This window comes from Benincasa hispida, chromosome 8 (assembly GCF_027475165.1).
Source record: "Benincasa hispida cultivar pf3 chromosome 8, pf3_genome.v1.1, whole genome shotgun sequence".
Classification (NCBI taxonomy): domain Eukaryota; kingdom Viridiplantae; phylum Streptophyta; class Magnoliopsida; order Cucurbitales; family Cucurbitaceae; genus Benincasa; species Benincasa hispida.
The window spans coordinates 58839488-58982234 of record NC_143485.1 but is presented as its reverse complement, the minus strand read 5'-3'; the positions used below and the strand labels follow the sequence as shown (position 1 = coordinate 58982234).

The 142747-nt window shown below is 36.2% G+C and overlaps 1 protein-coding gene, 1 long non-coding RNA gene and 1 pseudogene across 4 annotated transcripts; 1 reads left to right on the top strand and 2 right to left on the bottom strand.

Moving 5' to 3' along the window:
* The first annotated feature begins 32732 nt into the window (after nucleotides 1-32732).
* On the top strand, nucleotides 32733-34321 carry LOC120082834 (uncharacterized). The gene is made up of 2 exons (XR_005483294.2): nucleotides 32733-32923; nucleotides 33710-34321. It is a non-coding gene; the product is annotated as an uncharacterized LOC120082834 (long non-coding RNA).
* Nucleotides 32991-117493, bottom strand: LOC120082833 (Molecular chaperone Hsp40/DnaJ family protein). 3 transcript variants are annotated; one of them, XM_090316285.1, is made up of 12 exons: nucleotides 117100-117492; nucleotides 115751-115905; nucleotides 115039-115107; nucleotides 99418-99513; nucleotides 98723-98847; nucleotides 91027-91222; nucleotides 59634-59809; nucleotides 50968-51097; nucleotides 39412-39572; nucleotides 35146-35222; nucleotides 34529-34643; nucleotides 32991-33330 (listed from the first exon to the last, which is right to left on the bottom strand). In XM_090316285.1, exons 2-12 carry the CDS (start codon nucleotides 115838-115840, stop codon nucleotides 33147-33149), a joined length of 1419 nt encoding a protein of 472 aa, XP_090172411.1. In that variant the 5' UTR covers nucleotides 115841-115905; nucleotides 117100-117492; the 3' UTR covers nucleotides 32991-33146. The 3 variants fall into 3 exon arrangements, 2 of the variants coding, with proteins under 2 accessions (XP_090172411.1, XP_038894093.1); XM_039038165.2 differs by lacking the exon at nucleotides 115751-115905 and having other exon boundaries at nucleotides 117100-117493; XR_016531234.1 differs by lacking the exons at nucleotides 35146-35222; nucleotides 115751-115905 and having other exon boundaries at nucleotides 117100-117491.
* A 12566-nt stretch (nucleotides 117494-130059) lies between these two features.
* LOC120084145 (SEC12-like protein 1) lies at nucleotides 130060-132394 on the bottom strand (annotated as a pseudogene).
* Between the last annotated feature and the right edge of the window lie 10353 nt (nucleotides 132395-142747).

The following is a 142747-nucleotide window of genomic DNA, read 5'->3' as shown; positions in this document are numbered from 1 at the left end:
GAAAGTATAAAAATTTTGTTAAATTATAAAATTTAATATTAAAATGATTTTTAAATGATTAAGGATTTTATAAATCCTAAATCTAAATATCCATCTGACTGTATGCTTGTATTCAATATCACCCTACCTTCGGTTGACCAAGTAAAAACACTAGTTTTTACACAACAAAGAGCGTAGGTTACAATTTTCTTTCCAATCTCTTGATTAGCGTTTTGACAGGAATCTGTTTCCTTCTGCCGGCTTTTGTTCTCTCTTCTGAGTGTATCATTATCGTTCTATTTACCTGTAATAAACATATGGCTATTGTTTTAGTTGATCTAAGTTTAACACCCCCTCCCCTTTTTATCTATTTATTCTCTGGTGAACAAGTATTTCGCACAAAGAAGAAATAATAAAATGTTCAAAAAACGGCTAAGATTGGCCCTCTAAGAAATGACGAAAATGGTCTGGTATCAAAATTTGTACGAAACTATTTTTATTCAAAATTTGAGTTAATATTAATGATTTACAACTCCAACTAGGGAATTGACCAATGTAGAACCTAAGTTTAGTACCACGTGCCAATATAACCCATTGTAGAAAAAAAATGGTCTGATTTGATAAATTTTACAAAACTCGTATTAAAAAATTGATTCATAATCATCAAATATTCACATCCACATTTCCATTTGACCAATGTAGAACATATCTAATGAATGTAGGACATATCTAGATTTTATTTCATCACATGCTTTAAATCACCCGTTTGGGAGTTTTCTAGATTTCAGGTGTTGTTATTTAAGGCTTATGGTTTTACCCTTTCTTTGATTTTATTTATTTGGTTTTTATGTTTTGTTTTTGTTTTTGTTTTTTTTGTTTTTTTTTTTTGTTTTTTTTTTTTTTTAATTTTGGGTTAAAAAGAATCCTCCTAAGAATAATTGAGAAAGGTCAAAGGAAATGTTCAAAAAAGATAAAATATAATATTTTGAAACTTAAAAAATCAAATTGAAACTACTCATAAAAGTGTAATACTAAAATGGGAGAATTTTCAAATATAGAAAATAGACAAAAGTATTTACAAAGTATAGCAAAATTTAATAAATTTGTTAAACCCAGCTACAATCCAAGTGAAATACCAAGAAAGCCCACGCGACCCAAGCCCATGACCCGATTAATTGCAACACTGGAGCCCAACAACCGATTAATCGCCCGAATTGAAATTGCGTGCTTCTTCATCTTCTTCCCCAACGTTCTTCCTCACCAACGTTCTTCAACTTCTTTCAACTTTCTTCTTCTTCTTATGTTGCTGCCGCTTTTTCTTCATCTTCTTCTGTCGCTACTGCTTCTTCTTTTTCTCCACTTCGTCAAGTCTTCACATTTCTTCTATAGACTACTATCAGTTAAAGGATTACAATCTAGTAGTGACTATATTAGTAAACACATCAACTCGACGGTTATAATCCATTCCTTTTCTTTTCATCAACTCTTTCAATCTATTAATGACTACAACAGGGACTATAGTTATTAAACCTAAATTTTGTGAACAGATGGTAAGTAACAAAACAAGAAAAATGGTCAAAGGCGAATCATCAAGCAAAGAAAAGAAAATAAAATCTGAAAAGCAAAAGGTGAAAGTAAAAGCAAAGGTATAATCTTTCATCCTAAACTTATGATAGACAATGATAGTGTTCTATCATTGTCTATCATTGATAGACAGTGATGGACCACTACCATCGTCTATTAGATAGTATTCTATCACTCTCTATCATTATACATATGTTTTGATTATAGATGTTTTGTTTATAGATAGTTGATGATACATACATTATCATTGTCTAACCCTAAACTTCTAGTTTTGTACTTAGTTTAAAAATTGGTTGCTCATAGATAACTTTATAGTTTTATTGGTGAAAGATAATTATCATTGCTCGTAAATAATGTTTTCTTGCTGATATATAAAGATTTATAAAGAATAATCTATCAAAACAATGATAGTAGTTTGATAGACAGTGATACATTGATAGATAGTGATAATGTTCTATCATTGTCTTTAATAGAAAGTGATAGTAACTTCTTGCTGGGATATTATTTCTTTTTGATGTGATAGTATTGTTGGTAGAATGATAATGATAGGCAATAGATGAACAAGTGATAGAACACTATCAATGTATAGACTAATACTAGTGTCTATAAACATATAATAATTTTTAAACTTATGATAGACGATGATAGTGTTCTATCACTATCACTAGTAATAGACCACTACCATTGTCTATTAGTGATAGACCATGATAGTATTCTATCACTCTCTATCATTATACATATGTTTTGATGATAGATATTTTAGTTATAGATAATTATTGATACATACACTAAAATTGTCTATCACTAAACTTCTAGTTTTGTGTTTAATCTAAAGTTTTGTTGCTCATAGATAAGTTTATAGTTTTGTTGGTAATAGATAATTATCATTGCTCGTAAATAATGTTTCTTGTTGATATATAAAGATTTATAAAGAGAAATCTATCAACGCAGTAATCATAGTCTATCTCTATCTATTGGTGATAGATAGTGATAGAAATCTATTACTATCTACCACTGATAGACAGTGATAATGTTCTATCATTTTCTATAATACATAGTGATAGTAACTTTAGTGTGATTGGTAAGGTCGAGTTTACCGTCGCCTGTAAACCCGTGTCTATGCAAATAATATTATAAATCATCGAACAAACTATTTATACTAACTGGTAGTATAAGCGAAAAATCCGGGGTCGAACCTCAAGGAAGCGCGGAAGATTAGTTCATCAAAGCTCGTTTTCAGTTAAAGAGATAAATAGGGGGTTTGGTGTGGATGGATAATTGAAATTGTATAAAATAAAGTACAAGAAAATAAAGATAGAAGCACAATTAATCGAGATATCTTAGCTTAGAGGAATGGGTTCACCCAATTTAATTTAGATCATTGAACCAATTTATGACTTAAACTTATTGTTTATGCTTAGCCCAATTGATTGGAATCCCAACCAATAATCCTAATTATCTAATTAATCAAAATGCACAAAAAACGAATTCGCTCCATACATTAACAAATCGCATTAAGTTTTAGGGATTATGCTAAGATGAGTGTTTAACTTCCAACGTCTAATTAAACAATCAATATGTTTTTTCTCTAGGTTGATAGGAGCAGTCCTTTTTGCCTAACGAACCTATTACTTCCAATGGGATTAACTTATAAATATGTGTCAAATATTACAAGTTAATTACAAAGCATTAGAATCACACAAAAAAATTATTGGGCGTCAATCAACAATTAAAATCATGCAATTCATGAATCTAAATTCGTATTAAAACCCATAGACAAGTTTGTATATATCAATAAATCGAAATCTCAAGAAATTACATCGAGTTCTTCTGAATCCCTAAGCTAAGAAACCAAAATATTACCTTCCCATGGAGAATGAGAAGCTACAATCCGGTATTACTCGACAAATTACTAAAAAAATGCCCAAAATACAAAGTGGAAGAGAAAAGAGAGGGGAAATTCGGTTAGAGGCCGAAGGTGGGCATATTTTTTGCCCTAAAATGAAAAGATGGTATTTATAGAGCAGCATTGTGGCGTTGCAATGTTGCACAGATGGAAAGTTATAGCGTTGCAACGCTACTTTGCTTTGCAGCGCACTTCTGTCTTCAATTTGTAGCGTTACAACACTGCCTTGTTTTTCCCAAAATAGGTAGCTACTGCCTTATAACATTGCATAATGCTCTTTGAGCATTGCAATGCTCCATCTAGGGATATTTTCATCCGTTCACGTCCCTTTGAAGCTTGGTTGCTCAAATTAGTTCCTAATTGCTCCCAATTTACTCTGAATGGCTCGCAATGACTGATACTACCTCCAAGATGTTCAATACCTACAAAATCATCAAATAAAGATATTAAACATAGTAACGACCTAGAATTAAGAAGTGAAAAATATCACATTTTAGATGCTATCAATGATAGTAACTTCTTGCTAGGATATTATTTCTTCGCTTGATGTGATGGTATTGTTGGTAGAATGACAATGATAAATAATGGAAGAACAAATGATAGACCAAGTTGTAGAAATTAAATCCAATGGCTAGTCTTTTTAAAATTTTAGTTTTTTTTTTAAAAAAAATTCATTCATGTAATTGATCTCTCTTAAAACTATAAAAGAGAAGAATTAGATGAATCAATACATATAGAAAACTCGAGTTGTAACTCATCTGAGAAATTTCTTCAAGATCTGATCTTTCCTTAGATGTAGGCTTCCTTTTTGGGTTGAACCACGTTATATGTTGGTGTTCTTCTCTTTCCTCTTCATCTTCTTACTCTGCATGCAAATCAAACATTCCATTAGTAGAAACTCACCCTAGAGAGAATCGACTATGAGATAGGGAAAGTTAGAGAGAGAATCAAAATTCACCTTCTGTCCAAAAACCGAATCAATTGGTATTTTTCTTTGTATGAAGTTTCCAAACCATGTGTGTGTTCATAAAGAGAAGACATGGCCAATTCTCTATCTTTTATTTCACCTACTAGCAAATTGTTGGACCTCTCAACAATCGTGGGCTTCAATTCCTCATTTTTTTCAGCATTATCTTTGGGCATGTAAGGAATTTCGTGAAGTTAGCCTAACAAAAGTGGTATCAGAACCTATCTTGACTTCAGGAAAGAAAATCTTGGAGGTTCAAGAATCATATTCATACTTGAAATGGCAATGGCAAGAGTTGAGATTTATAAGTTTGATGGAAAGGGTGATTTTGCCATTTGGAAGGCAAAAATCAGAGCCTTACATGGTCAACAAAAGGCTCATAGAGTCCCCATTGATCCATCCAAGCTTCTAGATGTAGTCACTGCACAAGAAAGAGAAGATATGGAATTAACAACACATGAAACATTTATTTTGAATCTTAGTATAGTGTCTTGAGGCAGATCATTGAAGAAGAGACAACATACAAGATATGGATCAAGCTAAATGAGTTATATGCAGCAAAAGATCTACCTAATAAAATGTATCTAAGGGAGAAGTTCTTCACCTACAAGACACATTCTTCTAAGTCCACGATAGACAATTTAGATTAGTTCAAAAAGCATGTATCAGAATTCAAGTGTCTTGGAGAGAAACCTGGTGATGAAATGAAGCTTTTGTGTGTCTTAATTCCCTACTCGAAGCCTATAGAGAGGTAAAGAATGCACTAAAGTATGACAGAGAATCTGTCACTACTAACTCAATAATTTTAGCCCTAAAAACTAAAAAAATAGAATTACAATCCTCTAAAAGGGATCGACCTAGTGGAGAAGGCTTGTTTGTGAAAGGCAAGCCTCAATCCAATCAGTGGAAAAGTGCAAAACAATAGTCTAATGAAGAAGAAAAGGCTAAACAGAAATTGAGATGCAAATATTGCAAGAAGAAAGACATTTGATTCAAGATTGCTTCATTTTGAAGAAGAAAAATCAAGAAAAGGAGAAAGATGTTAAGGGCAAACAACCTGAAGAATTTATTGTTGAGAGCTCCTACATTTAGCTTCTACTCAAGACCAAGCTAACCAAGCCAGCCCTTTAGGGAAACATGATTGGGTGTTTGATTTCGGATGCACCTACCATATGACTCCTTTCAAGCCTTTGTGCACCACTTATAGAGAAATCAGTGGAAAGTCATTCTACATGGGAAATAATAAGGCTTGCCGAATCATTGGGATTGGATCAGTTTCATTAAGACTAAAGGATGGAACTGTGAAACTCCCAAGAAATGTGAGGTATGTTCCCGATCTCAAAAGAAATCTTATTATCCTTGGGATGATTGACTCTCTAGGTTGTGAATACAAGAGAAAAGATGGCTGTAGAAGTCCTAAAGGATTCTAAGGTAGTCTTGGTTGGAGAAAAGTTCAATGATCTATTCATTGTTAAGGGAGTTGAAATGCTAAATGAAGCTAATGCAATAACTACTACTGATTTGATTGAGGTTGACTTATGGCACAATAGGTTGTCATACATAAATTTTAAAGGCCTAAAAGCTCTATCTAGGCAAGGCATTCTACCTAAAGGCATTAACAACCAGTTGGCTTTTTGTGAACATTGTGTTTTGGGAAAAGCTAAAAGACATAGCTTTACTAAAGGACACCATACCACAATTAAAAGATTAAGAAGATCAATTCAAGCGCAACCCTCTTACTTCATGCTAAAGACTACATTCTAAAAAATGTTATCAGGGGAGGTTTTCTGTTCTCTTGATTCTTTTATTTCATTAGGCTTAGATTAGAGGTGCATTGAGGGCAATGCATCATTTTAAGTTGGGGGTGGGGTATATTGTAATAGCCTGGGGTCCTTAGCATTGTGCTTGAACAACGTTGTATGCTTGAATTGCTTACTTTCTCTTTTGCTTGGTTTGTTATTGATAGCTCTAAAAAATAGCTATTATTCCTGAAGGAACTCTTAAACAAGAGAACCAATGAGCGGAATCAAATCGTTCCAAACCCCATTATGACAGAACAAGACATTTACAATCAAACAACAATAGTTATGCATCAATGAGTAAATTATAGCATGCTTCGAGGGTTAAAAACAAAGGGATCGAGTAATACATACTTTTGAAGAACTTTTCTTCAAGTATTCCCTTCAACAATCAGCCAAGCATCCAAGCAAAGTTGAACTGGTAGAATCTCAAACACAATCGAGTAAAACTCGATCCTCAACCTCAAACAAGAAACTCGACACTACCACTTAGTTACCTTGGTATTCTCGATGTGAGAATCTAGGAGGTGTGGGCTCTGTATGGATTTGGTAGAGGGAAGGAGGAATTTAACGATCGAGTAAACAAACGAGTAAGTGGGAGAAGGGCTAAGTCTATCGCTTAGACTGGGTACTCGATCGTTTAGTATCAGGGAGCTATCGTCTAACAAACTCGATCCTTGATCATGTACTCTCTCAAAGCTATCATATAGCTTTTTCTCTTTTTCTCGATTGTAGTGCATTGGCTTTGAAAAAATGAAAACCATTTTCATTTTATCCATCAGTTATCAAAACTTAATATAACTTTTCACTCATTTGGTTATTGGAGAAAACCGAATAATTGATTTGATTATAAATAAATATAATAACTAATTTATCATATTATATTTATAACCTATAGTTTTAATATCACATCATATGCAATATATAAACTATAGTTCTATTTCTCTTTTATTGCATTTAATATAAATCATATTTATATTAATTCCTCCAATTAATGTATCTAATACATCAAATCAACTATATCACATATACTTGAATTAATTTAGTTATATCATATATAATCAAATTTCCTCTTGTTAATTTGAACACTTCAAACTAACCCAAAAACTGGTTCTCATCGTGAATCCATTGAGCTACCAAGGGGACCTTATGGACCTGTAGCTTGAAGCTCCAACGGTACATGAATAAGTGATTAAACTCTTTAATCACGATATCTACCATCTGTTAACTGTCAGGCATTCTACTAAAGATCGACAACTGCACTCTTCGCACTACAGATATATTTATGTGTCCATTGAATATAACTAATCAACAATACGATGACCTTTCACAAATCGCTCATAAGTACAGTTGGGCCAATTTATCGTTTTTCCCCTGTAGTTACATCTAACTCCTTAAGTACCACTGATTTCTCTAATGAACAATACATCATAGTCCCACTATGAGTAAACACTTTTTGGGCCAAGAGAATATATGGCGCCACATTGTTCAAGCCTTGGAATTATCCCTTAAGGGAGCAATTTATCTACTTACCCCTGCTTTGAGGAACGGGTGAATTCCTTCTTGTGTAGCTGAGTTCCCAGCTCCCCAATCAGACGAATCTCCAAAATGGTAGGTTTGAGTCAGCGATCTGGCCACTCACACCCATGCAAATCAAAGAACCGCCCTCATAGGCCGAAGTTCACATCTCACTCAAGATTAAGGTCAAGTTACCTATGGTCACCCCGTGAAATGAAAGTCTCTGTCATGAACGACGTTATATAACGAGACTAAACATTTCGTGGTCCGGTCTTATATAAACTCCTTTGTATAGAGCATCCCCGCTCGCATGTCCAATACATGAATGGTCAGAATCAGACAATTTATAGTACTTTATAATATCTGTAACACCTACAAAGTGGGCCACACTCGTAGCGTCACCAGGATAAGGTTTCCCTCTTTTATCCATATACTACAGACCATTTAGGTTATCACTTAAAGCACGATCCACTTGTATGTCTTCATATACATGCTTAAGTTACAAAGATAACTAAGGATCTTAGTTTATTGGTTTATGGTTAATTCAACTAAAATAACTCATATTTCATAAACAGTAGTGAATAAAATATCTCATATTATTACATCACAAAGAGTTTGTTCATACAGGCGTTTACAAACTATAGAGCCCTACAAAATTTAGGGTATCAACCTCAACAATTCCTAGCTTAATTAGGTCTTGTTGTTAGATTTTATGTGTTTATTATCTTATTTTGTAGATACCGAGCAATCAAGAGGTATAATTAATCATTGATGAAGAATGAGGTTAATTTGATGCAATTTGGAGTTGATTTAAGCATTCAACAATTTGGAGTTGATTTAAGCATTCGAGCTTCAAAGGAGAGAAAATGACGAAAATTTCTCTGTCACAAACTTGCAAGGCTCGCCTGACACTTGTCCAACGCTATAAAGTAGAATGTATAGTGTTGCAACACTACCTACATCGTTGCCACACTACGAATTTTGACGAGAGAGTGTCGAATTTGCATGTGAGCCTCAAATTTGCAAGCATTGCAACACTATGATGAATCCTATAAATATCCCTCTTCTCCTTTAGGTCAAAATATTCTAAAGTTGGAGGCAAAATTGATGGAGACTGAGGTTGATCTTCTCTCTTTTTCTTTTCCCTTCAGGTTTTTAGTATCTTTAGGTTAGATTTTCTTTTTATTTTGGGTTGTAATCGATGGATCAGATGTTTATCTCTAGTTTTTCTATGAATTAAGAGGTAGCTTCTATCTAATTTCTTTAAGCAAGAGTCCTATATTTAATTTCTTGTGATTTCTATGATTAAATGTAATGTTCTTAAATTCTATATTTTCTTTGAATCTTTATGTAATTTAGATTTACATTTGTGTGGTGGACTGACGACCCTATAATAATTGCATGTCTCTGCTAGTTAATTTTGAGCTCGCGCATTTCCTGATGTTCGTCTATGCTTGAACTTACCCCGGTAGCAAAAGATTGGATGTGAATGCTTAGATTTATACACTAGTATTGAATCTTGGTAATGCATGTTTAATCTAGATTTGAAGAATATGTTGGTTAATTGAATATGGCTTTTCCTGACATTGAATCGACGTGATTGAATCCTCATTCTTAATGCATATGATTTTTTATTTTATATGATCACTAAGAACCTAGTAGAATTAAGAATATATAGTTTAATTAGGGTATGGTCTTTCCCACCTTAATTAATAATTAGGACGCTTGATTGATTTTGATTTAATTGATTGTTGGCCTTTGTAGAGATTAGTTAAATCAAATTGATTTAGCAGTCATGCATGCATAGAATGGAATGTTTATTTAATTATTTATTTTCATCATAGAAATTGCATGGGATACTCTATCTTGCTCTAGAAATTCGATAGGCCCCTACCCTAGATTACAGTTACCCTTTTATTTCAGTTTCACGAATTTATCTCATTCACACCAAAACCTCCCATTTAGTGCTCTAGTTAGGAAATTAGCTTGACGAACAAATCCCGCTTCCCTCCGGATGGACCCGTACTTACCACTATTGCTAAGTCTTTGTAGTAATAGGAGTAGTTCAATATATACATTTTCTTTTGACCAAGTCTGGAGCTTATTAACGACGTAAGTTTCGAACCTGTCAGTTATGATGACGAGTTGATGACGCACCCTATTTGTGATTAGACTTGTATAAAATGATGTTTGAAGATTATAATCATGATTTTTAGCTCGTTTAAATTTTTTTTCTTATCTCTCATGCATCTTTAGGTCCTTTATCTAACAAAATTAGGTCTTGCTTGCTTAAAATTGTATTGTTTAGCTTAATTTTTGTTGTTACTCTGAAAGGCTTTAGTGATAGGTGTTAAGCAATCGAAAGCTCAACCTAGCATGCATAAGTTTTTGCTAAACCCTTGTTTTGTTTTGTAAAAGTCGTGTAAAGTAAACAAAAGAGAGTTTGTAAAAGGCAAAACATGTTTGTCCAGAGCTAAGTAGGTGTCGTTAGTTCTACCTAACCGGAAACAAATAATATTTTTAAAGCTCCAACATCAACCTAAACTAACTTGTAATTAAAGTGGAAGTAAGAGGTCGATCTACAGGGAAATGTTATTTAATCTTTTCTTTAACCAAGCTTAACTATGAATGCTATAAAATGGGGTTTCACAAAGCACGCGGGTTGAATCGCGTCAAAATCCAGAGCGTTACAACACTGTGGGGAGTGTTGCAATGCTGCCCCATTTTGCAGCAAAAGTGAGCGTTCTGTCTTCAAGCATTGCTTGATGCCTCTCCTAGGGTCTTGACACCGAAACTCGATGGCCTTAACTTGATTACTCGATGAAAGTTATTCGATGCTTTATGACCTTAACTTGATTACTCGATGGCCGATGACCCTTACTCGATGGTCTTTTTGGTCATTACTCGATGACATTTTACTCGATGATATTTGATAATACTCAATGATACTCGATGATCAATTATACTCGATTACTCAACAACCTTACTCGATGGTCAATTGCTTGATGGTATTCACTGGCATTTACTCGATGGTAAAACTCGACGATACTCGATGGCAATTCGATAATTTTCTGATTCTCTTCAATTTAGTTGATTTTCTAGGTTATTTTTTATCCTTTTGTCCCAATTTTCTTATAATAACTCCTAAACACCTCGGGAACCATTTTACCTACAAAATTAGCAATTAAAGCAAATAATCAACACTATTTTGGGGAAATTAACATAGAAAATATACATCTTTTAAAAACCTAACAATGTTGTAGAGTAAAAGAAAGTTTGTATGTTATATTTGAAGGGATTACTCCTCTTTCTTGGGAATACAATTAACCTGGGGCGACTATGACACCTGTAGTTTCTTTCTGAGCTAAAGTATCCCTGAGAAACGAGTAAGCTTTGACACCTTGTTAAGAGACATTGCTCGTAGTTGGATGTCTTTAACGTAACCCATGTGGGCAAGCCAAAATGAAGATGACATGTCTAGATAAGGTTTCCTCTTTTGGTAAAGTAAGAAAAATGAGAAAAAGACAAAAATTAGAATAAATTTTAGTTCTCTTGAGTATGTTATTGCATTATTGAGTCTAGGAAGCTTAACTTTTGAGCCTTCGAGCCAGAGTAGGGGAAAATGAATTGAGAGCCTTATAAAATCATTTTGAGTTGCGCGCACTTAATTAGTAGGGCTTTGGACTCATTCATGTATGAATAGGTTTAGAATCATTTTTAAAATGTGTTTCATTTGATTGTGATCGAATTTCATTTTTTTTATTGCAAATCTTACCTTAGAAGAATATTGAGACTAGAGTAATGACCCATGTGATTGAGCAAGCATATTTTTATGTCAATGTGTTATTTTATCTTGCTTGAAGATGATCAAGAATTAAGTTGGGGGTCTAAGCCTCCATTCTTGTCTATGCAATGGTGAATGATACATACATACACAAGGTGACCGCATACTATCATATCCTATTTCTAGGGTGCATGTGATGCATAATAGCAAACATAACTTATGTCTAAGTTTCTATCTCTTGCTTATGCGTTTCTAATCTGACTTTCTCAAGCCTAGATTCTAACCTGACTCTATCAAGTCTAGGTTCTTCTTTAGACTACTCTCTCAAGTATCTCTAAAGGGTGACTGATGCATACATAAGACAATATGATCGCATAAAGTGAATATCTTAGGTCATGCTAGCTAAGTGCTTCTCAACCCATTCAGAAATTTAGCTACTCATGCAAAATGTGAAGAGATTGAACAGATGTTGAGATGAGAATTCCATTTTATAAATAATATCATAATACAAAACAACAATGGAAAGCAGGGATAACAAGCTCGATAGCAATGTCTTGCTTCTCGAGGCTTTTACACAGATCATATGGTGCATAGAAGGGAGGGAATGTGTCTAATTTCATATAGATACAAAGGCATTATATCTGCAATCAGAAACCCTAGCAACGGTTGGGTTGGAGTACACCACAGATTATGCTTGCGACATGTGACGAGTTATTTTAACGACAAGTTCAAAAATAGTTTATTAAAGAGTTTGGTGTATAGTGCAGGATCAAAATTTCAAGTTGGGAAGTTTAATGACTGTATGGCCAAACTTCAAACAGAAAATCCTAATTGCTTATGATATTTTGCTTTCATAGATCCTAAGCAGTGGACACAGTCACATGATGGTGGTCATCGTTATGGATGGCTAACCACGAATGTGGCTGAAAGTACAAATGTTGTTCTGAAAGGAACCAGAAAGCTACCGATCACTGCACTAGTCCAAGCAACATTCTACTGAACTATTGCTTATTTCACTGCTCATCGTGTAGAAATAGAGACTGCCCTTGAATCGGGAGAGTGTTTCATGAGGTAAATTATTCACATCTTAGTTACCCACATTTTTATACTAACTATCGAGGTATTCTAAGTAATTGTCGTATTTTTCATAGGTATGCGGTAAAGAAAATAAGTCATTGGGAACAATGTGCAATTAAACATTTCGTCAACATATTTGACCATCGAAGAGGGTTGTATGAAGTCACCAACTCAATAACACTAAAGGGTGGAAACACATCGAGTAAAATTAAGTGAAAGAACATGCACATGCAATAAGTGGCAGAGTTTTGGAATCCCTTGTTCTTACGCTATGGCTGCGTGTAAGACTATTGAGGTAGACTACTTTTACTACATTGAAGACTATTACAAAATTCCCACTTATCTGGCATGTTATTCACCCCAGTCCAAGTCCATCCATGATAAAAAATTTTGGCCTGATCCTAACTTCTCAACTATTAATCTAGACGAATCATGAGTTAGGAAGGTTGACAGACCGTGTACTTCTCGCATGCAAAACGAGATGGATTGGAGGGAATGTTACAAGACACGGTGCACAATTTACAGATAAGAAGGGCATAAGAGAATTGTCCCAATCGAGCTCGTTATGCGACTTAGTTAGTTATTTTTAATTCTCATTGTATTTAATTTATTGTAACTTCATTTACTTATTTATTCTTTATTAATTGTCATTGTATTTAATTGATTGTGTTTTATAATGAAGGGTGTATTCTTTATTAGTTGTCATTGTATTCATTGATTGTATTTATACAATGAAGGATGTATTCTTTATTAATTGTCATTGTATTTATTGATTATATTTAGACAATGAAGGGTGTATTCTTTATTAGCTGACATTATATTTGTTGATTATATTCACATTGATTTTTACTAAATTTAATATTATTTTTATGGGATCAGATGGACGGGGATATTACCATAGGGCCATACAACGACTCGGTTTTGTACTTACAGTGCAACCATAGATCCGAGGCTGTTTGAGAAGAAGAGCATATCGATGCAATGCATTGTTTGCAAAAAGAGGCTGTTATTTGCAGGCAGGAGAACCCAGACCCCGTATATTGAACTATCTACGAGCTGTCAGATTCTATGGAGTCTCTTGTATAAAATTTATACAACTAGACTAGCATCTGATAACGACATTAGTGAAACAATGGCGTCAGGAGACACACACTTTCCACATGTTGCATGGAGAGTGTACAATAATTTGGACTCCTGATTAATGAAAGACCATTGATCGGCTCTCTAAATTATGATTAGGAACAAATTTATGCCCTTCTCTTAGGCATAACCATGAATGATGTCGTTCTTAAGGGAGGTCGTCTAAGCCTGCCATGGTTAGCTGATCAATTTAACAACTTCGCCTATCTACAAACCATGCAGATGAAGAGGACCTACAACGATATGCTTGAGTATATATTCTCATGTTGATTGGAGGATTGGTATTTCCCGACAAATCCAATAGCAGAGTGCACCTGATGTATCTTCCTTTCTTGGTAGATTTTGATGTTGTCGGGACTTACAATTGGGACGCTGGATGTCTTGCATGGTTGTATAGGCAACTATGCAAGGGTGTAGTTATAGATGGAAAAGACATTGCAGGCCCACTTTTATTGCTACAAATTTGAGCATGGGATCGATTTCCTCTTCTAGCACCTCGATGACTCCATTGATACGAGAATAACTTAGGCGATAGACCATTTGCAGTAAAGTAAGCATATTTACCTCATTATTGTTGTCTTCATTATGAAAATACTAATAGCTAAAATTTAACTTCTGATTGTTATAGATGGAATGACAACTATTTTGTAATTAGAGCACCTACGCATGTTCTAATACAGTATAGGCACATACTCAATACACATATGCCTAACCAGGTAATATTTTATTAATTCATATATCATATATTCATAATGTTTCAATCTTCTGGTTAATTCATTTTTTGACACATATGCATGCAGATCATTTGGGAGCCATATAATCATCTGATCCAACTATTGTCGTCATACTGTCTCGATGGCAATGAGATATGGACATCCAGATGTCCACTCATATGCTTCTTCGTTGTGGAGTGGCATCACCCAGATCGTGTGATGCGTCAATTTGGGATGTTGCAATAAATTCCTCAATCTTGCAACACGAATGCTCGACTTCATTCACACGATCTAAGGGGAAGGCATGAGTAAGACTGGATTGCATATTTGGCTCCTCAACTTACAATCTAGAAAAATCGACACAATTTGGTTGTTAATGGACCTTCTATTAACAACGGTGTAGGTACCGAGCCTGGATATATTGAATGGTATTCCACTGTGACCAGGTGGTACATAACTAAAGTAGGAGCATCCTATCACTTGTTGGTATGAGTTTATTGTTTACTATGATTGTTTGATTTTATTTCTTCATTGCACACCAAAATAAATTTTAAAGCCATTAACTTGTTATTCAATTCTTTTTCAGGCCGAGCTTCCAAATTTGCCTATATTTGCTCAAAAAGCCTTGCGTAGACTCACCTCGATATATTGAGTGCGATATTTCGATGGTGACGTTCCAATGGAAGAACAAGGTGATCCAACAAGACATGAGGATTTTCCTATTCAACCTAATGTTTGGAATGAATATCAAACAACGCCAGTCGATCAACACACTTCCATGATGTTCTCTCTCTCAACATTTGGTTTTTTTCCAACAACCCTCAGTACACTAAGTATGGAAGAAGGACAAACTTCACATGTCCATCCAAATATTCATGACCAATATGTTACATATCGACAATGTAGTGAGGGTATACACTTTCCAGAGGAAAGTCAACCACCAAGTGTAAGAGGGCGTGGCGATCGTGGTCACTATGTCACTCAACATGATCGATCTAAGCGTAATAGAGGATCTTCTTCCAGTCGTAAATATGATTAAATTTATTAATGAAATTCAATTATGAAAATGCATTTGAAATTCAATTATTTACAATAGACGAAAGTTAATATCTATATTTTTGCATAAGTTTCTAACAACTTTAAACAACAAAAATAATTAAAAATAAAAAATTAATATTGAGTATATCAAATCAATCATAGCAATTTCTTAATCTCAAAACAACAATATTACTATCAAATCAATCATAGATATTACTAAGCGATCAGATAGAGAATACTAATGATCGGATAGATATTACTAAGCGATCGGAGAGAATACTAAGCGATCAGATAGATATTACTAAGTGATCGGAGAGAATATGTTGGAGGAAAAATGGGGGTGCACGCAATCATGTGTGGTACATGCTTAAGCTATGCGTTTATGCCCATACGTCGGAGGTCATGCGTTAATCTAGTATGCAATGACCATGCGTTCCTATCACAAGTTTTCTTGCTTTCTCACCAAGTATAACGAAAACGCAAGTTTCTTGGGTAATTCGAGGTCGAACACAGGGACTTGTCACTCAATAATGCTTGTAAAGCAATGCATTTGAGGCGATGAATAAAAGTAAAAAGAAGAAGTCTAATGGATTACACACTACTCCTACTCCTAACTAAACATATTGAACAATGTAAGACTTGCGATGAGATTTGGTAGATACACAACAACTATTAACACACAGTAATGTTTATCATCTTAAATCGCTCGAGTAATCCCAGCTCGTCATACTAACACATCGCACACTTCTCGATGGTCAGCTGCATGACTCATATCTCTATAGTGCATGGGTGCATTGAGCATAAGACCGTGCCTATCTCTAGGAACAATGCATACTTTGCTTTAGTGTGTTCTATCTTTTACCTTCTCAGGCAGTTAGATGTGGCTAATTAACTTATAGACAAGCATTGCAACAACCTATCAACAAGCGTTGCTACAGCCTTTCACTAAGCAAAGAGGATTAACTCACTATACTCGCACAACGCATACCTCTCGGTGGGTTGCTACATGCGTCCTATCTCTAGGCTACACGATTAAGTATGCGATCGCCTTTGATAAATAAACGATGAAGGTAAACGATGATAAAGATAAAGATGATGAAGAAGACGACATTGAAGGAATCAAGATATGCATTGATTACAAAGTGTCTTAATATCTTAAGCTAAGATGTAATACAATACAGAAGTTAGAGGAGAAATGAAAGACTCTGCGTCAAGGTTGCTGGTGGTGCCATGGATGGATGGTGGAGACGTCTCTCTCGAGTTCTATCTCCGGAGAAAGCTCCGGTCGTCACTCGGTTGGTTTGTGGAGATGATGAATTCTCATTGAAAATCTCACTCATACTCTCATCTGTGATCGCAAACCTCTGCCTTAAGGCAGAAGTTCAGATATCTTGAAATGAAAGTCCAAAGGGCTATTTATAAAGTTTAAACGGCGACAACCATCATGATTGCGTTATGTCTCATTGCTGTCTTTATCGCGGTATGGGCAGTGTCACATCAACTTATCTTGTTGATACTTTCGAAGTATGTGTCCGAGCTTGATTCCATTGAAGTATCAACGCATTCTACCCTTCTTGTGATCACCCTTCTATTTAATATCACTCCATGGCCGCAATCTTCAAGTGATTACCGCATTCGCTTGATCACCGCAACTTCCATGCGATGGACGAATTCGATCACTGCAACTTCCATGCGATGGATGCATGTGATCACATGCGTTCGTCTATGCGATAGCTCGGCTTTCAGAACATGCATTTGTCTTTGCGGTCGCCTGGCTTCAGCGCATGCATTTGATTCCTGCGATAGCTTTGGCACGGAGTAACGCATAATATTGGGGTCAGTGAGGATTTAAGTGCTAATCGACGCAAAACTCAAATTTTCACAAATTCTAAGTATTATCACCGCATTTTCTACTTGTTAGCCCTCATAATTCTAAATAAAAGGCTTATAATAACTGACATTTTTGCCAGTTATCAGAATACTAAGCGATCGAATGGATATTACTAAGCGATCGAAGAGAATACTAAGCGATCCGATAGATATTACTAAGCGATTGAAAAGAATACTAAGCGAAAAGCGATTGGAGAGAACACTAAGCGATTGGATAGATATTACTAAGCGATCAGAGAGTATACTAAGCGATCATTTGGATAATACTAAGCGGTCGTTTAGATAATACTAAGCGATCAGATAGATAATTACTAAGCGATCGGAAAGAATACTAAGCGATCGGATATATATTACTAAGCGATTGTGTATAATACTAAGCGATCGTTTGACTAATACTAAGCAATCGTTTAGATAATACTAAGCGATCAGATAGATATTACTAAGCGGTCGGAGACTAAGCGATCGTTTGGCTAATACTAAGCGATCGTTTAGATATCCATTATGCGATCGTGTACTAATTTATAAAGAAATCGTTTGGCTAATACTAAGTGATCGCTTAGGTTTCGTTATACGATCATTTAGATAATACTAAGTGATCGTTTAGGTTTTGTTAAGCAATCGTTTAGAGAATACTAAGCGATTGTTTAGCTAACTGTTCCGCGATCGTTTCGATATCCATTATGCGATCGTTTGGCTAATACTAAACGATTGTTTAGATAATACTAAGCGATCGTTTAACTAATATGAAGCGATCGTTTAGATATCCATTACGCGATCGTGTACTAATTTATAAAGCGATCGCTTAGGTTTTGTTATTTGATCGTTTAGATAATACTAAGCGATCGTTTAGGTTTTGTTAAGCGATCATTTAGATAATTATTACGCGTTCGTTTAGATATCCATTATGTGATCGTGTACTAATTTATAGAGAAATTGTTTGGCTAATACCAAGTGATCGCTTAGGTTTTGTTAGACGATCGTTTAGATAATACTAAGCGATCGTTTACCTAACTGTTATGCGATCGTTTAGTTTTCGTTTAGATAAATTTGTGCTAAATTTGTAGAATACAATTGGTGTTGTACATTTAACTAAGTAAATAAATAACTATGCGACTTTTTAGATAAATTTGTGCTAAAATTACATATTCTACAGTACAATTGGTGTTGTACAGAATATAATTGGTGCTAAAATTGGTGCTAAAATTACATATTGTACAATACAATTGATGTGTATATCAAACATATCCGGATCGATATTCAGTCGTTGGTGCATCATACTCACTAATTCACTAACTGTAATATCATTTCTAACTTTCAGACCTTTCATATGACCACCTACATAATTTCTTCCGAACTCATCCCAATCCCCACCAAATCCTAGAAAGATGTGAAGTAGCGCCATTGATCTATAATTGGATAAACAAATCATTGATAAATGAACGATTGTGTATAAATTACTAAGCGATCGTGTATAACTTACTAAGCGGTCGTGTATAAATTACTAAGCGATCGTGTATAAAGATTGTATATAAATTACTAAACAATCGTGTATAAATTACTAAGCGATCGTGTATAATTTACTAAACGATCACATAGTAATTTACTAAATGATCGTGTTTAACAGACACATTAATGTAACGTACAGGGGAAAAAATAATAAAATAGTCCCGAATGCGTCTCTTCAAGAAGCGTATTCGGATGGGGACAAAAAAACTACCCTTTTCCCCTAAATAAGTTGGAAACCACCCCTTTTCCCCAATTAACTTGTGGTGTCGCCAGGATAAGGTTTCCCTCTATTATCCATATACTACAGACCATTTAGGTTATCACTTAAAGCACGATCCACTTTTATGTCTCCGCATACATGCTTAAGTTACAAAGATAACTAGGGATCTTACAAGTGTTTACAAACTATAGGACCCTACGAGAATTAGGATATCAACCCCAACAATTTCTAGCTTAATTCAGACTCATTATTAGATTTTATGTATTTATAATCTTATTTTGTAGGTACCGAGCAATCAAGAGGTATAATTAATTATTTGATGAAGAATGAGATTAATTTGAAGAAATTTGGAGTTGATTTAAGCATTCAACAATTTGGAGTTGATTTAAGCATTCAAGCTTCAAAGGAGAGAAAATTACGAAAATTCCATTGTCACAAAGTTGCAAGGCTCGCTTGACGCTTGTCCAATGCTATAAAGCATAACGTATAACGTTGCAACGTTTCCTACAGCGTTGCAACACTATGAATTTTGACGGGAGAGTGTCGAATTTGCATGTGAGCCTCAAATTTGCACCAAGCATTGCAACGCTGTGATGAATCCTATAAATATCCCTCTTCTCCTTTATGTCAAAATATTCTAAAGTTGGAGGCGAAATTGATGGAGACCGAGGTTGATCTTCTCTTTTCTTCTTTTCCCTTCATATTTTTAGTATATTTAGGTTAGTTTTTCTTTTTATTTTGGGTTTTAATCGATGGATCAGATGTTTATCTCTAGTTTTTCTATGAATTAAGAGGTAGCTTCTATCTAATTTCTTTAAGCAAGAGTCCTATGTTTAATTTTTTGTGATTTCTGTGTTTAAATGCGATGTTCTTCAATTCTATATTTTCTTTGAATCTTGATGTAATTTAGATTTACATTTGTGTGTTGGACTGACGACCCTATAATAATTGCATGTCTCCGCTAGTTAATTTCGAGCTCGCACGTTTTCTGGTGTTCGTCTATGCATGAACTTACCCCGGTAGCAAAAGATTAGATGTGAATGCTTAGATTTATAGACTAGTATTGTATCTTGGCAATGCATGTTTAATCTAGATTTGAAGAATATATTGATTAATTGAATATGGCTTTTCCTGACATTGAATCGACGCGATTGAATCCTCATTCTTAATGCATATGATTTTTTATTTTATAGGATCATTAAGAATCTAGTAGAATTAAGATTATATAGTTTAATTAGGGTATGGTCTTTCCCACCTTAATTAATAATTAAGACGCTTGATTGATTTCGATTTAATTGATTGTTGGCCTTTGTAGAGATTAGTTAAATCAAATTGATTTAGCAGTTGTGCATGCATAGAATGGAATGTTTGTTTAATTATTGATTTTCATGATAGAAATTGCATGGGATACTCTCTCTTGCTCTAGAAATTCGATAGGTCCATATCCTAGATTACAGTTACCCTTTTATTTCAGTTTCACGAATTTATCTCATTCACACCAAAACCTCCCATTTAGCGCTCTAGTTAGGAAATTAGCTTAACGAACAAATCCCGCTAATAACTTGTAGAAATATAAGTTATTTATACTATTTTATTTAGATATTGCGGCTAAAAGAAAGAAAAGTTGCGTCGATAGTATAGAAATTGGCTAAGAATTGCGAAAATTATAAAATGTCGTCAATACACCCACTAACACCATTACGATGGTAGAATAGAATGTTTCAGTTTTTGTTTTGCAGGAAATAAGTCACCGCATGCGTTCATGGCTCAAAGACGAAATGAACAACGCATCGATTGTCGCATTGTGCCCATCAATCAAGAATGAAGAGATGATCAACGCAATAACAGTGCATGCGACAATCGATCAAGAGCTCTAGCGATCAACGCAATTTCAACCGCATGCAGTAATAAAAAACAACACCGCATGCGGCGATCGATTGAAGATGTGAGGAGCAACGCATTTGCGGAAGATTCTGACAAGTGTAGAACTTTCAGTTGTGCATTTCTGATGGGTTGATTGCATAACAAAAGAAATTTTCCATTCCTCCATTTTAGGAACTACCATAACTTTACAGTTGGAACCACAAATTCAAAGAGCCAAGGCCTTTCCTATAAATAGCTTCTTCAAATTCCCTGAAAATATATATACATACAGATACAGGTATTTGTACACCTATATATACATAGAGACGTGCATATACTAATTCGGAGAGAGAGGTTGGTCTGAAGCGACTTACAAAGTAGATCCGAGAGAACCACGAGACAAGGCCGAGAGGTGAGTCTCCGAGCAGAGAATCCTTCCAATTCCCGTAGTTAAAGCTCTGTACAAAGGTCAATTCTATCGAGAAAGCAAGCCTGAGAGGGAAGCTTTCCTCTCCACCACTTCCACACGCCGGCAAGCATGATCTCTGTTCGAGATCTGTGTCAAGACGTTGAACTCTTTCCGTATTTTTTTCTAATCTCTATTTCATCATCTGTAGTCATCTTCTCTAATCTTTCATTCACAACATGTATCGAATGCTTAATTTTAGAATTAAATGTCATTTCCATTGTCATCTCTTTGTCTCTTTCCGTACATCCATAACCCATTTTCTCCATAAATGTTCTTAATCCCATGGGTAAATAGCAAGAACTAAACGAGTGAGTTAATTTGTGTTAAGGAAATAATTAAGTTTAGCTAAAGCATGCTCGACGACATCTTCACCTGTGAGAGCAAAAATGAAGATGCTATTCCGCCTATCGAGAGAAGGTTGGAAGAATGCGTTAACCAAAGTGAGAAGTAGTTCCAGAATGGAAACAACCTTGCATTTATCACATTCATCCCTGTTTCACCATAGAGATATGGGAACGCGGTCGATCACCGAGAGGTGTACGCCAAGGGAAAGCGGAACCTTAGTTGCATCTTCAACGCAATTGACAAAATTGTGATGTTTTTACTATTTACTCTTTCTCTTTCTGCTTCATTCATAAAGACTTTCCATCATATACATCGATTCTTTGTACAACTTCACAATCAGTTCTCGACCTTGGTATCATGTATCATGTATCTTATATCGTGTATCATATTAGTTTAGGATTTATTTTATTAACGCATTTTTACTTTTACCGCAATTTACATTTCTGTATAAATCAACATTCTTTATTCATTATTAAAAATCGGTCGCATGTATCACATAAGTAACGCATTAACGAAAACAATCCCTGTGTGACCTCGAATCATTCTGAGAAACTTGCGTTGGAATTATACTTGGTTTCAGCGCAAGGAAACTTGTGACACACACTACTCCAACGCATACTACGAGCATATCATTAACAACGCAAATATTTAGACGTAGTATCGCATAAAAAATGTCTTTATTGCAAAAGAGCTAAAGCGTAATTAGAGAATTCATTCATTCATCAATGCATCAGATAGACAACATTACATGTCGTATCCTTATAGGTTTATGGTAGCATGAGCTTGTATCATTCATATTCATCATTGTCTATATGCATAAAGGCAAAGGTAACTAATTTTATGTCATCACCCGCTTCCCTCCAGATCAACTCGTAGTTACCAATATTGCTATGTCTTTGTAGTAATAGGAGTAGTTTGTTATATACATTTTCTTTTGACCAAGTCTGGAGCTTATTAACGATGTAAGTTTCGGATCTGTCAGTTATAATGACGAGTTGATGATGCACCCTCTTTGTGATTAGACTTGTATGAGATGATGTTGAAGATTATAATCATGACTTTTAGCTTGTTTTAAAATTTTTTTCTTATCTCTCATGCATCTTTAGGTCCTTTATCTAACAAAATTAGGTCTTACTTGCTTAAAATTGTATTGTTTAGCTTAGTTTTTGTTGTTACTCTGAAAGGCTTAGGTGATAGGTGTTAAGCAATTGAAAGCTCAACCTAGCAAACATAAGTTTTTTCCAAACTCTTGTTTTGTTTTGTAAAAGTCAAATGTAGAGTAAACAAAAGAAAGTTTGTAAAAGGCAAAACATGTTTGTCTGGAGCTAAGTAGGTGTCGTTAGTTCTACCTAACCTAAAACAAACAATATTTTTAAAGATCAAACATCAACCTAAACTAACTTGTAATTAAAGTGGAAGTAAGAGGTCGATCCACAGGAAAATTTTATTTAATCTTTTCTTTAACCAAGCTTAACTATGAAAGCTATAAAATGGGGGTTTTCTTTATTAAGACAAGAAACATGTAAAAGATCAAAAGATAAATGATAGTTGTAACCAAGTTTAGAACAATCTTACTTCTAATCCAAGTTAGATGTTTATTGCAATCCTTATCATTGAATTCTATAAATTTAATTCACAATCGCATTAAGCACGCAACTACTCACTTAATCTAAGATTAAACTAGTATCTACAAAGGCGGACAATTAGCATAACCTAGTCAAGAAAGCATCCTAATCAACAATTAAGGCAGGATAGCCCTAACCCTATTCTATCTACATGCTTCTACCTCTATTGGGTTCCTTAACGGCCATATTGAAGAGAAAACATGCTCATTAAGTTATGAGATTCAATTGCGTCGATTAATTGTTAATGTAGCTTACTCAATTAACCAAAATTCTCTAAATCTAGTAATTAGTGTGTCCTAGGATAGTTAGCCATTCAACACACAATTACTATTGCCTCTTGGAGATCAAACACATTAAAAAAAATGTATTCAATCATGAGTGAATGTGACAAAACCAAACATCTAGGCTAAATATGTTAAAGATATAGATCATTCAACATGCTTCAAGAATTTAAATCAGATTTAAGAATGCTTAAATTAAGATTGCTAATCATAAAGAAAAGTAGAAAACTCAAAAGAATTTGCAAGAACTCTTGAAATAGAAATAAGATTGAATTACTTCACAAATCCATAGACAAATTCATGAAGAATTACAAGTTATTGATTAAAATTCAAAAAGAAATCAAAATCTAACCTAGGTAGAAAACAAAATTACCATAGAGACTAATTGATACAGAGAGAAACTCCAACCTCCATCGGAATCGTGCTCCCTCCTCTCCCCTTCAGCAAAAATGAAAGAAAACAATTTATACTTATAGGCATAGCGTCGCGACGCCAAGGCCAACGTTGCAACACTAAATCATAGAAAAGCCGAGAAGCATTGAACTAATGTTGCAACGCTGCGCTGAAGCTTGGTTGCACAAAGCGCAAGGGATGAATCGCGTCAAAATCCAGAACGTTACAACGCTGTGGGGAGTGTTGCAATGCTGCTCCATTTTGCAGCAAAAGTGAGCATTCTATCTTCAAGCGTTGCTCGACACCTCTCCTAGGATCGTGACACTGAAACTTGATGGCCTTAACTTAATTACTCAATGAAATTTACTCGATGCTTTATTTCTTTAACTCGATTAGTCGATGGTCGATGACCCTTACTTGATGGTCTTTTTGGTCATTTCTCGATGACATTTTACTCGATGATACTTGATAATACTCCATGATACTCGATGATTGATTATATCGATTACTCAACAGCCTTACTCGATGGTCAATTGTTTGATGGTATTCACTGGAATTTACTCGATGGTAAAAATCGATGATACTTTATGGCAATTTGGTAATTTTTTTATTTTTTTCCATTTAGTTGATTTTCTTGGTTATTTTTTATCCTTTTGACCCAATTTTCTTGTAATGACTCCTAAACGTCTCGGGAACCATTTTACCTACAAAATTAGCAATTAAAGAAAATAATCAACACTATATTGTAGAGTAAAAACAAATTTGTATGTTATTTTTGAAGGGGATTACTCCTTTTTCTTGGGGATATGATTAACCTGGGGTGACTATGACACCTGTAGTTTCTTTCAGAGCTAAAGTATCCTTGAGAAACGAGTAAGCTTCGACACCTTGTTAGTGAAGGAAATTGAATCCGAGATTTCCATGAACAGCGAAAAATAGATCATTCCAAATTACAATCATGAATGAACATTACAAATTACAGTCGTAAACAAAACATATAGTTATGCAATCAATATAGAAATTACAGCATGAACAATCAAATAAACAATGAGAATGCTACGAATGTTTGTTGACTCGTCTCCACACTCCTTACTCACGAACGCTCAAATACAGCAACCTTGAATGCTTCAACAACACGACTGAAACACTGCACAAACACTTCGCGTTCTCGTCATTTGCGATCGCCTCGGTCACGAACACTCCAGCAACACGAACGACCTCCATAGAACCTTGACGGTGTCGAGTTGAGTAAGAACCATCAAGAAGGTTACCTTGGTATTCTCGGTGTGAGAATCTAGAGGGTGAGCTTGTTTCGAACTTAGATTGAGGCAGAAGAAGGACGAATGAACAATCATGTACATGATTGGGAAAAGTGGGAGAAGACAGAAACCTATCGCATAGGTCGATGCCCATTCATTTAGCTAAAGCTAAGCGATCGTTTAGCTCAGTGTCTGTCGGCTACAAAACACTACACGATCGTTTACTTCGCTCAAGCTATCGCTTAGTAAATCTGTATTTACTTGATAAGCTTCTGTGAGTTTCTTTTTTGCGAGAGAAAAAAACTCAAAACAACTTTTCAACCTTTTGTAAAAAACTTACTAAAATTAGGAAAACATTTTTCTTTTATCTCATGGTTACCATGAACCACCAATAACCTCACACTCAATTGGTTATTAAAGAAAAAAATATAATTATCCAATAATTAATATTATTATAATATAATTGGCAACTTATCATACTATATTTATAATCTATAGTTTTAATATTTCATCTCATGAAACATATAAACCATAGTTCTTTTTCTTTTCAATGGTACTAATGTAAATCTCATTTACATCAATCTTCCACTAGATGTATCTCATACACCAAACCGATTATATCATATATAATCAAAATACCTTTTGTCAATTTGAACATTTCAAATCAACACCAAGAACTGATCCTCAACTGAATCCATTGAGCTACCAAAGGGACCTCATGGACCTATAGCTCGAAGCTCTTAACGGTATGTGAATAACTGACTAAACTCGTTAGTCACGGGATCCACCATCCGTTAACTACCAGGCATTCCACTTAAAGACCGATAGCTGAACTCTCCTTACCACAGATATACTACGTGTCCATCTTAACCAATCAGAAATGCGACAACCCTTCACAAATCGCTTATAAGTACAGCTGGGCCAATAACTGTTATACCCCTGTAGTTACATCTAACTTCTTAAATACCACTGATCCCTCTAATGAATATAAGTCATAGTCCTACTATAACTGAGTCCTCTCTTCCAAAGAGAAGTTGTGGCCATTATGTTCAAGCCCCGGAATCAACCCTTAAGGGAGCAATCTCTCTACTTATCCCTGCTTCGGAAAATGAGTGAATTCCATCTTGTGGATTAAGTTCCCATCTCCCAGATCAAACAAGTCCCCAAAAAGGTAGGCATGTTGAGTTGGCAATCTGGCCATTCTCTCCCATACTAATCAAAGGACTACCCTCAAAGGCAGGAGTTCCCAAAACACTCAGGATTGAGGTCGTGTCACCTATGGTCATTTAGGTGAGATGTAAGTCTCTAGTATCAATAGCGTTATATACAGAGTCTGGTCATCTCGTGGTCTAGGTTTTATACAAACTCTTTGTATAGGACACCTCCGCTCGCACGTCTCCACATGAATGGTCAGGATCTACCATCTGTAGTAGTTTACAACACTTGTAAACCTCTACAAAACGGGCCGTATCCGTAGTATCACCCGGATCAAGTATCCCACCTTAATCCTTATACTACAGACCTATTTAGGTTATCACTTAAGGCATGATCCACTTGTATATCACATATACATGCTTAAGTTCACATAAGATAACCAAAGAGCTTTGTTTATTGGATATGAGTAAATGCCAGAATTAAATAACATTTATTTTATTCATCAAATAATGTGTATCTTTACAAAAAAAACGAGACTTTGAGAGAATTAGGACACCAATCCTAACAATTAGGAGATCTTGCTCATAGTTAGATGTCTTTCACGTAACCCATGTGGGCAAGCCAAAATGAAGATGGCGTGTCTAGATAAGGTTTCCTCTTTTGGTAAAGTAAGAAAAATGAGAAAAAGACAAAAAATAGAATAAGTTATTGCATTATTGAGTCTAGGAAGCTTAGCTCTTGAGCCTTCGAGCAAGAGTAGAGGAAAAATGAAATGAGAACCTTATAAAATCATTCCGAGTTGTGCGGACTTAATTAGTAGGGCTTTTGACTCATTCATGTATGAATAGGTTTAGAATCATTTTTAAAATGTGTTTCACTTGATTGTGATCGGATTTCATTTTTTATTGCAAATCATACATTTAGAAGACTATTGAGACCAGAGTAATGGCCCATATGATTGAGCAAGCATATTTTTATGACAATGTGTGATTCTATCTTGCTTGAGGACGATGAAAAATTAAGTTGGGAGTATTTAATAGCACAAAAAATGTGTTATCCCACTCCATTTAATTTAAGGTCGTTACTGTGTTTAATGTGTTTACTTAGTGTTTTTACAGTTTTCAAGTGCCTAGGAGGTAAAAGCAACCATTACAAATCGTTTGGGGTTAATTTGGATTAGTTGGGAGCCAAAAAGAGCATCTGGGCTTCAAAAGAGGCAAAATCACAAAAATGCCCTTGGAGGTGCAGTGTACAGCACTGCGGCGCCAACGATCGACGCTTTTCCCAAAAGCATCAAATTTGGTGCAACACTGCGACTCTGCCCCGTGGTGCTGCTGCGCTACCTTACCCCCCTCTACACTATGTGGCAAGGGTGTCGCGATGCTATTCCTAGCGCTGTAGAGCTGTCGCGACTCTATAAAATAAATCTTCATTTTTTTTAGGACAAATCACCTCCCATTCGGCCCCGAGCTGAATTTCTTCCACTTTTCTCTCTTCAATTTGTATTTTTCTTCCTTTCTCTCATGTAATTAATGGAGCCATGTTGGAATTTATCCTCTCCACTTCCATGGGAAGGTAAGTTCTAGCTATTTTCTAGTTTAGAGGATTTTGGAACAACGTAAATCTTATTAGTTTTGTTTGAATGTAATATTTCATCTTGGCCATGGGTTTCATTCTGATTTTTATTGTTTATGAATGACATGATTTTGTTACTGATTGACCACCAATACTTTATACGATTTGAATTCTTTTGAATTAACTTGCAATATGTGACATGTAATTGTGGGATAATCCTTGAGAAGAAATAGGTTAGATAGGCTTGCATTTTTGTTGTGTATAATGAAGATTATTGTTCGTATTGACCTATGAGACACCATATTGAATATTTAATTAGATGGTGGAAATAAAATGTTCATCCTAGCATAAGCCTTAAAGTGTATTGCGGTTGGTTAATCATGGTTAGTATAGATTCATCTAGCAAACTTAACTAAGTGGGTAATTAGGACCATTGGTTGGATTTTCAATCAATTGGGTTGGGCATAGTCAAGAAGGTAAAATCATATTTAGACAATTCGATGATCAAAGTTACATTTGGCAATTTCGATCCTCTAAGCTAGGTTATTTCATTTAATTGCATTTCTATTTCTACTTTCGTGTCATTTATTTTCTATGCATTTCCAATCATTTAATCTACAAGTACTAATCTTCCGTGCTTCCCTATGGTTCGACCCGAACTTACCACTTGTGCTACTAGTTAGTATAAGTTGTTAGTTTGTGATATTATAAATATTATTTGATAGGTGAGAGAGGATTTATGACACTCACTCTTTTGTTTCTTCAGTCATAAGAGTTTGTTGTCGGAGGTGGTTACTGGAGCCTAAAATTGGTTGTTGAAGTTGGTCGTGCAAAGGTAGTCGTTGGAGTTGGTCATCGAAATTGTCACTGGAGGTGGTTACTAGAGGCTAAAGTTATTAGTTGGAGTTGGTTGCTGAAGATTTGATCGAAGGTGGTTGTCAAAGCCCGAAGTTGGTTCCCAAAGTGTGGCAGCGATAGTCACCGACAGTGGCCGATGGGTGGAACCATTGAAAACATTTGAAAGAAAAGAGAGTTGGGATGAGTTGATAAAATATATCAACTCAACTCCACCAACATTTAAAGTTGGTGGACCAAACATTGAGTTGGTATATTATACTAACTCAACTCAACTCATGTTGGTGAGCCAAACATCCCATGAAATTCTTCATCAACAATCTTTATTGTTTTCCTATTCAATTGTATCCATACGATACTCTAACATGCATGCTCTTCTAAAGTCCACTAGTTAAAGTAAGATTCAAATCATGAAATCATTCAAATATTGATCAAACATTCAAAAGCATTAAGAAAGGTCTTGCTAGAAAATATTAATGTGAATTAAATTCAAGATTGACAAAAGTGTTTATAAATATTGCACAAAATCCATCTAACCCTAGAACAATGAGAATTTGGCCTAACATGACTTCCATAGACAGAACTAGAATTAGAATGCAAAATGAAGAAGAATCTAAGATATAATAGAGAAGGGAAAGCGTAATCATGCGTTTCGGCCTCGTCTCCGTGGTGGAATTGACACTTCAACGTTCTCCAATCAATTCGACATTCAAAACCTCCATACTCTGCTCAGAACACTCTATCTAGGCCTCAAAAACTCCAAAACTTGATGATTTCGACCAATCAAAACACTCGCTCTAGGCAAAGATTTCCAATAGTACATTTTTTTCCTTTTTTTTTTGTAGCACAACGTCGCGTTTGATAGCGCTATGGTGCTTCACAACCTTTCGCAACACTTTACTCTATTCTTAGCATCGAGCGCTACCCTTTTGGGCAATTTGGCATCTTTTCTTCCTCTTTCTTCTCTACTTTCAAAGTTTGGTCTTGTCTTGATTATGCAATATTGGACCATTTTGACTTGTTTTGGCTCCAAATCTTATTCTTTTACTCAAATCCTGGGGATCACTAATAAACAACATCAAATCTAATTAAATGAAGTGAAATTTTATCTAAATAAAAATCAAATAGAAGGAATTTTTAGATGATTTTCAACTATTATTGTCTATTAATGTCTATTAATGTCTATCGGTGATAAATAATGATAGTAGACTATCAATGTCTACTAGTGATAGATGGTGATCATGGATGGGAGAAGCAAGTCTGCTTGGATTTTCTTGGAGCATAGGCTTTTTGACATTTTACTTGGATTGGGGCAAATTTTTGCTATATTTGTAAATTGTTATAGACTTTGCTATATTTGTAATTAATTTGAACCATTTTACTACATATGTAAACAACCCTAGATTTTTTCATCTATGTATGTATGCATGAATGTATATATGTATGTGTGTGTATGTATGTATCGAGAAATTATAAGAAATGCCTTATTAAAATACCCAATGTTGAGATATGCCTAAATTGTCGATAATATTGTAAAACTGCCTACCAGATTTTTAGGAAAAAATAGCGGTGATTTATTTTTCCAGTTATATCCTTGTATATCAAATTACTAACAGATATATCATGACAATAGAAATACGATTTTTCTATTAGAAGTAAGAGATTTTCAAAAAGATTTGAATAATATATATTATGTATAACCCAAAACCAATTGAATACTACAAATATTTATAAATATATTATTATTTATATTGTTTATATTTATGATTGAGATTTCTCATTTTCTGTTTATGATATGCTCATCCTCTTACTATACCACAAGATTCTTTCATCAATGGCAACAAAAAACATAAACAAATGCAGTGGATCATGGTGAAGGAAAGAGAGAAAAGTATAGTGTCCTTTGGTGAAGTTACATTATCTGCTTGTCTTCAATCCTACTTCAATTGTGCCTTCTACTTGATTGAAGCAAATGGAACTTATGCAAATTTTCAGGCATGGCATTGCACATTTCATCATCTCTTATGTGCAAATTGTTAGAAAAATATCAGTAGAAGTTCTACATTCTAATTGCAATCATGGTATTGGAAGCAAACTAAAGGGTTTGATGAGTTTCTCTATTAGGGTCTGAGATTGGAGGGTAAGGTGGGTTTTGAATTTTAAATGGATGAATGCACTCTATGAAACCATTGAGGTTGGTTAATTTTAATTTTTGCATGCAATTATTATTAAAAAATCTGATATGTATATACCATTGTAACTCCAAATAGATCCTGTAGATCGTTTTGTATATACCATTATAATCCCATTTTTATTGAATATTATTATAACTTTACATATATACTCCATGTTATTTATAATGTAACACGTATTTATGCGTATATACTTCATTGAAATTCATCCATAAGACAAGATTTTTCGGACATTTATTTACCCGTTGGTCGATTCTAAGAAGTCTGTGAGATTGGAGATAATTAGGGAGATCAGCAATTTTCGACTATGTATTTACCACTTGATAGTTAGTACATATATATATATATATTTTTTGTGATATAGATGTATTTTTGTCCATACACATTTTTGCTTAGATGCACGACATAAGTTCCCATAGGGTGTCTATATATACTCAGTAATACTAACATCATTTTTACTAACACATATATACTACATGCATATATATATTTATGAGCTCGAGGATAAGTGGGGAAATTAGTGTGAATTTGAAATTGCAATGGGTGGGGATTGCTTTATTAGAATTCGTTAGTTTAATTAAAATTTTTGCATGTGTAGTGTTGTTATTTTATTTTAATAAGATTTTGTTTGTTCTCCTTTTTTTATAGGGATTAAAATAGTTTCTAAAAAATAGCATAACTTTAAGTTAGATATTCTTGTCACAATAAATCCAACAAATTCTACTAAAATGAAAGATTAGGCATTTTGCAAATAAACTAAATTATAGGTATTTTTGAGATGCAACCACCTAAAATTAGCTATTTTTGTGCTCGACCCATACATATATATATAACTGCAAAAATGGCATCGATATTAATCATGTATTATATTTCTTTTCTACTTTTTTTTTTAATTTTAAAAAAAATAGACCTAAGTACTGAACAAATGAAAAATGCATGAAGAAACTGTTTTGTTTTCATTTATTTTTAAAACAATTATTCAATTGGGAAATACTATGAATCAGTTAAGATTATGATTCAATAAGTAATTTGCGATTTCCCCCCTTCAAAAAGGGTTAGGTTTTGATAGCAACTCATAAATTAGTCTTCTAAGAGAGAGAAAAAAGAAAAGAAACCTTCTTACCTTAAAATTTTGGGGCTAGATTTTGTTTGGTCCTTAAATTCAAAATATTACAATTTTACACTTTGAGATTTGAGTTTTATTTCACTTGGATCCATAAGTTTCAAGGTTTATAGTTTTAATCTCAAATTTCATTAAATACCCACGTTCAATCTTTAATATTAATGTTTATTAACTAATTTAAAAGAATTATAATTAATTAAGTTTAATTATTTTTTTATCACTACTTAAAATAAATCTAAAATTTTACTTCATGATTATTTCAAATTAATTAATAGATTCAAACATTAAAGATTGAAATGAATATTTAATAAAAAAAATTGAAATATATCTTAAAATCTAGAAATCAAACTGAAGCAAAAGTTAAATGTCAAGGATAAAACAATATTTTAAAATTAGTGAGTAAATTAAAATAATACTCAAACATAAAAACTAAAATGTTTCAGAATATTCTGAAACATAGGGTCTAAATGAAAACTAGACAAATACTAGACTTTTCTTTTCTTTTTTTGTTTTTTTTGTTTTGTTTTTGTTTTTTTTTTTTGGTAATAATGGTTCCATCTTCATGTCATCTCAGCACTAGGCAGGCCGATCTATAATACCTCCATCTCTCCCCCTCCCTCCCTCGCAGTATCGACTACAAGCAATTATGAAGATAAATTAAACTCAGGTAACCCTTCAACCACGCGAATAAAGTTTCGCTCCTTTAGTTCTATGATAGGATCTCAGGCAGGTGCGAAGAAGTAAAGGGCCATGCCCCTTTTAATTCTCCTGATTTATCTTATAATATATAAACGATAAAGGTAATGTTCTTCCCAGTTTTTAACTCCTAAATTTTCAAGATTATAATATATTTATTTTGAACCTCTCAATGAAAACTTCTAGCTCCAGAGTCAATGATATTTTCCTCGTACAAGTGTCCAGAAGTAATTTCTCCCGACCAAGAAGAGTGAAGTTACTATTAAAACCGTTATCAGCGAGTCTGTGTATGAAGAATGCAACTTCAAATGCCTCCAACAAGGCGGTTTTGATATCTCCACGCCAATCGAAGCAAAACCTTCTCGGGGCTGTCTTTTACTGGGAAAAGAAGAGCAACTCATTAGGGCTTTAAGATAAATTCAAGCCAAGCGCTTGAGAACCAAACAAGAGGAATTTATATTATAATAACAATAAAGAAAAAACATGGTAATTATTTTAACAAAGGCATTTAACTGGAGGCCTTTTATGAAGATTAAACTGCATCTAATAAAATATAACTCAACTTTTGGCAAACAACTGCCTCAACCAATTTCCACAACTAATTGTCTCACGAGTGATACCAGTCATCACCAATTTTCAAGTGGGTCCCAATGAAGGCACAAAAAAATGACAATCCCAACTTCTAAAATTTGTTATCCTGCTCAGCTTAATTCAGGCTCATTCCTATGTATTATGAGTTTATTTGATGATTTTGTAGGTCGTGGGCATGGAAAAGGTAGCACCTGAAATGTGCTATCTTGCTCAGCTTAATTCGGACTCATTCCCATATTTTACGGGCTTATTAGATGATTTTGTAGGACTTGGATGTAGAGAAGGTAGAATCAAGCATTAGAGCAAAAATTGAGTTTAGGTGGATCAATGGAAGCCGTAATGAAGAAATTAAGTCAAAGGAGGTGAAAAAGACCGTGGATGGCCCTTCACTGCAGTGCCAGGCGCCAAAGACAAGCTTCAAAACAGGACAGTGTCACAGTGGTATCACATATATGGAAAGACGGCAATTAAAGGGGCATAGTGCTGTGACGCTTTCAATACTTTTATAAATACATCTTTTTGCCTCTAGATTAAATCACACAACCTCCATCCAAATTCCCACAACTTTCCCTCTATTTTCTCTGTATGTTCACATCTTTATGCTGTATCTTTGCCCTCTACATTTGTATCCATTGAGGATGAAGACTTGTATAGACTAAGGGGTACTTTCTAGTTTGGGTTGAGGAAGAAACCTATTGAATCATGTTGCGAGGACTTGTAATTTATATTCTCATCGCTTGTGATTCTTGAATGTATTTGAATTTATGTTTTTTTATTATGTTTGAGTTGATCATCCTTGAATATTTTCTTTACTTTGCTAGTAATTGACTTGCCATTTGTGACATTTAGTTGTGTGTTAATCCTTTAGTAGCACAAATCAAAGCACATTGCATGATTGATTAAATTCAATAATAAAATCAGTTAGACCACTGAAAGCAAAGCAGTACTTAGTAATTAATTAGAAAGGCTCTTCACTGAATAATACCCAATGAAGTGCTTGATTGAAGACCAGATTGAAGTGTTGCGCTTAATTGCTTGGCTCGAAGCAAGATTTCCTTGATTTTCATGTGTACATTTATCAAACGTTCCTTGAGGCATCCCTGGAATCGCATGAAAATTCAAATGAAATTCAGTAACTATCACTGGAACATAGTACAACATATTTAGGAATCAACCGACACTTATTTTGTTTTGCTCCTCACGCTTCAAAAAGCTCTCTTTTGGTAATTCAACTTCCATAAAAATCTATTTGATGGTCGCCATTGAACTTTTTTAATATTGCATTCAATGCAAATCATAGGCTATCTATCTTCGAGTTATATACATATACCAAATCCAATTTCTTTGACTAAAACACAAGTTGATACGATAGGTATATAAGATTTCAATTAAATGTATTACAAAATTCTAATGACAAAAGCAATGAACTATTTGGACGGTAAGAACCAAAAGGAGTTTTTATTCAATGTTTAAGAAACCTAAATAGAATATTTGAAAGTATGACTAGAAGATTATCATTATGAAAATTTAAGAAGCTGAATAGGATTTTAAAACCAGTTAATTAATTGACAAAAATGAAAATGATGACTAGTGGTCCAGTACCATGAGTGTAAACTTCATCATTCATATTAGATGCCTTGAGTAATGCCAATTCTTTAATTTTTGTGCGTTCTGAGTCACTGCATTTACCATAATATGAAACCCAAAGAAAAAACTAAATTATATTATTTGTAACTGAAGAAAGAAGAGAGGATTAATTAACAAATATATCTGACAGTAATTCTATAGCTTTTCAGCAGTGCACATCCTAAGTCACTATGTTTACAATGACACTGAAGCACAAAGAGAACCAAATCAATGCGTATCCAACTGAAGATAATCTTTCTGGTTAACGTAGGCATTGATGATCCATGAACAAAAACTTTATACACTAATAAAATTTCTTAATTAATATACTGACCGTTACTTACCCCAAAAATAAATAAATTAATTAAATTAATTTTTTGTAAAAAAAATCTATTATAACAGTATAAATTCAGAGTTGAGAGTCCGTCATAGAACAATATTATCTTTCAACAAACTTGAAAAAGCATACATTAAAAACAACTAATACATAAGATATTAAGTTTACTCCATGAATTTTCAAGTTTGAGCCTATTTGATCCATGATCTTTCAAAAGTGTCTATAGATCCCTAGAATTTTAATTTTGTGTCTAATAAGTCTAAAATTTAGATTTATATCTAATATATCCTCGATATATTCAAATTTTTTACGAAAAAATTAATTTGATAACTGATCTATTAGATATAAAGTTGAACCTTAAAATTAAAATTTTATGTTTAGTATATACATGAATTCAAAAAGATATATATGTGGAATAGACAATGACCCATCATATATAAAATTGAAAAATTGAAAAATTTAGGAATCTATTGGACATAAATTAAAAGTCTAATGATCTATTAGACACTTTTTAGAATTTAGGAACATAATGGACATAAAATTGAAGGTTTAAGAATCTATAAGATACATTTTAAGGTTTAGGGACCTATTTGGCATAAAATTAAAAGTTCAGGAACCTAGGATATTGTTGAAAGAACATAGACCAAATAAACACAAACTTAAACGGAAGAACTAATCTGGTAATTTAACTTATAATAAATTTGTCTACCATACTGCAAGAATAGGCAAAAGAAATTAAAATTAGTAATCCTCTCCTCAATAACCCAAGTGATGGGAAAATTAATCTCTGTAGCTAAAAAGGATGAGGAAGTAATTTTGGGTATCTGATGTAGGATCTTTGCTCTTTCTTATTGTTATTTTCTTTAACCGTTTATGGTACTTGTTTTACTGCATTGGTCGTGTATTCATTTGGTTAGTAAACCATTTACCATGCGGTTAAAGTTGGTTGGTTAAATGGTTACTTTGTTTGGTTGATTAGTTTAGTAGCTTATTTATTCAGTCGTAGGCTGTTGTATTATTTTATCGGTTAACAAAGAATTTTGTGAAGTTTTGTGAACTTGAATGTATCAAAGTTGGTATTAGAATGCCTCGACCTAGAATTTTTTTGGATTGAGATCACACCTATGGAGGCAGAGTTAGATCTCCATCCCCCTGCTTATTTTGGTGATGCAATTACTTTGGCAAATAAAATTGAGGGGTAAGACAACATCAAACTTGTGTACGAACTTACTATAGAAGAAACATTTGGGAGAGGCAGGAATAAGTTCAAAAAAGAAGCACAAACGAAGCCACCAAATCTCTTATGTAAGGAAGTTATTCAACAACAAACCAATTGGGCAAGAAAAAGGAGTTTCAATACAAGAACAGAACGAGTGCCAAAGGTTCGGAAAATGGTAATTCTAAAAAACTTTCTAACCCATATGATAGAACTACTCTTGGCTGAGATAATCTCCATTTGCCCAACACAGAGAACAAACCTTTTAGTGAAAAAAAAATGACATTGTAAAAACCATTTTATTTTCTACGATTTTTCTTACTGTCGATGTTGCTGGCTCAAATTATTCTCCATCTTTGGTATTCATTGACTTTTCACAAATAAAATGCGTGATAATGTTCTGCAGTTTCCATGTGGATCGGTTTTGAACTTGAAGACTTATTCTCTTTGGACTAATGCAGCAAAGTCATTCTCACTGAGTTATGGATGGAATGATATCAAGGTATTTTTCAGGGGAAGCTCGTTCATGTTTTACAACTTTTGATACAACTCGCTTAAAGTCTTCCTCTTGGTGTTCTTTTACCAGATGATTTAAAGGGTTCTCTATTCAAGATATTAATTGTAGCCGGGAGAGCCTCATTCTTCCTTATTGATTATTTATCTTTCTCTTATGTATTTTATTTACTGATTGGTTACTTTTGGTTTTTTTTATCTGCTTTTTTGTTATCCTTGTATTCTAGAATATTAGTCTCTTTTTATTCTCTTAATGAAAAGTGTGATATCCTTTAAAAAGGAAAAAGAAAAAAAGAAAAAACAGAAAAGACACCTTGCCAATGAATGCCCCCCCCCCCCCCCAAAGAAAGACCTTAGCCATCCAAGGAGGTGAGGAAGCCGATGCATTTAATGGTGAAATTTTAAGAGGTTAAGCAACTGTCAGAAGGCTTACGGATGACGGATGGAAAAAGCACAACCTGTCAGATGTATACCTGGACGCAAATTTGAAATTTGATGTCATTGATCTTTGATTATCGTAATCATTGGATTTCAAACTGGTATATTTTGGCATTGAAATACTCCTAATTGTTCGTACAGATCTTAAGTTCTATCAATAGAGGCAAGCTCCTTTAACTTTGTTAAAAATAAGAAAAAAGGACAAAAAGATAGAAAAAGGAAAAGGAAGAGAAAGAGGAGCATTCAGGGGGTGAGGGCAGTCCAAAAGGAGCTTTGAGACTTTTAAATCTTGTTTCTCACATTCTTTCAACTCTTTTTCAACCAGTGTTGTTGAGGCGCAGCCAGGCGCTCACCTTAGGCAAGAGGCGAGGCGATAAGAGGCCATACCGCCTTACAAGTACCTTGGGCGAGCACCTTCAATGGGGCCTCGCCTTTTGCGCCTTTATATGTTCAAGGCGATACAGGCGCTCTTTTTTTTTTTTTTTTCTTCCAGTTTTCTAGTTTTATGCTTTCTTCAAACTTTCTTCTTTAATATCAAGAATCAAGATTTAAGCAAGAAGTCAAGAAAAACCGAAGGAAGAAGAAATGAAGAAAAAGAATAGCACAAGTAGTAGAAAAAAGTTGAAGTCATCTTTTTGTTTACCCATCAGGCCATCCATCGGTTGTTTTTAAAAAATGAAGCAAAGAAAGAAGAAGAGGGGTCGAAAATCAGAAGGGAAGAAGAACTGTTATTTTATTTTTTACATTTCCTTGAAGAGAAATGAAGGGTTGGCTGCCAGCATTAAAGTAATTTTGGCTGCATGCCAACCAAACTGTCAAATGGCAAAATTTCTTCCCCATTACTCAAAGAACTAATTTTTACCTATTTAAAATCATTTCTATTTCTATTTCTTTTTCCAAATATATATTTCTTTCTCATATTGTTTTAGTTAATTTTTATTTTAGTTCTTAATAATTTTGTTAATATTTTAATATTTTAACATTTTAAAATCTATGTATTTTCTTTTATCAATAATTGTAAAAATAATATTTATTTATGTTAGATATTCTATTAAATTTACCTTCATCCACAAGCTTAAGCTTTTGGATCAATTGGTGATTTAAGATGGTATTAGAGCAGGTTGCTTCATGATGTACTACTGGGTTCAAGTCCCTACAATGTTGTTTCCTCCCCATTTAGTATTGATTTCCACTTGTTGGGTCTTCTTCATTTTCAAGCCCACGAGTGAAGGGGAGTGTTAGATATTATATTAAATTTACCTTCATCCACAAGCTTAAGCTTTTGGATCAATTGGTGATTTAAGAATTTATTAATTTTTTCTAAGTGCACCTTGCTTTAGTCGGGCAACGTTTTTTGGTTGCCTCTCCCCTTGAGGCGATTAAAGAGCTTGTTGCCTTAAAGTGCAACTTGCGCTTTAAAAACACTTTTCAACTTTGTTAGTTCTTTCTGGGTGGGCTAGGGATTCTGAAACTTGCAGTTCCTAGCACATAACTCTCATCCGCTAGCCTGGACACAAATATATACATGATAAATGTAGAGATAATAACTAGGGCAATAGTCTCTTTTCATTTTATCAATGAAACGTTTCATATCCATTTTAAAAATAATTATAATAATAATAACTAGGGGTAAACTTTTCATTGATAAAATTAAAAGAGACTATTCCCTAGTTATCTCCGCATACACTTATATGGGGGTGGGGGGGGGGGGAATAAATCATAATGGTAAAAGCTGGACCTGATGCGTTTTGGAATCTGAACATTCACGATAAACAGATGATCACCACGAACAGAAGGTTTATTTATATCTGGAATCCCCAGGCATGGCAATCTAACTCTATCCCCTGGTTGAACACCAGCAGGTATTTGGAGGTCTTTCAAGCCTTCAACAGTTTCAACCTAAAGAAATTTCACGTTGTAGGTGCAAAGAACTCATAACTTTTGGTTCATGTCGATAGAAACTGCATTCCTCTAAAATATACTGCAAAGCATTTTAGTAAGCATGCTTCTTAGGGAAGAAAATCAAATTAAAAAAGACAAAAACAAAGATATTTTTATCCTTGTATTTTTAAACGGTCTATTTTTGTCTTTAAAAAGTAACTATTTTGGTCCTTAGGGAAGAAAATCAAGCTTACTTGTCTTCATTGTAAATTAGGAATTGATAAGATTGTTTCCTTGTATATTTTATTTCCATAAATATTTATATTGATTGCATAATTCATGGTCTTTAATTAAGAACGCTTTTGTGTAAATGTGAGGGTTTTCTCACCTCTCAATAATAAGAAATACCATTCTCTCATACATAGCTCCATGGTATCAAAGACTTGACTTTTTTCTAAAGGGAAAAAACCTAGCTGCCATCGTTGGACTTACCTTCTTCCACAGACAAGCCTCGCCCCGAATCTAGTACGTGCTCCTTGACACTGATCACAGACAAAAAGGATGTCAAATTAGCACACCATCTTTGTTGATCTCCAATCATGCTGTCTCCATCGCTATCCTTAGACAAAGCCGCCATCACTCACGCAAACCTCATCGCCATCGTTACCCACAAGCGAAGTCATCCTCAGATCTTGCCGCCACTTACCACAAAAATGAATCTTGCATCCAGCCGCCACCTCAGAAACCCTAAGTTGCCATCTTTTAGGGTTTTAGTCATTGACATCGTAGTCCTCATTCATCATTGATCACTGCTACTATTTTTGCCACCTTCTGCCACTTCTACCATTAGCACCACTATTGTCGTACACCAGAAAGCAATTTTTCCCCTTTGCTTTTTCACTCTCATTTGTTTTCTAATGTCAGGATCAGAATTACAAACTACCATTGAGAGTAATAATCCACAGATAACATGTCACAAACTCAAAGACCACAACTACCTTTACTGGTCACAATCCGTGATGATGTTCATGTACAGTCATGGACGAGAAGACTATATAATTGCGTAAAGCAACTCACCCAAAGTAGAGGATCCAAAATTTTGCAAATGGAGGGCCCACAAAACAATCAAGTTATGAGTTGGTTAATCAACTCCATGACCACTAAGCTTGGAGAAAATTTTCTTCTATTTTCAACTACCAAATAGATCTGGGATGCTGCTTAAGACATTTTCCCTAATAAAGAAAATACTACTGAACTCTTCCAGATCGAGACCACGCTTCAAGATCTCAAACAACATGATGTTCGCCGTAGAATTCTTGGTACTAAATCATTACCTAGTCTACGAGAAGTTTTTAATGAAGTTCGTAGGGAAGAGAGTTGAAAGCAAGTAATGATAGGACCAATTGAACTTCCTCCTATTTTAAATGGATCTGCTCTCATTTCCCAACTAGACCACCAAAATGATCCAATTGCTCTTGCTGTTAGAGGCAACTCCCAATTATTCAATGATGGCCATGCAAAGAAAGACCGTGGTGTGATCATTGTCATAATTGGGTCACATTAAAGACACTTGTTGGAAAATACAAGGAAACTAGCAAATTTGATGTAGCCTAAGTAGCCTCAAGGAGTAATCCTCCAAGAATCAAGATTGTGAATCTTTTATTAGAATGATAATGTGTTTCATATAAGAAAGGAAGGTTCCTATTTATAAAGTTTGATTACTGCTAAAAAACATTATTTTTTTTCTCTTATTAATCTTAGGAGGAAAGGGTTTCTTAAATAGAAGAAACATCCAATTACAAATAAGGAAAGAATAAAATACAACAAATATAATACAATAAGTACAATATAAAATTTTACAATAAAGGAAATAATCAACACTCCCCCTCAAGCTGGTTTGAAGATATCATTCATAGCCAGCTTGTCAATCAACTTGTTGAATTGCCATTTTGGAAGACCTTTGATTAACACATCTGCGATTTGCTATGTTGTCGAAAGAAAGGGAATACATATTATTCCTACATCAATCTTTTCCTTTATGAAGTGTTTATCAACTTCAATATGTTTGGTCCTATCATGAAGGACTGAATTGTGGGCAATGGAAATTGTTGATTTGTTATCACAATAGATGCGTATGAGCATTGTCTGAGAGAAATTCAATTCTTCCAATAGTCTTCTTATCCATATGCCCTCACAAATACCATGGGCTAATGCCCAAAATTCTGCTTCAGCACTACTTCTTGCAACCACACTTTGTCTTTTTCCTTCACCAAATACTCCAACAAAAGAGCAATACCCCAAAATAGATCTTCTATCAGTCGTGCTTTCTGCCCAATCAGCATCAGTGAAAACCTCAATGTTTATGTGGTCATGCTTTGTGAATAATATACCTTTTTCTGGAGTACCTTTCAAATATCTCAAAATTCTATAAACTGCTTCAAAGTGAACTGACCTAGGTGCATGCATGAATTGACTTGCTACACTAATTGGGAAAGCAATGTCAGGATGTGTGTGAGAGAGGTATATGAGACTCCCTACAAGCCTCTGGTACTTTTTCTTTTCTTTTACTTCTTTTTCAGTTGCAGCAACCAAATTTAAATTTTGCTCAATAAGAGTTTCTGCTATCTTGCAACTAAGTAAACCTGTCTCATTCAGTAGGTCAAGAATATACTTCCTCTGGTTGACAAGAATGCCATTTCTAGATCTGGCAAACTCCATTCCTAGGAAATATTTTAAGGTTCCCAGGTCTTTGATTTGAAAATCATTAGCAAAGTTTTTCTTCAAGATATTCAGTCTTGTCTCATCATTACCTATAAGAATGATATCATCAACATACACTATCAAAACGACCAACTTACTACTTCCAGTATGTTTATAGAACATAGTATGATCAGCTTGACTTTGACTGAATCCATAGCTTGTGTCTGCCTTTCCAAACCGTTCAAACCATGCTCTGGGAGATTGTTTAAGCCCATATAATGATTTCTTTAACTTACACACTTTGTTAATCCTGAGATCCACCTCAAAACCAAGTGGCAAGTCCATAAAAACCTCTTCTTCAAGATCCCCATTGAGAAAAGCATTCTTCACATCAAGTTGATAAAGAGGCCAATCAAAATTAACTGCCACAAACAACAAGATTCTAATAGAATTAATTTTAGCTACTGGAGCAAATGTTTCTTGATAATCAATGTCATAGGTCTGAGTGAACCCCTTGGCAACCAATCTGGTCTTGTACCTTTCAATACTACCATCAACTTTACATTTTACAATGAACACCCATTTGCATCCCACCGTCTTCTTATCTTTTGGTAGTTCGACTATGTCCCATGTGCAATTTTTTTTCAGTGCATTGAACTCTTCCATCACTGCTAATTTCCAATTCAAATCATTTAGGGCTTCCTGTATATTCCTTGGAACAAATAGGTTCTTTCTGATTTTGAAATTCCATCATTAGAGGAAGCCTTCAGTTGTGTTTTTCGTATTTAGAGTTCTCAATCCAGTTCGCCTGTTTCTCAACCTAACAGTGCTTTTATGAGTAAGAATAATAATAAATACCATAGTACTTTAGGGATGACTAACAATTTTCAGAAGCCTACTTATGAAAATCGAAGATCAAATTCTCCAAAGATCGTCTGTCACTATTGTCGTAAGCCAGGACATATGAAACGTGATTGTCGAAAGTTGTTGTACAAGACTCAACGATCTCAACATGCTCAGATAGCTTCCACCAGTGATATGGCTAAGAAGTCTATTACCATCTCTGCGTACAACTTTGCTAAATGTATTCCAAAAATCTTTGCAGGCATCTTCTTCATCAAATCCTATTGCCACCATTGTTGAGACAGGCAATACGAAATGTCTTCTTACATCATCTACCAAATGGGTCATATGACAAATAATTCTAACCTATTTTCTATGCCTCTGTCTCCTGTCTCATCTCCGTCTGTCAATTTGGCAGATGCATCAACCTCCTCTGTTCTTAGATCCAGCACCATTTCTCTCACTCCATCACTTTCGTTGTCCGTTGTCTTACATTTGCCTCAATTGTCTTTTAATTTAATTTCTATTAGCCAGCTTACTCGTGACCTTAATTATTTTGTCTCGTTTTTTTCTTAGTTATTGCTTGTTTTAGGATCGTATGACACATGAGTCGGGGGTCTTTACATTTTTGACCATCAGATACCGAAAGTTGTGCTTGTTCTGGAGTTTCAACCCCGTTTGAAGTTCATTTTCGTTTGGGTCATCCATCATTGTTTGTGTTGAAGAAACTTTATCCAAAATTTCGTCCTTATCGTCTTTGAATTTTGATTCGTATCAGTTTTCTAAATTTCTTCATCTTAATTCTAGTCTTAGGGTTCATAAACGAGCTAGTGCTCCTTTTGAGTTAGTCCATTCTAATACTTGGGGTCCTTGCACAGTCGTGTCCCAAATAGTATATCTATATATCCCAAACAAACACACCACCAAGAAGAGCCAACAACACTGAGGAAACCCACTGAAGACAGACGAAAAACGGCGGTGCACGTGCCTACACGCGCTGGTGCATGGATGGACAGCAGGCTGGAACAGGTGATGCGTGAGCCTCACGCACTGGTCAGATGGCAATCGGACTTTGGGGGGGTTTTGTAGATCGGCAGCTGGGCTTCTCTTTGGAATAGGCAGTGTCGAAAAACAGCTTTTTCTTTTTTTCCCCGCGGCGGCGAACGGTGGCGGCGACTAACGACAGCAAACAAACCGAAGACGGCGACTGTGAGTAAATTCACCTCTCCACAAAACCCTAAACGTATCACAAATGGGTTCTAAATTCTCAAACCCTAAGGTTCACAAAAACCCTAAGTTTATTTAGAGAGCTCTGATCCCATGTAAAACTCTTAGGTTTGAGAAAGAATCAGAATGCTTTATTCATTCACCAAATATATGAATATATACAAGAGTACAAAGCATACAAAAGGAAAATATCACAAAATATTTACAAGAATGAAAAACTCTAATTAAGAATTATAATACTGGGAAAGAGAATATTAATAGAGTGTTTAATGTTTGTAAGACTCTATATCAACCTGATCAAGGAGAAAAATCATTTACAAGCTACTTTATGGAGGTTAAAAATACATGTGCGGAATTCAATGCCTTGATGCCAATCAGCACGGATACAAAAGTTCTAATGGCTCAACGTGAAAAGTTGTTTATCATGAGTTTTTTAGTAGGTCTTGCACCTAAATATAAGATGGCCAAAGATTAAAAGTTGTCAAGCTCAAATATCTCATCGTTGGAAGAAGCTTACACTCGAATACTTCGTACTGAGAAGACACAAGCAGTTACGTCATCTGATTCTAGCAGTGCTTTGATTGGGCACACAAATGATTATAGAGGGAATAAGGGGGTTGAATCAAATAGCTCCAAAGGTCATCCCAAAAACTAAAGATCAAATCTAGGAGGTGTTGTTTGCTATTATTGTCATAAACCTGGCCATATGAAACGTGAATGCAGAAGATTGCTGAATAAGGGTCAGAGGATGCCATCACCCTCTGCACATGTCGCCTCTACTCCTGATAATCTTGACAAGTCACTTACGATTTCTGCAGAGGAGTTTGCTAAATTTCAGCAGTATCAAGAGTCATTGAGGGCATCATCTTCTACTCTCATTACGGCCATCACAGAGACAGGTAACATTTCTAAATACCTTCTTTCCTCCACGTCAAAATGGGTCATAGGGCGCTACAGACCATATGACAGGTAACCCCAGTTTATTCTCTAACCTCTGTACATCTACCTCTTCACCTAATGTCACTATAGCTGATGGAACCTCCACTCCTGTTTTAGGATCAGAAACCGTCCATCTTACTGAATCAACTTCTTTGTCATCAGTTTTAAATTTACAACATTTCTCATTTAATTTGATTTTGATCAGTAAACTCACTCGTGATCTTCATTGTTGTCTCCTTTTTTCCTGGTTATTGCTTATTTCAGGATCTTACGACGAAACAGACTATTGGTAAAGGGCGTGAATTTGGAGGTCTTTACATCTTTGAACCACAAACACCTACAGCCATCACATGCTCAAGCGTGTCGTCTCCCTTTGAAGAGCATTGTCGTTTGGGTCATCCGTCTATCTCTATGTTGAAGAATCTTCGTCCACAACTTCAACATTTGTCTTCTTTAGATTGTGAGTCATGTCAGTTTGCTAAATTTCATCATTTGAGTTTGTATCCTCGAGTCAATAAACGAGCTAGTGCTCCTTTTGAATTAGTCCATTCTGATGTTTAGGGTCCATGTCCTGTTGAGTCCAAAGAAGGGTTTAGGTATTTTGTAACATTTGTCGATGACTATTCTCGTGTTACGTGGTTATATTTAATGAAAAATCGTTTTGAGTTACTTTCTCATTTTCGTAACTTCCATGCTGAAATACAAACTCAGTTTAGTGGTGCTCTTAAAATCCTATGGAGTGATAATACTAAGGAATATTTCTCTCATACACTCAATTATTTAAATGCCCATGGAATTCTTCATTAATCTTCTTGTGTCCATACTCCATCTCAAAACGGGGTTGCAAAACAAAAGAATCATCATCTCCTTGAGACAACCAGAGCTTTGATGTTTCAGATGCATGTTCCAAAATCCTTTTGGGCTGATGCTGTTTCCACAACTTGTTTCTTAATAAATCGCATGCCCTCTTCCATTCTTAAGGGTGAGATACCTTTTCGTACTTTATGCCCCAAGCAACATTTGTTTCCCATTCCATCCAAAATATTTGGTTGTACCTGCTTTGTTCGGGATGTTCGGCCTCAGCATACCAAGCTGGATCCAAAGTCCTTAAAATGTATTTAACTTGGTTATTCCTGTGTCCAAAAGGGGTATCGATGTTATTGTCCTAGTCTAAATAAATATTTCGTCTCTCCTAATATCATGTTATTTGAACATACCCTATTTTTTTCATCACCATCTTTCTCTCCGAATAAGAGTCAGTGGGAGCATAAGGAATTAGAGGATGATTTCCTTGTCTACACAGTTATTGCTCCCTCAGATCTTCTTCCTGATTCATCTCTACCTGTGGCTACCTCTACTCTTCCACCCATCGTTAAGGTCTATACTCGACGACAACTTCCTTCAATTCCATGCCTTGTACCAGAGTGTTCTTCGTGATTGGATCCAGAAACGAGTGATGATCTTCCTATTGCTCTTCGTAAAGGTAAACATACATGTGCTCATCCTATTTCCTCTTTTGTTTCATATAACCATTTTTCGCCTTCCACATGTTCATTCATTGCATCCTTAGAGTCTGTATCAATCCCTAAAATTGTTCACGAGGCTTTGTCTCATCCTGGTTGGTGTGCCACAATGGTGGAGGAGATGACTGCCTTAGATGATAATTGTACTTGGGATTTAGTTTCTCTCCTTGTAGGAAAGAAGGCTATCGGTTACAAATGGGTGTTTGCAGTTAAAGTCAATCCTGATGGTTCTGTTGCTCGGTTAAAAGCGCGCCTTGTAGCGAAAGGCTACACACAAACTTATGGCATTGACTATGCTGATACTTTTTATCCTGTAGCAAAAATAGCATCTGTGCGGTTGTTTATTTCATTAGTTTCAATCAATCATTGGCCTATACATAAACTTGATATTAAAAATGCATTTCTTCATGGTGATCTTCAAGAAGAGGTGTATATAGAGCAACCACTAGGGTTTGTTGCTCAAGGGGAGAATGGAACGATGTGTCGCCTTCGTAAATCCTTGTATGGATTAAAGCAAAGCCCACGAGCTTGGTTTGGAAATCTTGTTAGTCGTATATGTGGATGATATTGTGATTACTGGTGATGATGCTTTAGGTATCCAGTCTCTAAAGACCTTTCTTCATAGTCAATTCCATACAAAAGATTTGGGCATGTTGAAATACTTCTTAGGAATTGAGGTAATAAGAAGCAAGAAAGGAATTCTATTATCATAGAGAAAATATGTACTTAATTTGTTGACTGAAACAGGAAAGCTAGGAACTAAGCCATGTAGTACCCCAATGATGCCTAACTTACAGCTCACGAAAGATGGAGAATTGCTAAAAGATCATGAAAGATATAGGAGGTTAGTGGGAAAACTTAATTACCTTACAGTGACTCTCAACATAGCCTATTCAATAAGTATTGTGAGTCAGTACATGTCATGCCCTACAGTTGATCATTTGGCTCCATTGGAATAGATTCTTTGTTATTTGAAGGCTACTCCCAGGCGTGGTTTATTATGCAAGGATTATGGTCATACTAATATTGAATGTTTCTCAGACGCCGATTGGGCAGGATCTAAAGAAGACAGAAGATCAACCTCAGGGTATTGTGTTTTTGTTGGTGGTAATTTGATTTCTTGGAAAAGTAAGAAGCAAAATGTGGTGTAACGTTTAAGTGCAAAATCAGAATATAGAGGAATGGCACAATCTGTGTGTGAATTGATTTGGATATATGAACTTCTTGTTGAGTTGGGATTTGAAATCACCACACCGACAAAGTTTGGTGTGATAATCAAGCAGCACTTCATATTGCGTCTAATCCAGTATTTCATGAAAGGACTAAACATATTGAAGTTGATTGCCATTTTGTACGTGAGAAAATTCAACAATGGTTGGTATCTACAGGATATGTGAAGATTGGAGAACAATTAGGAGATATCTTCACGAAAGCATTGGATGGAAAATATATAGATTATCTATGTAACATGTTGGGCATGATTAACATATATGCTCCAACTTGAGGGGGAGTGTTATAATTCTATAGTTAGGATTTTCCATTCTTGTAAATATTTTGTGATATTTTCCTTTTCTATGCTTTGTACACTTGTATATATTCATATCTTTCGTGAATGAATAGAGCATTCTGATTCTTTCTCAAACCTACGAGTTTTACAGTACCAAATTAGATCCGAAATCTTTGAAATGCATTTTCTTAGGCTAGTCACGTGTTCAAAAAGGTTATCACAGGTATCTCATATCTCCCGATGTTACATTCTTCGAAGATATACCCTTTAGTCCATCAACGTTGAGTCCGTGTCAGAGGGAAGATGAAGATCTTTTTGTCTATGAGATTACATCTTCTACATCATCCTCTCCTTCACCTTCCTATGTGTCTCTTCCTTCTGACCCTCCGGTTATTCGAGTCTACTCTAGGCATCCTCCACAGCCGCCTTCAGACCCATGTCCTCCACCACTGGCTTCTTCGACATCTGATCCGAGACCGAGTGATGATCTTCCCATTACCCTTCGGAAAGGTAAACGCACTTGTACTTACCCTATTTCTTCGTTTGTTTCGTATAACCAGTTCTCTTCTCCCACTTATTCCTTTATTACATCTCTTGATTCCACCTCTCCCTAACTTTGTCACTGAAGCTTTATCTCATCCCGGATGGCGTAGTGCAATGATTGAGGAGATGACTACGTTGGACGATAATGGTACTTGAGATCTCGTTTCGCGTCCGATTGGAAAGAAGACTATTGGGTGTAAATGGGTGTTTGCTATAAAGGTTAATCCCGATGGAACATAAGCTCGGTTGAAAGCTCGTCTTGTTGCCAAAGGTTATGCCCAAATTTATGGGACTGATTATCCTGGCACATTTTCTCCTGTTGCTAATTTAATTTCCATTCGACTATTTATATCGATGGCTGCTACTCACAATTGGCCTTTGCATCAACTTGACATTAAGAATGCTTTTCTTCATGGTGATCATCAAAAGGAAGTCTATATGGAGCAACCACCTAGGTTTATTGCTCAGGAGAAGAATGATAAGGTATGTCGACTTCGAAAATCTTTCTATGAACTGAAACAAAGTCCTTGTGCATGGTTTGTTAAGTTTAGTCAAACACTCGAATGTTTTGGTATGACGAAAAGTACGTCTGATCATTCTGTATTCTATCGACGATCTGACAATGGTATAACTTTGCTTGTTGTATATGTTGATGATATCGTTATCACTGGAAATGATGTATCAGATATATCCTCTCTCAAGACTTTTCTCCAGGGTCAATTTCATACCAAAGATTTGGGGTCATTGAAGTATTTCTTGGGTATGTTGAAGTATGAGAAGCAAGAAAGGTATTTACCTATCCCAATAGAAATACGTACTTGATTTATTGTCTAGGACAAGTAAACTAGGAGCCAAACCATGTAGTACTCTGATGACACCAAATTTGCAACTTGCTAAGGAAGGAGAATTGTTTAAAGATCCTGAGAGATAAAAGATTAGTTGGAAAGTTGAACTATTTAACAGTGACACGACCTAAACTTTCCCAGCTGTGGATCATTGGGCTGCAGTTGAACAAATTCTATGTTATCTAAAAGTTGCACCTGGATGTGGGATCTTATATAAAGATCATGGTCATACAAGGGTTGAATGTTTTTCAGATGCTGATTGGGCTAGATCTCGAGAAGATAGGAGATCAACATCTGGATATTGTGTTTTTGTAGGAGGAAACTTGGTGTCGTGAAAAAGTAAGAAACAGAATGTAGTTTTCCGATCAAGTGTTGAGTCAGAATATAGAGCTATGGCATAATCTATGTGTGAAATAGTGTGAATATATCAACGAAGAAAGTTATCCCTATTAAATCGAATGGTGATTATTTAGACAATAAGGTTGTTGGAATGGATGCGATTATCTAAAACTTGCAATAGAATTCAAGGACACAAGTATACAACCTATAGAATAGATTCTCTTCAAGTAAGGTCGTTTGTCTAAGACTTGCAATAAATTATTTATTTTTTGATATTATTGCTAAAGAAGAAAAGATCCAGAATGGTAAAAAATAGCGCAAACAAAACATCAAATCAAACCATAAAACATCTATTAAAAATGTGAGATTAGAAGACAGTGACTGGCAGCCGTGAATGACAAACACCAACGGCTGAGCAGGTGATGACCGATGATCCAGAAAGGAATGCACAGCCGATGGTGAACAGATGAAAAATGTAGCGAACAAAACATCAGGCTGAGCGGGAGACTCACAATTGCAAACACAAAACAGAACTCCAATGATGCAAGGCTACGAATGGAAAACAAAAGCAACGCCCAAAGATGCGAGCAATCGATCACAACAGACGAAGTAGGAGCAATAGGGTTGGGCTAATTTTGAGGGTTTCAAAAAATTAGGGTTTTCTTCTCTTACACTATGCTAAAAGTATTATATTTTCTATCTTATTTTCTTTGAGAAAAAATGAGTTTTTTTAAATAGAAGAAACACCTGTTACAAATAAGGAAATAAAATTCTAGCAAAGATAATACAATAAATACATCAACATTGATTAATGCAAAAATAAATAACCAACATCAAAGCTTTTAATTTCGTACTCTTTTTGATGTCCTACAAGAAATTATAGAGAAGAAGAAAACAATAATTTTGATTCCATCTCTTTTTATGTCCAATCAACAATTTTAACTTACCCTGACAATAGTACCTAATATTGCCTCTGTATAGTCAATGCTAATGTTGGAGTATAGATGAATACCATCTCTCCAGATTCCATGCTTTTCATCTATACGAAGCCTGATATACAGGTTACCAGTCATTCTCCTGCCAAAGAAAAGAATGTCCCAAAAAGAAGAAAACATTATGAAACTGATTTCATAAGAATACAACCTTTGTGCATAACGCATAATGCAAGACTATTTTCAATAAAATGCAAGGAAGCATGAGATGAATAGTAATCTATACTAAATTGTAGAGAGAGTTTGGGACTTCGATTAGAACAAGTTTTGTACCCAAGTGCAAAAATATTCTAGTCACTTTAGGGACCATTTGGAAGGTTGTAATTGGGTTATGAGACTTATGTCTTTCGATCTCTCCAATGCACCAAGCACATTTATGTGACTTATGAATCAAATCTTGGTATCTTTTTTGAATAAGTTTGTTGTCGTTTACTTTGATGACATCCTAATCTATAGTCTTAGGCACATTTAAAACACCTACCATTTTGTTTTTACTGTTTTAAAGGAACATGTCTTGTATATCAACTTAAAAAAATGCTCTTTTCTCCAAACTGAATTGTACTTTCTACGCTTCTTGATAAGTTCAGAAGGTATTAGAGTAGATCCTAGGAAAATCCAAGCTATTGTTGATTGGCCACAACCTAAATCAATAAAAAAAAAAAAATCCAAAGCTTTCTAGGATTAGCATCATTTTACCGAAAATTTAACAGAAACTTCAGTACCATTGCAGCCCCATTACTAGTTGTTTAAAAGCTAATAGCCCCTTTACTTGGACTAATGACCAAACAAAATGCTTTTCTAAATTCAAAGTTCTTAGTTCAACACCAGTTTTAGGTTTTCCAAACTTTAACAAACCTTTTGAAGTCATTGTAGATGTCTCAGGGATTGGGATAGGTGCTGTTTTAAGCCAAAACAAACATCCCATAGAGTATTTTAGTGAAAAATTGAGCCGCTCTAGACAAAAATGGTCTACTTATGAACAGGAACTCTATTCTCTTGTTAGGTCTCAAGCAGTGGGAACATTAACTCTTAGATAGAGAATTTGTATTACTAACTGACCATTTTTCTTTGAAGTTTTACATTCTCAAAGCCGCATGCATGTCCAATGGATTCAGTTCCTCCAAACGTTTTGACTTTGTCGTAAAACACACACCAGGTAAGGTAAATAAAGTGGCAGATGCTTTAAGAAAAAAAAAGGTACGCTTCTAACCCTACTTCAAGGAGAAATTATGCTTGTAATCATCTACCTGAACTTTATGCCAATGACCCGAATTTTCAAAACATTTGGCAAGTATGTTCAAATCATGTTCTAGCTAAAAATTTCCATATTTTTTATGGTTTCTTATTCAAAAACAACACTTTATGCATCTCACAAACCTCACTTCGTGCGTCCTTACTAAAAGAAGAACATGAAGGAGGCCTTGCAGGCCATTATGGCTGAGATAGAACCTTAAGACTCCTCTCTTCAAAATTTTTCTGGCCATAACTCAAAAAAGATGTTGCCAATTTTGTCAAAAGATGTTACATTTGCCAATCATCGAAAGGATCAAGTTCTAGCCAAGGACTCAACACTCCCATTACATATACCCAATAACATTTGAGAAGATCTTTCTATGGACTTTGTCCTTGGTTTAGCTAGAACCCAACGAGGGTATGACTCGGTCCTAGTAGTAGTGGACCGCTTTAGCAAAATGGCACATTTTTTAGCTTGCAAAAAGACTAATGATGCATCAAATGTTGCTAATCATTTTTTCGGGGAAATTGTTCAACTTCATGGAATACTAAAAAGCATATTATCCAATAGAGATGTCAAGTTCATGAGCCATTTCTGACGGTCTTTGTGGAAAAAATTCAGCACAAACCTCCTATTTAGCACAACGAGTCATCCACAAACTGATGGACAAATAGAGGTTACAAATAGGACCCTTGGTAATCTTCTAAGATGCTTAAGTGGGGACAAACCACGCCAATGGGACCTTTCCTTAGCTCAAACCAAGTTTGTATTCAATAATTTGGTCAACCATTCAACAAGGAAGTGCCCATGTACCTAGATTAACATTAGACCTCGCTAGCTAATATACTTGTTTCTATTGATCTTAGTGTTGAGGTAAGCATAATGGCTGATCGGATAAAAGCAATTCATGAAGTTCAACAACACCTCAAAACAAGCAACTCAGCATACAAATCTAAGGCAGATGAACACAAACGAGCTGCAAAATTCCAGATTGGAGACCTAGTAATGGTTCACTTGAAGAAAAGTAGACTTCCTACCAGCTACCATTCCAAGCTAACAAACAAGAAGATTGGACCATTTTCTATCTGTTGGATTTTCTATATTTGTATATGAATATTTTTTCCTTTAATGTCTTTATGTTTATTTTTTCCTTTATTGTCTTTATTCTTTCCATATTTGTAAAAGGTCTTTCTCCTATACAAGAAGACCTAATCTGCACATATTAAATAAGAGAAAAAGGAGATTAATATTTATATTCCTCCAATTTCTACATAGTATCAGAGAAAGGGAAATCTGGATTGAGTCCTCTCCGAGCATCACCATCGTCCATTCTGTCGTTGGGTTGCGTTTCGTTCAGGTTGCCGATCGACGCTGCCAGCCACCGCCCAGTGCACCAGCCTGTTCCTCTTCCAACAATTGGTTCAGCATTTGGTCTGTCTTGGTCTAATAGTTTATTTAAAATCTGGTTCATTTGGTTTGGTTCACTGTGATCTGATTTTATTTTGGTTGGTTCAAATTCAGGTTTGGTTCACTCCTAGTTTGGGTTGCTTCTATTGGATTTGGTTTTAAAAACTCTTTATTTTTTTAGGTGGGTTTCTACTATTTTCTAAATCTCTACCATGTTATTAGAGCAAATTCATCAATTCCTACAACTGTCAACCACCAATTTTTCATCTAATAATTTACGTGTTTCTTTGAATCACACAGGTCCCAAGACATTCTCGTGTAGTAATTCATCTCTGTTGATTATTGATTCTGGACCTTCAGATCACATGACTAGTTCATTGTCTTCTTTTAATTCGTACTCTCCATTATATTGCAATGAGAAAATTAGAATTGCCGATGGTAGTTTTTCTTCTGTTGTAGGAAAATATATAGATTATCAATTTTCTCTTTGTTAAACGGGCTGGAGTCAACAACATTAGCATTAAAGGCATGTTTCTTAGAACTTTTCCAATTCCCAGGTTTTCCATGAAGTTTCCAACAAGTCTTTCTATATTCAACACTCCCCCTCAAGCTGGATTGTATATGTTGATTAAGTCCAGCTTGGCCTTTAAGACTTTAAAGTGTTCTTGAATAAAGCTGTTGTGAGAATGTCACCAATATGCATCTTAGTGGGTATGTAGTTAATGGAGACACTTTTGTTTTCTATTTTCTCTTTAATAAAGTGTCGATCAATATGCATATACTTTATGTGATTGTGATGGACCAGGTCTTTGGCAATACTTATAGTAGCTTGATTGTCACAATGTACCTCCATTGATTCTTCTGATGTGATTTTAAGTTTTGATAGGATGCTTTTGAGGCAGATCCATTCACATATTCCTTGAGCTAGTGCCCTTAGTTCAGCTTCAGCACTACTCCTAGATACGACTGCTTGTTTCTTGCTCCGCCAAGTGACTAAGTTTCCCCAAACAAAAGTACAGTATCCAATTGTTGATCTTTTGTCTATTTTTGGGCTTGCCCAATCAACATCTGTAAATACTTCAATGTTTCTTTTCTTAGATTTCTTGAAGTCTGAGTTCCTTTCAAGTACCTGAGTATTCTATAAACTGCTTGCATGTTTTCTTCAGTTGGATTATTCATAAACTAACTTGCAAAGCTTACTGCAAAACAGATATTAGGTCTAGTGTGAGTTAGGTAAATTAGTTTTCCAACTAATCTTTGATACTGATCTTTGTTAACCATTTTGTTTTCTTTGCTTACGTGATGATTCGTGCCGATAGGAGTATTAGCGGGCTTACATCCAAGCATACCAGTTTCCTTTAAGAGATCAAGGACATATTTTCGTTGAGAAATACTCAAACCTTTCTTTGAGCGGGCCGCTTCCATTCCTAGAAAGTATTTAAGGTTACCTAAGTCTTTTACTTCGAATTCCTTGGCTAAGAGTAGTTTACTTTTTCTTATTTCTTCTTCATGGTCTCCTGTAAGGATAATGTCATCAACATAAACGATAATAATTGCTATTTTATCTTTGCAAGGATGTTTGACGAAGAGGGTATGGCCAGATTGACATTGCAAGTATCCCTTGTTCTTTACTACTTTGGAAAACTTTTCAAACCAGGCTCTAGGGGATTGTTTTAAGTCATAAAGGGATTTCTTGAGTTTGCATACCTTATTTATGGTTTTAGTTGATTCTATACTGGTGGGTATGTCCATATAAACTTCTTCTTCCAAGTCTCCATTAAGGAAGGCATTCTTTATATTTAATTGGTGAAGTATCCAATCATTATTATTGCTACAGAAAGGACACCGATAGTATTTAATTTTGCCACCGGGGCAAATGTTCTTGGTAGTCAATGTCGTAGGACTGGGTGAATCCTTTGGCAACCAGTCTAGCTTTGAGCCTATCGATTTCTCCATTAGCTTTATATTTGATGGTGAAGATCCATTCACCCTACCGCGTTTTTCCTTGGGGGTAGGTTTGTTATTTCCCATGTGTTATTCTTTTCCAAGGCATTTATTTTGTCTAATACAGCTTGCTTCCAATTGGGGTCTTTAAGAGCTTCATAAACGTTGTTAGGAGTGCATATATTGGATAGGGTAGTTGTGAATGCTTTGAACTTGGGAGAGAGATGTTTATAAGAAAGATAGTTTTGAATAGGATGCATCGTACAAGTTCTTACTCCTTTCCATTTTGCAACGGGAAGATCGAGGTTTTCTGTAAGGGTTTCCGTTGTGGAGTTGGGGACATGATTTTCGTATATTTCTGTCGGATTTTGACTAAGTATTGGTTTATGTCCAAGGGCGCTTGTTTTCCTTCAAGTATAAACTATGGGATCTTTCCTACATTCGAGTGTGTTTTGGTTGAAAATATCATTTTCATTATAGACTATGGGATCTTTCCTACATTTGAGTGTGCTTTGTTGGAAATATTAGTTTTATTTAGGAAGGGAGCACTTTCTTCAATGAAGGTTGTTATTGGGGTTCCTTTGTTTTCAACAAGAACGGAAGGTTCAATGATGTCTTGCTTTTGAAAATAAGGTTGTGTTTCAAAGAAGGTTACATTCATGGAGGTATAAAATTTTTCTAATCAATTATGTGGAAATACTTCCTTAAGTTTTTGTAAGGGAGTTTTGAAGCCTAATGTTCGAGAGGGCATTCGATTAATAAGGTATGTGGCAGTCAGAACAACTTCTCCCAAGAAACGATGGGCGGTGTTAGCGGAAAGCATTAAAGCTCTGGAAACTTCTAAGAGATGTCTAATTTTCCTCTCCGCAATTCCATTTTGCTGGGGAGTGTTAGGGCATGTACTTAGGTGGGCAATACCTTTTTCTTTTAGAAAGTTCCCGAAGGAAGTGTTAAAATAATCCTTAGCATTATCGATGTGAAGGATTTGAATTTTTGTGTTAAAGAGATTGAGAATCATGGCATACATATTTTTAAATATGACAATAACCTCAGATTTTTCTTTCATTAAAAAGACCCAAATAAGTCGGGTGTGATCATCAATGTAAATAAACCATTTAGCTCCCATTATATTCTGAACTCTACTAGGTCCCCAAACATCACTATGCATTATCGAAAAAGGATGAGAGAGCTTATAAGCGCTTACCAGATATGAAGTTCGAGTCAACTTTTCCATTTCACAAGACTCACATTGAAAAACCTGAGAACTTTTATTAAAAATATCAAGAAAAATTCATTTCAAATAGTGAAAATTGGGATGTCCTAAGCGATTATGCGATAACATTATTGTACTATCATAATTGTCCTTAGAAACAACAAAAGTAGATTTGCTAAGTCCTAACTCCTTGACATGAGAATTAGAAGTACTTAGTATGTAGAGACCCGAGGATTCCTAATCGTCTTCCCCAAATTCAAATCCTGAAATACATAATTATGGGAGTAGAAAGTCGCAGTGCACCTTTTTGTAAGTGTTAGTTTGCTTATGGAAAGAAGATTGCATCTAAGTTTAGGAATATGTAACACATTTTCTAACATAAAGTCTATAGAGATAAGAACAATGTCAGTTCCATTACTTTAGAATAGGTAACATCAACAATTTTTACAATAGTTTGACTGCTACAGTGGACATAATTAGTTAAAAGTGAGATATCATCTGTCATGTGATCTGAAGCTCCAGAATCAATAATCCAAGTACTACAATTTTCTATAGTTACATTAAGGGCATAGAGGAAGTTACCTAATTGTGCAACTATAGCCATACTTGTTTCTGATGCTTTTTTAGTAGATTTGGGTTGACCAAAGAGTTTTTGGAGAAGATCCAATTGCTCCTTAGTAAACACATTATTTTCAGGGGTAATGTTACCTTCAGTTGTTGCACTTGTTTGGTAGGCCTTTCCATGTCTATCGCCCGTTCCCTTGTTTGCCTTCCAATCTAGAGGTTTGTCATGAATATCCCAACACACTTCTTTAGTGTGTCCTGGTTTTCTACCATGCTCACACCATGGTCTTGGTTTCCATTGCCGATTAACAGTTCCTGTGTAGTTCTGATTTCGATTGTAGCGGTTATCATGAGTATTTATACGTACCTCATTGCCAAGATTTTGAGCAACTAAAGTCGATCCTTCAGGTTCAGAGCTTGCAAACACTTTTAACATTAGTTTCTTCCTACTTTCTTCTCTTCTTACTTCTGCAAAAGCTTCTGATGTTAGGTAAATAGCTAAGATTCTACCACGTACCTCATCTAATTCTTTATTAAGGCCGAGAAGAAATTTGAACACTCGTTTCTTCTCAACTATTTTTTTGTATGTAGCTCCATCTGTAGTGCATTCCCATTTATGTCTTTCAAATACATCAAGTTGCTGCCAAAGACGAGACAGTTGAGTGAAATAGTAACTTGCATATCCCCTTGCCGTATCTCGTGAATTTTGCCTTCAATTTCAAATGATTCCTCAGTATTTTCTTGGTCGGAATAGGTTTCATGGGTTGCTTCCCAAATGTCGCTTGCAGTCGAGAAGAGTAGAAGAGTAGCCATGACATAACCATACTATTTTCAGCTTTCCATGTCTTGTATTTCGGATCAACTCAGTCTAGGATGGGATTTTCGCTTGATAGATAATCTTCCTTTACTTTTCCACATATAAACATCATAACAGATTGTGACCAAGGGAGATAATTCCTTCCATTTAGTTTGTGATTAGTAATTGGAAGAATGGTCCCTTCTGTACTATTAGTACTCATAGATGTTATATTAGAATGTTCAATTCTGTAGAGGAAGATATTTACCACTTACCCAAATATTCCTTGTAACAAAGGAAAAACAGAAAAATATGTTCTCACAAACCCGAAGCTTGATGAAAATTTATCCGAAATAATTAAAAAAAAAATTAATACGGAATGTTCAGACTCGGAAATGGAAAAAATGATGTGCCCAAACCTGAAAATAAGGAAAAATGATGTGGCCAGACCCAAACGGAACGCCCAGACCTGGAAAGAAGAAGTTTATACGACCCAGACCTACAAACCCGACCTGCGAACCTAATTCAGCCACGACGAGTTATTATCATGGATTCGTTAATAAGTCATGGAATCTATAATTGTTCGGCATCGGCTTTAGTGCATCGAAAGCTTCCTTCTCCATGAATGTCTCCCTCAACTTGTCCCCTTTCACCTTTCGTGATCATTTTTGTAGGTTTTGGTTGATCCTTTGCTGAAATCTGGTCCTAAGATATGGTGGAGTATTCAAAGTCAAAGTTTTGTTAGCTGATCATTGGTTTAGAAAGAATTCAAATATCAACTCCAAGGCTGGACCGGTTTGTGATAGCAAGTCTTAAAGCTTCATCTTAAGGCGCCTTGTCCAAGATCTTTGCAGACTTCTTGGTTCAAGACATAAGTTTAAATTGAGGGCATTTATATTACCAGCTTAATAGTCCTAATTCTTCTAGTGATCTTTCTTGCTTTAGTTTGTTTTGTTTTGTTTTTGCTTAGTTCCCTAGTAGCTTTGATGAATGGTGCTCTTGGCTTTTGTGTATTGGTCTTCGAGTGTTTGTTCCAATTTCTTGTCCACTTGGATAGATTGTATGGATATGATGAGGGTGCCTTGGGGATGTCAACCTAGTTGAGATGTCTGGGTGCACTTGTTAATCCTTTGTTCTAGTTCTTGTTGCTCTTAGTTTCTAAATATTGTACTATGAGCATTAGTCTCATCTCATTATTTCAATGAAGAGGTTTATTTTCGTTAAAAAAAATGTGTTCTCAGTATCTTTTGTTGTAACTTGAGCATTAGTCTCATTTCATTACTTCAATAAAGAGACTCGTTTCCTTTTCAAAAGAAAATATCATCTTTGCAATTGCTGCTACTCTTTTACCGTTGCTATCAGAATTATGTGATTATAAATCGATATCATCACTAGTCCAAACCAAACAGCAGCTTAAATTTTGAAATCTGTAAAAAGGGTAAGAAAAGAAAGGATAGACATACCTTTTCTTATCAGAACTGCCTTCTCCTTGAATTTTCATTGTGGCTCCATCACTGACACCTGGTGGGATTACTAAGTTCATTTTTCTAATTGATTGCATTCGACCACTGCCACCACAGCTACGACATAACTCTGTTATTATCTTACCATCACCGCCACATTCAGAACATATGGACACCTAAGATGTCAAAGAACAATGATCTTAAGGTAAATCTACTAGGCTAAGAGTTAGATTTTCATAGGATTTTTCTCTAAAAACCAAAATTCATCCAAACACGTGAAATCTGTAAGAAAACAATTGAGAAATTTTAGAAGATTATTAAGTTCTAGTGTTTTTTTTTTAAAAAAAAAAAAGGAAACACGATTCATTATATTAAGATAAATGTGAGCTAAAGCCCAAAGTACAAGAGAATTATACAATGAGCAAAGCAAAGACTAAGACTAAAAGGATCAGCAAGCGCACCCGAGCATCTCAACTAGGTTAACACCCCCTTGGCGCCAAAATCAAGAAGAATTTTTCGTTACCTTCCCTCTAGCATCTACTATAATTGGTAATAATGTGTATAAAAGATTAAATATATCCTGACCTAGTATTTTTTTAAAAAAAAAACAATAAACAAACTCTTCACTGATACATGAAAAACAAATAAAAGTGTTCAAGGATACAACCACCCATATGGGGAGATAATATAAAATCCAAAGAAACAACATACCAAAAATACAAGAGCCTTACAAAAAAAAAAAAAAAAAGCCTTAAAAGAGGACCCGAAAACACCAAACCAAAAAGCTTCTAAAGCTACACCCGAAAACACCAAACCAAAAAGCTTCTAAAGCTACACAAAAGATAGCACGCAGGAACAAAAAAGAGAAACCTCAAGGGCAACAACCACCCCTTTACAATATGAAGAAAGAAATCAGGGTTGCTAAGTTTGAAAAGTCCAAAGAGCGCAGACTAGCCAAAGACAAAAGCTTTTAGTAATCTCGAGAGTGAAAAAAAAAAAAAAAAAAAGCCTCAGAAAGACCTCCAACCAGAAACTGAAACCAAAGGTGGACAAGGGGCACCACAAAGGTGCTTCAGTTTCGAGATCTCTATTAGACCGTTTTTTCATCTCTAAAGCTTGGGATGAGGAGTATGAAAGCTCTAGAGTCAATAGACAAGTTCGTACTTTCTTCGATCATTATCCAATCTTACTAGAAGCTGGCTAGATCAACTGGGGCCCCTCCCCTTTTAGACTTTGCAACAGTTGGCTGCTCAACAAGGAATGTGTCAAAATCATCGAGACAGCTTGGTCAGTTGTGTTGCTGATGGTTGGGCCGGCTTTACCCTTAATCTAAAGCTGAGAAAAGTAAAATCAGCAGTTAAGGCTTGGCACTCCAAATTTCAAGAAGATCAAAGAAGGAAAAAAGAGGGGTTGTTAAAAGAAATTGAAAAATGGGATGCTCTTGCTGAAACTTCTACTCTCTCTACCAGTGAAAATGATATTCGATCCTCTCTGAAAGCTGAATTAATGTCACTCTATAGGCTGGAGGAAGTTAATCTAATTCAAAAAAGTAAGTTGAACTGGCTCAAATTGGGAGATAAAAATACGAGCTTTTTTCATAGATTTTTAGCGGCAAAGAAGAGAAGAAACTTCATCACTGAACTAGTAGATGATCAAGGGATGCCAACTAAATCTTTTAGAGAAATTGAAAGTCTAATCCTGAATTTTTATAGTAGCATCTTTCTTAAATGCCCGGAGAGGAGGCACATACCCTTGAATTTAGATTGGCCTTGTATCAATTCTAACCAGAATCTGATGTTACAAGCTAAGTTCTCAGACTTAGAAATCAGATTAGCCATCGAAAACCTTGGGAAATGTAAAGTCCCTGGCCCTGACGGTTTCACTATTGAGTTTCTATTGAAATTTTGGAACCTAGTTAAGTCAAGTTTCCACTCCACTTTTGAGGAATTCTACAAGAATGGAAGGCTTAATGCTTGTATAAAAGAAAACTTCATCTGTTTAATTCAAAAGAAGGAAGTAGCAGTTGCAGTCAAAGATTTCAGGCCAATCAGCTTAACTACTATGACTTATAAGGTCATTGCAAAGGTGCTGCTCGAGAGACTAAAATTGGTGATGCCAAATATCATTGCTCCTTCCCAAAGTGCATTCATTGAAAGAAGGCAGATTTTGGATCCTATTCTTATAGCTAATGAAGCAGTGGAAGAGTATCGAGCTAAGAAGAAGAAGGGGTAGATTCTCAAGCTAGACATGGAGGACTTTGATCGTGTTAATTGGGATTTCTTAGAAAAATTGTTGAGAAACAAGAATTTCAGTTAGAAATGGATAGAGTGGATAATGGGGTGTGTCAAAAATCCAATGTTTTCAATCTTCATCAATGGTAGACCAAGGGGAAGAGTGGTTGCTACAAGAGGAATAAGGCAAGGTGATCCTCTCTCACCTTTTCTTTTCCTTTTGGTTAGTAAAGTGTTGAGCACCTTGGTGAACAAGATCATTCAATCCGGTCTAGTTGAAGGCTTCCTGGTTGGAAAAGAAAAGGTCCATGTTTCCATACTTCAGTTCGCGGATGACACTTTATTATTTTGTAAACATGACAGCACTATGTTTGCTAAACTCAAGCAAACAGTGGAGCTTTTTGAATGGTGCTCGGGTCAGAAAGTGAATTGGGAAAAATCAGCACTTTATGGTATCAATGTGGATGAAAGTGAGCTGCTGATCACAGCTTCATCACTGAATTTCAAGGCTGATCAACTTCCTTTTTCCTTACCTAGGCTTGCCTTTAGGTGGGTATCCGAAAAAATTGTCCTTTTGACAACCGGTGTTGGATAAATTTCAAGCTAAACTGGATAAATGGAAAAGCTTCAACCTTTTAAGAGGAGGTAAGTTACTCAATGCAATTCAGTCCTTTTAAATCTCCCAACTCATTACATGTCAATCTTTCTTATGCCTGAAGGAGTTATTTAAAAAATGGAGAGGATAGTAAGGAACTTCTTTTGGGAGAGCCATAATGATAGCAATTTAAATCACTTGGTGAAGTGGGCTTCGGTGCAAAAACCTTTAGCTGATGGAGGCCTCGGACTGGGTGGCTTCAAGGTAAAGAACTTAGCCCTCCTAGCTAAATGGGGTGGAGATACTTTGATAAGGAGGACTCCTTCTGGGGTAAAGTAATCAGAAGCATTCATGGTAAAGATTCTTTTAATTGGCATATGGCAGGCAAAGGAGGTAGGAGTTTGAGAAGTCCTTGGGTTAGTATCTCAAAATCTTGGCTGAAAGTTGAGTCACTAGCCACGTTCAAGTTAAGAAATAGCAGCCGGATTGCATTTTGGCTAGACCCATGGGAAGGAGTGATTCCCTTTAATATCTTGTTTCTAAGTCTTTTCAGAATCACCATTTTTCCAAAAGGATCCGTAGCTGACCATAGGGACAGCCTTTTGGCCTCATGGTCAGTCTCCTTTTGCCGGTTACTTAAAGATGATGAGGTGCTTGAATTTCAAGAGTTGCTTGGGAAAATTGCAGCAAAGAGAATCTTTGATGCATTCGACAAAAAGGTGTGGTCTTTATCAGCCAAGGGCAGTTTCACGGTCAACGCTCTCAAAAACCACCTTTCCCTCTCCTCCACTTTGGATAAACCTCTCTTCTTGGCCCTTTAGCCCTCGAAGGGTTAGCATCCTCATTTGGATAATGCTTTTTGGCCAGCTGAATGTTGCCTCTGTTTTACAAAGCAAATTGCCCTCTAATTACCTCTACCCTTCTATATGCCCATTGTGCCTTCATTTTGGCGAAGATCTTCTCCACCTTTCTTTTTGTGCTCATACTCAGCTTGGTGCTGAGAGAATTTACTGTCCATCTTCAATCTTTCATGGGTAGTGAGCAACGACTTCCGAGGAAATGTGCAGCAACTTTTAGTTGGAACAAGCTTTAAGAACTCCATCCGTTTACTTTGGCTTAATGCGGTTAAAGCTCTATTGGCAGATTTATGGTTTGAGAGAAACCAGAGGGTGTTTAATGGTAAATCTCTTGGGTGCCAAGATTGCCTTGAGTCTGCCCGTCGTCTTGCTTCTTCTTGGTGCATGCTCTCCAAACACTTTAATAGCTACAGTATTATGGATTTCAACCTCAATTGGAGAGCTTTTATCTCCCTCCTATTGGCGGTTCTTAGCTTCATCAGCTGCTGTTTCTCTTGTTTTTCAGCTTTGTTTTTTCTTTTGTCCCATTTACTTTATAGTTCTCTCTCTTTCCGGCCACTGTTTGGGCCTTGTTATGCTGTGTGTTTTATGTATGGCTTCTTCCCAACCTTAGTCAATGGTTCTCTGTTCTTGAAAATGATAAGGGCGCTAAGGAGGTGTCAACCTAGTTGAGATGCTCGGGTGCGCTAGCTGATCTTTAAGTCTATGCTTTTTGCTCATTGTATAATCCTCTTGTACTTTGGGCTTTAGCTCACAATTCTTTTAATATAAAGAATCATTTCCTTTTAAAAAAAAAAAAAACATCGATATAATGAAAAGAGGCAGAAACTTAAAACTGGATATCCCGAAATCAACACCAAACACTGCCCGAAAACACAAAACCAACTTCAACAAACTCCAAAACAAAAATCTAAAGAGAAATATCGACCGAGGCTTCGAGGCCTTTGCATTAATCTTATATAATCTGATGTAGGACATATTTAGCTCTTAAAACATTGTCCTCGTCTTGTTTGACTTCTTGGGTTCTTGATGTAAACTTCTTGTTTTTAGAAATATTTCTTTATATTTTCTTAGTTGTTTATTTGTTCGAATGTTTAGAACAATTCTATTTTTCAGCTAGCTTTGTTCATTAAGAATATGAAATGAGACTAATGCTCAATATACAAAGTGATACGAATGAAAGAAAAAGTTGAGGATCAATAGGTGCACCTAGGCATCTCAACTAGGTTGACACCACCTTAGCACCTTTATCATATCCAAAAAGAAACTAGTATCACCAATACAACCCCAACCAGGCCCAAGATACATCCCCGCCATCAACAGCTCAAACAATTACAAGGATAATTAAAACTTGCAAAATCTCCCGAAAGAGACCAAAACAAGAACATAACAGAATCCTTACCGAACAACAAAATACTAAATACAGCCAGTCAAACAAAACAAAGAAAAATTTCCAAGAAATTGAAACTAGTAGCATCAAACAACTAGCTGCCCGAGTTGATGAAAGCATGCCAACCCAAGCTAATGTCTTGTATGGAGTATGCCGCATAAGTCTTAGATAGAGAGCACCACAAGGAGGCATTCAGCCGAGCTGTCTCAAAGCGAGCAAAACCAAGGAGTTTCCTTTTCATGGAACACTCTTTGATTTATTTCAAACCATAAATCAGCAAATACCGCTTTCACTGCATTAATCCACAAAAATTTTGGAATTTTCTTGAGTTTTGGCTTTACTAAAATCTGCAGAACATTCTCTCTGAATTCCTTTCCAAAAACCCAACTAATGTTAAAGCACACGAAAAGGAATCGCCAACAATTACTAGCATAGCAGCAATCGAAGAATAAATGTTGATGATCTTCACAATCCGCTCTGCAAAGAGCACACGAGTTAGGAGATAAGCTGTGTGAAGGCAAGTTCTTTTGTAAAACAGAGGAGCAGTTTAGGAGCCCAAATAGCATGATCCAAACTATAATATTGACTCTCCGAGGACTCTCAGACTTCCACAATGCATTCTTTAAATGATGATCAAGAGGGGAGGCCAAATAAAGATGAGTAACTAGTGATTTGACTAAAAAAGAACCATTTGCTTCAAGAGACCACGAATGTGTATCTTGCCAATCCCATACATTCCTCTTAGAGACAATGCTCAACAAATTTTGAAACTCTAATCTCTTCTTTTAAAAGCCTTCTGAATGTGATGGACCAAGAGGAAGTGGAATAAGCCCAATAGTCCGAAGCTGACCCATTTGGACTGAGAGCTATTCGAAACAAATTCAGGAAGCTGTTTTTTAAAGGAAGATTGAATATCCAAGGGTCTAACCAAAAAACTATTCGACTTCCATTTCCAAGCTTATAAACCGCCAGTGCTTCCACTTTCAATCATGATCTTGAAATGCTTATCCAAGGGCTATGGAGGCTAAAACTTACCTTGCCCGACGTGTGCCATTCGAACAAACTTCTCTCATAGATGCTCTTGACTACTTGACTCCAAAGAAAGTATCTTCATTCATAAAACGCCACCCCCATTGGGCTAATAGTGCCAAATTTCTTGCTTTTCAGCCAGCTTTGTAAACACTAGTTTTGAGTTTAGGCTTAGTCTAAGTTAGCTTAACTAACTTTCTGTTGTAAAGACTTTCAGTCTCTCAGCCTTTTTAAAGGGCTGAATTCATTCATTAAATACAACCTTTGAGGTATTATTCAGAAAACTTTCCATTGCTTACATCAAGTGGTATCAAAGCATTGATCCCCGCTTTGGTTTATATTCGAATTGATAATTCAAGAATGGACATGGAAGCCTCCCAAAACCAACGCTTGCAGTGGGTGGAAGCATCAATTGAAGAACTTAAGAAAGCTTTTTCAGAGATGCAGAATTGTGTTGGTTGTAAATATGTTGATGTATTGTAAAATTATTAAAGATTTTATTTTATTCTTATTATGATACTTTCCTTTTGATGTATATAGTCTTCCTCCTATATAAGAAGGTTTTGTATCTCATAATTATTCATTGGAATACAAAATATTTTATTCCATTCGTGTTGAGATGCTATCAGAGCTGGGAAATTTCACAAACGCTAATTTTTTGAAACCCTAAAAACCCTAGTTCCCACTATCACTCACCACTTCCGGCCAATCACCAATCTTTACCGCACATTGCATCACAAGCGCCGGTTGATCTTTTCTTTGCTAGACGTTCCTCCTCAGCCGCTTGGTTTGTTCGTTCGTCATCCTCAGATCTCATCAGTCATTCGCGAGTTGTCACAGTCGGTCGTCCTGTCAACGTCGTCAACCACCTCTATTTGTTAGCATCATCGTCGGTCGAATCATCTGTTCATGGTTCGGTGTAAATCCACAGCTTGTTCGTGGTCATTGTAGTCCATGGAGGTCTTCAACCTTAAATAAAGTCAGCACATCCTCTCCGATCGTGCAGCTCAGTCCACTTTGATCACTGCCTCTCCATTCTCCAATCTCCAATTTACGGTCCATTTGATTTCACTACTATCCATCCAGATCCGACATTGCACTGCTCGTGGGTTCTCCGTGAATCACCTCTAATTGCACAAATTGGAAACTAGCGCTGCTCGTGATTTGTTTTTCTTAAAAAAAAATGGTTCGATTTGGCTTATCCAGACCTGTTTGGTTCAGCTCACACACACCGGTTTGGTTCGGCTTGCATAGACTAGATCAGTTCAGATTCTTTTTTCCTTTTCAATCTCTAAGTCTATTATTTCCTTTTTCTTATCACTACTACCAGAAGGAGCAAATTCATCGAACCATGGCAATGCGACCAACCAATTTATCATCTAATCATTCTTGTATTTCCCCGGTGCAACTAGGTATTTAGCCTCAAGTTTTCTTTTCTCATAAATCCTCTCCATGGATTATTAATTCTGGAGCTTCTAATCATATGATTAATTTGTCCTCTCTCTTTAACTCTTATTGTCCCTCATATTGATGGCATATTTTCACTAATTGCAGGAAAGGAACCATTAAACTAACTAAAGATATCACTCTAAAATCTGTCCTCCATGTCTTTAAATTAACCTACAATCTCTTATCTGTCAATAAACTCTCAAAAGATTCTAACTGTCGTATTGTTTTCTTTGAATCCCATTGCATTTTTCAGGATCAAACCTCGGGGACAATGTTTGGACGTGCTAGGATGCTTGATGGCCTAGACTATTTTGATGAACCTTCTTGTGGTAATGGAAAAACTCAGGTCTTTAATAGTACCCATTCTTCATCTATGAAAGATCAAATTATGCTTTGGCATTGTAGACTAGGACATCCGAGTTTTTCCTATCTCAAAATTCTATTTCCAAATATTTTTAATGGCATTGATTATTCTCTTTTAAATTGTGAAAAATGCATCTTTGCATAAAGTCATCACTCCTCTTTCTCACCAAAACCTTACTCATCTTCAAAACCATTTTACTTAATTAATATTTATGTTTGCGGGCCGTCTAAAATTGTAACCCATAGTGGAAAACATTAGCTTGTGACTTTTATAGTTCTAATATTGGGGTTATTTATTTTATTATTGTAAATATTTTTGTTATATTTTCCTTTTATGGCCTTTTTTACGCTTTCCTTCTTTAGTCACTCTTGTACACATGTATATAAATGTTTCAGTGAACGAAATAATAAAATATTCTGATTCTCTCGAACCTGAGAGTTTTACATGGTATCAGAGCACTAGAAAATTAGAGTTTTGTGAACCTTAGGGTTTGAGAATTTAGAACCCTTTTGTGTTACATCTAGGGTTTTATGGAAGAGCGGGTTTATACTTTTGCCCACCGCCACCATCGTTGGTTTGTTCACCGTCATCAGTCGTCAGTCGATTCAAGTTGGGTCATTTTTCTCCGCTATTTTTCGACACAGCCTAGTCCAACAAGGGACCCAACCGATCTACAGTACCCCAAATTTTGGTGTCATCTGACCAGCACGTGAAGCTCATGCGTCGCCAACTCTCTCTGCCCTCCAATCCATGAGTCGACGCGTGCACCACTCCTTTCTGCTCGTCTTCTGTGGGTATCATCGGGGTCATTTCCTCTCTGTGGTGGTGTGTTTGTTTGGGCTATGTACTCATTGTTTGTGGTTCATTGAAGAAAAAAAACTCTTCGGTAAATTAAGATTTGCTACAACACATCTTACCATTAGATTTTAATCTGTATTTCTGCCCGGTTTTTTAGGTAATGGCTAACAAGAAACCAGTGGTCATGTCTGAGATGATTCCTATGATATCAAAAGTAACTGAACACAAGTTAAATGGATCAAATTACTATTCATGAAGATCAAACGTTCGCCACTTTATTAGGAGCAATGAGATGGAGGATCATATCACGCAAGAGCCACTGATGCTACTAAAAAGATTTAATGGCACGACAATTCAAGAATGCTTCTACAAATCAAGAATTCTATCGACCGTGAATCATTGTATTAGTAAACCACTGCGAATCAATCAACGAACTACTAGACTATTTGGATTTTCTTTATTCTGGGAAAGAGAACATACACAGGTTAGTGAAAACAATTTCCCCATCCCCCCTCTAAATTTGTCAGATGTCCCCCAGTCCTTACACTCCATCCTAAAAGAGTGTGACTTCGTCTTGGCCTGATCAAAGGGGGAAGAATTAAAGTATCCTCGGTGGTCCAGAATGAAGATTGTTACTCGAAACACAAGTCGTTTAGGGGATTCTTCAAAAAGACTGCTTCTGAAAAGATTTCTGAAAAAAGTCAATCCGGATATCGTCCTTATTTAAGAAACAAAAAAAGACAAAATTGAGGGCTCCTTTATCAAAAGCCTTTGGAGCTCGAAAGAGGTAGGATGGGCCTTCGTTGAAGCTAAAGGAAAATCGGGAGGTTTACTAACAATGTGAGATGAAAGCAAAATTCTAGTTTCCTACAGTTCGAAAGATGAATTCTCTCCTTCAATCAAGTGTCAAACTGTAAACAAAAAGATTTGTTGCATTACAAATGTCTATGGCCCTTGTGATTACCGAGAAAGGAGAAGAATGTGGGTGGAATTATCCTCCCTGACTGAGAAATTCGATGATCTCTGGTGTATTGGTGGGGATTTCAACAGCATTTGAAGAAGACGTGAGAGATACCCAGTAAGAAGAGCAACGAGGGATATGAATAACTTCAACAAGTTCATCAGGTTGCAATCTGCTGGAAATTCCACTCTCAAATGGCCAATTCACTTGGTCTACGGAAAATGTTGCTTCCAAATCTCTCCTAGACTGTTTTCTTGTATCAAGCACATGGGAAGATGTTTTTGATAATTCAAAGGTCGCAAGACAAGCTAGAACCATGTCAGATCACTTTCCTCTTACCTTAGAAACAGGAGCATTTGAGTGGGGACCCTCACTGTTTCGTTTTTGTAACAGCTGGTTGAGCAATAAGGAGTGTTGTAAATTGATTGAAAAATCTCTAAAAAAGAGGGAAAATCATCGGTGGGCAGGCTTTACTCTCTCCACAAATTTGAGAAAAACTAAATTAGCTCTTAAGAAATGGTTTCATGAATATGGGAAAGAGATGAAGTTGAAAGAAGAAAGTTTACTAAATGAACTTCAAAGAAAAGACTCACTGACAGTGGATTTTTTTCACAGATCAAGGTTGATGATGCATCCTATTCCTTGAAAGCAGACCTGCTGGCATTATACCAACCGGAAGAAAGAAGTCTAATTCAAAAATGCAAGTTAAAATGGTTAAAAGAAGGGGACGAGAACACCTCTTTCTTCCACAGATTCCTTTCTGCTAGAAAAAGAAAAAAATTGATTGTAGAATTGCTCAATGACCAAGACCTTCCAACAACATCCACCCGAGACATTGAAGATATCGTTTTCGGCTTTTACTCCTCATTGTACTCAAAAAGTGATGGTCCTCGGGCCATTCCCCTTAACCTTGTCTTGTCTAGAGTCTCAAGAAGCCAAAACGAACAGCTAGTAGTAAGTTTTTCTGCTTTAGAAATCAAGTTGGCAGTGAAAGGGTTGGGAAGAAACAAGGCACCAGGACTGGATGGCTGCACACCAGAATTCTTCATCCATTTTTGGTCTCATCTGAAAGACAACCTTATAAAAATGTTTGATGATTTTTACAGCAATGGTAAACTCAATTCATGTATTAAAGAGAACTTTATTTGCCTAATTCCAAAAAAGTCTGATGCAGTGAAGGTCAAAGATTTCAGACCAATCAGTCTCACAACCCTCTTGTACAAAATAGTTGCAAAAGTTTTAGCTAAGAGGCTAAAAAGAATCATGCCAAGCATAGTAGCCCCTACTCAAAGTGCCTTTATTGAGGGAAGATAGATCCTAGACCGCATCCTAATTGCAAATGAAGCAGTTGAGGACTATAAATCGAAAGGGAAGAAAGGTTGGATTCTAAAGCTTGATTTGGAGAAAGCCTTTGATAGAGTGGACTAGTCCTTCCTTGAAAAGGTCCTACTTGGTAAGAATTTCAGCTCAAAATGGATCTCTTGGATTTTGGGCTGCATCACCAATCCAAAGTTCTCCATCTTTATCAATGTAAGGCCTCGTGGAAGGATAGTGGCAACTAGAGGAATCAGGCAAGGAGATCCCCTTTCTCCTTTCCTTTTCATCCTTGTGGGAGAAATGTTATATGCCTTAATCAACCGGTTACATGAGAAAGAATGCTTTGAAGGCTTTTTGGTAGGGAAGGTTAAAGTACATGTCTCAATTTTGCAATTTGCCGATGACACCCTTATCTTTTGCAAATATGATGATGCTATGCTAGATTCTCTTCGGGCCACACTTGACCTTTTTGAATGGTGTTCTGGTCAGAAAATTAATTGAGAGAAATCATCTCTTTGTGGTATAAATATAGACCTTGACATGCTAAATAAGTGGGCAGCCAAGTTCAATTGTAAAGCAGAGCAACTTCCCCTTCTCTATTTAGGCCTTCCATTGGGAGGTTATCTGAAAAAGACAGTTTTCTGGCAGCCTGTTATTGATAAACTTCAAGACACTCTTGACAAATGGAGAAGATACAACATTTCAAGAGGAGGAAGAGCAACTCTTTGTAAGTCAGTTCTTTCAAACCTCCCCACTTACTATATGTCTTCCTTCTTGATACCAAAAAAAGTGTTATCCATCTTAGAAAAAATATTGAGGAACTTCTTTTGGGAAGGCCACAAAGGGGTAAACTAAATCATTTAGCCAAATGGGAGCATGTGGCTAAATCTCACGAAGAAGGGGACCTTGGTTTGGGAGGCTTGGAAGAGAAAAATCTGGCTTTTCTAGCAAAATGGGGCTGGAGATTCCAGCATGAAAGCTCTTCCCTTTGGTGCAGAGTGGTCAAAAGTATACATGGCAGTAACAATTTTGAGAGTCACAAATCTGGTAAGGCAGTGAGCAGCCTTAGAAGCCCATGGGTCAGCATTTCAAGGGCTTGGTTGAAAGTGGAAAACCTGTCGGTTTTTGTTTTAAGCAATGGACTTAAAATTGCTTTCTGGTTAGATGCTCGGCTTGGCATTCTCCCCCCCCCCCCCCTATTGTCCAGATTCTCCAGATTCTCCAGATTGTCCACTTAACCAAACGGTTATGTGAGGGAGCATTGGGATCACAACACTAACTCTTGGAGCATCTCTTTTAGAAGACATTTAAAAGATGAAGAGATTATTGAATTTCAAGATTTATTAAGCCTCATTTCTAACCTAAAGGTGCAAGATCGCCCTGGCTCAAAGGTTTGGTCTTTGGAATCCAATGGAGTTTTCTCGGTTAAATCCTTAACCAATTATCTTCGCAAAGCCCCTCGAATTGATCCTCTCCTAAATAAGCTCTTTGGAAATCAAAAAAGTCCAAGGAGAATAAATATAGTCCTTTGGATAATGGTTTTTGGAGCCCTAAACTGCTCAAGCGTGCTGCAAAAGAAGCTTGTCTCCCACTACATCTCCCCCAATATATGTGCTTTGTGTAAAAAGAATGGGGAAGACCTCCAACACCTTTTTTTCGATTGCTTTTATGCACAAAGCTGCTGGTTTTCGCTCTTCAATGTCTTTAACTTGTGCTGGACCTTCGGAGCAAACTTTAGCCTAAATGTGCAGCAGCTGTTGATAGGGCCTGTTCTCAAGAAAACTCATCAAATTCTGTAGGTCAATGCTGTAAAGGCTGTGTTAGCTGAATTGTGGTTTGAGCGGAATCAAAGAGTCTTCCAAGACAAGGAAACCCCATGGTTCTCAAGATATGAAGCAGCAAAGCTGAAGGCCTCTCTTTGGTGCTCCCTCTCAAGCTCCTTCGCAGCATACTCTAGTCAGGAAATTAGTCTAAATTGGCATTCATTCCTTTCTCCAGCTTTCTAAAGTTCACATTTCTTCAATTTTTTAGTTCTCTTTGTTGTGATTGTTCCTTTTCCCTTAATTTTCCAGCCGGTTCTTTCTTTCTCGTTTTTAGAATTGTATCCCTTTGTATTGCTTTAATTTAGAGGATTTTCTAGTGTTCGGATGTGATAAGGGGTGCTAAGGGGGTGTCAACCTAGTTGAGATGTCCGGGTGCACCTACTGATCCTTATGACTTCCTTGTAAATTGAGCATTAATCTCACTTCATTTTCTTAATGAATAAAGAGACTTGTTTCCTTTTCAAAAAAAATAAAATAAAAAATAAAAAAATTAGAGTGTTTATTGTTTGTAAGACCCTATATCAACTTGATCAAGGAGAGAAATTCCTTCCAAGTTACTTTATGGAAGTCAAAAATACATGCGTGGAATTCAATACCTTAATGTCAATTAGCACTGATCCAAAAGTTCTAATGACTCAACGTGAAAAGTTGTTTATCATGAGTTTCTTAGTTAGTCTTACACCTAAATATGAGATGGCTAAAGATCAAGTTTTGTCAAGCTCAAACATCTCATTGTTGGAAGAAGCTTATACTCTAATACTTTGTACAAAGAAGCCACAAGTAGCTATGTCATCTAATTCTAGCAGTGTTTTGATTGGGTACACAAATGACTATAAAAGTAATAAGGAGGTTGGATCAAATAGCTCCAAAGGTTATCCCAATGACCAACGATCAAATTTAGAAGATGTTGTTTGCTATTACTGCTGTAAACTTGGCCATTCGAAATGTGAATGTAGAAAATTGTTGAATAAGGGTCAAAGGGTGTCATCTGCACATATCGCTTCTACTCCTAATAATCTTGACAAGTCAATTACAATTTCTGCAGAGAAGTTAGTTAAATTTCAATAGTATCAGGAGCCATTGACGGCATCATCTTCTACTCCCATCACTGCCATCGCAGAGACAGGTAAAATCTTTAAATGCCTTCTTTCCTCCACTTCGAAATGGGTCATCGACTCTCGCGCTACAGACCATATGATAGATAACTCCAATTTATTCTCTAGCCTTTGTACATCTACCTCTTCACCTAATGTCATTATAGCTAATGGAACCTCCACTCCTGTTTTAGGATCAGGAACCGTACATCTTACTGAATCTATTTCTTTGTCCTCAATTTAAATTTACTACAATTATCTTTTAATTTGATTTCAGCCAGTAAACTCACTCGCCATCTTCATTGTTGTGTCCCCCTTTTTCCTGGTTATTGCTCAACGAAGTAGATTATTGGTAAAGGGCATGAATTTGGAGGTCTTTACATCTTTGAACCACAAATGCCTACAGCCATCATGCTCTAGTGTGTCGTCGCCCTTTGAAGAACATTGTCGTTTGGGTCATCCATCAATTTCTGTGTTGAAAAGTCTTCATCCCCAACTTCAGCATTTGTCTTCTTTAGATAGCGAGTCATGTCAGTTTGCTAAATTTCATCGTTTGAGTTTGTATTCTCGAGTCAATAAATGAGCTAGTGCTCCATTTGAATTAGTCCATTCTGATGTTTGGGGTCCGTGTTCTCTTGAGCCCAAAAGAGGGTTTCGGTATTTTGTTGCATTTGTAGATGATTATTCTCGTGCAACGTGGTTATATTTAATGAAAAATCACTCTGAGTTATTTTCTCATTTTCTAAATTTCATGCTGAATTTCAAACTCAGTTTAGTGGTGCTCTTAAAATCTTACGGAGCGATAGTTCTAAAGAATATTTCTCTCATGCACTTGAGTCTTATTTAGATGCCCATGATATTCTTCATCAATCTTTGTGTGTCGATACTCCATCTCAAAATGGGATTGCAAAAAGAAAGAATCGTCATCTTCTTGAAACAGCCAAAGCCTTAATGTTTCAGATGCTTGTTCCAAAATCCTTTTGGGCTGATGCAATTTCCACCGCCTGTTTCTTAATAAATCACATCCCTCTTCCATTCTTAAGGGTGAGATACCTTTACATACTTTATGCCCCAAACAACATTTGTTTCTCATTCCATCCAAAATATTTGGTCGTACCTGTTTGTTCGGGATAATTGGCCTTAACATACCAAGTTGGATCCAAAAGTCTTTAAGACGTATTTTTCTTCGTTATTCCCGTGTTTGAAAGGGGTGTCAGTATTATTGTCCTAGTCTAAATAAATATCTTGTCTCTTCTGATGTCACACTCTTTGAACATTCTTCATTCTATTCCTCACCTTCTTTCTCTTCAAATAAGAGTCAGGGAGAGCATAAGGAGTCGGAGGATGATTTAGTGTCTACACAATTGTTTCCCCTTCTGATCCTCTTCCCCATTCATCTCCACCTGTGTCTACCTCTATTCCTCCACCCATCGGTGAGGTCTATAATCGACAACAACCTCCTTCAATTCCATGCTCTACACCAGAGGCGGCTTCTTCGTCTCCTTCATTTCCATTCCCTGTACCAAAGTCTTCTTCGTCATTAGATTCGGAAACGAGTGATGATCTTCCTATTGCTCTTCGTAAAGGTAAACATAAGTGCATGCATCCTATTTCCTTTTTTATTTCATATAACCATTTGTCATCTTTTATATGTTCATTCATTGCATCCTTGGTGTGTGTATCCATCCCTAAAACTGTTCATGAAGCTTTATCTCATCCTGGTTAGTGTGCCACAATGGTGGAGGAGATAACTGCCTTAGATTACAATTGTACTTGGGATTTAGTTTCTCTCCTACAGGAAAGAAGCCCATCGGTTGCAAATGGGTGTTTTCAATTAAAGTCAATCCTGATGGTTCTATCATCGGTTAAAAGCACAGCTTGTAGGGAAAGGCTATGCACAAACTTATGTCGTTGACGATGTTGATACTTTTTCTCAAGTAGCAAAAATGGCATCTGTGAGGTTTTTTATTTCATAATATTGAATGTTTCTCAGACGTCGATTGGGCAGGATCTAAAGAAGACAGAAGATCAACTTCAGAATATTGTGTTTTTATTGGGGGTAAGTTGATTTCTTGGAAGAGTAACAAGCAAAATATGGTGTCACGTACAAATGCGGAATCAGAATATAGAGCAATGACACAGTCTGTATGTAAATTGATTTGGATATATCAACTTCTTACTGAGTTGAGATTTGAAATCACCACACCAACAAAATTGTGATGTGATAATCAAGCAACACTTCATATCGCATCTAATCTAGTGTTCCATGAGAGAACTAAACATATTGAAGTTGATTTCCATTTTGTACGTGAGAAAATTCAACAAGGTTTAGTATCTACCGGATATGTGAAGACTGGAGAACAATTAGAAGATATCTTCATGAAAGCATTGAATGGAACATGTACAGATTATCTATGTAACCTAATAACTTATCCAATGGGAGAAGGAAGGTAAGTTCTCTCTACTCTCTCCTCTCTCCTCTTTGCTCTCTTCCCTCCTTTTCTTTCCGGCCACTCTCCGACGGCTTTCTCTCTCCCTTGCCATCGTCCATCGGAGATATACTACCTGAGGTACCACCCCATGGAAATTGAAAGTTGCAAAGTGAATGGATATTGCTTTTGTATTTGGACTGAATCTGACCGGTTCTACATTGAGGATATGGAAGCTTGAAAGGTTCTGCCCCTCTCAAGGGTGCAACTGAGATGGTTTGTGGAGCAAGCCTCAAAGCTATTAGCAAGTTCGAGTAAATTCTATTTTCTCAACAATGGCAGAGGTTGTGATGGAGTCACAAGGTTATCCAAGTTCAGAGATCTTTCTGATTGGGTTTTGAGATTTGTTGTCTGGCCTTCAATTGGAGGTCGTTTTTTTATTCACGTCCCAGAAGGTCCTGAGCAAAAAGGATGGCATTCTTTCATTGGTATGATTAAAATTTTTTTAAAGAAAAGTGAGGATATACGTCAGTTATCAAAGGAACCATTAACAGCCCTTGCTCATTCCACCAAAGTTACATTAGTGCCAAATTCCTAGAGAGTACATGGAACAAGTTTCGTGGACGTGGTGAAAGGTAAAGGAGACTTCAAGTGCTATGCCCAGAATCATCAATTAAGAGTAATAGCAAGCAGGTGCAGCCCCAGTTCCATTGTTGTTTAAACAGAGCAAGAAGACCTTTTGGGTTCAGAAGAACTTCGATGTGTTCAAGGAAGACTTTAACAACTTATGGATCATCTCGAGGCTATTTGTGTTCAATGAATGGAAGGAAATAACAAAAGTATTGAAACAGGCCTTTCAATCGGATGTCATTATCAATCCTTTGTTTGCAGATAAAGCTTTAATCAAAGTCGACCAAGGAACTCTAGAAGAGCTAATCGAAGAGCTAATCGAAGAGCCAGGTAAATGGCAATCAATTGGTCCCTACCATTTACTTTTTGAAAAATGGAACAAAACAAAACATGGTAGACCTTCGGTTATAAAAGGTTTTGGGGGTTGGATCTCAATAAAAAAATCTCCCTAGACTATTGGAATAGAAGCACATTTGAAGCAATTGGAGCTTACTTTGGAGGGCTTGAGTGTGTTACAATAGACACTCGTAATCTTACTAATTGTGCTAAGGCAAGAATTCAAGTTACAAAGAACCTGTGTGGTTTCATGCCAGCAACCTTAGAAATAAAAGATGAAACTCGAGGCAATATTTATTTGAATTTTGGGGATATAGAGTGTGTAGATTCTCTTGTTTACAATTTTTCCAATCCAATAGATTTAGTCCGGTTAAATCAAGTAAAGAATGAAGGAATTGCAGTCGAAGATTTGAAAGCTGAATGGTCCTTTCTTGAATCCATCCAGTCCAAACCGAAGTTCTCAAGAAATCCCTGTGTTTCTGAAAAAGGCTCCCCAATAGTCACAAAGGAAGATGAAGAATTTTTCTTCAAAAGATGGCGCACACTCCTCTAAGGAAGAGTCTTCCCTACAGAGGCTGCAGAGGACGAAGCAGCCACTATTGATTGGCACGAAATCCCCAATGGCATTTGAACCCCTTTAAAAGGGTTACAGAAAATGAAGCAGCACTCTCAAGTGGTAGGCGAGATCTTCTCAAAGAAAGCCGAAGAGATTTCTGTATTAAGGAGAGAGGAAAAAGCAGACGAATCGTCTTCCAAAGACAAAAATGTCACAATTGATACTACTTCAGCACAATCCGATTGGAATTCCCAATCACCTCAAGACAAAAAATGTCACAATTAATATTACGGAGGCAATAGCCATTCAGCCTTTAAGCTCTCAGCATTACCCTGCAAGCCAATCTACCTCCCCGACAGCACAAAAGCCTTTGAAAGGTATTGAAGACGATTCTACCTCATTCTCTAAGAGGTGTACGCACCTCTTCAAACCTTTCCCCAAACACTTTGCACAAAGACGAAGATCCTTCATTAAATCATGGTCCCTAATTGCAAACTCGGATCTACTCGAGGACTGTTGTGTTAGGCTTCAACTTCCATTTGTCAAGACTGAAAGGTTAGTAAAGCTTACTTCCAAACAAACTTCTACTAATCCTCCAATTTTCAAAGATTCAGACCCAACTTTTTCGTTCGTGCAAGGTTCCTCTTTCATTGAGTCTTACAGTCCAAGAAGACTCTCACCAGGATTTGATGAAGCGTCAGTTTCTAGTGTCAGCAACGAAGCATTTGACAAAGAGGACCATGAATTCAACCACAAGGTTGCTGAAGAAATAATTGGAGCTGACTTGGCTTTGGATCTCCTATTTCACAATGGTGAAGATCATGAGGCAGAGGCAATAGAAGTTCCTAATCCAGCCCCCCAATTCTTTCTGACATCCCTCAAGAACTCAACTCCTTCTTGGAAAATTGTGATATTTCCCTGGGTTAATCAGGGTTTGAAGCTTCTCGCTCTTGCAAAAACATTTGATACAAGAGGCTCATATGAAGATCATCTCGTGGAATATTAGGGACCTTGGCGATAAAACTAAAAGATTGGTTATAAAAAGATTCCTGAAAAAAATAAATCCAAATCTTGTGTTACTTAAAGAAACGAAAAGGGAAAGTTTTGACCTTCCCTTCATAAAAAGTATATGGAGCTCAAAGGATGTGGGATGGGCTTTTGTGGAATCGTTGGGTAAGTCAGGAGGCATCCTGTCATTGTGGGATGAAAGCAAATTACCAATCTCCGAGATTGTTAAGGCAGAATTTTCTTTAACAATAAAATGCCAATCTATTTGCAAGAAAGTGTGTTGGGTAACAAATGTTTATGGTCCAAATAATTACAGAGAAAGTGAAAGATTTTGGTCTGAACTATCCTCTTTAGTTGAACGTTGTGAAGACCCATGGTGTCTCGGTGGGGATTTTAACTACATTCGACGAAGACAAGAAAGATTCCATTGGGGAGAGCAACAAGAGAAATCAGACATTTTAACAAATTCATTAGGGATTCAAGTCTACTTTAAATTCCAATGTCAAATGGAAGATACACATGGTCAAGAGAAGGTGAAGTAGTATCAAGATCTCTCATAGACAAATTCTTTATTTCAAATAAATGGGATGAATTCTTTGAAGATTCCAGAGTATCAAGACAAGTTCGACCCATTTCAGATCACTTTCCCCTCTTGTTTGAAGCTGGAGTGTTCGAATGGGGACCTTCTCCATTTAGATTCTGTAATAGCTGGTTATTTAACAAGGATTGTCGTAGAGTGACTGAAAGATCTCTGAATGTAGTGGATCAGCAAGGGTAGGCAGGATTTATATTCTCAGCCAGACTAAGGAGTTTGAAGCAGTCCCTAAAAAGGTGGTTAGCAGATCATGAGAAAAGTCAGAAAGCTAAAGAAGATTCACTGCTGGAAGAAATAAAAAGAAGAGATATGAATGAGGAAAACTATGAAGATTTCTCACTAGAAGAAGAAATAAGAATCCCTTTAAAGGCTGACTTGATATCACTTTATCAAACAGGGGAAAGAGATCTCATGCAAAAAAGCAAGTTGAAGTGGCTACAATTGGGAGGTGAGAATACAGCCTTCTTCCATCGATTCCTTGCAGCCAAAAAATGAAAAAGCTTAATTGCTGAACTGCTCAATGAACAAGGAGTTCCAACAAAGTCCTTCAGAGAAATAGAAGCAATAATATTGAGGTTTTATACCAATCTTTACTCAAAATGCTTGGGCTCTCGATCAATCCCTCTGAACCTAGAATGGCCAAGGGTTTCTACTGAGCAAAATGGATAGTTGGTAACCAGATTTAACCTTGCAGAAACTAAAAATGCAATCAAGGCTTTGGGAAGAAACAAAGCACCAGGACCAGATGGCTTTACCATAGAATTCAACTTTAAATTCTGGAATTTACTAAAAGACGGTCTTTAAGGATATTTTTGAGGAGTTTTATCACAATGGGAAGCTCAATGCATGTGTTAAAGAAAACTTTATTTGCCTAATCCAAAAGAAGGAAGAGGCAGTCTCAGTGAAAGACTTCAGACCCATCAGCTTATCCACCCTTGTCTATAAGATAAGGGCCAAACTCCTTGAGGAAAGGCTTAAAAAAATCATGCCTAGCTTAATAGGCCCAACACAAAGTGCATTTATTGAAGGTAGACAAATTCTTGACCCGATCCTAATAGCCAATGAGCCCGTGGAAGACTACAGAGCCAAGGAAAAAAAGGTTGGATTCTAAAACTCGATTTAGAAAAAGCCTTTGATAGAGTAGATTGGGAATTTCTTGAAAAAGTCTTTCATGGAAGAAACTTCCACCCCAAATGAATTTCTTGGATTATGGGTTGTATTTCTAATCCAAAGTCCTCCATTTTCATAAATGGAAGACCAAGAGGTAGAATAAAGGCCACAAGGGGGATTAGACAAGGGGACCCCCTCTCTCCTTTCCTATTCCTTTTGGTAAGTGATGTCTTAAGTGTGTTGGTTGATAGAATCCATGAAAAAGGTTTGTATGAAGGCTTCGTGGTTGGAAAAGACAAAGTTCAGATCTCCATTCTCCAATTTGTATATGATACTTTGCTATTTTGCAAATATGATGATGACATGCTAGATAATCTTCAAAAAAACCCTTGCACTTTTTGAGTGGTGTTTCGGACAGAAGGTTAATTGGGAAAAATCCGCCCTGTGTGGGATCAATATAGAAGAAAACAAGTTGAGGGCAGTAGCATCCAGGCTGAATTGCCAATTACTACACCTTTTGTTATAATTCTATAGTTAGGGTTTTCCTTTCTTGTAAATATTTTGTGATATTTTCCTTTTCTATACTTTGTACACTTGTATATATTCATATCTTTGGTGAATGAATAGAGCATACTAATTCTTTCTCAAACCTAAGAGTTTTACCTGGTATCAGAGCCCTCTAAACAAACTTAGGGTTTTCTAAACCTTAGGTTTGAGAATTTAGAACCCATTTGTGATATGTTTAGGATTTTGTGGAGTGGTGAGTTTACACTTTTGCTCATAGTTGCCGTCTTCGGTTCGTTCGTCGTCGTTAGCCGCCGCTGCTGTCAGGAAAAAAAAAAGCTGTTTTTTTCGACACCGCCCAGTCCAACGAGGAGCCCAGCCATCGATCTACAAAACCCCCAGAAGTATGGTTGCCATCTGACCAGCGTGTGAGGCTCACACGCTACTTGTTCCAGCCTGCTGTTCGTCCACGTGCCGACGCGTGTAGGTGCATGCGCCGTCGTTTTTTGTCCATCTTCTGTGGGTTTCCTCAGTGTTGTTGGCTCTTCTCGATTGTGTTTGTTTGGGATATATAGATATACTCACTACTTGTAATGACATCTCTTCAGTAATTTAGGGTTTTGATTCTTTGCTGTCCGGTGTTTATTTTTTGAGGTAATGGCTAATAAGAAACCAGTAATGTCTGAGATTGTTCCTATGGTGTCAAAAGTAACTGAACACAAGTTGAATGGATCCAACTACTATTCATGGAGATCAAATCCAAGAGGTGTTGTTTGCTATTATTATCATAAACATGGCCATACGAAACATAAATGCAGAAGACTGCTAAATAAGGGTCAGAGGATGTCATCATCCTCTGCACATGTCGCCTCTACTCCTGATAATCTTGACAAGTCAATTACAATTTCTGCAGAGGAGTTTGCTAAATTTCAGCAGTATCAAGAGTCATTGAGGGCATCATCTTCTACTCCCATTACGACCATCGTAGAGACAGGTAACAGTTCTAACTGCCTTCTTTCCTCCACGTCAAAATGGGTCATTAACTCTGGCGCTACAGACCATATGACAGGTAACCCCAGTTTATTCTCTGACCTTTGTACATCTACCTCTTCACCTAATGTCATTATAGCTAATGGAACCTCCATTCCTGTTTTAGGATCAGGAACCGTCCATCTCACTGAATCAATTTTTTTGTCATCAGTTTTAAATTTACCAAATTTCTCGTTTAATTTGATTTCGGTCAGTAAACTCACTCGTGATCTTCATTGTTGTGTCTTCTTTTTTTCTGGTTATTGCTTATTTCAGGATCTTACGACGAAACAGACTATTGGTAAAGGGCGGGAATTTGGAGGCCTTTACATCTTTGAACCACAAACACCTACGGTCATCACATGCTCTAGCGTGTCGTCTCCCTTTGAAGAGCATTGTCGTTTGGGTCATCCGTCTATCTCTGTGTTGAAGAGTCTTCATCCACAACTTCAACATTTGTCTTCTTTAGATTGTGAGTCATGTCAGTTTGCTAAATTTCATCGTTTGAGTTTGTATCCTCGAGTCAATAAACGAGCTAGTGCTCCTTTTGAATTAGTCCATTCTGATGTTTGGGGTCTATGTCCTGTTGAGTCCAAAGGAGGGTTTAGGTATTTTGCCGATGACTATTCTCGTGTTACGTGGTTATATTTAATGAAAAGTCGTTCTGAGTTACTTTCTCATTTTCGTAACTTCCATGCTGAAATTCAAACTCAGTTTAGTGGTACTCTTAAAATTCTACGGAGTGATAATGCTGAGGAATATTTCTCTCATACACTCAAGTCTTATTTAGATGCCCATGGCATTCTTCATCAATCTTCTTATGTTGATACTCCATCTCAAAATGGGGTTGCAGAACGAAAGAATCGTCATCTCTTTGAGATAGCCAGAGCTTTGATGTTTCAGATGCATGTTCAAAATCCTTTTGGGTTGATGCTGTTTCCACAGCTTGTTTCCTAATAAATCGCATGCCCTCTTCCATTCTTAAGGGTGAAATACCTTTTCGTACTTTATGCCCCAAGCAACATTTGTTTTCCATTCCACCCAAAATATTTGGTTGTACCTGCTTTGTTCGGGATGTTCGGCCTCAACATACCAAGCTGGATCCAAAGTCCTTAAAATGTATTTTCCTTGGTTATTCCCATGTCCAAAAGGGGTATCGGTGTTATTGTCCTAGTCTAAATAAATATTTAGTCTCTCCTGATGTCACGTTTTTTGAACATACCCCATTTTTTTCATCACTGTCTTTCTCTTCGAATAAGAGTCAGGGGGAGCATAAAGAATTAGAGGATGATTTCCTTGTCTACACAGTTAGTTTCTCTCCCTGCAGGAAAGAACACTATCGGTTACAAATGGGTGTTTGCAGTTAAAGTCAATCCTGACGGTTCTGTTGTTCAGTTAAAAGCGTGCCTCGTAGCGAAAGGCTACGCACAAACTTATGGCATTGACTATGTTGATACTTTTTCTCCTGTAGCAAAAATGGCATCTGCGAGGTTGTTTATTTCATTAGCTTCAATCAATCATTGGCCTTTACATCAACATGATATTAAAAATGCATTTCTTCATGGTGATCTTCACGAAGAGGTGTATATGGAGCAACCACCAGGGTTTGTTGCTCAAGGGGAGAGAATGGAACGGTGTGTCACCTTCATAAATCCTTGTATGGATTAAAGTAGAGCCCACGAGCTTGGTTTGGTAAATTTAGTCAAGTGATTGAAAGCTTTGGAATGCGGAAGAGCAGGTCAGATCATTCAGTCTTTTTTAAAAGATCTGAGGATGGTGTCATCTTGTTAGTCGTATATTTGGATGATATTGTGATTACTGGTGATGATGTTTTAGGGATCCAGTCTCTAAAAACCTTTCTTCATAGTCAATTCCATACAAAAGATTTGGGCATGTTGAAATACTTCTTAGGAATTGAGGTAATAAGAAGCAAGAAAGGAATTCTATTATCACAGAGAAAATATGTACATGACTTGTTGACTGAAATAGGAAAGCTAGGGGCTAAGCCATGTAGTACCCCAATGATGCCCAACTTACAGCTCACAAAAGAAGAATTGCTAAAAGATCCTGAAAGATATAGGAGGTTAGTGGGAAAACTTAATTACCTTACAGTGACTCGATCCGACATAGCCTATTCAGTAAGTATTGTGAGTCAGTACATGTCATGCCCTACAGTTGATCATTGGGCTGCATTGGAACAGATTCTTTGTTATTTGAAGGCTGCTCCCGGGCATGGTTTGTTATATAAGGATTATGGCCATAGAAATATTGAATGTTTCTCTGACGCCGATTAGGCAGGATCTAAAGAAGACAGAAGATCAACCTCAGGGTATTGTGTTTTTTGTTGGTGGTAATTTGATTTCTTGGAAGAGTAAGAAGCAAAATGTGGTGTCACGTTCAAGTGCAGAATCAGAATATAGTGCAATGGCACAATCTGTGTGTGAATTGACTTGGATATATGAACTTCTTGTTGAGTTGGGATTTGAAATCACTACACCGACAAAGTTGTGGTGTGATAATCAAGCAGCACTTCATATTGCATCTAATCCAGTATTTTATGAAAGGACTAAACATATTGAAGTTGATTGCCATTTTGTACGTGAGAAAATTCAACAAGGGTTGGTATCTACAAGATATGTGAAGACGGGAGAACAATTAGGAGATATCTTCACGAAAGCATTGGAAGGAAGACGTATAGATTATCTATGTAACAAGTTGGGCATGATTAACATATATGCTCCAACTTGAGGGGGAGTGTTATAATTCTATAGTTAGGATTTTCCTTTCTTGTAAATATTTTGTGATATTTTCCTTTTCTATGCTTTGTACACTTGTATATATTCATATCTTTGGTGAATGAATAGAGCATACCGATTCTTTCTCAAACCTAAGAGTTTTACACTTTCTTATATTTGGGCCTCCCCTTAGGAGGATACCCAAAAAAAGTGGAGTTTTGGCAGCCGGTAATTGACAAATTACAGAATAAATTAGATAAGTGGAGAAGATATAATTTATCAAGGGGAGGAAGATCTACTCTTGGCAAAACAGTCCTTTCTAATTTACCAATTTACTACATGACCTTTCTGATGCCTGAAAAGGTGGTTTCAGCCTTAGAATCATAAGAAACTTCTTTTGGGAAGGTCACAAAGGTGGTAAGATAAATCACTTGATGAAATGGGAGCTTGTCTCTAGGAAACAAGAAGATGGTGGACTTGGGTTAGGAGGTTTGAAGGTTAGAAACTTGGCCCTTTTAGCCAAGTGGGGCTGGCATTCTATGCACGAACACACTTCCTAGTGGAGACAAGTTGTCAAGAGTATTCATGGCAACAGCTTTTTGGATGGCACACTTCAAGAAAGGTAAAATGTAGCCTTCGCAACCCTTGGATCAATATTTCAAGATCGTGGATGAAAGTGGAAGTATTGGCAGCCTTTAAGTTAGGAAATGGCAACAAAATTTTGTTTTGGCAAGACCCATGGCTGGATTATATTCCTCTTAAAGATAGCTTCCCATCCTTGTTTGGTATAACCATCAACCCAAATGGTTCAGTCTCAAACCATTGGGATTTTCAAACTTCTTCATGGTCCATCAACTTCAGAAGGTAAAAAGGAAGAAGATATCTTAAGAGTTCCAAAATTTGTTACTCCTAGTGTTCAAGAAAGAAGTTAAAAACTGCCAAGATACTTGCATATGGTCCCTAGAAGCTAATGGTTCCTTCTCAGTAAAATCACTGGTCAACCACCTTTCCTTGGCTTCACCACTCACACCTTGCCTTCAAAAAGCTCTTTGGAAGTCCAACAGTCCTCGGAAAGTTAATATAACAGTGTGGATAATGTTTCTTTGAGCCCTCAATTGCTCCTCAGTGTTACAACAGAAACTGCCTTCTCATTCTCTTTCTCCCAATTGGTGTCCTCTTTACAAATCAAACGGGGAAGACCTCCAACACCTTTTCTTTCAATGTAATTATGCCACTTATTGTTGGAGAGCACTTTTCAAATGCTTCACCACTTGTTGGGTCTTTGGCAACACCTTCAAAAACAACATTCAGCAGATACTTACTAGGCCATTCCTCAAGAAAAATTCAAATTTACTGTGGACTAATGCAACAAAAGCATTGCTTGCTGATATTTGATTTGAAAGAAACCAAAGAGTTTTCCAAGATAAGGAAACCCCTTGGTTTGCTCGGTTTGAGGCTGCAAGGCTTAATGCTTCTCTTTGATGCTCCCTCTCTAAAACATTTGAAGCCTACTCCTTACAAGATATAAGTCTAAATTGGCAGGCATTCATTCAATTGGACAGCTAGTTTCAGAAGATATTGGACTGCTTTTCAGCCTATTGTGGTCGTGCTATTGGGGTTTTTTGTTTTTGTTTTTGATTTCCTATGTATTCAGCTACTGTTTAAGAAGTTTTTGTTTGTTTGTTCATAGTCTCTATTTGGTTGCTTTGTAAGGCTTCCTTTATCTTAGATCTTGGTTTTGTTGGTTCAGAAATGATGAGGGCACTAAAAGGGTGTCAACCTAGTTGAGATGCCCGGGTGCACCTCCTGATCCTTAATTCGTAGTTCTTAGTTATTTTGCCTTTATAATTCAAGTACACATCTCCTGTACTCTCTTTTAATGAATAATAAAGGTTGTTTCCTTTTCAAAAAAAGTTGGGCATGATTAACATATATGCTCCAACTTGAAGGGGAGTGTTACAGTTTTAATATTAGGGATATTTTATTATTGTAAATATCTTTGTTATATTTTCCTTTTATGGCCTTTTCTACGCTTTTCTTCTTTGGTCACTCTTGTACACTTGTATGTATATATTGCTTTAGTGAATGGAATAAAATATCTTTCGAAGGGATATCAAGGTCCTTTTTTTGGCCAACAGTTGTATCTTGAATGGCTTTCTCACGCTTCAATAAAAGTTGCTCCATGTTTTTTTTTTTTTTTTTTTTTGAAAAGGAAACAATTCATTGATATAAGAGAATATCGAGCAAAAGCCCATAGTACAAGAGGATTATACAATGAGCTAAATAACAACCGAATACCAAACGGATCAGCTAGCGCACCCGAGCATCTCAACTAGGTTGACACCCCCTTAGCACCCTCATCATATCCAAAGATAAACTAAAACTAGCTTAAAAGAAAAGCAGAAAGCATTACACTCCCCAAAAGGAACAAACACCGGGGCTAAAACTTAAATAAACAGACTGAAAAATCAATGAAAATCTAAGAAAACCGCTGGATGCTGAAGAGATTAAAACCCATCACTTGGGAGGGAGGCAAACACCCTCCAATTGAGATTGAATTCTAATAAGCTGTAGGCATTAAAGTGCTTGGATAGGATACACCAAGAAGAAGCTAGCCGACGGGCTGATTCGAATCGATCTTGACAACCAAGAGCCTTACCATGGAACACCCTTTGATTTTTTTCAAACCAAAGATCAGCCAACAGAGCCTTGACTGCATTCAACCACAACAAACTGCTGGATTTGTGTAGATTTATGCCAACTAAAAGCTGCAGCAAGTTGCCCTTAAAGTCATTACTCATAACCCATGAAATGTTGAAGGACAGCAACTTATTCCAACACCAAGCTGAATGGGCATAAACAAAGAAAAGGTGGAGGGAGTCTTCTGACCAATTTAGGCACAAAGGGCATATTGAAGGAGAGATATAGCTGGCTGCCAGCTTGCTTTGCAACACCGAGGCTAATTCAATTGACCACAAAGCATTATCCAGACTAGAATGTTAATTCTTCTCGGGCTGCAAGTCTTCCACAGGGCCGAGTAGAGAGTTTTATCCATTGGGGAGGAGTGGGAAAGGTGTATTCTAAGTGAATTGACCGTAAAGAGTCCCGAGGCTGAGATAGACCATACATTGCTATCAACAACTTCTGAAATTTTCCTCGTTGCAATGACCCCTAGCAAATCTTGAAAAGAGATGATCTCCTCTTCTTTAAGCAATCGACGAAAGGTGATTGACCAAGTAGCTAAACTATTGTCCCAATGGTCAGCAACCGAGCCATTTGGAAACAAGGTGATTCGGAAGAGATTTGGAAATAAAGAACTAAAAGGGGTCACTCCCACCCAAGGGTCCAACCAAAATGCAATTCTGCTGCCATTTCCAAGTTTGAAAGTGGCCAACGACTCAACTTTTAGCCAAGACTTAGAAATACTGATCCATGGGCTTCTCAAGCTTCTACCCTCTTTACCTGTCGTGTGCCAATTAAAAGGATCCGTACCGTAAATGCCTCTGATAACTTGCCCCCAAAATAAGCCTTCCTCTTTGAAAAATCTCCAGCCCCATTTAGCAAGTAGTGCTAAATTCATAGTTTTAAATACATCAAGGCCGAGGCCTCCATCTGTCATAGGTTTTTGTACCAAAGCCCACTTCACCAAATGATTTAGCTTGTTGCCGTTGTGCCCTTCCCAAAAGAAGCTCCTCGTGATTCTCTCCAATTTTGAAGCAACTCCATCCGGCAATATGAATATGGACATAAAGTGCGTTGGGAGGTTAGATAAAACTGACTTACATAATGTGACTCTACCAACTCTAGAAATGTTGAAACGCTTCCATTTGTCCAATTTAGCTTGAAAGTTGTCCAAAACTGGTTGCCAAAAAGATAACTTTTTCGGGTATGCTCCATGTTCACATCAGAACTAGAAGAATTATGGATTGTCTTTTCCAACGGCATTGGAATGGAATCTTAATCAAGTGAAGCCAAGTGACCAACTTCCGTTGGCTTCTGCATCGTGAACTTCCCACCTTTATATTGGAAGCTAATGGATTTCTTGAATAATTTAATAACCAAGATGGTAGAAGAAAATCCAAATCAGGTTCTAAAGATTCAAACCCTCTTCCTTCATCCTGTAAAACTTGATTCAAATGGACTAAATCAATTGGGTTAGTAAAATCTTTAACAAATAAATCACCTTTCAATCTTGATGGAGGGTCAATTAATTCAATATCTCCAAAATTCAGAAAAATAGATCCACCTCATCAACAATTTCTATGGTTCACAGCATGAATCCACATAAACTTTTCTTAACTTGAGTTTTAGCTTCAGAAACGTTGAGAAGGTTCAATGTTTCCAAAGCAATATCTTCCAAGCCTCCAAAATAAGCTCTCATAGTTTCAAAAGTTTACCTACGCCAATAATCAAACGCGAGATTCTTGATTGAAATCCATCCTCCATATCCCTTCGAATACAACAGCCGGCTATGCACAAACTTGTTCCACTTTCAAACTTCAGATGAAACGAACCACAAATCTGCCATTTGCTCGATCCCTAAATCCTCTAGAGTTCCTTGGTCCAATTTTAGTAAGGCATTTTCTGCAAACAAAGGATGGACAATGACATCAAAATGAAAGTAATCTTTTAACGTTTTAGTTGTTTCCAACCAATCGTTGAACTCGAACAATTTGGAAACTATCCATAAGTTGCTAAAATCTTCTTGAAAAATGTCAATGTTCTTAAGCACCCAATAATGGATCTTACTATGTTTATCGGGCACTAAAATAGAGCCTTGCTTCAGACGTGGAAAAGCTTCGAAATCCATACTTTGTTTCTTTGACGGGAAAATAAAGCTTAATTGAATATTTGCCTTCACAATATCCATGTGTTTCTCTCCCTGGTTTTGGCAAAACAAGATCTACTGGCTCCCTTCTTGTATTTAATGACTTAGTAGAAGCTTCGAAAATTTTCAGAAAATCTTGGAGCATTATCGCAAAAGAATACCAACCTTGCTTCAAATCTCTGAAAGGAATATGAATAAAATATCTTCCCCCTAAAGAAGGCTAAACAACACATCTCATAATTCATCTTAAGGAGCAGCAGAACCTTGACAATTTTATGGCACTTGATCCATGACGACCGTTCCTCACAAAGAAGCATGAAGCAGAACACTTAATCAAGTCTAAAATTTTCAAGAAACCAATTGAGCTAAGACTTTAATAGGAGAAGGAGCTTGTTGACTTCCAAGTCTTCCACGAAAAATGTGCCAGAATTGTGCCAAATACAAAAATAGAACCCATTCGCGTTACAACATTTCACCTCCATACTTCACGGTAGAATGTTTGGCAAGAAAGACTAACGGAAGAGAGGATGCTGACCAGCACTACTGATCAAAGGACGGGAAGAGAAGGGAGAGGAGAGAGGAGAGGACATACTTACCCTAACTTGTCTGTCATCGGCTAATTTTTTTAAACAAAACTTTCATTCAAAAATATTTAAAAAAAAAAAAAAAATCACTTGGCATAGGATTCTGCCACTTAATATTATTTCATTTAAATATATTTTTCTCTATTATTACATCCACGATTGTGTACAACAAAGAATGTTTTAACTTAAAAGTAGAGAGCTTCAATTCCAAATACTTCAACTTGGGTCTTAGGGAAAAAATATTGAGTCGCATTCTTTTTCAATGAAAAACATCAATTTTTTACAAGGCATTTCTATGATAAAAGTGTGAGCAGTGTTGATCCAAAAGAAGTGAAGACGACTTTATTAATTTAAATTATGTTGAGAAAGAAGATTTGTCCAAGGCTTTCAATTTTTGGTTTTCGGAAGATCCTTCTTATACTCCAGTGGTCAAAGAAAACTCTCTTCAGTAAGTGTCTCAAGTTGAAGATATCCCACAGAAGTTTTCTTCTTTGATTGAAGTTTGCGGATTTCAATGAAGGAAATTGTTCCCTTTGTCATTAATCAAGTCTGATTTTCAGCTATTTGTGGACGTCAATGAAGATTATTTCTAGGAAGGTTTAGGAAATGCTTCAAAACAAGTGGCTTTGAGAAAGTTTTTTCAGAAGCAATGTCGTGACGTGGTTTTATTGCAAGAGACTAGAATGGCTGATTTTGATATTAGTCTATTTGGAACTCTAAATAAATTAATTGGGTACAAGTGGAAGCGTGGGGTAGATCTGGTGGTATGCTAATTTTGTGGTATGAATCTAAAATCCAGGTTGTGGAAGAAATTTGGTTCAAGAGAAACCAGAGAATTTTTCAAAAAAAGTAATTGATTGGGTTGTTCGCTTCAAAGTTGCCAGGACTGTCTCCACTTGGCGTTTTCTCTATAGGTTCTTTGATGACTTTTCCATCCAAGATGTATGCTTAATTTGGATTGACTGCCTTTGCCTTTACAACATAGTCTTTTTGCTCTATGTATTTGTACTCATTGTTTTCATTTCTTTGTATTTTGATCATTAGTTTTTTTTCATTATTTTAAAGAAAAGTTCTGTATCCTTTTCTAGAAAAAAATAAATAAATAAAACATCAATTTTTTACAGCATAGATGATTACCTACCTGAGACATCATTCCAAATGGTGTTCTCTGAGTTTTGACCACTCCTCCTCTTCCATGACAGTCGGCACACAATTTCATGCAATTATTTGATTTAGCACCCGTTCCATCACAAATTTCACATGTCTCAAAACAAGAAAATTGAATTGCCTGCTCTCCTCCAAACACTGATTCTTCAAAGCTTAAGTGCAAGTCATAACTGTAAGGTTAAGAGAAGGAAAAAGAATGTACGACTCAGACTATTTATAAGCACATATCATCTACTTTACAAATACAAATATGAAAGAATACACAAGATCAGTTCAAGCTAAACCATGATAAGAGCAAGCTTAGACGAATGGTCATAATGTAGCAGGATTAGAGTAAATTTGGGTATCTTGGTCAAATCCTTAATTTATTAAGAATATAATTAGTTTCCTTGATTGATTAGGGTTAGGATTAGAAATAATTGCTTTATTTCCTCTATCAGTATTCTCTTGGTGTTATTTTTCTTATCCTCCTTCGAGATTTATGTACTTTGAGCATTAGACTCTTTATGATTAATGAAAAGTTTTGTTTCCTTTCCCAAAAAAAAAAACGAGAGATTAGTTTCCTTAGTTTATTAGGATTAGTGTCCTTTTACTCTATGTGGAGGTACTCGATTAGGATCTTGCGTAAGCTATTGCTCACTATAGTACCTAAATACAATGTAAAAAATGTTGAACTTTTAAGAATTATAATACAAACAAACTAAGATTAGAATAGAAAGATGTAATTATTCTAAAGTAACTTGGGTTCAAAGAATGGTCTAAACAATGGAGTGGAGTCTTAATTCTTGTTCCAATGATCAATCAGAATATTATGGACAACCTCATAAAAGGAAGATTCTTCATCTCCACGTTTTTCTTCATGCCTATATATTGTAGTCTTCACCTTTTTAATCATAGTATCCCACATGGCATAAACCAAATGAAGGGTAGCGTAATGACCTGAGTTCAAGAGGGGTACATGATTGAATCGATATCACATCCGAATGAGAGGAATCCTAAGGACATGAAAGTATAGTTAAGAAGGCTTAAAAAAATTAAAAATTACTACCTATACCAACAAGGTGCACCTTCCTTTTCGGTGGCTCAATCATAAGAACTCCAAAGTTAAGCGTGGTTAGCTTGAAACAATCATATGTTGGGTGACCTCTGAAAGGACCAGTGTTGGTTTGTGAGGACAATTTTCACTTCTAAAAAGCATTCAAGGAAAGTGAGGATGACGTGAGGATGACGTAGCCAGGCCGCAGGAGAAAAAACCACGGTATAGAATTTTCTTATTATAATCGGGATACACAGAGGCTACATGCTTAAATAGAAAAGAGGGAAACCCTAGGGGTACAGTGAAAAGACAAAAATGCCCCTTAGGGTTAAAACCCTATTTTCAACACTCCCCCTCAAGTTGGGGCGTAGATATTAATGAAGCCCAACTTGCTAATACAAGAGTCAAATAACTGTCTGGGAAACCCTATCGTCAGAACATCTGCAATCTGTTGACTGGAAGGAATATAGGGAATACAAATGTTGCCACTATCAAGTCTCTCATTGATGAAATGCCTATCAATCTCCACATGCTTCGTTCTGTCATGTTGTACTGGGTTGTTTGCGATACTTATTGCGGCTTTGTTATCACAATAGAGTTTCATTGGACCGTCATGTCCTTGATCGAGATCACTCAGGACCTTTTCCAGCCAAATTTCCTCACATATCCCAGACTCATGGCCCTGTATTCAGCTTCGGCACTACTTCTAGCAACAACTCCTTGTTTCTTACACCTTCATGTAACAAGGTTACCCCATACGAAGGTACAGTATCCTGATGTTGACTTTCTGTCTACCACAGAACCTACCCAATCTGCATCCGTGTATGCCTCGATGCACCATTTGTCGAACTTCCTGAACATCAATCCTCTTCCCAGAGATGACTTTAAATACCTCAGGATGCGCTCCACTGCTCTCATATGTTCTTCGTAACGAGACTGCATGAACTGACTAACTACACTGTCCGCATACGCAATATCTGGTCTAGTATGGGAAAGATAGATTAGCTTCCCAACAAGCCGCTGATATCTTTCCTTATTAACCGGAGCACTGTTACTCAAGTTATTGAGTTTAGCATTAACTTCCACAGGAGTGTCCACTGGTTTACAGCCTGTCATACCTGTCTCCTTAAGCAAATCCAAAGTATATTTTCGTTGAGAAACCGAAATCCCTTCTTTCGATCAAGCCACTTCCATTCCCAGAAAGTACCTCAATTTTCCAAGGTCTTTGATTTCAAATTCCTCAGCCATTTTCCTCCTCAATCTATCAATTTCTGAAGCATAATCACCTAAAATGACAATATCATCTACATACACAATCAACACTGCAATTTTCTCGGATACCGATTTCTTTGTAAAGAGGGTGTGATCTGAGTGTCCCTAACTGTACCCTTGTGATTTCACAAAGGTAGTGAATCTGCTATACCATGCTCTCGGAGACTGTTTCAACCCATACAAGGACTTCCTTAGTCTACATACTCAATGATTGAACTGTTTCTCGAATCCTAGGGGAGGACTCATGTACACTTCTTCTAATTCTCCATTATGAAAAGCATTCTTCACATCAAACTGATATAGAGGCCAATCTTTATTGACCGCCACTGAGAGAAGAACACGTACTGTGTTCAACTTTGCTACAGGTGAGAATGTCTCGGAGTAATCGATTCTGAATGTCTGAGTGAAACCTCTGGCAACTAATTGGGCCTTGTACCTATCAATTGTTCCATCAGGCCTATATTTAACGGTGAACATCCATTTGCACCCAACTACTTTGTGTCCCTTTGGAAGAGTAACCTGGTCCCAAGTATTGCTTTTCTCAAGTGCCCCCATTTCCTCCATGACTACGGCTCTCCATTCGGGAATCTCCATTGTTGTATGTATATTGTTTGGTATTGTAACTGTGTCTAGGCTCGTAGTGAGGGCTTTGAACACAGGAGACAAGTTGTTGTAAGACAAGTAACTCTGCAGTGGATATTTCGTACACGACCTCGTACCTTTTCTTAAAGCAATAAGAAGGTCAAAAGAGGCATCATGATCCTTCTTCTCCTCTGACTCTCCACTGCACTCAGCCTCTTGCACATGTGTCTTATCCTCTGAAGTATCTCCCTTACCTTCAACAATGCTCCCTACTGGAACCAATTTTTCACAACTACCATCACTTGTATTAGTCACATCGTTCTCGGTACAGTCATTAGTACTGTCATTGTCTTTTCTGTCTTTACTCACATCTTTTTCAACACAAGCATCAGCTTCAACATAAATGTTACCATTTTCAGAGATAGGATTACTAGTACCTGAAACTGATACCCATTCTGACTCATGGACGAGAGCCGGAGCAGTAACAGGCGGCGCTATTTCCTTTCTAAGATTCCTCCTATAGTATGTGATCCATGGGATTTGTTCGGTAGGCAGAATGGGTTCATTGATACTAATGTCAGGAATAGGTTCAGGTTCAGGTAAGACTGACAGACTTGGACCTCAAGTAGTTTCTTCACTAGTACTCTCCCCCTAAAAAGACCTATTGGGAAAGAAGGGTTGATCCTCGAAAAATGTCACATCCATTGAGACAAAATATTTCGGGAAGAAGGATGGTAACATTTATACCCACATTGATGAAGGGGGTATCCCACAAAGACACATCTCTGAGCCTGGGGGTAAACTTAGTTCGATTAGGACCATGGGTATGGACGAACACGACATACCCAGACACCGAAGTGGAACATCAGGGAAAAGTCGGTTATCAGGGTAGGACTCTTTGAGATTTAAAGGGGTTTGGAATTTTAAGACCTAGGAAGGCATTCGGTTTATCAAATGAGCTGTTGTCAGAATAGCATCTCCCCATAAATAGGATGGAAGAGAAGTAGACAACATAAGGGACCGAGCAACTTTGACAAGATGACGGTTTTTTCATTCGGCTACTCCATTTTGTAGGGAGTATATGCACACGAACTCTGATGGACAATTCCTTTAGAGACGAAGAATTCCCTAGGAATTATTTAAAACTCCCGACCATTGTCGCTTCTAAGGATAGCAATTTTTGCATTGAATTGGGTTTCTATAGAACTATTTGAAAACCGACGTGACTTCCGGTAAGAAGAAAAACCCAAGTCAACCTAGTATGGTCATCAATGAAGGTTACAAACCACTGTTTGCCAGTGGCGGTAGTAACAGATGACGGACCCCAAACATGCTATGGAAGAGGGTGAATGGTTTGGAAGGCCTATAAAGCTGCAGTTTTAATGAGGCACAAGGTTGTTTAGCTTGGACACACATATCACAATTTAAGTTAGAAAGATTAACATTGCGAAACAAATGAGGAAACAAATATTTCATATAATGGAAACTAGGATATCCAAGACGATAGTGCCATAACATATAATCAGTTTCAAAAGTAGAAAAACAGGATGAAAGTAAGCTAGTCCTATCACATATCCTAGATGAAGCATCTTCGGTGAGGAAATAGAGCCCCCATCATGTCGGGTAGGGCCAATCGTCGTCCCCGAGTTCAAGTTCTAAAAAACAACAGCATCGGGTGAGAAAGTAACTCGATATCTCAAATCCCTTGTAATCTTACTAACAAATAACAGATTATAAGAAATTTTAGGCACATGCAGCACATCTTGAAGAACCAGACCCTCAAAGGATGACAAACGGCCTTTCTCAATTACAGGGGCAAAGGACCCATCAGCGATTCTGATCCTCTCATTCCCAACACTTGGTTGATATGAAAGAAACTGGTCAGAGGAACCAGTCAAGTGATTTGTAGCCCCTGAACCTAGAATCCACGACTTGCTACCAGTTATACTAACAAGACCAAAGGAGCGAAGTATCTGATTAAGCAATTGCACTTACACCCACCGTACTAGAGTTACTCTGATTCCTCCTGATTCGGAGGTTGAGGGCCTCCAGTTGCCGATTCACCTACCAAAGCTCGTCCCGAACCTGACTGACGTCGTTTACCATTCGGTGGATGGCCATGCAACTTCTAGCATTGATCTTTAGTGTGCCAAGGTTTTTTACAGTGCTCACATACCGGAGTTGGCTTACCGTTTTGCTTATCACTATCAAGACCCGGTGCTATAAATGCAGCAGAGTCTGTCTGTGAAACCAGTGTATTATTCATAGCACTGAACCTGTCTTCCTCAAGGCGAACTTCAGAGCAAACTTCCAACAGGGATGATGTCGGATGAGTTCCCGGTATCCGACTCTGTACCGCGTCAAATTTAGAATTCAGCCTCGCGAATTCAGCCTTGCCAGAAAGTCATAAACTAGGTCGGTCTCCTCAGATTGGTAGTGTAAGACTCCCCCACACGGACAATTCCAGATCATCTCACAACAAAAGTCCATTTCTTGCCAGATAAGAGACAGCTTGTTGAAGTAAGCTATCACGTCCATTGTCCGCTGCTTGCACTCATGATCCATGGACTTTTGTTTGCGTAAAGTATAAAGTCAGAATGCACTTTGTCGTTTGGAGTAAAGCTTCTAGACAGCCTCCCAAATGTCTCGTGCAGTGGCAGCATATTGGGGTTTGCCGATTTGAGGCTCCATACTTCCTGCTAAAATCGACTGAAGTAAAGAATCTTCTCCCTTCCATATTCGTCCTTGAGGGTCACCTGGTCTTGGTTTAAGTGTCTCGCCCGTCAAATATCCAAATTTATGTCGACCCTCAAGGGCCATTTTAATGGATTGAGACCAAGAAAAATAATTATGACCATTTAATTTCTCACCTACCATAAAGCTAGTAGAATTTCCTATTGCCCCAGAAAACAAATTAGCTGTAGATAAGGCAAGGAAAGAGGTTACTGAATTTCCTAAGTGTGTCGGTAGATTTGAAGGAAGATCTGACTGAATATTTGTGGTTGTTCCGAGAGCTTCTCTTAGAGTCGCTATTTGCTGCTGAACTGATTCGTTCTGCTGTTTAATTTGGAGTTGAAGTTGGGTAAATTAATCTTGGATTGTACCACCTCTAGGATAATGAGATGATGACTCCCCAATCTCAAACCCTCCATCCATGAGAGACGGTTGACCCAAATCCGGCTGGAACATGGGACTGCTGCTGGTCGGCGCTGGATGGGTGTAGTCGTAACTCTGATTAGCTTCAACATGATGGAAGCCACGGCTTGAAGCAGCTGGAATCGGCTGGACTCGGGCTGGAACTGTGGCAGATTTGGCTGCATCGTGCCGATTGGCTGGAAACGACTAGGATCGATTGGGATGGCATCGACGGAGGGGATAGCATCGATCTGGAAGTCGACTGCTGTTGGATCGCGCTGTCGACTGCCGCTGGATCGCACCGATCTGTCACTGGATCGCGCCAGTCAGTGATAGTTGCGGTTGCAATCCAGCCGTCTGGGGCACGTCGATGCTGCTTGCTCCGGTCGGCTGATCCGTTCTGTGGTGATGTGGGAGAATCGTCTGAAAATACTATTCTATGACGTTTTGTACAATAATGGCTAAATCAACACCATTGTTATCAACCAAAGGCCTTTGTGATTCTCTTGTTGGGTTTTCCTCAATGGTGGTCAAGGTTTCGTCTTCATGCTCTAATACCATGATGAAAAAAAGAGAATAGTGAAAAGATGCACATACAGATCTACGTGGAAAACCCTAGTATAAGAAGAAAAAACCACGGTATAGAATTTCTTATTATAATTTTTTATACACAAGATAGACAGAGGCTACATGCTTAAATAGAAAAGTGGGAAACCCTAGGGGTACAGTGAAAAGACAAAAATGCCCCTTAGGGTTAAAACCCTATTTTCAATCTTAATAACTTTTGATTCATAATAAAAATTTTGATTTTCTTATGGGAGATTTCTCTCATTTTATCCTTTCAGTAACACCAAGTCAACTGTCCATAAGCTTTTTCATTGCATATTCTGCCTCAAGAGTCATGAATGATAGTTAAAAGTCTCTACAAGGGCCCCAATTGTTAATACGTATGTTAGGAAGTATAGGGAAGCAAATCCCCACTCAACCAACCAGTTAGAATTTCAAGGAAGGGTGATTTGGTTGGGGCAGGGCCTTATGGATGCATGTCCATTTTTCGTGGGAAAATCAATGTAGGGAAACTCCAGCCCTTTCAAGCTGGCTGGGAGCTTGAGTAATTTCCCTGGGTTGCTTTTGTTGATTATTGAATACAAATTGTAAGAGAGACACCTTATAATCTCATGCTAACTAACAATGAAGGTGTTAAAGAATAAATATATCATAAACTATCAGTTAGCTTTTGGACCAAGTAGGGACTGATGCAAATTAATGTTAAAGTTAAAGCATTGTTGTAAATAACAAATTAAGAAATTATTCTTTTCTATTTTTATAATACTTTAGACATAAAGTCTAGAGGATGTGGTTAGGCTAGATTATGCTTTTCCTTTCGTGAGACTTTCTTTCTTGTATTTATATGGGTGTATTATCAATTGTATTTATATGGGATTTGACATAATATCAGGGGAGGTACTGTATGCAAATTTGGAAATGTCATTTTTTCTCCAAGTAATATTGTTAGTCACATGTTGGGCCTTTTGCAAATTTGGAGGTTGAGTTTAAGCGTATGAATAAATGATTAAATATACAATTAAATTATTCTAGTAGTGATCTAAAAAAAAATAATTAAAAAAAAAGAGCAATCTCATACTAAATATCAAGATTTTGAATATTTCCACTCCTCTGATTTAAATTGATGCCTCCAATTCCATCTCTTTCTCCAAAAAGTCCATCAGATCCTCCGAAGAATGCATCAAAAATTTCAAAAGGATTGACCTAAAAAGTATTTAATAAACAAAATGCTTAAGAATCATTTGATTGTCAGGAAAATTAATTGAAGCAAATTGAAAAGAGAATTTTCAAATATATTTCAATCTCCCCCTGCCCCAAAATATATATACATATACATACATACATAATATATATATATATATATATATATATGGTCCTATTGAAAGTAAAGAATCAATTATAAATAATATGAATAAAAGCATTCCTAGTCATAGGATAGTGAAATTACGAAACATAATTTTATTGAATTGGACAGGAATACCATTTACAATACCTATTATCCAAAGAGGAATCAAGGATTGGAGTTGGTTGGATGTATTTACCAAAATAACTTAGTCTTCTTTTGCTAAGAAGATTAGGAAAAAAATCAAATATCTATGACTATTCTCCTTCCCCTTCTTTTTCTGTTTTTGGAAAGTGCAGAGTTTCCAGAAAGGAAATCTTATGATATGCTGGATATATATATATATATATGTATATATATATGTATGTGTGTATATATAATTTCAGCAATGATGCATATGCTTGTCAGCAAAGTGCTAGCAATAATCTTACCCCTCTTGAACCACGGCTCATTACACCATAGTCTCCCTGCAAAGCTGCCTCCCCGAATTGATCATATAAAGATCTTTTTTCATCATCTGATAAAACCTACACAACTACTCCATTATCACATGAATGCAAAGAAATACGGGATCATCATTTTTCTTTTTCTTTTTTTTTTCTTTTTAAACAAGAAACGAAACTTCTCATTTAATAAATGAAAAGAGGTTACTGCTCAAACGATTCAAACTTCATAGAGGAGTGAAAGAAAACCAAAGGACAACAAAACTAACAATTACAAGTCCTATCTAACAGCCAAAAAAATTTAAAATATTCTTGAAAAAATCATACAAATCCAACAATCTCTCGAGAGCTTGTTCCAATTTTATTAGCAATTTTTTGCTTCCATTTTGTACTTTTCATACCCATTAGAAGGCTTTTACTTGTAAGAATTGTTCTTATAAAGTTTGTGAGATTCGATTTGTGTATCCACTCTTGAAGAGAGTATTTTCCATCTTGTTCTTCATCTCCAAATTATTTGTAAGGATTGCTCTTGATCCCGAAAAGATGTCATTGTAACGGTTTAATGAAAAATGATTGAATATATAGTGGTTTGATCCTGATCCCGTTAAAAGGATTGATATAGGTTGGATCCTAAACCTGCAAAAGGATCGAAGTTGACTCTTGAACCTATAAAAGAAGTGATCTTGGTTTGATTATCACCCTTAAGAGAACAGTTGCAGTAAAAATCCTCAAAGAAAAGTCTTGTGGAGCAGTAGGGATTCCGAACCACTATAAAATTATCAGTGTCTTCTCTTTCTTTTGAAAAGGAAACAAAACTTTTCATCGAATAAATGAAAAGAGACTAATGCTCAAAGTACAGTGAGACATAATAAGTAAAATGAAGCGAAGACAACCAAATAAAACCCATGACTTCTCTCTCTCTCTATTTTTTTAATCTCCGTAACTTTTTTTTTTTTTTTGAGTAGATTGCATACTTTACAAAAAAAAAAAAAAAAAAAACAATCTCTTCATTAAGATAATGAAATGAGACAAAGCTCAAATTATAAGAGGAATGAACAATCAGCCTAACTCAAGGATCAAAAAGTGCACCCGGGCATCTCAACTAGGTTAATACCCCCATAGCACCCTCATCATATCCAAAATAAACAAAAGAACAATCATGAACAATGATACCAAACAAGAATCCAAATATCAAGAATACAACCCGAGCATAAGATACTACAAAACATAAATAAAATCTATTCTATCTGAAATGCACACAACACCGTGCAACCAAAAAGAAGACAAGGACATGGAAGAGGACTTTAAGGAGCTGGAAAGATGAATGCCCGCCAGTTTATGCTCAATTCTTGAATTGAATATTCTGCAAAATGCTTAGAGCGTGAGCACCAGGAAGTTGCATTCAGCTGGGCTGTCTCAAACCGCTCAAACCAAGCCAATCTCTTGTCATGGAAGACTCGTTGATTTCTTCCAAACCAAATGTCAACTAGCAATGATTTCAAACCAAGCCAATCTCTTGTCATGAGTAGATTGCATACTTGGTAATTTTTTGCAATTCACCCTGTCGCCATATCAATCCTAAAGATATAATTAAAAGAGACTAATTTTCAAATAGAAGATAAATTAGAGACAAACACAACCAATGAAGAACACTGGCCAAAACAAAGAAAACCTTCAACGCACAAAAAACTCAGAGAGAGAGCCCCATAAGAAACCAAAAGAAACCAGTCCAAATAAAGAGAAACATCAAACCAAAAACCTGACAATATTGCATCACGGAAGACCAAAAAACTCTGAAAAATATTTCATTTTCATCAATTCTTTAGGTTGGATTTTTTCAAGATTAAAGAAAGCAATGGTTTTCACCTTTTCTCCATTGTTAATTCACCATGAGCATCTTCTTTGGTTTGAGGAAGCTTTCATTGACCTTGTGCAGTATTCATTAACATCACACTTCTTTTGACATGCTAAGGGTGAGTTTGGGATTATCCAATTAAGTACAAAAAAGAATCGTTTTGGTTGAATTCTCAAATGTATTGTTATAAAAACTTTTGGTTATAGACCAATAGTAACGGCTCCAATTGGTAATAATTAAACAGGTTGGTTGGTTGGTTGGTTGTTAAGGAAATGCTCCATGACGCTTTGTTAGATCATTTGGATGGGCTCTCTATCCTCCTACTACCCTTCATCCTCAGCCTTCAACCAACTCTCCATCCAGTTTTCAAGTTTAAGTATTAGATTATCATGAAAACTAAGAGTATCTATGTCCAAAACACATTCTTAAGTATTTGTAAAGATCACGATTTTATTAGTTTTTTTTCCCAAAAAAAAAAAGGAAAAAAGAAAAGGCTGCTTTGCATTGATCAAATGAAAAGAGGCTAATGTTCAAAGTACAAGGAAACTTTACCAAAACGAATACAAAGAGGAGACAAGGAGAAAATGACCAAGCAGGAGAAATAAAATCGATTCACTTCACGGGCTTGAACCACTATTAAACCAAAGCGAGTAATCCCATGAAGATGCTTATCATGTTAAGACCATTGAACTCTTTCAAACCAAAGCTTTAACATAAAACTTGAACGCCAACTAAGCTTGAGAAAAGCCACATATAGAGAAAGTGATATAAGAAGAACGGGGGTAATTGGGTAATATTCTAGGTTAATTCCCTTTTTACCCCACTTGTATTAGAATACTATAAATTGGAGTCTTCCCCTCAAATATGAGAAGAATGAATAATACTTTTCCATCAAGTATTCTCCAAGATTCGTAGTCTACATCAAATTGGTATCAGAGCATGAAACGCAGTCAACAACATTGATCCCATGTAAGTTCTAATTTAGAAGCTCGGTCTGGGTCCATAAAAGAAAAAGACATGGTAGAAGTTGATTTCAATGAGATTTAAACAGTTTCCAAGTTGTGTGCGCACGACGGGGAGAAATTCATTAAACTTTAGAAAATTATTTTGGAACCAACATTAGATTAAACTTATTATAATATATATTTATGTTACTATGTATAATTGTCCTTTATCATAATTGTACATAACTAGATTAGGGTTTCTTTGTTCACCTATATATATATGTGTCACTCTAGTCTGAATAATGTAGAGAGTATTTTCCAATATTAAGTAGCCTATCAGAGCCTAATTTATGGTTTTAGATTTTTCTTTTATGACTAGTTCTCACAAGATTGGGTTAGGGTTTTGGAGTTTGGGTCATCGATTTAGAGCGACCATCCATCAATCCCACCAATCTCATGAGGAGTGTCGCCACCATTTGACAAGGTATATCATTCACTGGCATGTGGGAGCTTAGTTTTGCTTCCTGTCACTTGAGTTCATCTCCTCTTTTATTTTTCAGCAATTCTATCCAGTTGTTTTTTTAAGGAAACAACCAAGCAATTTTCATTGATGAAATGAAAATAGGTTAATGCGCAAAATACAAGAATCCTATGAGAGATAACACCATGAAGAGACCTTCAAACGAGAAGAACCGAGCCTATCATCTCACGATAAAGACTTGTTATGAAAAACCCTTTGTGCAGTTGGTTTGGTAAATCGCTATTCGTGTGTTCAAATTTTTGAAGAATACACTTTTGTTTCTAGGATTTCTTGGTGTTTTTTCTAATTTGGTGTTGTTTTCCCTAGTTTCCGATTCTGGTTTTGCTTCCATTCAGTTTGTTTCTTGATTTGTGAGATCTTCTATCCTTGTGTGAGTTTCTAAAGAACGCAATGAAACATGTGGTGGTGCCTAATGTAGTTCCTCTTGCCACCAAGATTACAGAACACAAGTTAAATGGATACTATGATTTTTTTAACGGAAACAAGACTTTTCATTGAAATTGTTGAAAAATAGAATATTTTCCCTAGGGGCATTTTTATCTTTTCATGTGTACCTTAGGGTTTCATCTTTTTCTATTTAAATTGTAGCCTCTGGGCATTACTTTGTATCACATTATTATAATAAAAATTCTCTGCATCCTGGTTTTTTCTCCTTGTACTAGGGTTTTCCACGTAACAAGTGTGTGCCATTTTTTCTTCTCTTTACTTTTCATCATGGTATCAGAGCAAGATGAAACCCTGGCCACCATTGAGGAAAACCCAACAGGAGAATCGCAAGGGCCATCTAGCACTACGAACACAAAAATCGAGGGTGTCATTAAAACAGCCATGGAACGGTATTTTCAGATGATGATGCCCTGGTTTTAGGAGATGATTGGATCAGCCATTGACAAGCCGCACGGATCAAGCTTCGGATTGCACGGGTCTGCTGATTCCGACCCTAGTTAGCCGCACGAACAGGTCGGATTGCACGGATCAACCGCCTATGTTCCAGCCGCTGGTGCTCGAGGTCCAACCGCCCGCAAAGTCCCAACCGCACGCGATGTTCCAGCCCTCGATGTTCGATGTCCAACCGCCCACAAAGTCCCAGCCGAACGTGATGTTCCAGCCCTTGATGTTCCAGTCGTCGGATGACACCCAACCGCACGCGATGAACGTAGTCAGACAGCAGGCGTTGATGTCCAGATGTGACACCCAGTTGCGTGAGTCAGCGCCGATCCGAGCCACAAGCTTCGATCTCTCAAGCCATGTTCTCAAGTCGTCGTCACATATGGCTGCCAGAATCGCTCGCAATTCCTTCCAATCGAGCAGTTCTAATCCTTTCCAGCCAAGCGGATCTGACTACGTTGAACAGTTGGCCCAGTTGCAACTTCAGATTAAACAACAAAATGAGTCAATACAGCAGCAGATGGCCAATCTTGGAGAGGCTCTTGGAACTACGTCAAATGATCGGGGAGAAATCTCTAATTGCCCAACTTATTCAGAAAGCCCGGTAACTTCTTTCCCTACTTTATCTACAGCTCAATTATTTTCTAGGAATCCTGCTGAGAATGGCTCTTAAGGGTCGTCATAAACTCGGGTATTTGACTGGTGAAATACCAAAACCTAGACAAGGCAACCCTCTGGAACGCGTATGGAAAGGAGAGGACTCTCTACTCCGATCTATGTTAATAGGGAGTATGGAACCCCAGATTGGAACTCCCCTGCTGTATGCTGCTACTGCAAGGGATATTTGGGAGGCTGTGAAAAAGTTGTACTCCTCACGACAAAATGGAGCTCGTCTGTATGTGCTCCGTAAACAAGTCCATGAATGTAAACAGAGGACCATGGACGTCACAGCTTACTTCAATAAGTTGTCTGTGATTTGGCAAAAGATGGATTTATGTCGAGAATTGAATTGGAGCTACCCGTGTGGAGGAGCTTTGTACTATCAGTCCGAAGAGACAGACCGGGTCTATGATTTTTTGGCAGGACTTAACCCAAAATTTGATGTTGTGCAAAGTCGAATTCTGGGAACTCGCCCAGTTCGCTTCTTGATGGAAGTATGTTCTAAAATCCGTCTTAAGGAAAATAGGTCTAATGCCATGAATAACCCAGTAATTAAATCAACAGATTCCACTGCGTTTAAAGTGTCAGGAACTGACAAACAGAATGGAAAAGTACCTCCAGTCTGTGAACACTGTAAGAAGCCCTGGCACACTAAGGAGCAATGCTGAAAGCTACATGGTCGTCCTCCAAATGGTAAAAGACGACAATCAGGACCTGGACGTGCTTTAGCAAGTGAATCTACAGCTGGTCATCAACCATAAAATCAAGAGACGAGTCAGAACGGCTCTAGTACAATGGGTATCAGTGCAATCGCACAATCAGGTACGCATCATTCTTGTGGCCTTGTTAATATAAATGGTAGAAAACCATGGATTCTAGACTCAGGAGCTACAGACCATCTAACTGGCACGTCCGACCAGTTATTGTCTTATTACCCGAGTGCTGGGAATGAGAGGATCAGGATCGCTGATGGATTCTTCGCCCCTGTGGCCAAGAAAGGCCGTTTATCACCCTTTGAGGGTTTTGCCCTCCAAGACATTCTACATGTGCCCAAAATTTCCTACAATTTACTATTTGTCAATAAGATTACCAGAGATTTGAAATGTCGTGTTATCTTCTCACCCAATGCTCTACTATTTTTCAGGATCTGAACTCGGAGATGACGATTGGCACTGCCCGGCATGATGGGGATTTCTATTTCCTTACTGAAGATACCTCCTCTAGGATTTGTGATAGGACTAGTTTATTGTCTTCCTGTTTTTCCAATTCTGAGACAGATTATATGTTATGGCACTTTCGTCGCGATCATCCGAGTTTTCATTATATGAAATATTTATTTCCTCACCTATTTCATAATATTAATGTTTCTAACTTGAAATGTGATGTGTGTGTCCAAGCTAAACAACCTCGTGTATCGTTCAAACCCCAACCTTATAAACCTTCGAAACCCTTCACCCTTTTTCATAGTGATGAGTGGGGTCCATCTCCGGTTACAACCACTACTGGCAAACGGTGGTTTGTAACCTTTATAGACAACCACACAACCCGGGTCTTCCTCCTTACTGACAAGTCCGAAGTCACCTCTGTCTTCCAGCAGTTCTACAATTCTATAGAAACCTAGTTCAACTCGAGAATCACCATTCTTCGGAGCGATAATGGTCGGGAATTCTTTAATAATAACCTTGGGGAATTCCTTGCCTCTAAAGGAATAATCCATCAAAGTTCATGTGCTTATACCCCGCAACAAAATGGCGTGGCTAAACGGAAAAATCGTCACTTAATTGAGGTTGCTCGGTCACTCATGCTATCCACTTCTCTTCCGTCATATCTTTGGGAAGATGATGTTCTGATATCAGCTCACTTAATAAACCAAATGCCTTCTCGGGTCTTAAAGTTCCAAACCCCTTTTGACTATCGGGTGTGTTGTGTTTGTCCATACCCATGGTCCTAATCTAACCAAATTTACCCCTCGAGCTCAGAAGTGTGTTTTTGTGGGATACCCCCTTCATCAATGCGGGTACAAATGTTACCATCCTTCTTCCCGCAAGTACGTTGTCTCCATGGGTGTCACCTTCTTCGAAGACCGTCCCTTTTTCCCCCTTAGTCCTCTTCTGGAGGAGAGTATAAGTGAAGAGTCCAACTAGGGTCTAAGTTCTTACTTGCTAGACCTTTCTGAGTCCATTCCCGACACAAGTGTCAATGCTCCTATTCTTCCTACCGAGCAAGTTCCATGGATCACGTACTATAGGAGAAATCTTAGAAAGGAAATAGTGCCGCCGATCACTTCTCCGGCTCCAGTACATGAGTCAGAACGAGTGACAGTTCCAAGTACGAAGTCTTTTATTCCTAATAATGATAATATGTATGGTGATAATGCTTGTGTTGAAAGTAGTGTAAGTAGAGACAGTACCGAGAATGTGACTAATGTGGACACTGATCACATTGATAGTACTGACAGTAACAATGACAGTACTGGGAATATGGCTGGTACGGGTGAAGGCAGTAATGAACCCCAAGTTCAGGCTAAAAATGTTGAAGAAGGTACAGATGAGACAAAGTAGGATACTAAGTATGATGAGAAGTCAGAAGATCAGAAAGACCTAGTTAAGACAAAGCAAGATACTAAGTGTGACGAGAAGTCAGAAGAAAAGAAAGATCATGATGCCTCCCTTGACATCCCTATTGCTTTAAGAAAGGAACGAGGTCTTGTACCAAGTACCCAATGCAGAGTTATATACCCTATAGTAACCTGTCTCCAGTGTTCAAAGCGTTAACTACTAGCCTCGACACTATTTCAATACCGAGCAGCATATATGCAGATATGGAAATTCCTGAGTGGAGAGCCGCTGTCATTGAAGAAATGAAAGCTCTTGAGAAGAACGACACATGGGAACGGGTCACTCTTCCTGAGGGACACAAGACAGTTGGTTGCAAATGGGTGTTTACTGTTAAGTATAGACCTGATGGTACGATCGACCGGTACAAGGCACGGTTAGTGGCCAGAGGTGTCACTCAGACCTTTGGGATAGATTACTCAGAGACTTTCTCTCCAATAGCAAAGTTAAATACAATTCGTGTGCTCCTCTCGGTTGCAGTTAATAAGAATTGGCCTTTGCACCAGTTTGATGTGAAGAATGCTTTCCTTAATGGCGAATTAGAAGAAGTTTACATGAGTCCGCCTTCAGGGTTTGAAAAACAGTTCAGTCACAAAGTTTGTAAACTGAAGAAGTCTTTATATGGGTTGAAGCAGTCTCTGAGGGCCTGGTTTAGCAGATTTACTACATTTGTAAAATCGCAAAGGTACAGTCAGGGACATTCAGACCACACCTTGTTTACAAAGAAGTCTGTGTCTAGGAAAATGGCAGTTCTAATTGTGTATGTTGATGACATTGTAATCTTGGGGGATGATGCTTCAGAAATAGACAGATTGAAGAAAAGGATGGCTGAAGAATTCGAGATCAAGGATCTTGGAAGATTAAGGTATTTTCTCAGAATGGAGGTGGCCCGATCGAAGGAAGGCATCTTTGTCTCTCAACGAAAGTATACGCTAGATTTGCTTAAAGAGACAGGTATGACAGAATGTAAACCAGTTGACACTCCTATGGAAGCAAATACTAAGCTAAGTGATCTGAGTAGTAGTGCACCAGTTAACAAGGAGAGGTATCAACGTTTGGTCGGGAAGCTCATTTATCTCTCCCATACGAGACCAGATATTGCACATACAGTAAGCGTGGTTAGCCAATTTATGCAGTCTCCTTATGAAAAACATATGAAGGGAATATTGGTTATTTTTAGGAAGAGAAGTAGGGTTTTTAAATTGGCATTGGGATGCGTGCGAAAGGACAAAAAAAAGGGGGTTTCTTTTTCCCTTTCCTTTCTTCTTCTTCTTCTTCCTCCAGCCCCCCCCCCCCCCCCCCAATGCTACAGTCGCCTTCGCCGGTCGTCTCCTCTTCCGATCCGCCCGCCGTTCGACCCGACGCAAGCCACGCCGTCCGTTCCGTACAGGGCCCAACCGCGCCGTCTGCTTCTACTCCGCGCCGCAGGTTTCCAGTTCGTGCCCTCTGCTTCTGTTTCGCGCGAGGCCCAGTCGCGCGAGCCTCTTCGACGCTGCTGTTCGTCCGCCGCACGTCGATAGTTGAAGCCCGACGCGCGTCAGAGTTTCCCTAGTTCGTTTTGCAAACCGGAATAGTGTCGGTTGTCGTCGTTTTGCGGCAATCCGGTGGTCTGTTGGGGGTAAGTTGTTTTCTTGGCAGCCCATTGTCATTTGAGGATTCTTGGGCCTAAGCTAACATTCACCTATGGATTTTGTAATTGGTTTCAGGAACGTGTGTCGGTAAAGGAAGTCCTCGACGGAGTAGGGTCTTGTTTTGGACAGTAAGCTATCCTGAAGTAAGTGGTTTACTGCTGGTTGCCCTAGGATGTTGTTAGGCCTACTGTGAGATATTTCTTATTTCATATGTGAAACTGTGATGAAATCTGCTATGGGTTTTATGCTGAATTCGATGTGTTGAATTTGAAGTATTTCTTGCTGTGATGAATTTGGATGTAAGGATTAAAGGATATTGTGATAAGGTTGAAGCATGGATATAATGTGTTAAGGCTTGATGTTGAGTACTGAGTATGAGTTATGGGTAAGTATTGATGTATGAGTTATGAGCAGACTGAAACAGTTGATGGAAATATGGGGAACGGTGTTAAAATCTGATCTTGAGTCATGGCCTTAACTGCATGTTTATGTTTAATTATGTACTGGATGTTTGTAAGCTTATGTCCATATGAGATTCTAGTGACTGTTAGTGTACCATTGGACCATGCACATCGCATGTGTGAGCCTTCAGGCCACACCCTATGTTTATGAATGGTGTCCTTTTTGGGATCACCACTTGTAATTATGTTGTGACCTTTGAGTCACTACTTACGAAAGCGTGCCTTCGGGTTCGCCCCTTATGCCTATGCCTATGCCTATGCCTATGTTTATGATGCCTTTGTGCATTTTTGGTCCAATGGATAAATTAATAGGTCATTGAGTGGGCCCAGTGGTGGGCCACTTACTAAGTATATTTTTTATACTCACCCTTTTCTCTCCCTATTTTTCAGGTAAGAGTAATGACAGAGACAGACTGGCACATGACAAGAGAGATCCGTGATCTGGCCATTAGGACGTTTCACTGCTTCCGCATATAGTATTCTGTTCTAAATTCTGGTTTAGGAGTTGGGTGTCTTTCACTTTTATGCAAAATATATCAATTTTATTATTTAATTTCAAATAGATGTTCTAGTAGAAGTTAGGGGTACCCCGCCTAGTAAATTATTTTATTTTGTTTTGTTTTAGTTTTATTCATTATTATTTAATTATGTTTTCCCATCGTTGCTCGTTTGAGCATTATTAAATAAAATCTTGGCTCTTTAATTTGATGATTTAAAGGACATTGTAAGATTGAGTTTATGCATGCATGAAGTAGCGTCCTAGAATGTTGTAGGAAACTAAGGTCGTTATAGTCGAAGCTGAATACAGGACCATGAGCCTTGGGATATGCGAAGAAATATGGCTGGAAAAGGTCCTAATTGATCTTAACCAAAGTCATGATGGACCAATGAAACTCTACTGTGATAACAAGGCTACTATAAGCATTGCAAACAACCCTATTCAGCATGACAAAATGAAGCATGTAGAGATTGACAGACATTTTATCAAAGAAAAGCTTGATAGTGGAAATATTTGTGTTTCCTATATTCCTTCTAGTCAACAGATTGCAAATGTACTCACAAAAGGACTATCACGACAACTCTTTGACTCATGTGTTAGCAAGTTGGGTCTCGTTGATATCTACGCTCCAACTTGAGGGGGAGTGTTGAAAAATAGAATATTTGCCCTAGGGACATTTTCGTCTTTTCATGTGTATCCTAGGGTTTCATCTTTTTCTATTTAAACTGTAGCATTTGGGCATTACTTTGTATCACATTATTATAATAAAAGTTCTCTACATCGTGGTTTTTTCTCCCTGTACTAGGGTTTTCCACGTAACAAGTGTGTGCCATTTTCTCTTCTCTTTACTTTTCATCAGAAATAATGAAATGAGTTTAATGCTCAGAGTACAAAATAGGAAACAAAATATAAAACTATCAACTAAAATTTGTCGGTACAAAAAGAGTAATCCAAGATTTAACTAATTTAAGAGGAGATAAATGCATTCTAATTTAAACAAATGTCTTGACTTGAGTAATCTGCAAAATGTTTGGAAAGAGAGTGCCATGAAGAAGCTTTAACTTGATCTCATAACGATCAAACTAAGGAAGTGGCTCGATTGGAGTCAAATAATTCAACTTTATCTACGAATTACTGATATAGATGATCATATGATTGAGGATCAACCAACAGATGATGTGGAAAAGCTTCCTATGAGATGATGCTTGATTGTATCTTCAAATCAAGAATTTCATTGATAGTGAGGTAGTTGATTTGGTTCATCATTGCAATCTTGATGGAGATATTAGAATTTTTACAAATTTCTATATTCCGGAAAAGAGTATGTCATCGAGTGGTTGAAGTATGCATGCAGTTTTTTCGTGCAAAGTAGAAAGAAGAATTTGTTATGAGTTATTTTATGAGACTTAAGAAGACAAAGATGTGGAGCTTGCTTTGTTATTACCTTTTAGCACAAATGTAAATATTCAACAAGCTCAACGAGCCAGATGGCTGTTATGATTTTCTTGAATGGACTTTTACCTAAATTTGGAATGGCTAAAACACATACTATTGACTCTGAGATCCCATTGTTGAAAGGTGCATTTGGTCATGTTCTTTATATAGTGAGTTCTCAATTTGGTTCGTCTGCTCCTCAATCCAACAGTGCTCTTATTAGCAAAAATAATAATCCCAAAGTTACTAAAGGGATGGACACAAGTATTTAGAGAACTAGTTATGACAATCAAAGACCGGGCTTTTAAGAGATTGTATGTCACTACTGCCATAAGTATGGTTATCTCATATGTGACTGTAGAAAGTTGTTGTATAAGAACCAACGGCCTCAACTTGCTCAGATTTCTTCCACCAATGATATGGGTGAGAAGTCGATCACCATTTCTATAGATGATTTTGCTAAATTTCAGGTGTACCAAGAGTCATTGCAAGCACCATTTTCGTCTAATCCTATTGCAACTATGGTTGAGCCAAGATAAATCAATGCCTTCTTACATCATCTACCAAATGGATCATCGACTCTAGTGTCACAGCCCATATGACAGGTAATTCTAGCTTATTTTCTACATCTTTTTCCCATGTCCCATATCTATTTATCACTTTGGCAGATAGATCAACATCCCCTGTTCTTGGATCTGGCACCATTAATCTCACCCCATCTCTTTCTCTATCTTCTGCTTTACATTTTCCGCAACTATCTTTTAACTTGATTTCTGTAAGTAAATTTACTCATGACCTTAACTGTTTTGTCTCGTTTGTTCATGTTTACTGCTTGTTTCAGGATCATATGACAAAGAAGATTCTTGGTAGAGGATCTGAGTTGGGGGGCTTTTACATTTTTTACCACCAAATACCAAAAGTTATGGCCTGCTCTGGAGTTATATCCCCGCTTGAAGTTCACTAATCACTACCATTTGGGTCATCCATTTTTGTTGGTGTTGAAGAAACTTTATCCAAAATTTCATTGTCTTCATTGTCATTTATGCATAGTTGTCCTTTATCGTAACTGTACATACCTAGATTAGGGTTTCTCTGTTCATCTATATATGTGTAACTCTAATATGAATAATATAGAGTATTTTCCAATACTAAGTACAAAACTCGTTTATGGCTGGTAAGGCCATGGTGAAGTTTAAAGCAAGAGAAGCTGGATTGAATTTTGAGGGAAAAATGAAAAATTATTGGAGATTCTCATTTGAAGATTGAGAAATGGTCCAGAGATGAGCATTCATTACATGAAGTCATTGTGGGATATGGAGGATGGTTTTCGATGTCCAATTTATCGTTAACTATCTGGAAGAGCAATGTCTTTGAGGCTACTAGAAAGCATTTTGGGGGTTGATTAGCATTTCTACCCAAACTTCAAATCTTTTGGATTGCACAGGAGCCCATATTCAAGTGAAGAAGAATCTTTGTGGTTCGGTTCTAGCTTAGTCAATGACTCATCATCATCAGTTGTGCTTGTCTCTAATATTTGTCTTCTAATTGGAGGTCTTGTATTTTGGAGCATTAGTCACTTTTCATTACATCAATGAATTTTTTGTTTCCTTTTCAATAAAAGAAGTCGAGAATGCCAAGATTGATGATTTTTTCCTCAGATTTAGACACATTCCCTCTTTTGATCCTCCAAGTTTTTTTTTTTTTTTTTTTTTTTTTTGGAAAAGGAAACGATTCATTATATTAAGATAAATGTGACCTAAAGCCTAAAGTACAAGAGGATTATACGATGAGCAAAGCAAAAACTAAGACTTAAGGATCAGCAGGCGCACCCAAGCATCTCAACTAGGTTGACACCCCCTTAGCGCCCTCATCACATATAAAGAAACGAGAAATAAAACTATTAATTAGAGAAGTCAAAAACATGAGACAAAACAGCATAACTAGGCCCAAACAATGGCCGAAGAAGGGGGAAAACTTAAAATTAGACAAGCTGAACTAGACGAGGGAGAGCAAACAGCTGGCTAAGCTAAGATCCATCATTGGGATGGGAGATAAAAGCTCTCCAATTGAGATTGAAATCCGTTTAACTATAGCTATTAAAATGCTTGGAGAGGATACTCCATGAAGAAGCATGATGACGGGCAGATTCGAGGCGATCTTGACACTCAAGAGATTTATCATATAACACCCTTTGATTTCTCTCAAACCATAATTCTGCCAAGAGAGCTTTGACCGCATTAAACCAAAGTAATCGGCTGGAATTATGCAGACTTGTTCCAGTTAGAAGTTGCAGCACGTTTTCCCTGAAATCATTGCTCATAACCCATGAGAGATTGAAGATGGACAGCAACTTGTCCCAGCACCAAGCTGAGTATGAGCACGAAAAGAAGAGGTGGAGAGGATCTTTGTTAAAGTGAAGGCACAACAGGCAGATTGAAGGGGAGAGGGAGTTGGATGGCAACTTGTTTTGTAAAACCGAGGCTCATCAAAATTTATGACTTTTCAAATTTTATTAATTTAAAAAAGGTGGAACAAGTAATGGAAGATAAAGGATCATCAAGTGCAGGTCCGGTTTTTAGTCAATCAACTATTACATCTAGGTCCCGTTTTTAGTCAATCAACTATTGCATCATCAAATTCAGGAGATTCTTTCACCAAGGGAGTTTTGATTTCAGATTCTCCTACACAACCATCCAATGATATTGATTCGAATGGGGATTTAATCATGAGCCTAAGCAGTGTGGAAGAAGCCCAAATTCTTGAAGAGACCCATCATATTGAATTAGAAAAGAATTATTATCTAATGGAAGATTATTTTGCTGAAGCCTATGATAATCTATTCTTAGATAATCAGGTGGAGTTACCACTGAAATCCGCAGATGAAGCTTCTTCGATTAAGGAGCAGATTTCTCATCCAGTTCCTACCAAATTTGAGTCTTTGGTGAAGGTTTGTGGTATACAACTTAATCAAGAGACCACCTGACTTCCCAAAAGCAGCAACATCAATCCAGCTTACATCTCAAGAACACCAAAGAGACTTAGTGCAAGGTAAATCAAAGTCAGCACATTTGTTTCATGAATAAGCACCAAATCTGGACTATGAACTCTGGATAAATCTTTTCAAGGAAACACATTTACATTTATCTCCAAGACCACGAGTATTCCACGATATTAATTTCATCCCTAACCAAAACCACCCCTCAAGACTTTAACTTTTGACGATTGATTTAGGATTGACTTCAACTGTAAAACACAAATTTCAACAAGAGAAGCAAATTTAGCAGGTATAGATGGTGACTTATCTACCGATGATAAAACTGTCTTTAGCTCTTCTAATTCTTGGTCCTTTTCTCCATTTTGAAACAAACTATCGAAACCCATCCTTATAATAGTCCTCTGGGTCATTTGTTTCCTTATTTCAGTCACCAATTCAGCAAAATTTCAAGATCAAATAAGTTAAAGTGTCACTTCTGAATCACACTTCAGAATCTTGAAGTCTTTCTTTATCTTCTATACCTTGCAAGTTCCCCCCGTTAATTGAGCTTTGTGGTTTGCAGATGCGTGAAATTCCAGCTTTCAACGTCTCAGAAAAATGCTAAGAAGATTCACAAGGAATTCTTTTTAATGCTTCAACGAAGGTTTTGTGGAATACTCAAGGTTCCTGCATTTTTGGAAAGACCAGCTGCCTTCATAATTGGAGTTTGGTTGTTATCTTTTACCCAAGAAGCTCTTTAGTAGAATTAATTGTTGACTTTTAATGGCAGCAAAGAGAGGCAGTCGGAGGATTGTCGAAGGAGATGCTAAGGTTTGGAGAATAGAGGGTTGGGGGGTTGGAAGGAGAAAGAGAACATTAGTTCCCGGCAGAACTTTAAACATTAAATTTTTTTTTTTAACTAGAACAAAAATATCTATTTGCTATATTCCAGGAATGAGAAACTATATATCAATCTCATAAACATCAAGAAGGAACATGACGAATAAGTTGAAAGATGAGAAACCAATTAGAAGATACATAAAATGATTTAAAAGATTAAATATACACAATAACACAAGGAACTGGTGCTCAAGTCTCGGTTCTCACCTCATATGCAGCACTTATCTCTTTGAACCTGTCTTCTGATCCAGGGTCCTTGTTCACATCTGGATGGTACTGTTCGAATAAAAATAAAAAATGGGGGAATCATTTGGAACATAGTGTAGTATAGTTCATCTTAATAATCAAATACAAAGAAGATGCCCGTGGGCCTATTCCATGAGGTGGAAACCGAGACTCCCATTTGAGCAAAGACAGAGTAACTTCAACTTGTATACCTTTACAAAAGATAAAGAAGATAAAGTTCCAGTTAAGGGATCCACAAACTATTAGCACCAAAATAAAGGCTATTCAACCAAAATTTAAAAGATAATAATTAAAAAAATAAAAATAAAACCTGCTAGTGAAAGGTTATGGAGACTGGATTTCATTTGTTGTTTGAAAAGTGGAATATGTTTCGACATAGTCGGCCACTACTAGTGAAAGGTTATGGAGGCTGGATTTCGATTAAAATCCTTCCTCCGGACTACTGAGGAGAATGTTATAATATGTATGTATAATATTATGAATATTATGTATAGTAGTCCTTTATAGTAATTGTACATTTCCTAGATTAAGGTTTCTTGCTTGCAAATATATATATCTTTATTCTGAATAAAACAATATAGTATATTCTCAAAAAGTACAAAGTACATGGTATCAAAACCATCCAAGATTTTTGCTTTTTCTTTACAGATACATTAGGGTTTGTGTTGCTCACAACGTTAGGGTTTGCATTTGGGTCAAGTTCAGGTGACCTTTTGTTGACACCACCACAACTCAGGAGGAGCGTTGTTGCTGTTCGCCCCATTCTGCCATTTACATTGCCGGAAAACACTGCACGTGAGCCTCATGGGCCGCCGGCAGGTTTTGTCCCTGTCGCCATGTGCCAGCACATGGTTATTATAATATTTTTTTTAATGGACTTTTACCTGAATTTGGAAGGGCTAAAACACAAATTTTTTTCTGATTTTAAAACTTCGTCATTAGATTTTAACTTCTTATTTTCGTAATAAATTTGGATTGAGGGCCTTTCAAATTCCCTTTTGATTGGTTGAAAGGAGATGTCTTATCTTCTTGCCTGGTTGTGTCTCTCATTTTATGGAATGGAATTTCTGTATCTCTCTTCTTCTTTTTTTTCTTTTTCTTCTTTATTGAAAAAGGATACAGCACTTTTTATTAAGGGAACGAAAAGAGATTAATGCCCAAAAATACAGGGATACAAAAAATAAAGACAAAACAAGAAAAAAAACAAACAGAGACAACTAAAATCCAAAACCCAAAATTAGGAAGGAACGATGAAAGCATTCCAACCACTACATATATCCTAATTGAAAATGATGTAGCCAAATCCTAATCTAATCCTAATCCTAATCAATCGTGGAAACTAATCTTAATCCCAATCAACTAAGAACTTGACCAAGATACCCTAATTTAGCCTAATCCTACAACATCATTTGTGGTAATCAATTATTTTTCTAGTATACTTTAATAAAATGAACGATTTACTTTGAAGCGTCCTAAAAAGTAATTGCAAACTGAATCACCTTTATTTATAAACTTCTAGTCCTAAAATGTTTGTCTTCGTGAGAAGTTACAGCAAGCAATTTTTACCATTTTAAAATTTCTACTTAGCAGAAGTTAAGTCTTAAGAGCCTAAACAAAATCTGACTTCTTAAAAATAATAATCAGCGTCCTAGCAGCTGAATTCTCAAAAGTAAGCTTCTTAATGTGTACAACAAACTTATTCTACCTCAACTTCTCTCTCTTTCTCTTTCTCTCTCTCTCTCTCTCTGGGGTTGGGGGCGGGGGTGGGGGTGGGAAATATCAAATAAATCGCCCAAGCAGATGCGCTGATGTACAGCCGCGAGAGCTAATTGCATAACATATGTGATATACCATATACGTAGCGCTTGAAATTTCATTCATCTTTCAAGTCTCTAGTTTCTCATTACCTCTCCCACAGTGCAGTTCCATTCCATTTTCAACCCCCTAATTCGCTTTGCTATGGACCAAGAAGCCCGTAAAAATCAAGAACACACTAATAGCAGAATTCAAAACAGAAAATACCTTACGAGCGAGTTTCTTATATGAGTTTTTTATATCCTGCAGTGTGGCATTCCGGCTAACATTCAACGTTGAATAGTGATCAGTAGCGGTGCCCCTTGTTGCTGCTGCACCACAGCTTACAAATGTTAAGCGACTTCTGGTTTGAAAATCCCTTCTCCTGAGTGGGCCAACAAGACGGGAAAATCCGGAATAGTGTGAGCTGGAACCAAAGTAAGGAGAAGGTGGAATTGGAAAATTTAACACGTTACGAATTGGAAATAGAGAAACTAGTCGAAATTTAGATGCTGGGAGGTTGGCATTGCAGGGACTGCGAATACCATTTGGTGGCATTATTGCTCGTGGTTGAGCGCAGGACTTCACGGGCAAATTGCCAAATATAGTCGAAAGGAAAATAATAACAAAGACATTTAGGTGAATTTTATTTTGAAAGGCTGATAGGACGTTGTAACCATGAAATGACCATTTTATCCTCTAAAAAGCCCTAATCTATATCTTCAATACTATATATATAAATGGGACTAAAAAGAGAGAATTTTTATCTTCGTTTCTACCCTTTCTTTTTTTAAAATATCTATTTTATCCTTATATCCATCGTTCTAAAATCACATACTTTCAAAGACATCTCATCCATAAAAAAAATGCAAATCTTAACAATATAATGAAGGTTATTATACATTCTAAAATCACTTTCTTTTTTAAGACACATCATAAAAAGATTTAAATCCTAACAATATAATGAAGAGTTATAAAAAGAAGATTACTTGGGAAGTAACAAAAAATTATATATCTTTCAAATATCTCTCGAAAGAAACTTTGGTATGGTGATGATAGTAGAGGAGAAATCTTTGCCGACATGAGCGTTTTTCATGAGGCACATCATGTCTCCCGACAATTTTTTTGTTAGTTTCCTTTTGTTACCGTCTAACAAAATAATAGAAGTTATTTTTCCTTTATTGATATTTTTTTCCTTTTGCCAATAAATTCATATGATTAAACTTAAAACGAATGCTTTCTAAAATTGGTCATGAATGAATAGAAAATTGCTTGAAAAATTAGAAGAAATTTAGATGGTCTTCAAAATATCTCTCAATGCTAGACCAACAATCTTCTAAAAGAAACTTTTATGGTGTGGTGGTGATAGTAAGTGGAGTAATCTTTGTCGGCGTAAGTGTTTTTTTATGAGGCACATCATGTAGCCCAACAATTTTTTAATTCAATTATTAGTTTTTTTTTCCTTTACCACCATCTAACAATAGAAGAGAAGTTCTTTTTTCTTTATTAATATTTTTTTCTTTTATCAATAAATTTAGATGTTTAAACTTAAAATGAATTATTTCTAAAATTGTTCACGAATGAAAATAATTAATGTAGTTAAGTAATGATGTTTGTTTGTTTTTTTATTCTGAATACTTTTTATTTGAAGGCTTTTGATTTGAGAGGATTATTTATTTGACTCACTTGCCACATGAAGGGGCAATCCACAATTCCTACAAAATAGTCCTTTCTAAAATATTTTAATATACATTTTTATGAACTTCTTTCATAATTTTTTGTAAATTTCTCCCCTACGTGTCTATCGATCTCATGAAATATGTAAGTGCTTATTTGATGTAGTATTTATTTGATCGTATTTACTTTTAGTGTTGGATTCGATTTATGGGCTTATTGTTTTTTTCCCTATATATTACTTTATTAAAATTAGGAATACATGCTTATTTAGTTAGTCTATTTAATTAATTTATTATTTCCTAAACCTTTTATTGACTCGTTTTGATAAAGAAGAATGGGAAGTCAAGTATGTGCATTTTCTATTTCATAGATGATGACCAATTTGATTTTTATGTAACTATAGTGGATTTAGTAGATTTAGATATGAAAAAAAATAGAAAAAGAGAGATACAGAGGGAGGTCGAGATACTGAGGGGTAAGGAGGAGATATGGAGAGAGGAGAGAGTTAGTAAGCAAAATTGATTATTCTTAATTTTAAAAAGCACGATCAATTTCATCTTTCTCCTTTTTGTTAATTCAATTATTATATTAATTTTTCTTTATTATTATAAATTTTCTTATATTTTTCTCGGTACTATAAATTTGCGGTTATATTTAATACAAGATATATTAGTGAGCACTCTTTACTTTTCTCAAGTTGATGAAGTAAGATAACAAATTAATTATATTCATTTTTTTAGTATTTTTATCTTCTAAAAAAGTGTATGCTACTTGAGATTTAGAAATTATATTAAAAATAATTATTATTAGCTTTTTTCTAAATCAAATACAACCAAAAAAAAAAAAAAATTGAGAGAGTTTTGTAAATGAAATATTGTAAATAGTTTAAAATTATAATAATGAGATTTATGAAGAAAAAATTTGTGTGAGGTTTTACTTTTAAAATTTTTAGATGAAGTATATGTTTTCCATTTTAAATATAGCATAATATCAAAACGGTTGGTAAATATATCTTTAACCACAATTTCTTTTCTTTTCTTTTCTTTTTTTTTTTTGGCATAATTTATACATATAAAATCCAACCAACATTTGAAACACACACAAAATAATAATAATTTATGGGTAGATAATAGAACACATTTAGTAAAAATTTATGGGAGAAAAAATATAGAATAATTTTAGAAATTTGTAGAGCTTGGAGGTTAACACAATTGGAGCAACTCAAGAAGTAGACAATGAAAAAGGTTAGAGTATTTTAATAAATATCATTATATCCGAATACTTTAAGGGGCCTTTTTAAATATAAAAAAATATCTAAAAATATTCATACTTTATAGCAAAGTACAAGTCTTTTGGAACTTTTTACTATAAAGTGTAAATATTTTTAAAATTTTTTTATTTACAAGAATTTTACATACTTAAAATATTATTTTATATCCTAAAACTACATATAAATTAATATTTTATATTAATATTTGTGACCAATCATGTTAGAAAACAAATACATTTTAACATACTCCATCAAAAATTAAAGAAAAATGATAGAGTACCTCTTTATCTATAATGAGTTCCTGATTTTCAACGTTTCCTTTCTAAAGAAATAAACATTATGAAATTTGATAATTTATGTGTATTTATCAATATACATTTTTTATTTTTATATATAAATCATGAAAAGAGTATCAACCCGAATGGTTGTGTCTTATTGGCATCAAAAGACACATAGGAATGTGAGCTATTTAATTACTTAAATGTAAATTTATTTTGACACATGCCTTTGCTTATCTGGTTTGATGATTAATAAGAAAGTTTTATTTTTTCTTTTTACTAATTAGATTTTTTTGTGTTACATGAAAATAAAAATGTGACGATGATGATAGTCATGATGAAGGAAAATAATTTTTTTGCTTTATCAAGTAGAACCATCATTTTAGCCCAATTTTGTAATTTGTATCAATCTTTTTGCTTCTTTAGCTTTTTTTTTTTCCATTGTTAGTTTCTTTGGGTCTTTTCCTTTCTTTGGTTGACTTTTTTAATTAATATTATGTTATTTTAAAATTAATTATATTTTTATTTAATTAGCAAGAATTGATCTTTAAAATAATATAATTATTCACAAACCAAGATATGTGTAAAAACAAACTTAAATATTTAAAATAATAAGCATCAAAACTATGTAAATGATAACACATAATTATGAAAATAATTCAAAATAGAATAGTTTCAGTTTTTTTACTTTAATTTGCACATTCCTCTGTGCAATATATTTTATATTGAATTTATCTAATTTGTATTTTGTAAAAATAAAATAAAATAAAAATAATTTTACATAGTTCAACTCATAAATTCATTATAAGTAAACTTTCAAGTTTATTTATAATTTCACATGTACCTACTTTAAACATTATAAATCACGTGCAACGCACGTGTTTTGAAACTAGTTTTTATAGAAAAATACTCTGGTGCATCTAGCATGTGCATTCCATCAAATTGTCCGATTATAAATTACCATATGATAAATTCTCCTTATTTTTCAAAATATTTTAATCATTTTTATGTGTGTGGTGGGAGTATGATGCATACAGGTCAAACATATTCAATTTTGAAAAATCAAAGATAGAGGAATTTTACATATGTAGAACCAAAATTTCGAAACAATTCTCTCCAAGGTCACGAACAAACTATTGTAAAACCCAAGAAATTGTTTCTCCAAAGTGAACACAACCAAATGGACTCCTCATTATTCTCAGGATACAAGGAAAAGAAGTATGGGCTTCTTTTGAATTTTGGCATAGGGAATTTTTTAGAATGAGAGTGAGAGAGAGAACCAATTGCAGAGAGTCTTCTCAGAGACCTTCTCTTCTCTATGTTTTAGCATAGATAAAAGGAGAGGGGAAAGAGGAGAGAGTTATTTTATTAAATATATTAATATAATTAATATTAAATAATAAAAATATTAATATAATGTTAATAATATGGTTAATCTAACTATTAGTGACCATATTATATGCATTTATAATCACATTATATTGCAACCTCCTCTTTTAACTTATAGTTTAATATGAATCAAATTCATATTAAATTTTGTTCTATAGTATAAAATATATGTAACATATTTGAATCTTTCTCTCACATAATATATAGTTTTAGTTATAAATCATATTTATAATTAACTATATATATATATATTATAATGTGTCAACATACATTATATATTATATCAATCATATTAATATAATTAATTACTTAAATTCTCATAAATAATTTGAACAAGTCAAATTATTCCAAAAATGATTATTCCTTGTTTTTATTCTTAGTGAGCTAACAATGTGTGGACCTACAGATTAGAAGCACCAATGATACGAAATTAAACAACTAAACTCTTTAATTGGATTAATCAACATTCATTAACTGCCATTCATTTCACTAAAGACCAACAATTGCACTCTTTACACTTTAGATATGTTTCTGTATCCATTGTATATAACAAATCAACAACAAGTTGATCCTTCACAAATTACTCGTAACTACAGCTAGGTCAAGATTATCGTTTTACCTCTTTTGTTACATTTAACTCCTTAAATGCCACTGATTTCTCTAATGAACAACAACTATCAACTAACCCTTCTCAGGCCAATGAGAGGGTAAGACCTCAATGTTCAAGACTCGGAATCAGCTATTAAGGGAGCAATTTATCTACTTTCCCTTTCAACTAGAATAAGTGAATTTCATCTTGTGTAGTTGTGTTTCCAGCTTCCTATGGTAGGCATATTGAGTATATAAAAAGGCCACTCTCACCCATATAAATCAAAGGTTTGTCAGGACTTCACAACTCACTCAGGATTAAAGTCAAGTTACTTATAGTCATTATAGTGAAAAAGTTAGTTTCTTCAATCAACGGTGTTCTATTGAGAAACTAATCAATCAATGCTACCAAGAGCGTTGCGACACCCTTGTCGAAGCAGACCCCAAGTGTTGAAAGAGAGGCACGGCACTATCACAATGTTGCCATGTGCGGGCGGAAGCTCAATGTCCGTTAGAAGTTATTGCGTTGTGATGCCCTAGCCAGCGTTGCAATGTTGCCCTATATTTGATGCTTCTGTCTTATAGCATCTCGTTGGAGCATTGCAACACTGCATGCCTGTCTCAAAAGAGGTGCCTACTACCTTTCAACATCACACGAGGGTCAAGGGAGGTGATAAGGCTGAGATGGGTGAGGAAAATGTGGAGGAGTGGCTAGAAAAGGATGGAGAGTGGGTGATAATGAACGAAGCTGTAATTTGTTTTGGGAAGTAGATTGTCACACCCCGCCCCGAGCCCACACTTCTGAGCTCGAGGAGAGGCGTGAGGGACCGCAGATACTACCTTTTTGTGATACCTGCTGTCCAACTGAACCTTTTTATAATGCTCAATAAACTTTTAAGTCAAGGAGATAAACTACAATTAATTAAGTAGGCCCATTTTATTACAACAATATAATATTTATACAACTCCAAGACTTAACTACAAACTTTACAACAACAACTGTAAAACCCCACGGAAGTATAACTGTGGCTCGTAACAGACCTTGACCTTAGCAGCACATTGAAACTCCTCACCTTTTGCTACCTGGAAAGAGAAATATGAAAGAAAAGAATGAGCTTCACAAAGCTCAGTGAGTGGTAAGCAACTTCTAGAGTCTATTTCAATTCATAAAAACAAGCATATCATAAATACGAGATTACATTCAAACCTCAGGCTTTGAATGAGTCTGTTCTCAACTCTATCTATGTGCACGGTAGATAGCTAAACTGATAACTATTTAGAATGAGTATGTTGTCTACCTACACACACGGTAGATAGTTAACTATTACTAATTACAAACGCTTATTCTTTTGCATTCCCTTTGTTCTCAATTTCTTCTATGTGCACATAGCTCCCCGCTCATGGGCTCAAAAGCTAGGCCCGTCGGTCCTCTAACCATCCCATACGAGGTTCCTCCCACAAGCCCAGGAACTAGACCTCTTGATCCCCTGACCATCCCCCTGAGGTTTTGCTTTCATGCTCAGGAACTAGGTCTATTGACCCCCTGACCATCCCGATCACATAATCTCATTCTCATGCTAGACACTCATTCATAACATAAGCATATACAATTTACTCTAAAAGATATGCTTTAAGACTTAACGGAAATTACCACTCACCTTGGTAAGGATAGGAATCTTTCTCTTAGAAGTTTCTTGATCTTCCCGGGCTTAAGAAGGAATGGATTTAGTAATTAAGATCCTAAATCAATTGTTCATTAGAGGGACAATGGTACTTAAGGAGAAAAGATGTAACTCAGGGTACAACAATAATTGACCTAGTTGAGGTTACGAACAACCTGTGAAGGATCAACTTATTGATGACGGTTATATCAAATGGACACAATATATATACAATGAGAGGAGTACAACTACAGACTATAGTGGACAGTCCTGTTAGTTAACGAATGTTGATTGACTGGGTTAAGGAGTTTAACCAGTTAGTCTCAGATTGTTGGAGCCCATGATCTGTAGGTCTATCGGGTCTTCTTGCTAGCTGACTATGAACAAAATTGAAGAATTAGGTGAAGTGAGAATTTGAGATGTTTGAATTCGGCATTCAGGAAAATTTGTATTTTATATAACATATAATTTACAATTAAATAATAACTAATTATTTTTGGAGAATATATTTTATATTAAATAAAATATTAGCATGAGATGTTTTAAAAATTGATTAATGTGATTAATCAAAATTATGTGTCAATGAAAATTTAATATGTGATATTAAATTTTTATTTTATTTAATTAAAATTGTTTTAATTAAATAATTTTTAAAATATAAAAAATTTATTTCATATTTTGTCCAAAAAATTATTTTTTTATAAATTTATTTTAATAAAAAATTAGTTAGTGAAAAAAATCCAATTGTTAGATTTTTCCACTAACTAAGTGGTTTATGAAATGGCTCATGCTAAGCTTGACACCTAATCTTTTCATGCTAATGGAGTTTAAGGTGGAGGCCATGCAAGAAAAGTTTTTGCATGTGTTTTATTTATAAATAATTTTGTTTTTCCAAATATTAAAGACTAATGCGTCCTTGAATTATTAACCCACAAAATCTCTTTTACTCTCCAAATTAATTAGTGAAATTCCCTATCTTTCACTAAAAATCCAGTCCCACAACCGTGTTCTTCAACCGGAGAATAGTGAGGATTTATCGTAGGTGGTGCCAATTGCTCACGGGGAGGAAGATTCTTGTGGAAACTACAAAGGTTGTATTTCTAACTCTTTTGCATGCTTAATCCTAGTTCTTTAATGTAATTAGAGCGTTTTTTATCAATTGTTTCAGCTGTGCATGCTTCTTTTCATCCATCAATTGGTATCAAAGCATACTTATAACGTTCTATTGCATTTAATCGTTGTTTTTCATATGATGAATTCTTTGTGGGCTAAAGTGGATACATTACAGTTTTGGTAATCGTTTTCTCATTATTTTGTTGTTGAAATTGTAATTGCTCACATGTATATGAACATTATTGTGTTGCAAAGGGTCTGTAAATTTTTATGGGATCAATAGAGTCCAATTAGGTCTTCTTTTGTCAAAAGAATTGGCAAAACTCAAGCTGGTCAAGAGAATTGGTGAAGAAAAGTCTTACATACCCATTTCAGTCTCCTAGCCCGAGAATCAGACCCACTGTCCGCGTCCGACCCGGTTCGTTGAAGCTCCTGTGTGCCCGCCCCGTCTGACCCTTTCGTGCTCGACCCGCTTCACGACCCAAGTCCCAACCCGCACGCCCAGTTGCTCTAGTCGTTGACCTAATTCGCGTGCATTGTCCGGCCTGGTTCAACTTAGTTGAGTCGGTTTGACCGGTTAACTTGGTCTTTTGGAGCTTTTTTAGCCGATTCGAGTGTTTTTTTGGCTAGTTTGGGTTGGTTCAAAAGGTTTGAGGTCGCTTCAAGGGAGCTGCTTGCTGAATTATGTAATACTTTAGTTATTTATTTATTTTAATGCCAAAATCGGTTCATTTTAGTGTTGTTTAAGTATTATGCATGTGATGTATGATATTGTTTTGATTATGTGTGCATAAAGTATGTCATATAGTTTTAAACTCCACCATAAGATAAACATGTGGCATGCATTTGTTATATGTTATAAGTGTCATAATGTATATAGTATGCATACTTAGATTTTCATAATTTAATATAAGTGTTATATTAAAGCATGTTTTTTTTTAAGGAAGCATGTTATAGATGAATGTTCTAGGGTCTTATAATTGTTATAAAATAACCTAGACTTTTAAAATCTATAACAAAGATAAATTACATGCTTGCTTAGGGTAACTGATGCAATTCTATCGATTTTTTTAAAGTTAAAATATGTCGATTACTTGTAAAACAAGAGTTGTTTACTTACTCAGGTAGATCTTGTCTAAGGTTGGGGGTACTTAAGTTGGTTTACGAAACCCTCCTACCTGGAGATCAAACTGGTGTCTAAGTCAATAATCCTAGTTTTATGAGCATGTGTGAGTGGTGTAAGGTAATAAAATTGGTTTATCACCTAGACATCATATGTTAAATCCCAGTATAAGAGCTATACTAGGAAAAATTACCTAAACTTAGGTTGTATAAAATTAGTCGGTTAATAACCAAGTCAGTACCCATTTTTATAAAATAGAACACTTCAGTGGGAGATTAATAATATATGAGTTAAATTATTTCTAGCTCTCACGTCTCTAAGAGTTCACACCGTGAGATCCATGCTCAGCTTCAAGTTGCTATTTAGGCAACCTCCCTTCAGAAAGTGTTTGCATGGGTTAATACCAAGGTGAATAGGGGAAGTAGTTTCACAGTAAGTGGGTGAAGGGTGTGTGTCAATATGTCCTATGGTCTCTTCCATTAGGTCACACCGTGAGATTTCTATGTTGCACTTGCTATCCTTTTTAGGTGGCACTAGCTAGTCGCTAATCACGACAATCCCTTCGGAAGGTTGTAACATAGGATTCAAAACACTGTAAACTCCAGAAATGGATAGAGTTACTTAGGTTCATTTTTAAACAATTGTATCTCCTTCAAAGGTTTGTTTGATTCCGATCTCCGTGATTAAAAAATGGCAAGTTCACACTTACAAGACTTACTAAGTGTCAGTAACGTTCTTGACCAAATAAACGGTAACTAAGTACTATAAGGATAAGAGTTATTTTGGTATAGTATTTAGTCAAGAATGTCTTGATTCAGTGAAGGAGTAGTCGACTACCCTTCAGAAGGGGCTATTCTGACTCACTGAAGTATCATAGCAAAAGAATAATGAGTATGAGTACATTATTATTTGCTTAATAAATTGGATTAAAAATTAGAGTTAATCAATTCATTAATAAATTGTTTATTTTTCAGTAATGACAACATTAATTATACAACTACTAGCTTCAGAAAAACTTAACGATGTTAATTACGGAACTTGGAAATCGAATATCAACACGATATTAGTACACTAGAAGAATTTTGGGCTTTAATGTCGTCAAACATTAAAGATAGTGTTATTAAAGCCCTTTAATGTTGGTTGTCTTTAATGTCGGTTTTAAACCGACATTAAAGGGCTTTAATAACACTGTATTTAATGTCGGTTGCAATCGACATTAAAACCCTTTAATGAAATTGGCAACCGACATTAAAGGGCTTTAATGTTGGTTGTAACTAAAGCTCAAGAATCAAATGAAGCCCTTTAAACCGACATTGAAGCCCAAAATCTTGTCCGCTTTATCAATTATTGTCCTTTTTTTTTAAATTACGTTGTCGAATCCATTTTTCAGTTAAAAAGTATAACATGACACATCATCATTGAACATTGTGGCTATGACATATTATTTATGTATGGATTGCAAATATATTACATTTAATCCGCAAATTCTACTATAAAATTATAATTTAAAAGGTCGTACAATAATTCAGCCCTTGAAAACACAAATTACAAGTAATACAAACATTATGAGTTTACTGTCCGTCTCCACTTAGTAAGTATGGATCCCTTCATAATTCTTCTTGAGCAGACCTGTTGGGATAATTTAGGGATGCGTTTTGTTTTGTTTTATTTTTATCATTTGAGGATGGATGGGTTTGAACATGAAATCATGCGTTAGACGTAACTGATGTGTTTGCTCCCATGCGTCTGAGGTCATGTGTCGGAATGATGATGCATCAATCTTAGCATGCAATGATCATACGTTCCTATCACAAGTTTTCTTATGCTTGTGCTAAGTATAACACAAACGCAAGTTTCTCGGGTAATCTGAGGTCGAACATGGGGACTTGTCACTCAATAATATTTGTGAAGTGATGTGTTTGAGGCGATGAATAAGAATAAAAATAAAGTGAAGAAGGTTTAAATGTTTTACACACTACTCTTACTCCTAACTAAACAGATTAAGCATAGAAGACTTGCAATGAGAATAAGTAGAGATACAACAACCAATAACGCATAGTAATGTTTACTATCTTAAATCGCCCTAGTAATCCCAGCTCGTTGCGTTAACGCATCACACCTCTCAATGGTTAGCCGCATGACTATATCTCTATAGTGCATGGTTGCGTCGAGCATAAGATTATGCCTATCTCTAGGAACAATACGAACCTTGCTTAGTGCGTTCCATCCCTTATCTTCTTAGGCAGTTAGATGCAGTTACTTAACTTATAGACAAGCAATGCAGCATTCCATAGACAGGGCGTGCCACAGCCTTTCACCAAGCAAAAAGGATTAACTCACTATACTCGCACAACGAACACCTCTCGGTGGGTTGCTACATGCGTCCTATCTCTAGGCTTAAGCATGCGATTGACTTTGATAAATAAACGCTGAAGATAAACTATGATAGAGATGAAGATGATGAAGAAAACGGTAATAAAGGAATTAAGATTTGCATTGCTTACAAAATATCTTAATATCTCAAGCTAAAATGTAATACAATACAGAGATTAGAAGGGAGATAAAGGACTCTGCGTCAAGGCTGTCGGTGGTGCCATGGTTGAATGGTGGAGATGTCTCTCTCGAGCTCTATCTTCGGCAAATGCTCTGATCGTCACTCGGTCTGGGTTATGGAGATGAAGAATTCTCACTGGAAATCTCTTTCAAGCTCTCATCTGTGATCACAAACTTCTGCCTTGAGGCACAAGCTCAAATGTCTCAAAATGAAGGTTTCAAGGGCTATTTATAGAATTTGGACGCCTACAACTGTAATGATAAAGGTATGGCTCACTGCTGCCTTTGTCGCGGTATGGGCATTGTCACATCGCCTTATCTTGTTGATACTCCCAAGGTATACGTCTGAGCTGAATTTAGCTGAAGTTATCAACGCGTTCTACCCATCTTGCGATCTTTTATTATGGTTGTTAATCCGTGGCCGCAATCTTTATTTATTCACCGCATTCTCCATGTATTGGATACATGCGATTACTGGAACTTCCATGCGTTGGATGCATGGAGTTGCCATCTGCGTTCGTCTTTTGCGGTCGCCTGGCTTCAATGCATGTGTTTTTCTGTTATTGCTTATTACAAACACATGCGTTTGATTCCTATGATAGCTATAAAAATAGACACTTTGGAACGAAATAATGCATAATATTGGGTTAGTGAGGTTTTAGATGCTTATCGACGCAAAACTCAAATTTTCACAAATTCTAAGTATTATCACTGCATTTTCTATGTTAGCTCTCATAATTCTAAATAAAAAGGGTTATAATAACTGGCATTTCTGCCAGTTATCACTCCCCCAAACTTAGAATCATGCTTGTCCTTAAGCATGCGTTACACTCAAGAAATTCTTAACTCACCTTTTGGCGTTCCTTTGCGATGACCAGCTTTTCAGAATATAATTAACTCGCACCTCTAACCAGGGCCACAATGCTCTCCTCTACCTTGGTTGCTTCTTCAAATAGATCTTTTCTAAGTTGAAATTTGGCAAGCCCTTACTCAAAAACTTTTTATTCATTCTCCGCAACTTTGCGTTCAGCTTATGAGAATGCATTCGTTTAAAAAAATTCAAGCTTATGTGTTTACTTATTCGAATGTGGCATTGAACCTGGTTATGCTCTTCATTTTGGCTTACCCCCACATGTATCATGCAGGCGTCCAACTTCGGTTGTGTTCCATATTCAACTCAACTCATGTCTTGCTTAAGTTAGCTTGTGCCAGACAGAAGAGTTGCGCTGATGCGTCGATCATGGTGATTTACCTTCATTTTGGTTTGCCCCCACGGGTGTCATGTAGACATCCAACTACAGGTAAATGCCTTTCACAACTTAACTCTTATCAACATGGATTTCCCCATTGTATTGACAGTGGAGTTGTTATTTTCATAGTTGAATAAAGGAGAGAATCTTCTTTTTCAAGATCTTGAAAAAGAGAAGCTTGATTACCTAGATATGAGATACGAAGACGATGGAAAATTTTCGGCAGCATAGATGTATTTCAGAGTGATTTTGAAAATGACAAAATTGATTAAGCACTCTTATTAGTTCACCTTTCACTAGGGCAAAACTCAAGAGTTTTTATGGAAGTACCCTGATGTAGCCTCTTGCTCATATGACTAACCTCCATTTTCTATACTTCGGCCACACATACGTCCCCATCTTTGCTTCTTCTAGAATGAAAAGTATCACACTTAGAAAGAACATTGTTATCGTAAAACACATTGAAATGTTCAACAAAAACGTAAAATTAGAAACTTGGTATACAGAAAAAACAGAACAGAAAGACTATTGAACTGTTTCAAATGATCTTGCTAACTTGTTGCCACTAATATCATCAAATTTGAGGTAGACACTTGGTATACAGAAAAGATAGAACAGAAAGACTATTGAATTGTTTCAAATTATCTTGCTAATTTGTTGCCACTGATATCATCGTACTTGAGGTATCAGGCAGTAATTTATCGATTGTTCTAACATAAATTACAGAACAGTGATTAAAAACAGACATTAATAATCAATTTTACAATGAAATGTACTTACAAAGCCAAATATTTTCCATCTCGACTGATGGACATTATGCAAGCAGGCTTTCTCAGCAACCTTTTATACCCAATTCTTTTCCAATTACTGATGTCCTAAACGGTGGTGACAACCTTCTCACCTGTTCCAAGAATACAACGAGCCATTCAATTGGATTATTGGAGCTTGATAATATGAGTTCTGAAAGAGTCGTACCTGTTTGGATGGGTAGAAAATAAATATGGTTTAGTTCCATCCTTAGAAAATCGACAGAGCTCAATTTTTTCATCCTGAACAATCCAAATAAACATGTTACTAATTACGAGGAAAATGCAATAAACATAAAATAACATGTAAAAATATCTACCATACTGCATTTCGGGTTAAAGTAGTTATAGAAACTCCATCGTCAGTCTTCCAAACTCTTATTGATCCATCATTAGAAGTAGAAGCCAAGAACTCTAAGTCTAGGCTGGAACAAGATTAAACTAAGCGTCTAAGTCATTAATCTAGGAGAGGGAAGAAAAGCTAACAAATACTTGAAAATTTTCATCCACCATAATCAGAGTCACAGATAAACAATTTAATTGATGTTTTATGAGTTATTTATGTAGTTCTGCTAGCAACAGGAGAATGTCAAATGGTCTACACAACATTCCATACCATCATGCTTTATGCATAGATCTAAAGATGTTGTGAACATTTTCCTAAGAACTATGTTCACAAAACAACCCATTAAATATGAACACACAAATTTATTGTACGAAAAGATGTCCTAATAACAATGTTTGTATAGATACTGTGTGAGGAAATAAACAAACAGACATGTTGCCATACGTTTGAGAATATACCAGCAATAGACAACTTCATGGCTCACCTAAAGTCCATATCTCTCACAGATTTATGCACACTTGGTTTATCTATAATGGGGCGCAAGCTTGGCCACTTTAAGATTCTGAGATGTCCATTCTGTAGGTAATTTGATGTCAAAATAAATCCACTGTGTTTTTTAGAAAGACAAGAATAAAAAAGAACCATGAATTCCATGAACTAGATAACATATTTGTCCTTACCACTCCACAATAGCAAGTTTAGAACCATTAACACTAAAAGTGAGGCAAGTCTGAGGACCGACATCTTTCAGTGAAGGCAATTCTTTTATCAACAACTTCATGTTTAATTCTTGACCACATAGCTCAAATAATCTACAAGATGAACTAAGAGAGCACTAAATCTTCAAATCTTAAGATCTTATCATAGAAACTGCCAGTTATAAATTTATAAAGATATTAAGAGAAAATGAATTGGCAGAGCATCAGGCAAACATCCACTCACTCAAACTGCAGGGGAAAAAAACCTACTCCACCCGCCGCTGCACATGATCCAAGTTTTGCCGAAGAAATTGAACGGAATCGGAAGGGGAAAGGGATGTAAAATTTAATACCGTCTCGTCGGAAACCAGACAAAGGCAAATTAATCATTACAGATGAAAATGGATGGAAGAAGAAGAGTTTTAACTTCCATATGAAAAGAGGCTGATGGCTAGGCGAACGCACCTGATCTGGTGGCGGAACGAATGACGAAAGATGAACGGCGGTGGAACAAATGACGAACGACGACAGCGATAGATATGGCGAATGATGGTGGCAGATCTGAAGACACATGAACGACGGTGGCAGATCTAGATACACACGAACGAAATGAACAGCAGATCCGGCAAACGACAGATCTGAAGACACGCGAACTACGACAAAATGAGTAGCAGATTCGGCCGAACGACCAGCAAATCCACTTTGGAAGAGAGGAGTGAGAAACGAAATGAGCAGCAGATATGGGTTTGGAAGAGAGGAGTGAGAAAGCATAGGGTCTGAAGAGGGAAGTGTGAGAATGAGAGGAAAAAGAAAATAGAAGGAGAATGAAGAGGGAAATGAAAAAAATGGAGGAGGGGAGGGGGGGAATAGAAAGTTAGAGGAAAAAGTGAAGTGGGTCTTTAATGTCGGTTTTAAACCGACATTAAAGATCTGCTTTAAAAAAAAAAAACAAAACCAACATTATACATCCGATTTCACTTTTTTCAACCGACATTAAAGCCCAAAATTCTTGTAGTAGTAATAGATGATCTCCGATTCGTTTTAATGGAGAAGTGTCGGAACAATGTCTTAAAACACCTCAAGAAGTTGAGGATATGAGATGGGTTCCCTATGCATCAGTAGTCGGAAGTATAATGTATGCAATGCTATGTATTTATCTAAACATATGCTTTGCAGTAGGGATTGTCAGTAGGTATCAGTCCAATCCTGGTTATGCACATTGGGCTGTTGTTAAGAATGTCCTCAAGCATCTTAAAAGAATGAGGAACTATGTGCTCGTATATGGAAATAAGGATTTGATCCTTACATGATATACTGACTTCAATTTTCAAACCATTATAGACTTTAGGAGATCTACTTTAGGATCGTTGTTCACTCTAAATGGAGGAGCAATAGTATGGAGAAGTATTAAGCAAAGCTGCATTATAGACTCCACAATGGAAGCAGAATATGGTGCTGCATGTGAAGCAGCCAAGGAAGCAGTATGGCTTCGTAAGTTTCTAATTCATCTGGAAGTTGTTCCAGACATGCATCTACCAATCACTTTGTATTGCGATAACAGTGGGGCAGTAACGAACTCCAAAGAACTTAGAAGTCATAAGCGCGAAAAACATATTGAGTGCAAATATCATCTCATAGAGAGATCGTACTAAGATGAGACGTTATTGTAAGACAAATAGCGTCTGAGCACGATATTGCTGATCTGTTTACAAAGGCCCTCCCGGCTAAGATTTTCGAGGGTCACGTGAAGAGTTTAGAACTACGGGTAGAATAAATAGGATATGTGGGAGAAATAGTGGATATGAGATGCCCTAGTTTTTTTTATTTAGACTTCTCTCACAGTACTCAACTTTGTTGTAACCCACTAGGAGTTCTAGTCCAAGTGGGAGTTTGTTGGGTTATATGTCCTAAAACTCGTAGTTTGTAAATAGTAAACATATATGAAGTTTATTTAGATAAATGTTGTTAAATGAAAATGAATTGATTGTTTAATAACTCTAAATCAAATAAACTATGAACCCTTAACTATTGTCATGAATACTTGGACTTTATGTGGAGACATAAATTGGATCAAGTTCGAGTAAAATAGCTTAAATAGTTTGTAGTACTTGGATTAGGTTGGGTACCTATTTCTGGAGATACTATTGAATACAACCTGCCTTATGATTGTTACAAATGTTGTAAACTGTCATAAACAATGTGATTAGTTCGTTCACGTAGAGACATGTGAGCGAAGGTGTTCTACACGATAAGATTGTGTAATACTGACCACGAAATAATCACTGTTACGTATTAACATCGTTTACGGTTAACACTGATTAACTTCACTTCTTGATGACCTAGATAACTTGATGAATCCTGAGTTGTCGATGAACTCTTGTTCATTCGGGATTGTCCTTTGATCTGCATAGATGAGGGTAAGCTCAGCAATACTACTCAATATGCCTCCCACTTAGGGATAAGACTTGGGTAGATAGCTGGAGACATAGAATTTGTAAGATAGAATTCACTCCTACCCATTCTAGGAATACTAGAAAGGTTATTCCCTTAAGGGCTGATCCCAGGTCTTGAACAAAGGGCCCAACATCTCTTTGGCTCGAGAAGGGATGGATTTAGTGATTAAAGTCCTAAATTAATTATTCATTAGAGGGACAGTGGTACTTAAGGAGAAAAGATGTAATTCAGGGGTAAAACAATAATTGACTTAGCTGAAGTTACGAACAACCTGTGAAGGATCAACTTATTAATGACGGTTATTTCAAATGGACACAAAATATATATACTATAACGACCCAAATTTTTAATATGTTTCTAGGACGCTACTTTATGTATGCATAGGCTTGGCAATACATTTTCTCTCAAAGAATAATAGAATAAAAGAGATAAAATTTTTATTTAATTAAATAATGCTCAAATAAGCAAAGAAGAGAAAATATAAAAAAAATACCGTTCGGGGGTACCCCTAACCCAACTTTAAAATAAATAACAATTAAATAAATCAATAAATAAAATAAATGAATATTTCATAAGATTTTAAAATGCCTAACTCCTAAACCAGACTCTAGTGCATGAAACCTAAGTGCGAAAGCAGTAAATCGTTCAAATGGCCAGGTCACGGATCTCTCTTGTCATGCGCCAGTCTATCTTTACCCTTACTTGAAAAACATGAAAAGAAAAGGATGAGTATAAAAGTCGGCCCACTACTGGGCCCACTCAATGATCTGTTAGTCTTTCTATTGGGACCGAAGTGTACAAGGGCATCATAGGCGTAGGCATAGGCAGAGGCATAAGGGGCGAACCCGAAGCCACACTTTCATAAGTAGTGACCCCAGAGGTCACAAACATAAACATAAGTGATGGTCCCAAAAGGACACTATACATAAGCATAGGGTGGGCCCGAAGACTTACAACATGCAATCTGCATAGCCCAATGGCAACACTACCAGTTACTAAAATCTCATACAGACATAAGCATACAAACAAGGTCATAAATCATGCTAAGATCACCCAAAAGTTTACAATTTATCCATCCATCAAACTTTGCGACAACATACAACATCGACATACAGTGACATAAGCGTAAGCTTCCAAAATTTTCATCTGACCCGCAGGCATATCAAAATATTTTATTCCAACTTAGGAACCAATACGTAACACATGCTTGGGTTCGAGGGCAAACCGGTAGTAAACCACTTACCTTAACTTGGTCATAAAAGTCCACGCAAATAATTCCTTAAAACCTTTGAAAAACTTGAATCAACCCAAAGTTGTAGCTTGGTCCAAGACAAATTCCAAAACTTGATTCAATTAGCCAATCTGATCAAGAATTAAATCCAAAATCACTAACTTAACTTTCTCACTATTATTCTCAATCCAAAAGAATAACCAACCAACAACTTACCTAATACTTACCGATCTTTACCAATTTTCTGCAAAACGAAAAAATGGTCTCTAGCTTGATGGTCAATGCCTCAAAACTTCCAAATCTTAAATCTAAGTTTCACACCAAAGAAAGCTTACTAATTTAACCAAAAATCAAATGGATGAATTTCACCACCCAAATTATAAGGAAAATAAATCTTACCCAAGGTTTTTCTCAAGATTTCGGCAAAGATCGGGCAGTGGTGGCTAATGACGCGTCGACTCGTGGTTACCATAGATAGGCAACGGGTGTTGCTGTCAGACGACAAAAATTGTTTAGGCCGGCTAGTAGTGAGGGTCTTGCAAGAGGAGGGTTTGCGAGAGAGTGAGAGATAAGGAGAATTTTTAGTTTTACAGATTTTATTTAGCAACGATTACGAAAAAATTAGATCTTGAAAAATCGAATTGCTTTCTCCTCAATTTTATTTAGCATGATCCAATGGTTCAAACTCCAGCAATCGAAAATTTTGTGGAAGTTGTCGCTGAAAAACCGAATTGCTTTCTCCCCAATTTTTGGGATTCTATTAACTTAATGATCAATTAACTTTTCAAATTATCTTAATTTAGGTTTCAAAAACCAAAATTAAATAGAATAAGATCCATCAATTTGATACAAATTAAATCCTTCCAAATATTTAAATCAATTCAAAACCACATGAAATTAATTATCTCTTTAATTTTTTTTAAGTTGGCCCTAAAATCCGAAATCAAAGGGAAGCAAAATTCAATATTTTCAAGATAATCAGTTCGAATATCTAATCAATTAAATTCAATTTAACCAATAAAAGTTTTTCAATTATTTCAATTTAATCCCAATTTTCTAAATGAAAGTGAAATTAAACTCAATAATTTTAGATAATTAACTTAAATTTTCCTCAAATTTGAGATGTTACATTCTTCCCTCCTTAAGAGACTTTCATCCTCGAAAGTTCAAGTCTTTAAAGGCTCGTGATACTTAGTTCTTGTCTCATCGTCATGTTTTCAAATCGCTTCTTCAGATTGATAATACTGCCAAAGAACTTTTAATTAGCACTAATACTTCCAAAGAACTTTTAATTAGTGCTAACTCCACGTTTCAGAAAGTCTTCACCTCCTACCATGAATTGTATAACTTATCTGAGACAATATCATGTTACTCTTTAATCTTAAAACAAACAGATATCACCATTTAGACCCTCCTATGAACGAGTCTGAAAATCTCACTTAAATGAGGCTCTTGAAGTCCCCATATACTGTAGAGCATTTGTCATTCCAAAATACATCACCATAACCTCATAATAGCTGTAACCATTACCTGATGCCAGTTTCTAAGATAAAGACCTTTATGATTGCATTCTCATAATAGCTACATTGAAAATGTTCACACTCCATAGAGTGGGTCACCTCACTATCCATGCAACAGAAAATATATCTCTCATGGCATCTCAAGTCCAAGATTTAGAATTTGGATTCGGCACCTAATTGCCCTGACAATTCCTTGCAACCGATATACGCTATCATATTCAATCCGTAATAGTTGATACAAAGTCGTGTGAATCATCTTTCTCTCCTAATAAATAAAGATGGTGTGCTCCAAGGCAAAACATTAAGGCACATATGAGATACTTTTCTAAATGGTTCTTGTATTAGTGACTTAAGCTATTCTAACTCTACCAGAGTCCTTCTATGAGGAGCCTTAAGGATAGAAGTTTCTCTCAACTCATTTACTCAACCTTAATACTCATAGAACTTGTTTCTTACTTGGAGCTAGATTACTTTCACCTTCAAATAAAATTGATGGCTTCATTAATTCCTTGTTCTATATATTCATGTCCACAATCAAAACCTCTAAACCTTGCTAATACCTTTCAACGTCTTCCCTCTCTTTAACGAGGCCTTACCCCTTCCATTTCCATAGTTTCTAGTAACTATTGCTACTAAACATCATTTCATAAAACGTTATTTCCTCCGACTCTACTATAATTTGAAGAAGATTGCTAAGCACTCTTCCAACGCGTGATAGTCTAGCTTAATCAAATTCTCATGCTAAAACTGAGTTCCATGACCAATAGCTTAGATAGGATATCCATTCAACCAACAAATACTAAGATCCATAGTTCCAAATAGTAACGAGATTGTTCATACTAACTCTAAAGGTTCGTAAACACATATTTCCTATCTTGGACACCAAACCAAACCTTTGTTCTTAATCTCAAACATTAATTCCCTTTACCTTCTTAAAACAACAAAAGATTTCTCAAATCCTTTCATCTTCCCTTATCTTTTCTAAGACCAATAAATCCAAGATGCTCTATTTCACTTTCCTAGTGAAATATATCTGTACCAAAACATGTGACTATTTGAATCCCCTTTCACAGTCTACAATCCTACAACCTAAGCAAGCTATATTTTTTTTTTTCGAACAATGCATACTATAGTGCAAAGTTCCAAATGGTACTGAGAGATTCCTATTTTACACCAAACCGTTCTTAACTATTTTAGAATCTTGAACATGTTAATTTCCATATATCTCCCCAAATAAATAAAATATTTCCTTAAAATACTATTATTTTCTTCACATTTATCCTTGCTTAACCCAACAACTTGAAGATACACTTTTCACTTTCCTAGTGAAACATAATCCCTAAACCAAAACATGTGACCCTTTATAACCTTTTCCAGAAATCTAAAATTTCAAACCAAACTTGGAACTTTAGTACGGTATCCCCACAAGATACTATTGCTTTTAAACTTCAAAACGTTTATCCTTCTTCTTGGTATCGTTAATTAAACTTGAACCTTTTCATTGCGACAAACACATAGTTCAAACCCAAGCACCTTAAGAATTTTTCAATCCAACAACTCAATTTCCCCCATCTAAAGGCAACTATAATTTCAACCATTTTGGCATTCCTTGACCAATTCATCTTACCTAGGTCTTGTAAAGAGTTCCTCATACTATCGCTTTATGCTCCATCTAGTAATTCTTCTTCCTTTTAGGCACGTTACATAAAGAACCAAAACACCATACATTACTCGCTCCACCAACTTCGATACCACGAAAGTGATCATGACCTATTAATCCTTTCAAAAATTTTCTTGGAACTTTTTGACTTTAATATCTAGTAATCCTTAATAGAATTTATAGTCTCTTCTTCACCTCTTTCTTATCTTATAAAGAAACTTTAATCTCGTAACTAAGAACGTGTGCCTTATGATAAAGTTCCTTGTAGCACCACTAATTCTATTCTCGTAATGCAAAACTTAATATTATTCCTCCGTGAATTTCCAATTCACCTATTTTATTCTATAGCTTAAACAAATACATCCATTTCTTTCTTTCATGTCATAAATGCATAATACTTCATAGTTCTATCAGGTTTCAATATCCCTGAACAGAAATATATGTTCATTTCTAACAGTCCTTCCATGAATTAAACTAATGCCAAATGGCCTTATTATGATCCTCATTTCTTTCCATAACACCAAAACAAAATAGTCATCTCATTTTAACTTCTTTCAAGTCGTTAAACTAGCAATAACAATCAGTCAATACATAAAGCTTAGACATGAAGGTTTTTATACACATTTTCCATAAAACATTTAATGAAAGAACATACCTGGCGATGACGAAAGATCCATTTGTGGCCATAAGGAACAATTTGGACTCACGATGTAAGTCAATCTACAGAACCTAAAACTTAGGCTCTGATACCAACTGTAATAACCCAAATTTCTAATATGTTTCTAGGACGCTACTTTATGCATGCATAGGCTTGGCAATACATTTTCTCAAAGAATAATAAAATAAAAGAGATAAAATTTTTATTTAATTAAATAATGCTCAAATAAGCAAATAAGAGAAAATCTAAAAAAAAATACCGTTTGGGGTACCTCTAACCCAACTTTAAAATAAATAAAAAATGCCTAACTTCTAAACCAGACTCTAGTGCATGAAACCTAAATGTAGAAGAAGTAAATCATCCAAATGGCCAGGTCACGGATCTCTTTTGTCATGCACCAGTCTATCTTTACCCTTTCCTAAAAAACATGAAAAGAAACGGATAAGTATAAAAGTAGGGCATCATAGGCATAGGCATAAGGAGCGAACCCGAAGGCATGCTTTTATAAGTAGTGACCCTAGAGGCCACAAACATAAACATAAGTGGTGGTCCCAAAAGGACACCATATATATATTGGGTTTTATGTCCTAAAACTTGTGGTTTGTAAACATTAGAACTTATTCTAGAATTCGATAAAATTGTTGTTGAATATATTGTTTTTTAGAAATCTAATAAACCTAAGTCCCTTGACTATTATATGAGTACTTGAACTTTATGTGGAGACATACAAGTGGATCAGGTTCCAGTAAATAGTCAAAATGATCTATAATATATGAATAAGGTTTGGTACCTTATTCTGGAAACACTATTGGATGCGGCCTACTCTGTAGTTGTTACAAAAGGTGTAAAGTGCTACATACGAAGTGATCCTAATTCATGCATGTTGAGACATGAGGAGTGGGGGTGTCCTGTGCAAATGAGTTTTGTGCAAGATTAGACCACGAAACCTGTCACTCTTACTTTATAACGATGTTTACTATTTAAGACTGACTATTTCAAAGTGATGACCTAGGTAGCTTAACCTTAATCCTGAGCTAACTATAAACTCCTGTTTGTTTGAGATCATCCTTTGATTTGCAAACGGTGAGAGTAGACCAATTGCCTCCACTCAATAAGTTTACCATTTTGGGGATAAGACCGGATGAATAGTTGGGAACATAGGGTGCAAGAGAGAATTCACTCCTACACGATTAGGGTTAGTAGAGAGGTTGTTCTTTTCAAGTGTTAATTCTGGGTCTTGAACCAGAGGCCTCACCCTCTCATTGGCCTAAGAGGGATTCAATTTGATGATTGGATCACAAATCAATTGTTCGTTAGGGGATCATTGGAACTTAAGGAATAAGAGATAATTTCGTGGGTAAAACATAGATTCGACCCAGCCATTATTACGAGCAATCTGTGAAGGGTTAACTTACGAATCATGGTTATATCGAGTGGACATAATATATCTAGAGTGAGGGGAGTTCAGCTATGGGCTTTAGTGGAATCACCCATTAGTTAATGAATGGGGGTTAAATTAGTCTAATGAGTTTAGCCGATTAATCTCGGATCGTTGGAGCCCATGATCTATATGTCCGCGAGGTCTCCCTACTAGCTCGTAAATGGGTAAGCTTTAGGGTAGCTCGAGAAATTAATTTGAAACGTTCAAATTAAACGGAACATGAGAATAAATATTTAAATATATGAAGATGATTATTGTGCAAAAAATAATTTAATATTTAATATTAAATTAATTAATTTTTTTAAAGATTAATTTATGAATTTAATTTAAGAAAATCAATTTTTGAATTAAAATGATTTAAAAGACATTTTGTATTCTAAAAAGAAAATGGAAAAACGTTTTGCATGGTTGCACAAAATGGAAAATGAGTTTTCTCCATTATCATCATCTTTATGCTCATACAAAATGCATTATCTTCTCTACTTTGATTCTCCAAGCATAAGCTGTAAACCATGCACTCCATCACTTTGCATGTTCATCTAAATATATAAAGAAGATTGAAGTTGTTGGAGAAGAAGAAAGAGATACAAAATTTTGAGAGAAAAATTACGGTAAAGAAGAAACTGTCTTCTTCAATCTGCTGCTTAGGGAAGGCTTTGAGGTGGTTCACGTTGATATCAAGTGAAGACAGCAGCTAAACAAACATTTTCTTGGAGAGTTCATCAAAGGTATGTTTTGAAAACTCATTTTTTATGAAGAGCATGCTTTTGTTTTTGCCAAAATTAGTGAATTAGAATGCTTATGGATCCTTGATACTTCTGCTGCATGTTGTTTAACTCTTATAACATAAACATAGGGTGAAGGCTCACAACATGCGATGTGCATAGCCCAATGGCAACACTAACAGTCACTAAAATCTCATACAGACATAAGCATACAAACAAGGTCATAAATCATGCTAAGATCACCCAACAGTTTTATCCATCCATCAAACTTTGCGACAACATACAACATCGACATACAGTGACATAAGCGTAAGCTTCCAAAATTTTCATTTGACCAGCAGGCATATCAAAATATTTTATTCCAACTTAGGAACCAATACGTAACACATGCTTGTGTTTGAGAGCAAATTGATAGTAAACCACTTACCTCAACTTGGTCACAAAAGTCCACCCAAATAATTCTTTAAAACCTTTGGAAAACTTGAATCAACCCAAAGTTGTGGCTTGGTCCAAGACAAATTCCAAAACTTGATTCAATTAGGCAATCTGATCAAGAATTAAATCGAAAATCAATAACTTAATTTTCCCACTATTATTCTCAATCCAAAAGAATAACCAACCAATAACTTACCCAAAACTTACCGATCTTTACCAATTTTATGCAAAACGAAAAATGGTCTCTAGCTTGATGGTCAATGCCTCAAAACTTCCAAATCTTGAATCTAAGTTTCAGGTTACTAATTTAACCCAAAATCAAATGGATGAATTTCACCTCCCAAATTATAAGGAAAATAAGTCTTACCCAAAGGTTTTCTCAAGATTCCGGCAAAAATCGGGTAGTGGTAGCTGATTTTGCGTCGGCTCGTGGATACCATAGATAGGCAGCGGGTGTTGCTGTCAGCAAAAATTGTTTAGGCTAGCGGTTGATAGTGAGGGTCTTGCATGAGGAGGGTTTGCGAGAGTGAGAGATAAGGGAAATTTCTAGTTTTATAGATTTTATTCAGCAGCGATTACGAACAAACTAGAGCTTCAAACAACGATCCAACTATTCAAAATGAAACTCTATATGTCTCGAACAGATTTACCAAATTTTAGCACGATCCAACGGTTTGAACTCCGGAAATCGATGATTTTGTGGAAGCTGTCGCTGAAAAATCGAATTGTTTCTCCCCAAATTTTGGTCTCTTTTCACTCTCATTTAATTTCGAAAAAGTCTCAATTCATTTATTTTTTTTTTCAAATTTTAAAAATAAAAATAAAATATTTTATCACAATATCTCCAAAATCTCCAAAGATTCTATTAACTTAATAATCAATTAACTTTTCAAATTATCTTAATTTAGGCTTAAAAAATCAAAATTAAATGGCATAAGATCCATCAATTTGATACAAATTAAATCCTTCCAAATATTTAAATCAATTCAAAGCCATGAAA

Bases quoted from the DNA above. Each gene is read 5' to 3' on its own strand.
- LOC120082833 (XM_039038165.2), bottom strand. From the start codon at position 117,429: ATGCCACCAAATGGTATTCGCAGTCCCTGCAATGCCAACCTCCCAGCA. The intron at 115,108-117,099 runs GTATTTTCTGTT...TTATTCGAACAG, and splicing joins ATAAGAAACTCGCTCGTAAG to TACCATCCAGATGTGAACAA. The intron at 39,573-50,967 runs GTAAGTTAAAAT...AAATTTCTTTAG, and splicing joins TATTAGGTACTATTGTCAGG to GTTGAAACTGTTGAAGGCTT.